The sequence below is a fragment of the Lissotriton helveticus genome, chromosome 3_1 (assembly GCF_964261635.1).
Source record: "Lissotriton helveticus chromosome 3_1, aLisHel1.1, whole genome shotgun sequence".
Classification (NCBI taxonomy): Eukaryota; Metazoa; Chordata; class Amphibia; order Caudata; family Salamandridae; genus Lissotriton; species Lissotriton helveticus.
In genome coordinates, this window is record NC_136061.1 from 1,787,575,472 (window position 1) to 1,787,719,650 (window position 144,179).

The window sequence follows — 144,179 nt, forward strand, 5'->3', positions numbered from 1 at the left end:
TCTGATCCTGTCCTCTCTCCCCTGTGCCATATCTTTCTCTGATATTGTTCTGACCCTGGCCTCTGTCCCCTGTGCCACAGCTGTCCATGATATTGTTCTGATCCTGACCTGTGTCCCCTGTGCCACAGCTGCCTCTGATATTGTTCTGATCCTGGCCTCTCTCCCCTGTGCCATATCTTTCTCTGATATTGTTCTGATCCTGGCCTCTCTCCCCTGTGCCATATCTTTCTCTGATATTGTTCTGATCCTGGCCTCTGTCCCCTGTGCAGCAGCTGTCTCTGATATTGTTCTGATCCTGGCCTCTGTCCCCTGTGCTGCAGCTGGCCATGATATCGTTCTGATCCTGGCCTCTGTCCCATGTGCAGAAGCTGTCTCTGATATTGTTCTGATCCTGGCCTCTGTCCCATGTGCAACAGCTGTCCATGATATTGCTCTGCTCCTGCGCTCTGTCCCCTGTGCCGCAGCTCTCCATGATATTGTTCTGATCCTGGCCTCTGTCCCCTGTGCCACAGCTGCCTCTGATATTGTTCTGATCCTGGCCTCTCTCCCCTGTGCCATACCTTTCTCTGATATTGTTCTGATCCTGGCCTCTGTCCCGTGTGCCACAGCTGTCCATGATATTGTTCTGATCCTGGCCTCTCTCCCCTGTGCCATATCTTTCTCTGATATTGTTCTGACCCTGGCCTCTGTCCCCTGTGCTGCGGCTGTCTCTGATATTGTTCTGATCATGGCCTCTGTCCCCTGTGCCACAGCTGCCTCTGATATTGTTCTGATCCTGGCCTCTCTCCCCTGTGCCATATCTTTCTCTGATATTGTTCTGATCCTGGCATCTGTCCCCTGTGCCACAGCTGTCCATGATATTGTTCTGACCCTGGCCTCTGTCCCCTGTGCCACAGCTGTCCATGATATTGTTCTGATCCTGACCTCTGTCCCCTGTGCCACAGCTGCCTCTGATATTGTTCTGATCCTGGCCTCTCTCCCCTGTGCCATATCTTTCTCTGATATTTTTCTGATCCTGGCATCTGTCCCCTGTGCCACAGCTGTCCATGATATTGTTCTGACCCTGGCCTCTGTCCCCTGTGCCACAGCTGTCCATGATATTGTTCTGATCCTGACCTCTGTCCCCTGTGCCACAGCTGCCTCTGATATTGTTCTGATTCTGGCCTCTCTCCCCTGTGCAATATCTTTCTCTGATATTGTTCTGATCCTGGCCTCTGTCCCCTGTGCCACAGCTGTCCATGATATTGTTCTGATCCTGGCCTCTCTCCCCTGTGCCATATCTTTCTCTGATATTGTTCTGATCCTGGCCTCTGTCTTCTGCGCAGCAGCTGTCCATGATATTGTTCTGATCCTGGCCTCTGTCCCCTCTGCCACGGCTGTCTCTGATATTGCTCTGATCCTGGCCTCTGTCCCTTGTGCCACAGCTGTCTCTGATATTGTTCTGATCCTGGCCTCTGTTCCCTCTGCCACAGCTGTCCATGATATTGTTCTGATCCTGGCCTCTGACCCCTGTGCCACAGCTGTCTCTGATATTATTCTGATCCTGGCCTCTGTCCCTTGTGCAGCAGTTGTCTCTGATATTGTTCTGATCCTGGCCTCTGTCCAGTGAGCTGCAGCTGTCTCTGATATTGTTCTGATCCTTGACTCTGTCCCCTCTGCCACAGCTGTCTCTGATATCGTTCTGATCCTGGCCTCTGTCCCCTGTGCTGCAGCTGCCTCTGATATTGTTCTGATCCTGGCCTCTGTCCCCTGTGCCACAGCTGTCTCTGATATCGTTCTGATCCTGGCCTCTGTCCCCTGTGCCGCAGCTGTCCATGATATTGCTCTGCTCCTGTTCTCTGTCCCCTGTGCCGCAGCTGTCCATGATACTGTTCTGATCCTGGCCTCTGTTCCCTCTGCCACAGCTGTCCATGATATTGTTTTGTTTCTTTCCTCTGTCCCCTGTGCCGCAGCTGTGTCTGATGGTGGTCTCATCCTGGCCTCTGTCCCCTGTGCCACAGCTGTCTCTGATATTGCTCTGATCCTGGCCTCTGTCCCTTGTGCCACAGCTGTCTCTGATATTGTTCTGATCCTGGCCTCTGTTCCCTCTGCCACAGCTGTCCATGATATTGTTCTGATCCTGGCCTCTGACCCTGTGCCACAGCTGTCTCTGATATTATTCTGATCCTGGCCTCTGTCCCTTGTGCAGCAGTTGTCTCTGATATTGTTCTGATCCTGGCCTCTGTCCAGTGAGCTGCAGCTGTCTCTGATATTGTTCTGATCCTTGACTCTGTCCCCTCTGCCACAGCTGTCTCTGATATCGTTCTGATCCTGGCCTCTGTCCACTGTGCCACAGCTGTCTCTGATATTGTTCTGATCCTGTCCTCTGTCCCCCGTGCCACAGCTGGCCATGATATCGTTCTGATCCTGGCCTCTGTCCCCTTTGCCGCAGCTGTCCATGATGTTGCTCTGCTCCTGCGCTCTGTCCCCTGTGCCGCAGCTGTCCATGATATTGTTCTGATCCTGGCCTCTGTCCCCTGTGCCACAGCTGTCCATGATATTGTTCTGATCCTGGCCTCTCTCCCCTGTGACATATCTTTCTCTGATATTGTTCTGACCCTGGCCTCTGTCCCCTGTGCCACAGCTGTCCATGATATTGTTCTGATCCTGACCTCTGTCCCCTGTGCCACAGCTGCCTCTGATATTGTTCTGATCCTGGCCTCTCTCCCCTGTGCCATATCTTTCTCTGATATTGTTCTGATCCTGGCCTCTGTCCCATGTGCAGCAGCTGTCTCTGATATTGTTCTGATCCTGGCCTCTGTCCCCTGTGCTGCAGCTGTCTCTGATATTGTTCTGATCCTGTCCTCTGTCCCCCATGCCACAGCTGGCCATGATATTGTTCTGATCCTGGCCTCTGTCCCATGTGCAACAGCTGTCCATGATATTGCTCTGCTCCTGCGCTCTGTCCCCTGTGCCGCAGCTCTCCATGATATTGTTCTGATCCTGGCCTCTGTCCCCTGTGCCACAGCTGCCTCTGATATTGTTCTGATCCTGGCCTCTCTCCCCTGTGCCATACCTTTCTCTGATATTGTTCTGATCCTGGCCTCTGTCCCGTGTGCCACAGCTGTCCATGATATTGTTCTGATCCTGGCCTCTCTCCCCTGTGCCATATCTTTCTCTGATATTGTTCTGACCCTGGCCTCTGTCCCCTGTGCTGCGGCTGTCTCTGATATTGTTCTGATCCTGGCATCTGTCCCCTGTGCCACAGCTGTCCATGATATTGTTCTGACCCTGGCCTCTGTCCCCTGTGCCACAGCTGTCCATGATATTGTTCAGATCCTGACCTCTGTCCCCTGTGCCACAGCTGCCTCTGATATTGTTCTGATCCTGGCCTCTCTCCCCTGTGCCATATCTTTCTCTGATATTGTTCTGATCCTGGCATCTGTCCCCTGTGCCACAGCTGTCCATGATATTGTTCTGACCCTGGCCTCTGTCCCCTGTGCCACAGCTGTCCATGATATTGTTCTGATCCTGACCTCTGTCCCCTGTGCCACAGCTGCCTCTGATATTGTTCTGATTCTGGCCTCTCTCCCCTGTGCTGCAGCTGCCTCTGATATTGTTCTGATCCTGGCCTCTGTCCCCTGTGCCACAGCTGTCTCTGATATCGTTCTGATCCTGGCCTCTGTCCCCTGTGCCGCAGCTGTCCATGATATTGCTCTGCTCCTGTTCTCTGTCCCCTGTGCCGCAGCTGTCCATGATATTGTTCTGATCCTGGCCTCTGTTCCCTCTGCCACAGCTGTCCATGATATTGTTTTGTTTCTTTCCTCTGTCCCCTGTGCCGCAGCTGTGTCTGATGGTGGTCTCATCCTGGCCTCTGTCCCCTGTGCCACAGCTGTCTCTGATATTGCTCTGATCCTGGCCTCTGTCCCTTGTGCCACAGCTGTCTCTGATATTGTTCTGATCCTGGCCTCTGTTCCCTCTGCCACAGCTGTCCATGATATTGTTCTGATCCTGGCCTCTGACCCTGTGCCATATCTTTCTCTGATATTGTTCTGATCCTGGCCTCTGTCCCCTGTGCCACAGCTGTCCATGATATTGTTCTGATCCTGGCCTCTGTCCCCTGTGCCACAGCTGCCTCTGATCTTGTTCTGATCCTGGCCTCTCTCTCCCCTGTGCCATATCTTTCTCTGATATTGTTCTGATCCTGGCCTCTGTCCCCTGTGCCACAGCTGTCCATTATATTGTTCTGATCCTGGCCTCTTTCTTTTCCCCTGTGCAGCAGCTGTCTCTGATATTGTTCTGATCCTGTCCTCTGTCCCCCGTGCCACAGCTGGACATGAAATCGTTCTGATCCTGGCCTCTGTCCCCTGTGCCGCAGCTGTCCATGATATTGCTCTGCTCCTGCGCTCTGTCCCCTGTGCCGCAGCTGTCCATGATATTGTTCTGATCCTGGCCTCTGTCCCCTGTGCCACAGCTGACCATGATATTGTTCTGATCCTGTCCTCTCTCCCCTGTGCCATATCTTTCTCTGATATTGTTCTGACCCTGGCCTCTGTCCCCTGTGCCACAGCTGTCCATGATATTGTTCTGATCCTGACCTCTGTCCCCTGTGCCACAGCTGCCTCTGATATTGTTCTGATCCTGGCCTCTCTCCCCTGTGCCATATCTTTCTCTGATATTGTTCTGATCCTGGCCTCTCTCCCCTGTGCCATATCTTTCTCTGATATTGTTCTGATCCTGGCCTCTGTCCCCTGTGCAGCAGCTGTCTCTGATATTGTTCTGATCCTGGCCTCTGTCCCCTGTGCTGCAGCTGGCCATGATATCGTTCTGATCCTGGCCTCTGTCCCATGTGCAGAAGCTGTCTCTGATATTGTTCTGATCCTGGCCTCTGTCCCATGTGCAACAGCTGTCCATGATATTGCTCTGCTCCTGCGCTCTGTCCCCTGTGCCGCAGCTCTCCATGATATTGTTCTGATCCTGGCCTCTGTCCCCTGTGCCACAGCTGCCTCTGATATTGTTCTGATCCTGGCCTCTCTCCCCTGTGCCATACCTTTCTCTGATATTGTTCTGATCCTGGCCTCTGTCCCGTGTGCCACAGCTGTCCATGATATTGTTCTGATCCTGGCCTCTCTCCCCTGTGCCATATCTTTCTCTGATATTGTTCTGACCCTGGCCTCTGTCCCCTGTGCTGCGGCTGTCTCTGATATTGTTCTGATCATGGCCTCTGTCCCCTGTGCCACAGCTGCCTCTGATATTGTTCTGATCCTGGCCTCTCTCCCCTGTGCCATATCTTTCTCTGATATTGTTCTGATCCTGGCCTCTGTCCCCTGTGCAGCAGCTGTCTCTGATATTGTTCTGATCCTGGCCTCTGTCCCCTGTGCTGCAGCTGGCCATGATATCGTTCTGATCCTGGCCTCTGTCCCATGTGCAGAAGCTGTCTCTGATATTGTTCTGATCCTGGCCTCTGTCCCATGTGCAACAGCTGTCCATGATATTGCTCTGCTCCTGCGCTCTGTCCCCTGTGCCGCAGCTCTCCATGATATTGTTCTGATCCTGGCCTCTGTCCCCTGTGCCACAGCTGCCTCTGATATTGTTCTGATCCTGGCCTCTCTCCCCTGTGCCATACCTTTCTCTGATATTGTTCTGATCCTGGCCTCTGTCCCGTGTGCCACAGCTGTCCATGATATTGTTCTGATCCTGGCCTCTCTCCCCTGTGCCATATCTTTCTCTGATATTGTTCTGACCCTGGCCTCTGTCCCCTGTGCTGCGGCTGTCTCTGATATTGTTCTGATCATGGCCTCTGTCCCCTGTGCCACAGCTGTCTCTGATATCGTTCTGATCCTGGCCTCTGTCCCCTGTGCCGCAGCTGTCCATGATATTGCTCTGCTCCTGTTCTCTGTCCCCTGTGCCGCAGCTGTCCATGATATTGTTCTGATCCTGGCCTCTGTTCCCTCTGCCACAGCTGTCCATGATATTGTTTTGTTTCTTTCCTCTGTCCCCTGTGCCGCAGCTGTGTCTGATGGTGGTCTCATCCTGGCCTCTGTCCCCTGTGCCACAGCTGTCTCTGATATTGCTCTGATCCTGGCCTCTGTCCCTTGTGCCACAGCTGTCTCTGATATTGTTCTGATCCTGGCCTCTGTTCCCTCTGCCACAGCTGTCCATGATATTGTTCTGATCCTGGCCTCTGACCCTGTGCCATATCTTTCTCTGATATTGTTCTGATCCTGGCCTCTGTCCCCTGTGCCACAGCTGTCCATGATATTGTTCTGATCCTGGCCTCTGTCCCCTGTGCCACAGCTGCCTCTGATCTTGTTCTGATCCTGGCCTCTCTCTCCCCTGTGCCATATCTTTCTCTGATATTGTTCTGATCCTGGCCTCTGTCCCCTGTGCCACAGCTGTCCATTATATTGTTCTGATCCTGGCCTCTTTCTTTTCCCCTGTGCAGCAGCTGTCTCTGATATTGTTCTGATCCTGTCCTCTGTCCCCCGTGCCACAGCTGGACATGAAATCGTTCTGATCCTGGCCTCTGTCCCCTGTGCCGCAGCTGTCCATGATATTGCTCTGCTCCTGCGCTCTGTCCCCTGTGCCGCAGCTGTCCATGATATTGTTCTGATCCTGGCCTCTGTCCCCTGTGCCACAGCTGACCATGATATTGTTCTGATCCTGTCCTCTCTCCCCTGTGCCATATCTTTCTCTGATATTGTTCTGACCCTGGCCTCTGTCCCCTGTGCCACAGCTGTCCATGATATTGTTCTGATCCTGACCTCTGTCCCCTGTGCCACAGCTGCCTCTGATATTGTTCTGATCCTGGCCTCTCTCCCCTGTGCCATATCTTTCTCTGATATTGTTCTGATCCTGGCCTCTCTCCCCTGTGCCATATCTTTCTCTGATATTGTTCTGATCCTGGCCTCTGTCCCCTGTGCAGCAGCTGTCTCTGATATTGTTCTGATCCTGGCCTCTGTCCCCTGTGCTGCAGCTGGCCATGATATCGTTCTGATCCTGGCCTCTGTCCCATGTGCAGAAGCTGTCTCTGATATTGTTCTGATCCTGGCCTCTGTCCCATGTGCAACAGCTGTCCATGATATTGCTCTGCTCCTGCGCTCTGTCCCCTGTGCCGCAGCTCTCCATGATATTGTTCTGATCCTGGCCTCTGTCCCCTGTGCCACAGCTGCCTCTGATATTGTTCTGATCCTGGCCTCTCTCCCCTGTGCCATACCTTTCTCTGATATTGTTCTGATCCTGGCCTCTGTCCCGTGTGCCACAGCTGTCCATGATATTGTTCTGATCCTGGCCTCTCTCCCCTGTGCCATATCTTTCTCTGATATTGTTCTGACCCTGGCCTCTGTCCCCTGTGCTGCGGCTGTCTCTGATATTGTTCTGATCATGGCCTCTGTCCCCTGTGCCACAGCTGCCTCTGATATTGTTCTGATCCTGGCCTCTCTCCCCTGTGCCATATCTTTCTCTGATATTGTTCTGATCCTGGCATCTGTCCCCTGTGCCACAGCTGTCCATGATATTGTTCTGACCCTGGCCTCTGTCCCCTGTGCCACAGCTGTCCATGATATTGTTCTGATCCTGACCTCTGTCCCCTGTGCCACAGCTGCCTCTGATATTGTTCTGATCCTGGCCTCTCTCCCCTGTGCCATATCTTTCTCTGATATTTTTCTGATCCTGGCATCTGTCCCCTGTGCCACAGCTGTCCATGATATTGTTCTGACCCTGGCCTCTGTCCCCTGTGCCACAGCTGTCCATGATATTGTTCTGATCCTGACCTCTGTCCCCTGTGCCACAGCTGCCTCTGATATTGTTCTGATTCTGGCCTCTCTCCCCTGTGCAATATCTTTCTCTGATATTGTTCTGATCCTGGCCTCTGTCCCCTGTGCCACAGCTGTCCATGATATTGTTCTGATCCTGGCCTCTCTCCCCTGTGCCATATCTTTCTCTGATATTGTTCTGATCCTGGCCTCTGTCCTCTGCGCAGCAGCTGTCCATGATATTGTTCTGATCCTGGCCTCTGTCCCCTCTGCCACGGCTGTCTCTGATATTGCTCTGATCCTGGCCTCTGTCCCTTGTGCCACAGCTGTCTCTGATATTGTTCTGATCCTGGCCTCTGTTCCCTCTGCCACAGCTGTCCATGATATTGTTCTGATCCTGGCCTCTGACCCCTGTGCCACAGCTGTCTCTGATATTATTCTGATCCTGGCCTCTGTCCCTTGTGCAGCAGTTGTCTCTGATATTGTTCTGATCCTGGCCTCTGTCCAGTGAGCTGCAGCTGTCTCTGATATTGTTCTGATCCTTGACTCTGTCCCCTCTGCCACAGCTGTCTCTGATATCGTTCTGATCCTGGCCTCTGTCCCCTGTGCTGCAGCTGCCTCTGATATTGTTCTGATCCTGGCCTCTGTCCCCTGTGCCACAGCTGTCTCTGATATCGTTCTGATCCTGGCCTCTGTCCCCTGTGCCGCAGCTGTCCATGATATTGCTCTGCTCCTGTTCTCTGTCCCCTGTGCCGCAGCTGTCCATGATACTGTTCTGATCCTGGCCTCTGTTCCCTCTGCCACAGCTGTCCATGATATTGTTTTGTTTCTTTCCTCTGTCCCCTGTGCCGCAGCTGTGTCTGATGGTGGTCTCATCCTGGCCTCTGTCCCCTGTGCCACAGCTGTCTCTGATATTGCTCTGATCCTGGCCTCTGTCCCTTGTGCCACAGCTGTCTCTGATATTGTTCTGATCCTGGCCTCTGTTCCCTCTGCCACAGCTGTCCATGATATTGTTCTGATCCTGGCCTCTGACCCTGTGCCACAGCTGTCTCTGATATTATTCTGATCCTGGCCTCTGTCCCTTGTGCAGCAGTTGTCTCTGATATTGTTCTGATCCTGGCCTCTGTCCAGTGAGCTGCAGCTGTCTCTGATATTGTTCTGATCCTTGACTCTGTCCCCTCTGCCACAGCTGTCTCTGATATCGTTCTGATCCTGGCCTCTGTCCACTGTGCCACAGCTGTCTCTGATATTGTTCTGATCCTGTCCTCTGTCCCCCGTGCCACAGCTGGCCATGATATCGTTCTGATCCTGGCCTCTGTCCCCTTTGCCGCAGCTGTCCATGATGTTGCTCTGCTCCTGCGCTCTGTCCCCTGTGCAGCAGCTGTCCATGATATTGTTCTGATCCTGGCCTCTGTCCCCTGTGCCACAGCTGTCCATGATATTGTTCTGATCCTGGCCTCTCTCCCCTGTGACATATCTTTCTCTGATATTGTTCTGACCCTGGCCTCTGTCCCCTGTGCCACAGCTGTCCATGATATTGTTCTGATCCTGACCTCTGTCCCCTGTGCCACAGCTGCCTCTGATATTGTTCTGATCCTGGCCTCTCTCCCCTGTGCCATATCTTTCTCTGATATTGTTCTGATCCTGGCCTCTGTCCCATGTGCAGCAGCTGTCTCTGATATTGTTCTGATCCTGGCCTCTGTCCCCTGTGCTGCAGCTGTCTCTGATATTGTTCTGATCCTGTCCTCTGTCCCCCATGCCACAGCTGGCCATGATATTGTTCTGATCCTGGCCTCTGTCCCATGTGCAACAGCTGTCCATGATATTGCTCTGCTCCTGCGCTCTGTCCCCTGTGCCGCAGCTCTCCATGATATTGTTCTGATCCTGGCCTCTGTCCCCTGTGCCACAGCTGCCTCTGATATTGTTCTGATCCTGGCCTCTCTCCCCTGTGCCATACCTTTCTCTGATATTGTTCTGATCCTGGCCTCTGTCCCGTGTGCCACAGCTGTCCATGATATTGTTCTGATCCTGGCCTCTCTCCCCTGTGCCATATCTTTCTCTGATATTGTTCCGACCCTGGCCTCTGTCCCCTGTGCTGCGGCTGTCTCTGATATTGTTCTGATCCTGGCATCTGTCCCCTGTGCCACAGCTGTCCATGATATTGTTCTGACCCTGGCCTCTGTCCCCTGTGCCACAGCTGTCCATGATATTGTTCTGATCCTGACCTCTGTCCCCTGTGCCACAGCTGCCTCTGATATTGTTCTGATCCTGGCCTCTCTCCCCTGTGCCATATCTTTCTCTGATATTGTTCTGATCCTGGCATCTGTCCCCTGTGCCACAGCTGTCCATGATATTGTTCTGACCCTGGCCTCTGTCCCCTGTGCCACAGCTGTCCATGATATTGTTCTGATCCTGACCTCTGTCCCCTGTGCCACAGCTGCCTCTGATATTGTTCTGATTCTGGCCTCTCTCCCCTGTGCTGCAGCTGCCTCTGATATTGTTCTGATCCTGGCCTCTGTCCCCTGTGCCACAGCTGTCTCTGATATCGTTCTGATCCTGGCCTCTGTCCCCTGTGCCGCAGCTGTCCATGATATTGCTCTGCTCCTGTTCTCTGTCCCCTGTGCCGCAGCTGTCCATGATATTGTTCTGATCCTGGCCTCTGTTCCCTCTGCCACAGCTGTCCATGATATTGTTTTGTTTCTTTCCTCTGTCCCCTGTGCCGCAGCTGTGTCTGATGGTGGTCTCATCCTGGCCTCTGTCCCCTGTGCCACAGCTGTCTCTGATATTGCTCTGATCCTGGCCTCTGTCCCTTGTGCCACAGCTGTCTCTGATATTGTTCTGATCCTGGCCTCTGTTCCCTCTGCCACAGCTGTCCATGATATTGTTCTGATCCTGGCCTCTGACCCTGTGCCACAGCTGTCTCTGATATTATTCTGATCCTGGCCTCTGTCCCTTGTGCAGCAGTTGTCTCTGATATTGTTCTGATCCTGGCCTCTGTCCAGTGAGCTGCAGCTGTCTCTGATATTGTTCTGATCCTTGACTCTGTCCCCTCTGCCACAGCTGTCTCTGATATCGTTCTGATCCTGGCCTCTGTCCCCTGTGCCACAGCTGTCTCTGATATTGTTCTGATCCTGTCCTCTGTCCCCCGTGCCACAGCTGGCCATGATATCGTTCTGATCCTGGCCTCTGTCCCCTTTGCCGCAGCTGTCTATGATGTTGCTCTGCTCCTGCGCTCTGTCCCCTGTGCCGCAGCTGTCCATGATATTGTTCTGATCCTGGCCTCTGTCCCCTGTGCCACAGCTGTCCATGATATTGTTCTGATCCTGGCCTCTCTCCCCTGTGACATATCTTTCTCTGATATTGTTCTGACCCTGGCCTCTGTCCCCTGTGCCACAGCTGTCCATGATATTGTTCTGATCCTGGCCTCTGTCCCCTTTGCCGCAGCTGTCCATGATGTTGCTCTGCTCCTGCGCTCTGTCCCCTGTGCCGCAGCTGTCCATGATATTGTTCTGATCCTGGCCTCTGTCCCCTGTGCCACAGCTGTCCATGATATTGTTCTGATCCTGGCCTCTCTCCCCTGTGACATATCTTTCTCTGATATTGTTCTGACCCTGGCCTCTGTCCCCTGTGCCACAGCTGTCCATGATATTGTTCTGATCCTGACCTCTGTCCCCTGTGCCACAGCTGCCTCTGATATTGCTCTGATCCTGGCCTCTCTCCCCTGTGCCATATCTTTCTCTGATATTGTTCTGATCCTGGCCTCTGTCCCATGTGCAGCAGCTGTCTCTGATATTGTTCTGATCCTGGCCTCTGTCCCCTGTGCTGCAGCTGTCTCTGATATTGTTCTGATCCTGTCCTCTGTCCCCCATGCCACAGCTGGCCATGATATTGTTCTGATCCTGGCCTCTGTCCCATGTGGAACAGCTGTCCATGATATTGCTCTGCTCCTGCGCTCTGTCCCCTGTGCCGCAGCTCTCCATGATATTGTTCTGATCCTGGCCTCTGTCCCCTGTGCCACAGCTGCCTCTGATATTGTTCTGATCCTGGCCTCTCTCCCCTGTGCCACAGCTGTCCATGATATTGTTCTGATCCTGGCCTCTCTCCCCTGTGCCATATCTTTCTCTGATATTGTTCTGACCCTGGCCTCTGTCCCCTGTGCTGCGGCTGTCTCTGATATTGTTCTGATCCTGGCATCTGTCCCCTGTGCCACAGCTGTCCATGATATTGTTCTGACCCTGGCCTCTGTCCCCTGTGCCACAGCTGTCCATGATATTGTTCTGATCCTGACCTCTGTCCCCTGTGCCACAGCTGCCTCTGATATTGTTCTGATCCTGGCCTCTCTCCCCTGTGCCATATCTTTCTCTGATATTGTTCTGATCCTGGCATCTGTCCCCTGTGCCACAGCTGTCCATGATATTGTTCTGACCCTGGCCTCTGTCCCCTGTGCCACAGCTGTCCATGATATTGTTCTGATCCTGACCTCTGTCCCCTGTGCCACAGCTGCCTCTGATATTGTTCTGATTCTGGCCTCTCTCCCCTGTGCCATATCTTTCTCTGATATTGTTCTGATCCTGGCCTCTGTCCCCTGTGCCACAGCTGTCCATGATATTGTTCTGATCCTGGCCTCTGTCCTCTGCGCAGCAGCTGTCCATGATATTGTTCTGATCCTGGCCTCTGTCCCCTCTGCCACAGCTGTCTCTGATATTGCTCTGATCCTGGCCTCTGTCCCTTGTGCCACAGCTGTCTCTGATATTGTTCTGATCCTGGCCTCTGTTCCCTCTGCCACAGCTGTCCATGATATTGTTCTGATCCTGGCCTCTGACCCCTGTGCCACAGCTGTCTCTGATATTATTCTGATCCTGGCCTCTGTCCCTTGTGCAGCAGTTGTCTCTGATATTGTTCTGATCCTGGCCTCTGTCCCTTGAGCTGCAGCTGTCTCTGATATTGTTCTGATCCTTGACTCTGTCCCCTCTGCCACAGCTGTCTCTGATATCGTTCTGATCCTGGCCTCTGTCCCCTGTGCCACAGCTGTCTCTGATATTGTTCTGATCCTGGCCTCTGTCCCCTGTGCCACAGCTGTCTCTGATATTGTTCTGATCCTGGCCTCTGTCCCCTGTGCCACAGCTGTCTCTGATATTGTTCTGATCCTGACCTCTGTCCCCTGTGCCACAGCTGCCTCTGATATTGTTCTGATTCTGGCCTCTCTCCCCTGTGCCATATCTTTCTCTGATATTGTTCTGATCCTGGCCTCTGTCCCCTGTGCCACAGCTGCCTCTGATATTGTTCTGATCCTGGCCTCTCTCCCCTGTGCCATACCTTTCTCTGATATTGTTCTGATCCTGGCCTCTGTCCCGTGTGCCACAGCTGTCCATGATATTGTTCTGATCCTGGCCTCTCTCCCCTGTGCCATATCTTTCTCTGATATTGTTCTGACCCTGGCCTCTGTCCCCTGTGCTGCGGCTGTCTCTGATATTGTTCTGATCCTGGCATCTGTCCCCTGTGCCACAGCTGTCCATGATATTGTTCTGACCCTGGCCTCTGTCCCCTGTGCCACAGCTGTCCATGATATTGTTCTGATCCTGACCTCTGTCCCCTGTGCCACAGCTGCCTCTGATATTGTTCTGATCCTGGCCTCTCTCCCCTGTGCCATATCTTTCTCTGATATTGTTCTGATCCTGGCATCTGTCCCCTGTGCCACAGCTGTCCATGATATTGTTCTGACCCTGGCCTCTGTCCCCTGTGCCACAGCTGTCCATGATATTGTTCTGATCCTGACCTCTGTCCCCTGTGCCACAGCTGCCTCTGATATTGTTCTGATTCTGGCCTCTCTCCCCTGTGCTGCAGCTGCCTCTGATATTGTTCTGATCCTGGCCTCTGTCCCCTGTGCCACAGCTGTCTCTGATATCGTTCTGATCCTGGCCTCTGTCCCCTGTGCCGCAGCTGTCCATGATATTGCTCTGCTCCTGTTCTCTGTCCCCTGTGCCGCAGCTGTCCATGATATTGTTCTGATCCTGGCCTCTGTTCCCTCTGCCACAGCTGTCCATGATATTGTTTTGTTTCTTTCCTCTGTCCCCTGTGCCGCAGCTGTGTCTGATGGTGGTCTCATCCTGGCCTCTGTCCCCTGTGCCACAGCTGTCTCTGATATTGCTCTGATCCTGGCCTCTGTCCCTTGTGCCACAGCTGTCTCTGATATTGTTCTGATCCTGGCCTCTGTTCCCTCTGCCACAGCTGTCCATGATATTGTTCTGATCCTGGCCTCTGACCCTGTGCCACAGCTGTCTCTGATATTATTCTGATCCTGGCCTCTGTCCCTTGTGCAGCAGTTGTCTCTGATATTGTTCTGATCCTGGCCTCTGTCCAGTGAGCTGCAGCTGTCTCTGATATTGTTCTGATCCTTGACTCTGTCCCCTCTGCCACAGCTGTCTCTGATATCGTTCTGATCCTGGCCTCTGTCCCCTGTGCCACAGCTGTCTCTGATATTGTTCTGATCCTGTCCTCTGTCCCCCGTGCCACAGCTGGCCATGATATCGTTCTGATCCTGGCCTCTGTCCCCTTTGCCGCAGCTGTCTATGATGTTGCTCTGCTCCTGCGCTCTGTCCCCTGTGCCGCAGCTGTCCATGATATTGTTCTGATCCTGGCCTCTGTCCCCTGTGCCACAGCTGTCCATGATATTGTTCTGATCCTGGCCTCTCTCCCCTGTGACATATCTTTCTCTGATATTGTTCTGACCCTGGCCTCTGTCCCCTGTGCCACAGCTGTCCATGATATTGTTCTGATCCTGGCCTCTGTCCCCTTTGCCGCAGCTGTCCATGATGTTGCTCTGCTCCTGCGCTCTGTCCCCTGTGCCGCAGCTGTCCATGATATTGTTCTGATCCTGGCCTCTGTCCCCTGTGCCACAGCTGTCCATGATATTGTTCTGATCCTGGCCTCTCTCCCCTGTGACATATCTTTCTCTGATATTGTTCTGACCCTGGCCTCTGTCCCCTGTGCCACAGCTGTCCATGATATTGTTCTGATCCTGACCTCTGTCCCCTGTGCCACAGCTGCCTCTGATATTGCTCTGATCCTGGCCTCTCTCCCCTGTGCCATATCTTTCTCTGATATTGTTCTGATCCTGGCCTCTGTCCCATGTGCAGCAGCTGTCTCTGATATTGTTCTGATCCTGGCCTCTGTCCCCTGTGCTGCAGCTGTCTCTGATATTGTTCTGATCCTGTCCTCTGTCCCCCATGCCACAGCTGGCCATGATATTGTTCTGATCCTGGCCTCTGTCCCATGTGCAACAGCTGTCCATGATATTGCTCTGCTCCTGCGCTCTGTCCCCTGTGCCGCAGCTCTCCATGATATTGTTCTGATCCTGGCCTCTGTCCCCTGTGCCACAGCTGCCTCTGATATTGTTCTGATCCTGGCCTCTCTCCCCTGTGCCACAGCTGTCCATGATATTGTTCTGATCCTGGCCTCTCTCCCCTGTGCCATATCTTTCTCTGATATTGTTCTGACCCTGGCCTCTGTCCCCTGTGCTGCGGCTGTCTCTGATATTGTTCTGATCCTGGCATCTGTCCCCTGTGCCACAGCTGTCCATGATATTGTTCTGACCCTGGCCTCTGTCCCCTGTGCCACAGCTGTCCATGATATTGTTCTGATCCTGACCTCTGTCCCCTGTGCCACAGCTGCCTCTGATATTGTTCTGATCCTGGCCTCTCTCCCCTGTGCCATATCTTTCTCTGATATTGTTCTGATCCTGGCATCTGTCCCCTGTGCCACAGCTGTCCATGATATTGTTCTGACCCTGGCCTCTGTCCCCTGTGCCACAGCTGTCCATGATATTGTTCTGATCCTGACCTCTGTCCCCTGTGCCACAGCTGCCTCTGATATTGTTCTGATTCTGGCCTCTCTCCCCTGTGCCATATCTTTCTCTGATATTGTTCTGATCCTGGCCTCTGTCCCCTGTGCCACAGCTGTCCATGATATTGTTCTGATCCTGGCCTCTGTCCTCTGCGCAGCAGCTGTCCATGATATTGTTCTGATCCTGGCCTCTGTCCCCTCTGCCACAGCTGTCTCTGATATTGCTCTGATCCTGGCCTCTGTCCCTTGTGCCACAGCTGTCTCTGATATTGTTCTGATCCTGGCCTCTGTTCCCTCTGCCACAGCTGTCCATGATATTGTTCTGATCCTGGCCTCTGACCCCTGTGCCACAGCTGTCTCTGATATTATTCTGATCCTGGCCTCTGTCCCTTGTGCAGCAGTTGTCTCTGATATTGTTCTGATCCTGGCCTCTGTCCCTTGAGCTGCAGCTGTCTCTGATATTGTTCTGATCCTTGACTCTGTCCCCTCTGCCACAGCTGTCTCTGATATCGTTCTGATCCTGGCCTCTGTCCCCTGTGCCACAGCTGTCTCTGATATTGTTCTGATCCTGGCCTCTGTCCCCTGTGCCACAGCTGTCTCTGATATTGTTCTGATCCTGGCCTCTGTCCCCTGTGCCACAGCTGTCTCTGATATTGTTCTGATCCTGACCTCTGTCCCCTGTGCCACAGCTGCCTCTGATATTGTTCTGATTCTGGCCTCTCTCCCCTGTGCCATATCTTTCTCTGATATTGTTCTGATCCTGGCCTCTGTCCCCTGTGCCACAGCTGTCCATGATATTGTTCTGATCCTGGCCTCTCTCCCCTGTGCCATATCTTTCTCTGATATTGTTCTGATCCTGGCCTCTGTCCTCTGCGCAGCAGCTGTCCATGATATTGTTCTGATCCTGGCCTCTGTCCCCTCTGCCACAGCTGTCTCTGATATTGCTCTGATCCTGGCCTCTGTCCCTTGTGCCACAGCTGTCTCTGATATTGTTCTGATCCTGGCCTCTGTTCCCTCTGCCACAGCTGTCCATGATATTGTTCTGATCCTGGCCTCTGACCCCTGTGCCACAGCTGTCTCTGATATTATTCTGAACCTGGCCTCTGTCCCTTGTGCAGCAGTTGTCACTGATATTGTTCTGATCCTGGCCTCTGTCCAGTGAGCTGCAGCTGTCTCTGATATTGTTCTGATCCTTGACTCTGTCCCCTCTGCCACAGCTATCTCTGATATCGTTCTGATCCTGGCCTCTGTCCCCTGTGCCACAGCTGTCTCTGATATTGTTCTGATCCTGGCCTCTGTCCCCTGTGCCACAGCTGTCTCTGATATCGTTCTGATCCTGGCCTCTGTCCCCTGTGCCGCAGCTGTCCATGATATTGCTCTGCTCCTGTTCTCTGTCCCCTGTGCCGCAGCTGTCCATGATACTGTTCTGATCCTGGCCTCTGTTCCCTCTGCCACAGCTGTCCATGATATTGTTCTGTTTCTTTCCTCTGTCCCCTGTGCCGCAGCTGTCTCTGATGGTGGTCTGATCCTGGCCTCTGTCCCCTGTGCCACAGCTGTCTCTGATATTGTTCTTATCCTGGCCTCTGTCCCCTGTGCCACAGCTGTCTTTGATATTGTTCTGATCCTGGCCTCTGTCTCCTGCGCCGCAGCAGTCCATGATATTGCTCCGAACCTGGCCTCTGTCCCCTGTGCCACAGCTGCCTCTGATATTGCTCTGATCCTGGCCTCTGTCCCCTGTGCCGCAGCTGTCTCTGATATTGTTCTGATCCTGGCCTCTGTCCCCTGTGCCACAGCTGTCTCTGATATTGTTCTGATCCTGGCCTCTGTCCCCTGTGCATCAGCTGTCCATGATATTGCTCTGCTCCTGCGCTCTGTCCCCTGTGCCACAGCTGCCTCTGATATTGTTCTGATCCTGGCCTCTGTCCCTTGTGCTACAGCTTTCTCTGATATTGCTTTGCTCCTGGCCTCTGTCCCCTGTGCTGCAGCTGTCCATGATATGGTTCTGATCCTGGCCTCTGTCCCCTGTGCCACAGCTGTCTCTGATATTGTTCTGATCCTGGCCTCTGTCCCTTGTGCTACAGCTTTCTCTGATATTGCTTTGCTCCTGGCCTCTGTCCCCTGTGCTGCAGCTGTCCATGGTATTATTCTGATCCTGGCCTCTGTCCCCTGTGCCCCAGCTGTCTCTGATATTGTTCTGATCCTGGCCTCTGTCCCCTGTGCTGCAGCTGTCCATGATATGGTTCTGATCCTGGCCTCTGTCCCCTGTGCCACAGCTGTCTCTGATATTGTTCTGATCCTGGCCTCTGTCCCTTGTGCTACAGCTTTCTCTGATATTGCTTTGCTCCTGGCCTTTGTCCCCTGTGCTGCAGCTGTCCATGGTATTATTCTGATCCTGGCCTCTGTCCCCTGTGCCCCAGCTGTCTCTGGAATTATTCTGATCCTGGCCTCTGGTCCCGGTGCAGCAGCTGTCTCTGATATTGTTCTGATCCTGGCCTCTGTCCCCTGTGCAGTAGCTATCCATGATATTGTTCTGATCCTGGCCTCTGTCCTCTGACAGCAGCTGTCCATGATATTGTTCTGATCCTGGCCTCTGTCCCCTGTGCCACAGCTGTCCATGATATTGTTCTGATCCTGGCCTCTGTCCCCTGTGCCGCAGCTGTCCATTATATTGCTCTGATCCTGGCCTCTGTTCCCGGTGCAGCAGCTGTCCATGATATTGTTCTGATCCTGGCCTCTGTTCCCTCTGCCACAGCTGTCCATGATATTGTTCTGTTTCTTTCCTCTGTCCCCTGTGCCGCAGCTGTCTCTGATGGTGGTCTGATCCTGGCCTCTGTCCCCTGTGCCACAGCTGTCTCTGATATTGTTCTTATCCTGGCCTCTGTCCCCTGTGCCACAGCTGTCTTTGATATTGTTCTGATCCTGGCCTCTGTCTCCTGCGCCGCAGCAGTCCATGATATTGCTCCGAACCTGGCCTCTGTCCCCTGTGCCACAGCTGCCTCTGATATTGCTCTGATCCTGGCCTCTGTCCCCTGTGCCGCAGCTGTCTCTGATATTGTTCTGATCCTGGCCTCTGTCTCCTGCACCACAGCTGTCCATGATATTGTTCTGATCCTGGCCTCTGTCCCCTGTGCCACAGCTGTCTCTGATATTGTTCTGATCCTGGCCTCTGTCCCCTGTGCATCAGCTGTCCATGATATTGCTCTGCTCCTGCGCTCTGTCCCCTGTGCCACAGCTGCCTCTGATATTGTTCTGATCCTGGCCTCTGTCCCTTGTGCTACAGCTTTCTCTGATATTGCTTTGCTCCTGGCCTCTGTCCCCTGTGCTGCAGCTGTCCATGATATGGTTCTGATCCTGACCTCTGTCCCCTGTGCCACAGCTGTCTCTGATATTGTTCTGATCCTGGCCTCTGTCCCTTGTGCTACAGCTTTCTCTGATATTGCTTTTCTCCTGGCCTCTGTCCCCTGTGCTGCAGCTGTCCATGGTATTATTCTGATCCTGGCCTCTGTCCCCTGTGCCCCAGCTGTCTCTGATATTGTTCTGATCCTGGCCTCTGTCCCCTGTGCTGCAGCTGTCCATGATATGGTTCTGATCCTGGCCTCTGTCCCCTGTGCCACAGCTGTCTCTGATATTGTTCTGATCCTGGCCTCTGTCCCTTGTGCTACAGCTTTCTCTGATATTGCTTTGCTCCTGGCCTTTGTCCCCTGTGCTGCAGCTGTCCATGGTATTATTCTGATCCTGGCCTCTGTCCCCTGTGCCCCAGCTGTCTCTGGAATTATTCTGATCCTGGCCTCTGGTCCCGGTGCAGCAGCTGTCTCTGATATTGTTCTGATCCTGGCCTCTGTCCCCTGTGCAGTAGCTATCCATGATATTGTTCTGATCCTGGCCTCTGTCCTCTGCACAGCAGCTGTCCATGATATTGTTCTGATCCTGGCCTCTGTCCCCTGTGCCGCAGCTGTCCATTATATTGCTCTGATCCTGGCCTCTGTTCCCGGTGCAGCAGCTGTCCATGATATTGTTCTGATCCTGGCCTCTGTCTCTGTGCTGCAGCTGTCTCTGATATTGTTCCGATCCTGGCCTCTGTCCCCTGTGCTGCAGCTGTCCATAATATTATTCTGATCCTGGCCTCTGTCACCTGTGCCACAGCTATCTCTGTCATTGTTCTGATCCTGGCCTCTGTCCCTTGTGCCACAGCTGTCTCTGATATTGCTTTGCTCCTGGCCTCTGTCCCCTGTGCCATTTCTGTCCATTGTATTGGCCTCTTCCCCTTCTGCCACAGCTGTCCCTGATATTGGTCTGCTTCTGATCTTTGCCTCCTGTCCCAATCCTGTCTTCAGACAATCTGTCCGTGGAATCTCTCCACGTAGGAGCTGCCCTTGCTTTAAGACTGTCCTTGATCTCTGTCCTCTGTGCTGCAGGTTTTCATGATATTTCTCTGCTTCAGGCCTCTGTGTCCTGTGCCACAGTTGTCCCTGGCGTTGTTCTGTTCCTGTCTTATATCTACTGTGCAGTAGAAGTTCTTGATAATGTTCTGTTTCTTTCCTCTGCTCCCTGTGCCGCAGATATCCATTATTTTGAGCCTCGTCTTCTGTGCTCTTGTGTTGTCTCTGGTATCTGTCCGTGTACTTTTCCTGTCCTTGATTCTGTCAGTCATTTTTCTGGCATTGATTGCTTTGTCCTTTCTTTGAGTTGGCTCCAACAAGTGTTGACGGAGTCGGCGGGTGTTCCTTTTACACACGTTGCTTTTTTAGCACAGTTGTGAATGAAGTGGAGTTTCCATCACCCTTCCTTTCATGGGATGCTCTTGTGTACAATGATGGTTGGATGACACCCAAGATACAGGATGCCAGTGCATCTGTCAGACGAGGGTTGGCTATGTAATATTTAAGCAAGCTTCCCCAGAAACTCAGTGCTCCACGTCTATCTCTCTCTTGAAAATTACCTTATACATAGAACTTCCCACATTTACTGTTTCCCACGGGCTCCACTCACTTCTAACCATGACCCCGCAAAATGTAAAAATGCACTAGTGAGGTTACATCTTTAACACAAGTGTCTCTTCTCTTCACTTACATGTCTATGTATTTCAGCCTCCAGAACTCTTTTTACTTGAGGATTCACCCCACTCATATTGAATTCTGTATAAAAACCTCCACAGCGCACAGATTCCTACCAATTCATTAAAATCATTTTGGTAGCTGGTATAAGTAACCCGTTGACCGATCCTAAAGGTATTTGAATTATGCACATATGTCTTAACATTGCTTCTTAAGAACTCAAGGCAATTGTGAACACAGCAGCTATGAAAGGGTTACAGACGTGGGGCCATATTATCAAGAAAGGGCAATACATTATCTCCGCTTTTATCGACAGGAAACTGCGTTAAAGCGGCGATAATGGGCTTGATAATATGCCCTTGTGAATTCCCATAGAAGCCCAGGTTCTGGTGTTAACCTGGGCTTCTATGGGAATTCCCAAGGGCATATTATCAAGCCCATTATCGCCGCTTTAAGCGGCAGTTTCCTGCCGATAAAAGCAGCGATAATGTATCGCCCTTTCTTGATAATATAGCCCGTGGTTCTTGATTTCTGTGGATATTCATTGAATCACTACTGGAAGCAGTGGAAGCAGCAGAGAGGAGGGGAACCTGGCTTGAGCAATTTCTAACATCAAAACTATAAAATAATACACATAAATACAGAAACAAGTACACAGTAAACAAACATACCATTTTAACTGATGCTCTAAGGTTTATCCCATTGCTGAGCCCACAACTGGACACCGGCTATACCCCTTACGCACTTGAATATTAGGGTAGGGAAGTCAAGCAGTCCAAGGCTTACTCAGAGACGTAGTGTGGGGTAAAAGCTTCCAACTTAATATAATCTGTAATATGAGTTGATATATCAATGTTAGACTAGTTAGTGTACTCAAAAGAAAAGGTATTTCACTTTTAGCATACAAAGTAATATAGTATATATCCAATTCAGAGGGCGGAATACTGATGCACAGGCTTCCTGATGTAATTCACTCTATTGTAGGAAAATAGCCACTGTCCATTGGGGCTACTTCCCTGGTTACATTGACAGGACCAGAATGGGGAACCAAAGCAGCCCTGGCAAGAAATACTCAAATCAGTCCTGGTCTCTTGGTCTCCTCGCCCAATCTCTTTCTTTCCAAACATCCATTCTCTCTCTCCTTCTCCCCTCTATATCTTCTCCCTTTCTGATTGCGTTCTCTCTCTCTCTCTCTCTCTCTCTCTCTCTAGAGATGCTTCTCTCTCGCTCTCTCTCTCTCTCTTGGATTGCTGCAATTAACCTCAGAGAGCGGTTGAAAGCGACCAAAAAGGAACCAGATACAGATAGCGGGTTACACAGCCCCCCCAAAGATCACAGGCCCCACAATGCCATGCTTGTACACTGTGCCTTGATTATTCTGTCATGGGTGGACCCATTTTGGCCAGGCAGGGGCAGGAGCAGATTAGATCATGGTGGTGTGTGGTCCTGTATGGCCTTCCAGGAACCGTTGCTCAGACTTAGCCCTGGCCAGCCAAAGTCTTTAGTGTCTTCATCATTTCTTTGATGTGCAGGTATGTGCTCCAGCTATAGAGGCATGGTGGTGCAAGCACAGGCAGCCATCTGTCTGCCTCTCTCCGAGTTGAATAGTACTTTGTAGCTGAGTGTTTTCTCGGATGCAACGCGAAGCCCACCACCCATTGTAAAAACACACCCAAAGTCACAACAGAAATCCAGTGGAGGTTAGGGAGATCCAAAGATTTGGAATACATTGTTGTGGTAGTGGCTATTTCTCCAGTCACTTTGGGGTGCTGTGGGTTTGACCTCCGAAGTGTGATCACTGTTCTTCAGACCAATAACGCAGCCACATACTTGTAATTTTTGCTTTGCTGAGAGACCTCCATGTTTTAAAGAAATCATGCCTGGTCTAAATAGCATAGAAAAGGCAGCATCTGTAGTCTCTGACATTGAAGGAATAGAATGGGAAGAGGAGAGACTAGAGAGCTACTCCTTAGCCCAGCTGAAGGGCTTCTGCAGAAAATTTGGAGTTTCCAAGTCTGGACGTAGAAACAAGACACAATTCCAAAAGGCGCTGAGGGCCTGGATTGAGTCAAGGGCACCTGAGAATGGTGTGGAAGTTGAACCAGCAGGAAGCATCACTGATTCTGGCAGAGTCCTGTCGCCAGAGGAGTTGGCAGACAGGAAGGAAACCCGGGCACATGAAATGGAGAGGGCAAAACTAAAAATCAATGGGCAATTGGAGCTAGAAAGCAAAAAGATGGCTCTGGAGGAAAGAAGAATTCAGATGGAGCATGAGATGAAATTGAGGGAGATGGAGCTGAAAGCTAAGAGTTTGGAACATCCTCCCTCTGGTGGCAGCGCATCGCCAGTGCAGGTAGAGTCAAGGGTGTACATACCAAAGGAAGTGGTTAAGGAATTTTTTTAAAATCATGACATAGGGCAGTGGTTCAAGGCCTATGAGGTAGCCATGTCCTCCCACTTGGTCCCTGAGAGAGATTGGGGAGTGGGGTTGTGGGGGCGGTTCCTTAGTGAGGGGCAGGACACACTGCTAGATTTGCCTTCTGAAGTTCATAATTCCTACCCCCACATGAAGGAAGCTTTGATGACCAGGTATGGGTTAACTCCTGAATTGTACAGACAGAGGTTCTGGGGTTGTGCAACGATTCCTGGTAGTACCTATGTTGAATATGTGACCTTTTTCTGCAGAGCACTGGATGGTTGGGTGAAGGGTAGCAAAGTGAATGATTTTCAAGGTCTCTTTGATTTAATTGCATGGGAGCACTTGTCTAGTAATTGTATTCCTGAGCTACGCCAGCACCTGATTGATAACAAGCTGACTAACCCTAGGAAGCTTGCTGAGGAGGCGGACCGCTTGGTCAGCACCAGGGTCCACAAGGGCCAAGTGGGAGACTCAGCCAAGGGTGGGCAGGGTCCCCAGCAGACAAGTGGGGGACAAGGGCAAACAGAGGGAGTTCCAAAAGAGGCCCCAAAGTAATCCCCAAGGGAACCAAGGGAAAGGTTCTCAGCCTCCCCCACCCCCAAGACCGAGTGGGGCACCGACAGGTACACCTGTTCAAAGAGGGCCCCCAAAATGTTACAAGTGTGGTGAGCTGGGTCATTTTGCCAATGATCCCAAGTGTCATCAGTTTGTGAAATCTGCACCCCCTGATGCAGCCCCCCGGCAGATGGATAGTGTAGCCCTGGATGAGGAATGGGTTGTCCAAGGAGTGGGAGGTCCCACATAAATGTCCCTTGTCTCATTAGGAGACTATGAGGTGGTCCCAGCAAGCCACCTGCCCAAGAACACTAAAAAGTATGGTCAGTGGGTGACCATCAATGGCAAAAAGGTGGGGGCTCTTAGAGATACAGGAGCCAGTGTGACCAGGGTCAAGCATCACCTGGTGTCTCAAGAGCAGGTTGTCCCGCATGCATTCTGCCGAGTTGTGAACGCCGACAACACTGAGACTCAGTGTCCCATGGCTCAAGTTCCCTTTGAGTGGGAGGGGGTCTCTGGTACTCTTCAGGTAGCTGTAAGAACTGCCATGCCTGTAGACTGTTTGTTAGGGAATGATTTGGAGAGCTCACCTTGGGAGAAGGTGGAGAAAAGTACTCACCTGAGGATGGTGGGTCTGCCTGACTGGGCGTGCGTGACCACCCAGTCGATGACAGTCAGTAGGGGTGTTCAAGAGGTCCTGGAGCCTGAGGGAGAGGCCCAGGAACCAGCCTTAGAGAGAAGGAGCAGGAGGCGCGGGAAGCCGGCCCCTGTAGTTCCCACGGTCCAGGAGGAAGCAGACCTTGAGGGGAATGCCCTGGAACCTACAGGGGAACAGATAGCTGAACTGGGGGACCTACCTGAGCTGACCTATTGGCAGCAGGATGGAGGGCCCACCAGGGAGGAATTCTGCAGAGCGCAGAAAGAATGTCCTTCTCTCATAGGTCTGCGGCAGCAGGCTGCAGACCAGGCCAACGGTGATCAGTCTGGGTCACATTTCATTTATTGGGAGAATTACCTCCTGTATTCAGAGCCTATGGTTGCTGAGCCTGGGTAAGCCCGTGTGCTGGTGGTACCCCAGAGTTTCAGAGCCTTCCTACTGGGGCTGGCTCACGATGTGCCATTGACAGGACATTTGGGGCAAGACAAGACCTTTGAAAGGCTTGTCTCCCACTTTCATTGGCCCCAAATGTGTAGGAGCTCAGATGCTCATTGTAGGACTTGCCAGACTTGCCAGGCAAGTGGAAAGAGTGGGAAGAAGCAAAAGGCTCCTCTCCAGCCATTCCCTGTGGTCAGTACCCCATTCCAGCGAGTGGGGGTTGACATTGTGGGGCCACTGGACCCCAGGACAGCCATGGGCAACAGGTTCATCCTGGTCCTGGTGGACCATGCCACCCGGTACCCGGAAGCCACCCCTCTGAGGACAGTGACGGCCCCTGTGGTGGGACGTGCACTGATGGGAATTTTCTCCAGAGTGGGATTCCCTCTAGAGGTGGTGTCTGACCGGGGTACCAATTTCATATCCAAGTATATGAAATCCCTTTGGCAAGAGTGTGGTGTAACCTACAAGTTCACCACACCTTAGCACCCCCAAGGAAATTGGTTGGTTGAGAGATTCAACCATACCCTCAAGGGCATGATTATGGGTCTGGAAGAACCCATGAGGCGTAAGTGGGACGTCCTCTTGCCATGCCTTCTCTTTGCTTACCGCGAGGTACCACAGAAGTCCCTAGGGTTCAGCCCCTTTGAACTCCTGTATGGCCACCCCGTTAGAGGACCTCTGAGTCTGGTCAAAGAAGGCTGGGAGCAATCTCCCAGGAAACCTCCCCAGAATGTATATAGCTACATGCTGGCCTTCAGGAATCAGACTATGCGTTTCAGACAACTTGCTGAGGCAAATCTGGAAGCCAGCCAGGAAGAAATTAAGCGGTGGTATGACCAGAATGCCACTCTGGTAGAGCTTCAGCTTGGACAAAAGGTGTGGGTCCTGGCCCCCGTCGAACCTTGTGCGCTCTAGGACAAGTGGACCGGGCCCTTTGAGGTTGTGGAGCGCAAGAGTCCTGTCACCTACTTGGTGGACTTGCAGTCTCCCATGAACCCCTTGAGGGTCCTGCATGTCAACCGCCTGAAGCCCCACTTAGAGAGGTCTGAAGTGGGCATGCTCTTGGAACAGATGATGGAATGGAGGAGGAGACTGAGCCTCTTCCCGACCTTCTGCTAGCCACAGAGCGAGATGGGTCAGTGGATGGAGTTAACCTCTCTCCCACCCTGACCCCTGAGCAACAGAATGACTGTCGCCAGCTGCTGGGACAGTTATCTGACCTGTTCTCCCTGATTCCTAGTGTCACAGAGTGGTGTGTCCATGATGTAGATACAGGAGACAGCTTACCTGTGAGACACAAGGCTTACAGAGTAACTGACAGGGTCAGGGCCTGCATCAAAGAGGAGGTCTCAAATATGCTTGCTCTTGGGGTGGTTGAGTCCTCCAGCAGTCCTTGGGCCAGCCCAGTGGTCTTGGTCCCAAAGGCTGCAGCGCCAGGAGCCACACCTGAACTCCGGTTCTGTGTGGACTACAGAGGACTCAATTCAGTCACCAAGACTGACGCGCACCCCATCCCCAGAGCTGATGAGTTCATTGATCGGTTGTGGGCTGCCCGGTACCTCAGCACGTTTGACTTGATGTCTGGGTAGTGGCAGATCGCCTTGACTGATGGGGCCAAAGAGAGGTCAGCATTCTCCACACCAGATGGGCATTTCTAGTTCCGGGTTATGCCATTTGGGATGAAGAATGCCCCTGCCACCTTTCAGAGGTTGGTCAACCAGGTGTTGGTTGGGCTGGATGAGGGGAGTGCTGCCTACCTGGATGACATCGCAGTGTTCAGTGTCACATGGGAAGAACATCGCGCCACCTCTGGGAAGTGTTGATTGCACTGCGCAAGGCAGGCCTCACTATCAAGGCGAGTAAGTGCCAGATCGGGCAGGGTTCTGTGGTGTACTTGGGACACCAAGTTGGGAGCGGCCAGGTGGCACCCCTCCAGCCCAAGATTGAAACCATCCTGGCTTGGGAACCCCCCAAAACCCAGACAGAAGTGAGAGCCTTTTTAGGACTCACAGGGTACTACAGGAGGTTTGTCAAGGGATATGGCAACATTGTTGCGCCCTTGACAGAGCTGACTTCCAAGAAGCAGCCAAAGAAAGTGATCTGGACTGACACCTGTCAGAAAGCGTTTGACACCCTAAAGACTGCCATGTGCACGGCGCCTGTGCTCCTGGCACCCAACTTCTCCAAAGAGTTCCTGGTACAGACAGACACTTCAGAGCATGGTGTAGGGGCAGTTCTTTCACAGATGACTGAGGAGGGCATTGACCAACCTGTAGCCTTCATCAGTAGGAGGTTACTCCCCCGGGAACAAAGGTGGAGTGCAATTGAGCGAGAAGCATTTGCTGTGGTTTGGGCACTGAGGAAGCTAAGGCCCTACCTGTTTGGGACTCACTTTCGGGTTCAGACAGACCACAGGACCCTCAGATGGTTGATGCAGATGAGGGGTGAAAACCCAAAGCTGTTGAGGTGGTCCATCTCCCTACAGGGTATGGACTTCACGGTGGAACATCGCCCTGGCACAGATCACGCCAATGCTGACGGTCTGTCCAGATTTTTCCGCCTTCGTGATGAGAACTCCCTGGGGTAGGGTAGTTTTCCCCACATTTCAGCTGGAGGGGACACGTGTTAGACCTCGCACCTTGGCGTGAGTCTCCCTTCCACTTTTTGCTGCTGTACCTCATATGTTTTGCTGGTGTTAGCTGCTCAGAGCACTGTGCCACTGCCAATGAGTGCCACAGTGCAAGTGCTCCCTGTACAAAGTGTATATGTGTTTGGTTTCCATGATTGGCTTATTTGGTTTACTGTCAGACCCCAGTAAAGTGCACCAGGAGTGCCAGGGCATGTAAATCCAAATGCTGCTAGTGGGCCTGCAGCACTGGTTGTGCCACCCACAGAAGCAGCCTTGTAAACAGTGTCTAAGGTCTGCTATTGCAGAACCTGCATGCAGTCTGGTGCTGTCATGCTGGCTGGGCAAGTGCACACACTTGCCAGCCCCTAAACGTTCCCTTTACTTCATGTGAGTCACCCCTATGGTAGGCCCAAGGGCAGGGTCCATTGTAAGCATAAGGTAGGACAAGCCCTGATGTGTGTTGCAATAGTGAATTACAGCCATTTTCGTTTTTCACTATTGTAAGGCTACATGTTCTCATAGGCCAGAATGGGCTGCTAGAAATATTACACTCTATAATAATAATCTAGCAGGCTCAGGGGACATTGTAGAAATTCGAGTTTGATATGCCTGAACTCAGAATAATAAAATACATATTTTAGTAAAGTTCTTTTTAATGTTCTGTCTTTGCAAATACCACTTTTTAAAAGTTGGTATTTGCTTGCCTAACCATTTCAGCCCGCCTCTGCTCTGATGTGTATCTGCTGTCTGGTTTGTGTGAGTGACAGGGCTAGGGAATTCCAGGAGACAGTCTGGGCAGCCAGATGGTGAATAGTAAGATTACACCAGGATGGGTGGGAGGAGTGCCCCTTGACTATGAATAGGGCTGTGCTCTGCCACCACAATGCTGGCTCCACCTCCTGTGGAGCGTCTGATGTCTCTGCCCTGCACACTGAAAAGACAAGCCAGAGTCACCACAACAAAGTGCTCAAGAACTGGACTGAACAAGGCAAAGGCCCCCTGGCCTCAAAGAACAAAAGAAATGCAGTATAAATATTGGAGCCCTGCTCCTAAGAAACTAGATCCTATTTGAAGCAAGAAGAACCTCTGCCCAACGAGAAGGACCTGGAAAAGCTACAAGGAGGAGTACTGTCTCTGACCTGGGAGACTGGCCTGTGGTGGGTGCCTTGCTGCGAGAGGAGAGGAAAAGATTGAAGGAACTTTTATCTACTTGTGCCTCTTTAAACAATCTCCAAGGGCTTGTGGGTGAGCTTGCCTCCTGAACGGAGTCCCAGGAATATTGGACTCCTCCTGCCTCAAGAGCCGCTGGATATTGCCCGAGACTTGCCCCTGCCGCTGGAGCTGCAATCGGAGTGCGACTCGAAACCCTGTTCGCTTTGCAGGTGTGTCGGTGGCCGCCCCGCACCGTGTGACGTCGCTCTGTACGAGCCGTAGCTCGCACTGTCACTGCCGGGTCGCCCGCACCCCGCTGCTCCCTCGCCCCTAGAGCCGCACTGCTCGCCTCACCACCCCTGTTGCTGGCAGTTGAAGATCGGAGCGTCCCGCAAGGAGAATCCACCCCGTACGTCCAAAGCGTACCGGCTCCCTTGGTGCCGCGCTCCAGAAACCGAACCCGCAGCCGCGCACTGAAGAGTACAACTCGTACGCTCGAAGTGTACCAGTCGCCCCGTTCTTCGCCGCTGGGTTTTGGCATCCCCGCTCGAAGGCACGACGTGCATCCCGGGCCGCATTGTGAAGCCTCTACGACACGGACCGTCCGCATCGCCCTGCAGCTCTGCTCAGACGCCCCAAACTGAGGCATCTAACCAAGCCGGGCCCGCACCAGAGAAGAGCACGCTCCTGGGACCCCTTCACCTGCCGCACCATCCGCGTCGAGAACAACAAGTTACAAGGTACTGTGAGAGCCACCCCTGAATGTGTGCATACCGGACCAGAGGGACCGCAACGTTCATTTTGACTATTTTTGTGCTACAATCAGCCCCAACAGAAGCACACAGTCAGCGCGACTCGTATGGACCCTAGAAATACGCATTTTTAAAGAACTCTTGAATCTGAAAAGTATGGTGGCCAATTTTTAAACGCTATTGGGTCCTGTGATAAACCTTATATAAAAATACCTATTTCTTGATATAAAACTAGGCTGGTGTCCATTTGTGGTGTATCATTGAATTACTGTGTGTGGTCATAAATGCTTAACCCATAACGCTCTGAAGTTTTGCCTTGTCTTCTCGTGCCACACTGCCTAGAGGGTGAGCAGGGGTTATTTTTAAGAGTAAGTCCCTTGCCCTGACTTGAGGAGAAGGTCCCTGCTTGTCACAAGTACTCACCTGTGCCAACCAGAGACCCCCAATTCTAACAGGTATTGTGTTCGGGTTTTGTGCTGATTAGTAGGAATCCAGTCTTGTTTTCATTCAGTTTCAGTTTTTATTTTTAGAGACGCATTGTTTGAAATCCTCCAGCAGTCTCAGGATGCTCACACTACTGGCTTGAAATTGTGACAACAAGAAACTTTCACCACCGCTGTCCTGGTGCTCACTCTACAGCTGGAGGCAAAACTGAGCACCAAGTACACACTTTTAGCACATGACCCTCAAAGCAGCATGGGAGAGCGACGCAAGACTAACTTATTGAGGTGGTGTTGAGTAGGAACTCAGAAGTCTCTCAAGCAACAACAGCTAAAAAAGCATTGTCCAGTAAGTTATTTTACTCGAAAGGAAAAAGCATATTAATCAGACACACAACTAAATATTACACATGAAGTGAAGGGAAAAAATTACATTCACAAATATCCCTGGGCTACTGTGGTGAATAGGGAGTAACCAATTCAAACTTCAGGGCTACTCTCAGATGTAGCAGCCAAGTGGTATGAAAAGATCAGTGCAAATACATTAAGCTGTGTCAAAGCTAGTGGGGTCCCACGCTGTCCGAGACAACAATACTAGTATAGGAGAGGTCTACCTATCTCAGTAACATTAACATGCTTGCCCTCATGCCTGGTGATGGTACCTGCAAACCTAGTTGCTCACTGTAGACCTTTAAAAAGTAATGCGTGAATGTTTTTGTTGTGCACATTCACACTTCATTTGGCCACACTGACTTCATGGACAGTCTCCGCTGACGTGGCAGTGCACAGGCATGTGGCATGGTGAGCAAAAGAACAATGGATTTAACCCAGATCTGTTGACTGGGGGTGAATGTATGATTTATTCAGCATTCCGTCCATCATTTGTTTGCATAGCACTTTTCAACCTAAGGGGATGGGTATGCCCAGACGTGGGTCCCTTGCTCACTGTGCCACTAGATTCAAGGTAGCCTGGTTGATGAAGGGTAATACCCAGAAACCGGTCCCAGGATGCTTGTTTCCAGTCCAGGGAGGACCTGGCTTGGCAGTACGGTCTGGGCTGTTCCCATGAGGCACAGGGTCAAGACTGATTTGCATATGGCTGGGTCTAAACTGGGGTGGCATGGTGAGCAATAAAATGATGGATTTAACCCAGATCACTTGACTGGGGGTGAATGTATGATTTATTCGGCATTCCATCCATCATTTGTTTGAGTAGCACTGATTCGGAAGAGGCAGGGATGCACAGGCACAGGTAAGAAGAGGACACCCACACTCATGCTTGTCACATGGATTGGAATCCTGGTTGCTGGATCTTCTTCAAGCCCAAAACTCAAGCCCACCAACCAAACATAGGAAGAGCCCATTCTGGGTTCCAACAATGATCATAGTTGGGAATCTGTAATGAAACCACCAAATGCAATTATGATTTCCTCCTAGAGCCAGCAGCACTTTGCCTTCTTGTATTGCGACCACCAACTGTAAGTATGAATTCTTCAGTGCCGCGCTACCCTGCTCTTCTTCTTCTGATTATAAAACCACCAACAGGATTTTAGGTCTTCCTGGTGCCAAGCACTCACAGGTACTTATTTGTGTGTGTCTGTCTACAGTAAATACTTTTGTCAACTCTGGCTACCTTCCAATCAGGAAAGAGGTCACACACATAGTAATGATGTGAGGAGCAAGTTGCCTTACTGATGTTCACTGAAGAGGGGCCAGGGACACAGTGCTCCTCGCACAGTTTGGCAGTGCAGATCCTTCTGTGGGATACAGCAGGCCAAATATAGTTATTCTGCGCTGCTTCAAACAGACCTGCTTTTCTAGGCAGCTTTTTCATCTTGCAATGGTGACTCTAGCATCCTCTTCAGCAGTCAGTTGGTTACTTCCTTCAAGGTGGTTTCACGGCAGCTCTTCTTGGCAGGATGTTGAATTTCCAAGTTTGTATTCCCAAACCTATCAAGGAGTTGGTAGTAAGTAATCTAAACCTGGTTCTCACAAGACTTTATCGCTCTTCACCGGTGTGGGACCTAGGACACTGGTCAACAAGAAATTCTAGCACACAGACGGGGGTGTTTTGTCCTAAACCTATACTTAGTTTGAAGAAAGAGATTGTGAATTCCGCAAGTTCCACTCTGGGGCTTGTTTCAGGCAGTTAGGGACTTTTTTGCACATTGTTCCCAGAGTTATCAAGTGACCGTCTGTGTTCCTTAGTGTCAACAGGAACGATGCTTGAAGATGAAAGCTCTCTGGGACCCAAAATAAAGACCCAAAAATTGAAAGACGCTTCCTCACTCAGCTGCTTCACATCCCCTTCGGGTGACACCACTTGAGAGAAATGAAGCAGGAAGGACTCACCCTACACTTCAAAGGGGCCCTCTCGCTTCTGTCCTCCACACCCTAAAGCCTAATCCACTTCAAAGGACTTCAGTGATTCTTTGCAGGAGTCTGGCATTTCTGATTGCTGTCTTGCTGGCACCCTCTAATCTCCACCTTCTGTATCATCTTTAGACACGACATCCAAAATGGATTCCAGGTCTGCAACAGTCAAGCATAGCACACAGGCTGCACCCACATCCTACTACCCATACATTGTGTGAAATTACATGCAACACCCTTGCTCCACATGGCTAGAAGGAAGGATATAGTTGCACAAGACTGAGCCACGTTTTACACATTTAGTATTAGGTATCCAATTAAACTCTACTTGTATCTTCAAACCAAGACGCAGAGAAGCTACTTCGCCCTGCTTTCTGAAAACAGGACTAACTAGCTTACTTACCGTTTGGAAATATTTTTCAGCAGTCTTACATATATAACAATATTCCCATTTAAATGCAGGGAATGGCGCAGTCTATATCCACCACTGAATGACGTGGGACACTGATCCAGCTACGTAATGAAGATGCAGGACCCCAAGGGTGTGTTTGGTGTATGAATGAGGACACACTAAAAGTGGTAGAGGTGCATTTGTGTAGCACTAAATATTGTGTTTTTCTTAGTCAAGAAGAGTCTCAGTCTCTTTTATTTAGTCTAATGAAGCAGTGTACCTGTGTGAACAATACACCAAGGGCCACGGATGCTTGCACATCCCATTCCATAATATAGATCCTACAAGACCTACATGTGTGCCTGCTGAATCTTATTGGGGCGTTTCTTCACTTGCATGAGGACATGGCCCAATGCAAATGAGGGAATCATTTGTTTTGTGCCAACGTCATAGAATAGATACCCGCACCGAGGCAAAGAGGACACGAGAAGGTGCACCAATTGTGCACCACATTGAGGTGGTGCACAGTCAATTTGCCTAACAAGGAAGTCCCTTTGAAAGGGAAACGGGGCTGCCATGAATCCCTCATAGAACACCTTATAGCGGGGCACAGTCACCCTCTGTGATGTTAAGGCTACCATTCAAAGGTAAGATACAGGGGATCACTGGCCACGATAAGTCAGGCTGGGTTGCCATGGGTTGGCGCCTGCAATGGGAACAGTGCATTTGCAGTGATACGGTTACCTGGATCTGTCTGACTTAAGTGTGCATGCAGAGTGAAACAGCATGTCACATCCATAATACAGCCCCATGTTCTATAATAATACAAAGTGTTCCAGAAGAGCAACAGTTGTGTGCACCTGCCTTTTGGCATTACAAAGCAGGCTGCAGATGCATTTGTGGCCCCTTCTGTGATACGGACCTTGTGTGTGCCTAATGGACATTGGCGCAAATTCAAGATGCTATTCCCTTATTTGCATAGGTGAAAGGATAAATGCAAATGAGGAATTCCTGTACATCTGTGGCCATGCCATATAACAGATGTGGACACAGAGGGAAAGATGCTGTCAGCAGGTTCAATGACTGTGCCCTACACGTAGGTTGCACATAGTCTGTGCCTTGTGCAGGGATCCCTCTTTAGAGGGGGACACAGGGGTCACAGGGGTCCCTACAGAAAATGCCCTGCAGACATGTGCAGTCACTCGGAGCATTTTACTGAAAGGACGTTCCTGTCCCCCTTTAAAACTGAGGCCAGATCTCTGCCTGCAGTGAAAGGCAGACTGTAGGCTTCATACACCTAATCTGCTTTCACTAACGGGCTGTTCACAGTGCAGGAGCAAGTTTCAGTGTGATAGGCTGCACTGTCCAGGCTTGCACTCAATGCATCCAGTTAACAGTGTGCCATGGTGCAAAATGTGGCAGAGTGCCTCATCTGTATTGCAGGCTGTGCTAAACTTAAGGCCCCATGTTTGCTCCTATCTGTGGTTCCAGCTCACCCATGGAGCAGCACTTTGCCAGTGACGGAGTAGCATGCTGTCTAAAGTGAGCTCTGAGGACTGGATTGAGGATCGTTTCTAACCCTTGCTTTGTTTTCTCCACATAAACGAAAAGCATCCCAGATAGATGACTTTACTTGCAGACAAGATGTACTTTATAACTACAGGGCTACACCCATCCGATCCCATTATCTCGCTGGTAAAATGTCCAGATTATGCCAAAACTATAATAAAACAGGGCGACCTTCTACAGAAGGAAGATAATCAAACATCATGGATAATCTGCAAAAGAATAAATAATTTAAATTTAGGAATGTAAAAAGTGCCTCTACTTTTGCTGAAGTTGGTCGGCATAATTGTAAGCAAATTCATAACTGCATTATTGAATACTGCTCCACAATCATATTTACTCTGATTCTCCATACTCATCCCAATACTTACTCATCATTGTATACAAAAAAAAACCTCAAATGCACAACCATAATGGACCCGGACACTCTCTTCATCGAACACATGTGCTTCAGCCTACACACCAGCGACAGATTCACAATGAAGGCCCACCAAGGACTCATACCACTCGAGCCACCGAGCAACTTCAATAACCTCATCCCAGACGTCATTGCCCCACTCACCATTCAATTCAAGCACTTCCTGCTTCTCTGTGATTTCAATTTCCATCTGGAAGACCCCTCAGACGACTGCTCCAACAACCTCTTTGTGCGCCTGCACAACATAGGACTTTTTCAGCTCATCGCAGACCCCACACTACTACTCGAGTGGCATCTTTCTCAACGCAGACTGGTAGTTTCTCATCGTGAGCGGTCGCGAGCATACATGACCACTCGTAATGAGAAACCTGACCTCCCCGCTGTGAGAATCTCACCGGTAGGTTTATTTCCCACGCTGGCGATCGGCAACTTGATGTTGCTGATCGCGAACGAGGAAAAGGTCTTGCCGGGATGTCATTTTGCTCGCTCGCCGTCACCGACTTGACTTTGAGGTCCGTGAGCAAGCAAAAAATGACCTTTATGCTATGCTACGCATGTTTGCACTGTGTTACGTGCAATTCGGGTAGTGCAAAGTAGCGCAAACCTCGCAAACTAAGCGAGCGTAGCGTAGTATTTTGCCCAGAGTTATACAGGACACACTCTAGATACTATTGTCACCTCCAGCAAAGCATCTGCTACCACTCTCCCACACCTCTCTCATGGACCAACCACAGCATCATCCACTTCAAAATCTTCACACCTCAAGCTGAAGCTCCCATTAGCATCAACCTACACAGCTGGAACTGGAGCAAAATAACAGAAATGTACCTGCGCAGAGCACTTGAAATAAACCAACCCAACACCACTGATAACCTAGTCAAAACATAACTAACTTCAACCACTGGATCTCAAACTGTGCAGACACTCTTGCACCTATCAAAACTCAAAAATTCGGCAGAACCAACATACAGCCCTCCAGGTACAAGCACAAACTTCGGACCTCCAAAAAGTACTGCAAACAGCTGGAAACGACATGGAAAGCAAACCACAATGCTGACACCAGATTAACCGACAATGCTGCACTCAAGCACTGCCACTAGCTTCAGAAAAACATCAAGAGAAGATCCCTCACCAATCGGATTGAAGCTGGCTCTAACTATAGCAAAGAGATTTTTGCTATCATCAAGGAGTTAACTACCCCAGAAGCCATAGCCAACTCCATCACTCCCTCCCAGGAACTCTGTGACAACCTCTTCAACTTCTTCCACAGCAAAATTTAAAAGATCTATAAGAACTTTAAAAAACAACTGACCCCAAGGACATCATCAGCAACCAGCCCACTGAGACAACCTTAACCAACTAGAGAACATTCACTGAGGAAGACACCTCTTCAGTCCTGGAAAACGTCCACTCTGGGGCCCCACTGACTCTAGTCCACATCATATCTACAACATAGGGGGGACTTTGATCAGCAAATGTCCTCATGCACATCATCAAATCCTCCATCAATTCTGCAACCTTCCCTGAAGACTGAAAACATACTACAGCTATGGACTATGTTGAGAACACTTCAACAGACTCCACCATGTTGGGAAACTTCCCCCATTACCCTAATACTGTATGCAGCAAAAGTGATAGAAAAGGCAATCAACCTTTAACTCACCAGCCACTTGGAACTCCACAATCGTCTTGACCACATCTAATCTGGCTTTCGCAGCAACCACAGCATGGCGACAGCACTCCTCGTAGCCTCAGACAAGATCTGCATGCTACTGGACAAAGGTGAAACTACCACCCTCATGCAACTAGACCTCTCTGCTGCATTCGACACACTCCAGCCTCAACAAAAGGCTACACACTAAGGTCATCCAAGGTCCAGCAATCAAATGAATATATTACTTCATCACAGGGAGAGCACAGAGAGTCAGACTCTGACACTCCATATCAGAACCTAAGGACTTGATCTGTGGAGTCCCTCAAGGATCATCTCTCATCCCTACCCTGTTCAAAATTTACATGACACCATTTGCCGACATCATCAGAGCTCACAGCATCTCCATCATTTCCTATGCTAATGATACCCAGCTCATCCTCTCAAAGTCTAACAACTCTTCAACGACCAGATCCAGCTTCACCAAATGCATGATCTGCGTAGTCAAAAAGTTGAATACTGACTGCCTGAAACTTATCTCGTACAAGATGGAAGTGTTGATCTTCAGGAACGATAACACCCTCTGGGACTCCACCTGGTGGACATCAGAGTTTAGCCACATCTATACCCACTAACCATGTAAGAAACCTAGGAATTAGCTAAGATAAACTCGACATGCTTTACAGGTGAACGCACTCATCTCCTCCTGCTTCAACAGACTACGCATCCTCTGAAAAATCTTCAAATGCATCTCCAAGAGCACCAGGCATGCTGTCACTCAAGCACTAGTTACTTGAAGACTTGACTCTGACAATGCAATCTATGCCAGACTCTTCAACTACCACATCCACGGCCTTCACATCATCCAGAATGCAGCAGCCAGACTCATCCAGGACCTCTGACATCACAGGCACATCATGCTACACCTCAGAGAAGTCCACTGGTAGCCGATTCACAAATGCTGCCAATTTAAACGTCTTACATATGCATACAAGCCACTACACAATATTGGACCAACCTACCTTAATTGATGCCTTCACCTCCACTAAACCCACCAGACACCTACACTCAGCCTCATTCTATCTTGTACTCCCCTGTATCTGCAAAAACAGACCGAGTGATCTAGCCTTTTCCTAAATTGAACACAAATCATAACACAGCTTCCCTCTACAAATGAGGGCCTACTCCTCACTTCTTGAATTCCACAACTGGCTGAAGACCTGGCTCTCAACTAACCCATAGCAGACGACCTGCACACCTGCTCCAGTGCCAAGATACCCTTTGGCTAGTACTGTGTGCTCTACAAATCCAAATAACATAACATTTCAAGTTTTCCTGTGTCCTCAATTGGCATCTGAAGGGCAATGAAAAATTATGTATGTAGAATGAATTATTGTAAATGGCGGATATTACCCTAATAATGAGTTCGACCATCCCCACTTCACAGTATCTTACTTTTTAAGTGGTTGTCCTAACATTATAGGGCAGCTAGCAGCAAATTGCAAGTTGCTGGTAATGCAGCTATTTTGAGTTGTTTAAAAACTGGCATAGTGTCACAAAAGTATTGGTGTAACAAAATGCAGCATTCAAGCAAATCTGTTGATCCCACAACATACAAAATACGCAAAATGTGTGTAATTTGCTTTCATGGAATTACCTAAAATGTTGGTGAAATTATGCAAAACGATTTATATTTATACATAAATGAACATCTGTCATTCAGCGCTATATTGTAGAAGAAAATGCATTACGCCATTATTTTTGATGCAAGAACGTTTTTCGTGCTAAAAAATTTGCAAAAAACAAAAGTGCTATGAAAAACTGTCCCTTGCTTTCCGCTATTCCCGTGGATTCATGGCAGAATTTTACTGTGAATGGCACACGGCCACAGTAAATGTTTACAGTGAATGGCACGTAATTATGCACAGTGGAATTTCAGTATTTTTTCGAAGAAATCATAATGCAAAATTCTTGAAACTGAGTGAAATATACCAGAGTATTTTGAATTTCACACAGGTCCATTCACATGCAGAGTAGCATTGTGGTTTTCTCTAACTCTCTGGTTTGCCTCCATGGGCATGACAATATGATAGAAAAATAAAAAGATAATGTGATAATATAAATAAATTATGCGTTGGTCCACTTTGCACCGGGCGCATCCTTGATGGTGAGTGCAGGAAGACCGCCATAGTGCACTGTATCATAACAAATTCTCTTCTCCCAGTGCATGTCAGATCTTGCACCTGCGCATTCGTGAAAAGCATTCTTGCTGTTGGAAGCCACTGGTACCCCTTTCACTGGAGATGGGGTCCAGGCCTCCATTGCAAAGGGGAGCAGAAATTCTACCCCCTCTTGCCAGCAGATGTAGAATGTGACTACACCAGTTCTATTTTTCACACAGTCAGCTCAACTCATGATGGCCACTTTGTTTCTGTGCCACTGTGTGTAATATCTTATACAATATGAGGAAGGTAGATCCTAATTTAGGAATGGTGACTGGAAAAAATATATCAAATTGAACAATATGATTTCTGCTCGTATCACGAAATATCTCCCTAAGTATTTGGGCAAAGAACATGAATCACTACTGAATTTATTTAAGTAAATCATGTAATATTCAAAGATGTGCCATACATTGTTTGTATAATTAAAGGTTTCCTTCAAGTGTATGGGGCCCGCCACTAAGCAAATGATAACATGAGATCACTCCAAAGCACATTTAGCATTTACATTATCTGTATTGTAAAGGGCCCTTCTGTAATACCATAGTGCAGTGAGGAGCAAAAAATGTGCACAAACACCTGTTCAACTCCTGGGGCAAAATGCTTAAGAAGGCCCCAGGTTGCTTTTCCAAAGATGCACGCAATGTTTCTACATTTACTGTTTTTAAGCCTTCATGGTTGTGTGGTTAGCTCAGCGAGTTGAATGCTCACTGCTAAGAATCAGATTTCAAATGCCAGTTGTAGGGTACAATCCCTTTAATATAGACTCGACTGTACCTCGTTAAAATGTCAAAAAGTGTATCAATTTCGATTGGGTAAAAAAAATTGTACGCAAAATTCTCCATACAAAAATTCTTTGGATACAAGTGAGCAAATGTATCATTCAGTTTATTCCTTAAATGTATCCCTCCTAGTTCCCCTACAAACTGGCCTAATAGGCAATTTGATTAATTTACGTTACGGTGCATGGTTGTCAGAGATACTCAATGTGGCCCCTCAGTTGGACTATAAATATCACTGGAATATAAGGATATCAGTCCCATCAAACTCCCTCCCAAAACATAAGTCAAAGAAACATGGTGTGGTGTTTTGAAACAAGTATCAACTAGTAGGGTTGAAAGTACTTTACCACTCTGCATAAAGCTGTACCCTCTCAGGATGCATGGACCCTCATCACTAAGGTGGCATCTTTGAACATTGGGGCATGCTCCACAGTGAGTGGGGTGTGCAGTAACCAACAGGCTCCATCTGGAGCTCTTTTTTCTATTTGTTAAATGACCCAGATAACCAAAAAATGCAATTCCTTCAAAGATGGTAGGAGTGTTGATTATTAGATTGGCTGATACATTTAAATTCATGATGAATAACCCATATACTATTTTATTCTCTATTGTTTGAATCCATGGTAAGATTAAAAGCAAAGGGGTGGACTAGGAGGATTATAATAATCCCAAAAGTGCACAAAAATATAGTCAACATGTTTCTCACTTTATAGTGCAATTCTCTCGATCCCTCCTTTTCCCAAGCCTGTCTTCTCCTAAGGTCTCTTGACAGCTAATTCTGTTTCAGTTTCCCCTTTTCCTCTTTCTCTCCATCTACCTCATTTTTCTTTTTCTATCATCACCTCCCCCTCTAACTATAGAACCTTACACTTTACTTTGCTACCACACCTTTCACTCTCTCTTCCTCTCTTTCTAACACTGTCTTCCTCCTTTCTGATTGTCCTACTTCTTACCACTCTGTCTCTTCCTTCCTCTCTTTTTTCCCCCAACTCGACTCTCTGATCTCAGTAATCCTTTTTTTCTCCTCCTCCTTACTGTCTCTCTCAATCTGTCTCCCTCTTCTCAATCTCCAACACTAATCTCCTTCAGCCTTCTATTTACACTCAATCTCTCTCTCACCCTCTTTGTTACACGTTCTCTATCTCCCTCTCGAATGATCTCACGTGTTGTCTTCCTTTATTTCGCTCAATGTCTCCGTCCCATGCTCTTTATTTCTTCTGTCCCTCTTCATTTCTCTCTCATTGTCTCTTGTCCTCTCTCCCTTTCTTTTTCACTTTCTTTCCCACTCACCCTCTCTCCTCTGTTTTGATTCTCTCTCTCAATCTCTCCCTTGCTTTATCACTCTCAATGATGTCTCTCTCTATCACACCCACTCTTTCTCCTTTTCTATTTTCTCCTCGCTATATCTCTCAACTTGGTTTTGCCTCTCGCACCTGATATCTCTCTTAACTCCCTTTTTCTCGCCTCCTTGCTAGTCCATCTGAAAGTGCACTCTCTCTGTTTCTTTTCCCTCTCTGCCTCTGTCTCTGTTACTCTCTCCCTCATTCTTTTTCTATTAAATGGCCACCTTCTCCAGTGGTGGTTTCTCCATGGGAGCTGAGGAGCGATTCTCCCTACCCCCCAACTGCTGGGCAGAAAGCACAAAAAAAGAAATGATAATAAAATTATAATGTTACCATTTTATTTATCACACTTTCTGCTAGCAAAGTGAATGCGGGGGCAGGGCCAATGCATCACTGCTGCCAATGATTGGCAGCATTGAGGAGTGGCCACATAAGTTTGCATTACCCATGCTGGTTTGGCCAGCTACCTTGCCATTGTCCAAACTGACATGCTCAATTCAAACCTCTCCAACCTGGCTGTCTTGGACAGCTGTGTTGGAGAACAGGCACAGGCCTACAATGCCTTTTGGAGCATGGAGTCAGCCCCCTCCAGCCAATCAAGATGCTTTAGAACTGTGTCTCATTGGATGAGAGAGTTGGCCCCCACCGAACTCAAAAACTACCGCCCCATCTCGCTCCTACCATTCCCGGCCAAAGTCATCGAGAAAGCCGTCAACAACCAGCTCGCCGCCTTCCTCGAAACCAACAAATCCCTTGACTCCTCACAATCCGGTTTCCGAGCCAAACACAGCACCGAAACCGCCCTCATCGCAGCAACAGACGACATTCGAACAATACTGGACAACGGAGACACAGTCGCCCTCATCCTCCTTGACCTCTCCGCAGCCTTCGACACAGTCTGTCACAGCACCCTTATACAACGCCTCAACAACATCGGAATTCAAGGAAAAGCACTGGACTGGATCACCTCGTTCCTTGCCGGAAGAACTCAGAGAGTCCGCCTCCCACCGCTTAAGTCAAAAGCCACCGAAGTCATCTGCGGCGTGCCACAAGGATCTTCACTCAGCCCCACCCTCTTCAACGTATACATGAGTCCCCTCGCGACCATCGCACGCCAACACGACCTCAACATCATCTCCTACGCTGATGACACTCAACTGATCCTCTCACTCACCAAAGACCCTAACACCGCTAAAACCAACCTACATGAAGGGATGAAAGAAGTAGACGAGTGGAGCCGTCTTAAATTGAACTCAGACAAAACAGAAGTCCTCATCTTAGGTACCTCCCCTTCCGCCTGGGACGACTCTTGGTGGCCAGCGGCCCTAGGAAAAGCACCCATCCCAACGGACCACGCACGGAACCTGGGCGTCATCCTGGACTCCTCACTCTCGATGACCAGACAAGTCAACGCCGTTTCATCTTCTTGCTTCAACATTCTTCGCATGCTCAAAAAAACATTTCGCTGGATCCCCACCGATACTAGAAAAACGGTCACCCACGCACTGGTTACTAGCCGCCTGGACTACGGAAACACCCTGTACGCCGGTACCACCGCAAAACTTCAGAAACAACTCCAACGCACCCAAAACGCTTCAGCCAGGCTCATACTAGACATGCCGCGTAAAGACCACTTTTCCGGTCACCTGAAAGACCTCCACTGGCTCCCGGTCAATAGGAGGATAACGTTCCGCCTCCTCACCCACGCACACAAAGCACTCTACGAACTTGGACCCGAGTGCCTCAACACGCGACTATCCTTCTACACCCCCTCCCGCCAGTTACGTTCTTCCAACCAAGCCCTCGCTGCTGTTCCACGCATCAACAAAACCACCATGGGAGGAAGATCCTTCTCCTACTTAGCGGCTAAAACCTGGAACTCCCTTCCCATTCACCTACGCCTTACTCAAAACCACCTAGCCTTCAGAAAGCAGCTTAAAACCTGGATATTCGACAAGTAATTCCCCACCCTTCCTCAAGCGCCTTGAGACCCTCTGGGTATGTAGTGCGCTATATAAATTAATTGACTTGACTTGAATTGACTGTGGACTTAGCGCTTTGAGGACGTGCTGCAGAACAAACAGGATGTACTGCAGAACATCGAGCGGCAGTGTAAGGCTAGCAATTTTTTGTGTATATTATTGTGTATTTGTCATGTGTATTAAGTGTATGAATATATATGTGTATGTGTATATGTCACAGGGCCGGACTGTGCTGCCGTGCTGGGGGCTAATTTCGTTGATGGGGACCTGCGTGTGCAAAACGAAATTCGTTTTGCTTTTTTTATTTCAAATCGCACGCAGGTCCCCATCAACGAAATAAGACCCCACCACAGAGAAATTAGCCCCTAGCTCGGCAACACACACAACTGCCCCGTAGCCAGTCCGGCCCTGATATGTTATGTATATTATGTGTATTTGTTATGTATATCTTTTTTTTGCCCCCCACCAAAGTGATTTGCCACCAGCCCCCACTGCTCTTCTCACCATCCTAAATCTCGCACACACTTGAGTGGCAGCACATGGCACCTTCTCTAGCACTTGTAAAGAGGGGTCCGGAAAACCAAGTTCTGTTTATTATGATTTTATTCAGTAGAGGGCAGAACCAAGGAGGGCGGTGTACGAAAACACCTCGAGGAACGAGAAAACCATCTCCACAGTTCACTACGCTGTTAGCGACTGCATTTCTTTGTTCAGCCAGGTTCGCAAATATGTTTATACAGACCTTATTCTAGATTTTTACATTTCTTAAAATCGTCAACTTAAAATGATACTAAGCTTTAAACTTCTCTTTTCTTGAGGCGAATAGAAAACACCCCAGGGGAATGGCCATATCTAAATATTTCAAATCCATGAGCAAGATTTTGAACATTCTCTCGAACCTATGCGCCACATTTTTAAATTGCTGGTTTTAAAAGTTGCCGTATTAATCTCACAGAACACAAAAACTGATAAAATACACAGGTGTCCATTTTCACTTGGGAAAAGATCAACAATGTTGGAGGCCTTAGACAGATTGGGTAGACAGAATGTAAACCTATTGGAATTTTAAATAGCTCGTCTCTCATGTCTTGAAAGTGTTGTAAAATAGCAAACATTAGAATCGTCACCCCAAGAAGATCTGAACAAGTAAACTTACTCTTTATATTGCAAATATTAACCGTCTCTTTAGCTTACAATAACAAGAGCAAGAGACCTCAGTACAGATTTCGATATTTTGAAGTGGCCTGCAGACTCCTGTGAATATTGACTACTTATTGATCTTACCTGAGACCTTAGGAGGAGGCGCTGCATTTCCTTATTTACTAATGTTTTTTTTAATGCTTGTTTCCTCTTCGCAATACCAATCTACAAGGCTATAAATATAAGTGTAAGCTGAGGAACCAGTTTGACACACCGGTTTTTCAGTGAAGGCATCTTGGCCCGTGGCACCCTAGGCCATTCAGAAAATCTGCCTTAACTATACTTTTGCAACAAAGTGATAGATGGACTGCTTGAATTATTCTCAACCACTGCAAGTTGAACAGGACGCATCCCAATCCATTGTTTGTCTGCCATCATGATAGTTCAATTTGGACACAGCCATATTATGCAAATCAGACCTGACTCTATTCCAATGGGAACAGCCCAGCTCGAACTATCAATCCAGGTTCTCCCTGGACCAGAATACAAGTACCTAAGCCCAGTTTCTCCCTGATAAGGGCTCATCTGCCAAGTACAGCTTGGTTCCAGTGGCACAATGAGCCTGGGGCCCACATCTGGCATCCCCATCGCACTTAAGGCGTCAACTGCAACACCAAGGTGATGGATGGAGTGCTAGAATTAATCTCAGCCACCGGCAATTACTCCGGGCCATGTCCCCATACATAGTTTTACACCAACCATGCCATAAGTCCAAACTGAGGTAACATAGTGAGCAAACAACTATGGATTGGGATACCCACAGATCTTGCAATGATCTAGGCGTTACTATTCCTCAAATGTCACTTTTGTCAGTTTATGCAATCCCACCGGTCTTGACATCCCTGTGATGTTGCTACCACCTAAATATTGTTACCCCCAGATGTTTCTATCTCATATTGTGTTGCTGTTTCCCAGATATTAGGTCCTGCATCTACGTCAATCTTTCACATTTTGTTATGACCAGGTATTGACTTCTGGGTAATATTATCCCTAGATGTTGCTATCCACCAGTGTTATAATGCCCCACATGCTGCAATCTCACAGGTGTTGCTAGTGCCTATATATCTCTGTCGTACCGGTATTGATATCTCTTAGGTGGTACTAAATCCCTCAGGCCTCATTTACTACAAAATGATGCAGCACAGCGCTTCAAGACATTTTCCTGCACCAAGCAGTGTCATGTTAAAAGCACATGGAGAAAAACTAAGACAAAGGAAGATTGCTCTAAATATAATCAGATCCATCAAACCTACTTACATAACATCAAACAGGCTAAAAAGCTGTATTTGACAAACAGGATCAACAAAGCTGCAAACTCCAACAAAGAGCTTTATAAAATATTGATCACTGCACATTCTGATCAGCCAATCTATACCCTCATGCAAGAATGGGTAGATACACCGTCTTCTTTCTTTGATGAAAAGGTCAAATTTACTCATAGGTAACCTAAAAAAACCTGCCTCCGATCCAATGGTACCCGGAAACTACAGCCCAATCTCACTGCTACCATATTTTAGAAAGGTACTAGAGTCCCTGGTTAATAAACAGCTTTCCACCCATTTGGAAAGCCATGGACTCCTTGATCCATCGCAATCAGGGTTTAGGGTGGCACATAGCACCGAAAAATCAGTAGTAGAGGTAGTTGATAACATCAGGCTGGCCTTGGATAACAGGCAATCAGCCATGCTAGTCCTTCTGGATCTGTCAGCAGCGTTCAACACCATCTCCCATAGCATTCCAGAACTACGGCTCTGGGAGGTGGGAGTCAGGGGAAGGGGAAGGGTCCTTGGCTGGTTTAAGAACTATCTCATGAACCGAACAGCAACAATACAAATAGGTACCCTGGCCTCATGCAGTCAGGTTGTAAGCATAGGAGTTCAACAGGGTTACATCTTGAGTCCTATGCTTTTCAACCTCTATGTAACACCTTTGGCCAAGGTAATCAAGTCCCATGGCTTTGAGGTTGTGTCCTACACTGAAAACACTCAGCTGTTAATCATGTTTGGCCCTGACCCCATAGATACAATGGCCCGTTTTAAAACGTGTATGATCCATATAAACAGCTGGATATGCAGCAACCACTTACAGCTTAATAGTAGCAAGACAGAGATCATTCTGTTTGGGAAAGCTGATGAGTACTGGTCTAGCGACTGGTGACCCCAAGCCCTAGGCCCATGTCCATCCCCCAAACAAGTAGTGCTTAACCTCGAAATAACAATTGAGAATAAGTTGTCAATGAAAAATAATGTAAACCTGGTAATAGGCACCTGTTATGGTATTTTACGGAAACTATGCAAAATCTTCTAATGGATTCCAATCAAATAAAGAAAAACGTTGGTACAGGGGCTTATTGTAAGTCCTATGGACTATGGTAATGCCTTGTTAGCTTCTATAAACGAAGACCTCCGCTCAAAATTTCAGATCTTGCAGAACACCGCTGTCAGATTTATCTCCCATCTAGAGCCCCATAGGCCCCAAGCCTGAGGACTCTTCATTGGCTTCCGGTAAAAATGAGATGTCACTTCAAAATGTATGTCTTGCACATAAGAGCCTACATGGAACCGTACCAAGCTACTTAGCTAAGAAAGTGTATTGGCATCATCAAAGCAGACTACTAAGACCCAGTACCAAACAGCTCCTACACGCGACAAATTTGCACAGCTCGAAATAGTGGTCGATCTTTTTCTTTTCTTACACCCGTCCTCTGGAACAAGCTCCTGCCCCAGCTTTTATCCATCTCTAATCACAAGCACTTCTGCAAGGAATGGAAAACCTGGTAATTCAACAATCAATAACGCTAATACATCAACCAAAGAAGTCCTAAAAGAAATCTACTGGGAGAAGGTGGCTGCTCGGTACTGGAGTAGTACTAGTGCAGCATCTATGGCTGGAGGATTCTTAGAAGCAAAGTTGATTCCCAGCCTTGAACCATACTGGGACGCTATAACCAGACCGAGGGACAGGAAGCTACTTTTTCAACTTAGAGCAGGTGCCCTTCCCCTTAGATCTCTGACAGGCAGGTGGGGAGGCCCATTTATCAATAACTGTCCAGCTTGTGGAGCCCCCAAGGAAACAATTGGCCATTTTTTATTTGCCTGCACGACCTATGCAGACCCCAGACGCATCTGGCTAACACCAATGTGCAAGAACTTAGGTACCACTAGCAGCGTTGTAGCTCTAAGAATCATACGCACTAGCACTTTTCTGCCTCTAGTAATAGCTACAGCTAAATATCTTGGTTGGGCATGGACTATTAGACAGAGGTTTCTAGGCACTTGATTGTCTTTTTTATTGTATTATCAGTCAGTCTGCATTTTTTATACTTGCAATTTTTATCTGTAAATTTTATCTGTAAATTTTCATCCTGTAATGATATTTATGTTTTAAACTATTTGTCTGTAAATAAAGTCCTATTTTTAACTGAAATGCTTTCTAAAAACGATTTTATATCGGAGACTGTATGTGCTTTTATGAGCGAACCTCGAATAAAGCAATATTTGTTTTGATTTGCTAATACATCAGTCCGTCAGCCTATACGAAGTTTCCGCAAGGGCCATGAGACCTTTTTGGTGATTTGTGCGCTCAATAAGTTCCTTTGACTTTGACATGGATGTATCGTATTAACAACACACCCCATCTGTGTGCGTTCCCCTGCCTGCCAAATAATTTGCTGCCATGTGCCAGCGAAGCAACCCTTGCATCATGTTGCAAGGGTACCTGCGTTGAGGGGATGATTGTTTTTATGCAGCAAGGGACACCCTCCCGCACAAAAACAATCATTTGGCATTTTCCACTTTCTATGAGTGCTGCATACTGCGGCACGCATAGAAAGAGAAACACAAATTATTCAAAATAAAAGCAGTTCTACTCGTTGCAACACTCAGGATTCTAACACATTCCCAGCTTTACCATATGTCATAAATCTGGAAATTTGTCAGGTTTAATGAAGGTTGTGTGGGAACTACCACAGTAGAGTAATGTGTGAAAGGGGCCCATATTTACAGGGCTATAAAAAGTCATGCAGGGTGACTGTACATGCCCGTGTAAATATGTGCGAGTCCATTGCGCAGGCCCTGTGTTAAGGAAAGTGAGGCATGGGCAGCACAATGTGCTTTTAAATGAGGCACCTCGTATTTTCTCTATTTATTCCCGGTATTGTTTTTCCCATGGCTCAGCTACCTCTTAGTAATACTGATCCCCAGAAGTTTCTATCCTCCGGTATTGGTGTCTTCCTTATTTTTGTTTTCCCTTTGGTGGTGTTGCTATTCAGATGTTGCAATGTATTGGGTATTGCTGTCCCTCGGATGGTGCGACTTCTGAGGTGTTGCCATTTATCAGGTGTTTTACTCCTCGAAATGCTGTAATCGCCGAAATGTCGTTTTTGTCCTCGAGGTGTTGATAGTCTCAAACGTTTCTATCCCTCGGATTTCTCCGTCTCTCAGATTGTGCTTTCACCGGGGTTTTCGTTTCATTCAGATATTGCTCTTTTGAGGCTCATGTTCCAATTTCCCTGTGACATTAAATTCGCAACAGAATATCACCAGCTCACAAACGTAACCTGCATCAGAGTTCAGGAGCCCGCCACCTTTTTCCGCTTCTGAAATTGTACCTTCACCAAGCTTCAGTCCACAATCTTCGAACCGAGTCATTGACTGACTCCTTACCTGTGTCTGTCCCCGGCCGCGGTGTCTGCTCTCTTTCGCTGTCTGTTCTGTCTGGCGCCCTCTGGCCAGGGATCGGTATAAGAGGCTCGAAAGTTCCTGCATGTCTCGTGTCACGCCTCCAGCTGAAGCCTTTGCCCCTCCTCTGCAGCACAACGCACACACTTGTGCACGAGAGGTTATGTGGCACATAACCACTGACCTTGAAGGGCACGCCCTTTAGAGGCCTGAAATAGTGTTAGTATTATGAGCGGGTAGACGGTAGCTTGGAACGGAATGACAGGATAGAACTTTAGGAGATGGCACCGATTGTTCCGGCGCGAAGTGAGAAAGAGTTGATTACATTGGCACGAAGTAAGACTAGGTCGAATGAAGTAAGAAAAAGTGGCATCGAGTGCCATGAACTTCGTGGAATGACATGACGTAACGAAGAGTGGGTTTAACTGCCATGCACTAATAACTGATGGAACAGACTGGCATGACGTGACAAAGAGTGACATGGACTAGTCTGCAGTAAAATAGGATGGCATGAACGGTCATGAAGTGAGAAAGAGTGTCATGCACGATCATGAACTGGTAGAGGGTGGCATAGAATGGAAGTCCTGACGTGTCAAAGGGTAGCATGGTTGGGCGAAGCCACTGGGTTTGGGGGGCGGGTAATTTAAGGACTGTGCCAGTCCTTAATAACATTTGCCCCCCACCCCCCCCCCCCTTCACACTTCCTCAAATGACCGAAGCAACTGCCACGGTATAGAGGTGTGGGAGTTTAGAAGGGGAATGAATAGTACAGTTGCCTTTAAATTTTGTTTTTATCTTGTTAGATTTGATGCATGTTCAAAGACAAGGTAAATGTCAGGCTTTGCCTTCTGAAAAATTGGTGCCTCTTCTTTTAACATTCAGCTGCTCTCTCTACTTCCCTGACTGCGAAGTGGGAGGAATTTGTACAGTGAACTATGTAACAATCTCTCTGGGAAATAGGTAGGTCCACCGAAATTATGAGGCAAGGACACACAAATTATGCAGCTTTATGTGACACATTTTGTGATGGAATCACTTGATTATTGTGTCAGTTTTACACGTATTGGCACTTTCTGGGCATAGGAGTCAATTCATTAGTGCCAGTTCCACATCCAAATACAGCTGCAAGTAACTGAAAGTTGACCAGTCAACCTTAGCAACGGATCGTCCACTGCACAGCAGCATGTGCTGCAGCATTTTTAGTTTGACCAGTTTCAGCTAGAAACAAAATCTGGGTTTTTTTGTAACAGGGTTGTGCAGTAGATGATGGAATATGTGGCAATTGTAGCAAATTCAACATTATGCAGACAATGCCACTGCTGCAGAATCACATAATTCCGGTGGCCTTGCATACATGGAGTGTGAAAAGAAATACTGTAGGAAGTCAATTTGCTTCTAATTCCCCCATAAACTAAATGCCTGACAATGCGCACTACATATATTTCAAAATATACTAGCAGTTATGAAAGCCCAAATTGAACACAATTGGATGTATAATTCTAAAGTGTGAAGCAAACACATATTTAAATAGGATAAACAAATCTTGGTGATGCACAAAGGATAAATAGTGAACTGTATTGTGATGCACACTTCTATTGCAATTATTACCCCTATGTATGGAACTGAATGTGATTACCTATATGGGCAGCAACATGCGCCACATAGGGTGGTGTGAGGTTTGAAGGGTGTTGTCTTTGTTTTGTGATCCTACGTGGGGGGTGTTTCCATGCAGTGTGTGAGAACCAGTGAGGGACAGGTATTGTGCTATGAGATGCAGCATATAGCAGTATGGGGAAGGATAACATGTGAGAGACACAGATGCACAGTTTTTTGGTTTTCCATTAAGCTGGCAATTTTGAACAACTCTTCTGTGCCCTTTATGGTATTTATTATGGTTATAGTCTGCTCAGCTGGTTACTGCTCTGCGTTGCCCAATCAAACGTTTTAGGGCAGATTTACTTACATTTCACACAACACAACAAGCCAACTTGCTGTGCTGCATTGAATGATGGGCAGACAGCAGAAATGCACCATATAAACAAAGATATGGCACAGATCCACTGTCTCCTAGAGCTGGTGTACTGGGTGCTACTTAGCGCCAATGCAGGTACCCTTGTGTAATGGTGCAAGGTTACCTAAGTTAAATGCAAGATTATTTTTGAGCAGGAAAGGAGACCCTTAGAAACAAATTCCTCTTTCTTTGTGTGCCGCAGAATGCAGCACACATAGAATAAGAAAGTAACAAGAAAAAATAGCAATTAGGGTCCTCTTCATTATACTTCACTGGGGAAAGCATTGTATTATGATGCATTCCCAGGTTTATAAGCTTTAGTAAATCTGAGAAAATGCCGAATCCATAGGTGGATGCATGGGAATGCCTCTGTTTCACCCACCGAACTCCTTCCAAATGCAAGGTAACACAAGGCAGAGAAATGTGCTGCCAGGTGTTACTTTGTATTTATTAAACCAAGCCAATCCGTGCAAAGTGGCTTTGAATGGCTTAGTAAATACCAACAATGCGTTTGCTTTGGGGCTGGAACACAAAAGTGATGCAACACCGATGCAACATCTTAGTAAATCTGCTCCCTAGTTCTAGGCTAGAGCAGGCTTCATTGGAGGAAGAGGGAAGTGGAAAGATATGTTGGAATGTGCATTGTTATTATAACCTTATGTCTGAAAGCCATTCTGAGATGTAAAAAAGTGGCCATAGTGTACAGATATTTGGGACCTGCAGTCATGGACTGGATGAAGGTCTTCCGATTGACACACGTTTATTGACTGTTCTCTTCAGCTACTCCATGCCTGTTCTGTTCATTTAGTGATGGCTGGTTTATTGGGCTGCATAGGATTGGAGATGGAAACCCTTGACTTAATTGAATCAAAGAGGTATAAGTTACAGTTGGCTGCTGACTGCTGAGTGTCATGGTATTAGTATTAGTGTCAGTCAGAAATGTTATGTGTGAACATACATAACTATATCATACCCCAGTAAAGCCTTTTTCAGCCTTCCTGACACTTAACTGCTTATCAAAACTAGTTTGCTAGTTGGGTTGTTTCCAATCTCTGGTTTGTATGCTGCAAATTAAGCTTGAGGCTGTGACTGCTTTCTTACCAGGTTCTATTGCTGGGATGAGGGGTAGTGTTGTAGTTGTCTGGGAAATAGCCATGTTTTCAACTGTCTTTTGAATTATCCATGTTCCAGGTTGCTCTGAATGATGGCTGGTTGTGTGTTCTAGAGCATGCCAGCTTGTACTGAGAAAGCAGTGTCTTCTACATATTTCTTCATGTAAGTTGGTATGATGATACATGGTGCAAGTCTGGAGCGCAGTGTCCTGATTTGTTTGTATTGCTTGAATTTAGCTTGTAGCTATAGAGGTCTTTTTCCTTGGAGGCTCGGTGAACAATGCAAAATGCCTTGAACATTGCCCTTCTTGCTATAGGTAGCCAGTGTACTAATTGCAAGACTGGAGCCACGTGTTCTCTTGGGTGAAGGTAGAGAAGAAGGCTTAAAGCAGCATTTTGGATGAGTTGAATTTTGTGAATGATGAATGTGGGTACACCAAGTTTTTGGCTTTTGGCATAGTCAAGCTTGGAGAGTACTAGAGTGAGGATGGCTTGAAGTTTCTGGTGGAATCCAAGGTATGGGAGGATGCAATATAGTGTTTACTATGTGTATAAGGCCCACTGTTTTACGTTGTTATCATTTAGTATCAAATATAGTTCGGAATCCATATTGCTCCTAGATTTCTGACTTTTCTTGATAATTGTTGGAGGGGTCTCATGTATCTTAAGCTATAGACCGGTGGGCTGGTAATTTTATTATTGTCCATCGGTCGTCAGCTCTGTCTTTGCAGTATATATCTGTAGATGGTTATTCATCACCCATCTGTTTATGGCCCGAAGGTATTTATCAAGTTTTAAATTGTAGAGGTCTTCCAGACTATCTATTTTTTTTAAATGATTTGAATGTCACTACATAGTTGTAACAAGTGATGTTGAATCATTTAATCAGGTTTGGTAAGGGTGTTAGGTAAATGTTGAATAATAGAAGGGATATAATAGAGCCCTTTGGGGGGGCCACAGTATTGTGTGAAGAGCTGATAATAAAGTTAGTACTTACACTAGTTCAATGTCACAGATGAGAGGCCAAAAATCCAAGTGGCATTAGTGAACCCCCTTCTCACCTTTTACACGTGGTATGTGAAACATGAGTCTGTCGTGTCAAGAGATTGCACAACTATGCAAAGCATTGATTCATAATGATAGTAAGCCAGCAACTTTCATGACATTTCCAATTCCTGATACATAACTGGTTGTCACTACCTAAAGGAGTCATTCAGTAGTAAAGTCCAATCAGGAAACTCAATATTCCAATATGGCATCAGGTACGACTTACATTTGACTGGCATTGCTCCAGCCTTCATTCGGCTGTTATGAAATATACTCTGGGGAGATAATGTACCTGCTCTACAGATCATTCTTTTGTTTTCAGGAGCCGGGTTGTTTGTTAGGTTAACAGGCCTGATGCAGAGGGTTGCTAATACTCTATCAGTAGTGTGACTCTGAAATGACCCAATATAGCCTGACATGTCACAAAGCGCTTTTAAAACAGACTATTTTTCTTTTTTTTTTTAAATATCTAGTTAACCCTGCCAGGGTTAACACACTGAGGATTTATCACCTTGAACCAAATATTGTGGAAACTATAGCCAGGGCATCTTAGGATGAACACTTTTGAATCAAAAGTCACTTCTTTAGACATCTCTACAAAAAATCAGCTTACATTTTCAGATTTATGTATTTTGTAGTTTTAGATCTTTGTAATATGAGTCTGCTTTTCGAAACACCTTAGAAATTCTGCTTCATCTAATTTATGTTCATATAGAACATATATGACTCAGCACTCAAAGCTATTATTTAATCCGTAGTATTGACTATTTTGCGCTAGCTGCTACAGGTTGTTTTAATGCTGCCCTGATCGCATCTTTCTAAAAAAAACTTTCATTTCATTTTGAATTTTACTTTTCTGTTGTGCCTTACTTGCATCTTGCTCTGAGCTTCCTGTAACTCCATCACTTCCGCCCCTACCCCGGTCCACCACGGGCTTGCCCGATTGCTGTGGAGGGTAGGCAGGGCGGCCAATCAACACTTCCGGCGCTGGGAGGGTGGAGTCAGGGGTCAGCGCTTCAGACATTTAAGGGGATGCCTCTACCTGTTCGCTGTGGACGGGCGTAGTATTGACTATTTCGCGCTAGCTGCTACAGGTTGTTTTAATGCTGCCCTAATCACATCTTTAAAAATAAAAAATAAAAATCATTTTGGATTTTACTTTTCTGTGGTGCCTTACTTGCATCTTGCTCTGAGCTCCCCGTAACTCCATCACTTCCGCCCCTACCCCAGTCCACCACGGGCTTGCCCGATTGCTGTGCACGGTAGGCAGGGCGGCCAATCAACACTTCCGGCGCTGGGATGGTGGAGTCAGGGGTCAGCACTTCAGACATTTAAGGGGATGCCTCTACCTCTTCGCTGTGGACGCGCGTAGTATTGACTATTTCGCACTAGCTGGTACAGGTGGTTTTAATGCTGTCCTGATCGCATATTTTAAAAAAAAATGTATTTCAGTTTGAATTTTACTTTTCTGTTGTGCCTTACTTGCATCTTGCTTTGAGCTCCCCGTAACTCAATCACTTCCGCCTCTAACCTGCTCCACCACAGACTTGCCCGATTGCTGTGAAGGGTAGGCAGGGCGGCCAATCAACACTTCCGGCGCTGGGATGGTGGAGTCAGGGGTCAGCACTTTAGACATTTAAGGGGATGCCTTTTCCTATGCGCCGAAGGCAAACCCTTCTGCGTCCGTCCGCGCCTGTGTCGCGACCAGCGCCAGGCATGCTGCCGGTGGCCCCCTGATGTTGCGAACCTGCTGGTCGAGGTCTCAACTATTAGCTTTTAGGTCAAAGATATAAGGCAGTAGCTCTCAGTGCAACCCATCCCAGCTGCTTACCAACCGTTTCGACTGCAAGAATTGCTCATTCTCGCTCTCCCCTCTCTCAGAAAGTCCTTAAGTAGGGGGCAGAGACGATCTGCATATGGATCCTTTGAAAGTGGTTAAAGCCTGTCTCCTCAATTGCCGATCTCTCCCACGACACGTGGGCAATATATGGCTCTCCCTAACCTCACACTCCTGGGACCTGATGTTTTTGACCGAGACTTGCGTCAAAGACGCATCCAATCCGGATGTCAGCCTGGCGATTCCCCCAGATTACCATTACGTCGGGATTAGTCGCCCAGGCACAAAAGTGGGAGGAGGGATCGCTGTAATACTTCGCTCTCACTCGAAGATAACCTCTAGGAAATTAGAAAACACTGGCCCTATTGAAGCCATGTATTTTAGCATTTCAGACGCAACTCACCTGATTTTAGCGGGGGCATTGATATATAACCCCCCCTGGCACACAGCCTTCCTACCTGACGGAGCTGTTAGCGACCTTTGCAGATCTATCCCTGAGACATCCACATTTTACCATTATAGGAGACTTTAACTTTCATGTTGACGACATCACATGCTCGAAGGCTAGCTCCTTTGTGGAAACCCTGGCTGGCATGAACTTCGATCAGATGGTACATGGTCCCACCCACTGTGCGGGCCACACCTTGGACCTCCTATTCACGAATTTTTCTGGCCTCACCACCTCGCCCCCATTTCCCTTCACCTGGTCGAACCATTACTTAATTCCTTTTAATCTGACCATTTTTTCACCACTGGCCATTTCCATTAAAGCTAGGAACCTAAGTAGAAAGTGGTATAAAGTTACCTGTGATGCCCTCGAACCCACTCTGGCTAATTCGAATTGGCAACCTTCAGGCGACCTGAACGCCGATGTAGCTAATTTTAATCAATATGGAAAAGCACCGCTCTACAAGTTGGTCTCGTCCAATTATCAGAGACTATACAACTTTTCCAATGTCCTCTTATATAGACGCTGAGTCGTGATGTGTAATTGCAATACTCGTTTAATAATCCATCTTTGGAAAAAACACCAGCCAACGCGTTTTGTTCTGAAACCAGAACTTCTTCAGGGCGCAATAGTTGTATCAGGGCGTATTGGCTTCCAATCTTAACTGGGTTTTCTAATCTTCAGGGAGATGGCGGCGTTTTGAAATAGCAGGACGCCGTGGGGTTGATGCATTGGGATCAACGAACAAGGCAACTACCGTAAAGATATTTACTAACTCCGGAAAGGATAGGAGGCACACTATATTGGATATATATAAGACGGATCTCTTCTACTTAAGATAAAGCCTCATTGATTGTACAAACTCCTTAAATAGGAAAACATAACAGGGGGAGATGCTTATAATCCCTGCTTTGTGGAAATCGACTGTTTTGGGAAGATATAATTTGAAGATTAGAAAACCCAGTTAAGATTGGAAGCCAATACGCCCTGATACAACTATTGCGCCCTGAAGAAGTTCTGGTTTCAGAACAAAACGCGTTGCAATTACACATCACGACTCAGCGTCTATATAAGAGGACATTGGAAAAGTTGTATAGTCTCTGATAATTGGACGAGACCAACTTGTAGAGCGGTGCTTTTCCATATTGGATAAAAAATTGACTTTTTACCCTTGGTTTGGATGATGCTCTTGGGACAGGGAGCATTTGGAAAGAGCACGCTGGAATCTGTTAAAAGAAATTGCATTGGTGATTGTGGGATTGGTGCCTTGTTCCTCTCTTGGGTGGTCCACTGTCCGAAGTGTTGTGGCATAGCTAATTTTAATGTCCACCTCTCCTCAGCAATAGATGCTATTGCCCCCATGCAACCCCTCTCATCGAGCCATGCTAAACCTTCAGCTCCATGGTTTTCCCTGGCTCTTCGACAAGAAAGAAGCAGTTGTAGAAGCTCGAGCGCCGTTGGTGACTCACTTATGACCCTCTAGCAAAAACCATCTACAGAGCTGCTATAAAAAAAAATCAGAAACGTAAGCAGGTTTTAATGAAAGAATACTTCGCTAAGAAAATTGACGCCGCGGATAATTCTGCCAAAACTTCATTTCAAATTGTGAAGGATTTCACTAAACCAACGGCTCTTAGTAGCTCGATGAAATCTAGCCAAGATCTCTGCGATGGCCTCTCTGTTTTTTTCACAATAACATTATCGACATCTTCTCCTTTTTTAATCAGACCGAGGTAAGTCGAGAGGGGAGTCCTATTCAGGATACAACTACCCCCTGTGAAAAGATGTTTAGGGCTTTTAAAGCAATTTCACTGAATACTGCCCTGCTGAAAATACAGCGGTGCATATCAGGATCGCCACTAGACCCCGTTCCTGCCCAGGTGTTCACAACCCTTGCCCCGGTCATTGCTGCCCCTTCAATCTCAATTTGGAACTCTTCTCTATCATCAGGCCCATTTCCCACAATATGGAAGCAGGCCATGCTGATCCCCATTCTAAAAAAGGTAGAGGCTGATCCTGCAGTATTCAGCAACTACCGGCCTATATCACTCCTCCCCAAACCAGCCAAGGTATTGGAAAAAGTCGTGCAAGAACAGCTGACCGACTATTTGGAGTCTAGAGTACTCCTCCAAGACTCGCAATCCGGATTCAGATCCGGATATAGTACGGAGACTGCTTTGTTGGAGGTAACCGAGACTATTCGTGAGAGCGTGGACAGAGGCGAGGTAGCCATGTTGGTGCTCCTCAATCTGTCCGCGGCTTTCGATACCGTCTCACATACCATCTTGCTGGTTAGACTCCATAAGATAGGGATACGAGACATTCCCCTGGCCTGGATAAGATCATTCCTAACGGGGCTCACTAGCAACATAATCATCTATAAATTCCAACTCAAATCTCCAACCACTATTTCTTTATGTTTACCCAGCTCTCATTTTGCTCCTTTAGACTCTCTCTTACTTTCTCTATTCCCTCCCAATTTCACAATCTCTACGCCTCCACCTCTCTCAATCTTTTCCCCACTATGCTGTATGCTGCTACATCTCTCTTCCCATTCCTTTCTCTCCTGCCCTCTATTGCTTTTTGTAATTGCTCTCTGTTCTTTCTCTCAACATTCTCTCCTTTTCTATAGCCTCTTCTCTCTATCTTCTCTTCTATCTTCTTTGCACTTCTCAATATTTGTATTCCCTTTCAAGCCCTCTTCTTCATGGATCATGAACTGACCATGAACTGAAACTTTCTCTTGGCTGCTCATGGACACTGCACCTGCTACCTTTATTTGACCTCTATGCTTTCTTTGTTCCCCAGTCCCAGAAGCCTACCATGCTGGGGCCTTTCGGAACCCTATGAATAGGGGAGTTGCGATTTTAGCGAGACAGGGAATTTCTGGTACGGGTAAGGAAAAGGTTGATAATTTGGGGAGGTGAGCCATTGCGGAATGCCTTATAGGGGACACGAAGATTGTTTTCTGTACGGTCTATGGCTCTAACCTAGATGAGGCGGAGACCATTGAATTTTTAAATGTTGAATTGGCGTTATGGGGAACACCTTTGGTATTGGTTGGGGATTTTAATATACATGGGGAAGATGTGGGACCCCGAGCATGGGAAGTATATTGGGCACAAACCAAAAGTGTATAGGGCTTTACAACAGCTGTTGCAGAACCATGGTTTAGTAGATGGGTGGGCAGCAGGGAACCAGGGGGATCCAGGGTATACGTTTTACTCGTACCCATATAATAAATTTTTTCGGCTAGACTATGTGTTTTTACCCCGGTCACTTACGGTTGGTGCTAAGATGTAAGTATGGCCACGCATTACATCGAATCACGGACCAGTGCTAGTTGATCTTATCAGCCTTAGTCTTGCAAAGGAATATGCATCTTTTACTTTTATTAAGAAGTTTCTATGCAACCCTGATTATATCACTCATATTAAAATCTGGGCAAAATCGTTTCTGGAGGGTAACAGAGATTCAGCTACATTACCAATGATCTGGGATGGTCTGAAAGCTGGACTCAGGGGGGGAGACATTTAGTTATGGATGGAATAAGCAAAGGCTTTAGAAGGAGCAAATGCGGGGCTTTTTAGCAGAGTTAAGGGTAGCAGAACAAGAACTTATACAAACGGTTAGAGACAAGGCAGATCCCAAGGCTTCACAAATTAAGACTGCCTGCTGTAAGGCTCGGATTAATGGGATATGGTGTCAGGAAATAGCGGCTGAATATAAAACCTACAAAGAGGAAAGGTATGGATATGGGGAGACGACTGGTCGCTGTCTAGCTCAAAGGCGGCGGAGGAAGCAAGCTGCCCAGAGAATCTCTATTTCAGAAGATGGGAAAGGGGGCGTTGTGGAGACTGGGGAAGGGATATTGGAGGTGTTCCATTCTTTTTATAAAGAGCTCTACACACAAGACGTAGTGCAGCAGGCTAATATAGAACAGTTTTTGCAGGCATCGGAGGTGACTGGGCTCGTACAGGAAGAGTGAGAGGCATTGGAAACCCCAATAACAGAGCTAGAGTTGAAGGAAGCGCTGGGGTTATTGGCTTTAGGGAAAGCGGCTGGACCAGACAAACTCCCGCCGGAGATCTACCGGATACTTTTCCATATTATTAAAGATGATATGTTGGCTACTTTCTTAGAGGCTCAGGTAGGAAATCCACCACCTTCTTGGGATGACGCCAATATTGTGGTTTTTAAAAAGAAAGATAAGTCGGCAAGGCTTCCTGGGTCATATCAACCCATTTCATTAATAAATGCAGATGGCAAGGTGTACTCAAAGATTTTAGCAATTAGAATGGCCCAAGTCATATCTCCGTTAGTATCCAAGTATCAACATGGTTTTATACCAGGACGTAGTACGGTTAATCATATACAAAGGGTGATTGCAACTATAGACTATGCAAGTGCACATCAAAAGCCCATGGGTATAATCCTATTAGATGCCGAAAAAGTGTTTGATCGTGTTTAAAGGCCATTCCTTTGGGCCGTTAAGTTAAAGATGAGGTTTGGACCCGTTATACAACATTTATACAAACAATGTATAAAAGACATAGAGCTAAAATATGCACTATGGGCAGCGAGTCATCTTATGTAAATATCACTCGGGGAACAAGGCAGGGGTGTCCGTGTTCGCCCCTCCTTTTTGCCATCTATATCAATCCATTGTTAACTTTGTTGGAAACAACTAATGGAATACAGTCAATGACACTTGGGCAATACCATGTGCGTGTCCTTGCTTACGCTGATGACATTGCAACAGTTTTTTTTGTAGTTTTTTTTTAAAGACTTTTATTAAGAAAAAAGTAACAACATACAAGGCAAAAAAACATGCGCATGGACATGTGTTCACAGAGGAGGACACTCGATCAAATTATTATACAGCAGAACAATATTACAGAGAGGTGGGGGGAGGGGGGTCAGCGGGGAAACAAATCAGAGATAACAGAAAGTACTAAATACGTAGAATGTCGGATCAGGGGAAGAGGGGGACATCTTGGCTCCCAATGAATGGAGGCGTGCATATATTCCCTCGGTATGCGTTCCACTGGCTCCAAATTTTATTCCATTTCCGAGGTCTGCCCCGCGCCACATACACAGTCTTCTCTCTGAACATACACCAGTCCATGTTCTCCTTCCACACCGATACCGTGGGCAGCGGTTGGGAACCCCACAATTGCGCAATGTCTCTCTTAGCGATCATATTCCCAAGGGTCGCCCACTGCGTCTGCGCCACGTTATAATCATTCGGCTCCCACACATTCAACAGGCAGCGTCTGGCTTCGGGTAATAATACCACTCCAGTGACCCTTCCCATCACAGCATGCACACGACTCCGGAATGTAACCACCTCGGGGCACTCCCAGACGATATGAAGGAAAGTTCCAACCATTCCACAGCCGCGCTTACATAACCCATCATAAGAATAGCCCATTCGAATCAAGCGCGGACCCATATATACGATGTAAGATCTTGAGCTGAACGAGTCGGAGACGGGCAGGAATTGCCACCTCCTTGGGCGAGGACAATGCAGCCTGCCAGTCCTCGTCATCCAGCTCCAGACCGTCACCGGTCCAAGCCTCCCTGGGGCGTACCAACAGATCCACCGACTGTTGATCAACTTTTTGTAAATCAAAGAAATAGTGCTGTCGGGCACGTAGCCGTCGAGGACCCGATCTTCAAGAGGGGAGGACTCGGGGATGTCGGTCCCCGCAGGGAAGGCCGATTTCAAAGCATGGTGAATCTGTGCATACCTAAAGAATTCCCTATCACTCAGGTCATATTCTGTCTTCAATGCCGCAAAGGTCTTGATTTTGCCCTTGGCCCAGAGGTCGCCCACCGTACTGATACCAATCATGTGCCATTTTTCAAAGCCTTTCGTTTTCCAGAGACATCCCAATCTTTCAGACGCATACAGAGGGGTCGCTCGAGTCAATCGATCCCTCCATCCCACTGTCGCAGTCGCATCATGCCACACTCGTACAGCAATCTTGGTGGGGCCAGATAAGTCCTTACCCGCCACCTTGGAATAGAGTGCCCTATTGTAGTCCCCGCCCGGTAGCAGATATTTATCCATCTCAAATGCAGGGTTAGGGACTGGAGCATACGTTGCATGATTGATCGCACTCAGCTGCGAGGCCCAATAATATCGCCTGATATCCGGAAGTGTTATACCTCCGTCATACCAGGGAAGTGTGAGTTTAGCAAGGGCGATACGCGAACATCCATCCCAGATTCATCGTCTCTGCAGGCTCTCCACCTCCCGAAAATAGCTCGCTGGAATAGTATCGAACGTATTCTGGAGGGCGCACAAAAAACGCGGCAAAGACGTCATTTTGAAAAGAGCTGCGCGCCCGAGTGTAGATAGTGGCAGCCTGCGCCAGCGCACAACATCTAGCTTTAACCTCTGAAGAGGAGGGAGCAGGTTACGATCATAGCGAGCAGCTGGGTCCAGAGATATAAAAATCCCCAAGTACTTGAATCCCATCAGTGAGATCCGAATAGGGCACCTGCGAGGCAGGGGAGGGAGACCACCCGAAAGCACATACACACAGGATTTGGCCCAATTGATCACAAGGCCCGAGTTCTTTCCAAACGAAGTGAGCACGTCAAACAAAACATTCAGCGATTTTCGAGGGGACATAAGATACAACAAAATATCATCTGCGTAGAGCGATACGCGATCCTCCATTGAATACCCTTAATCGAGGGCTTCCACCACAGCCAAGCCGCCAGCGGCTCCAGGGCGAGGGCAAAAAGTAGTGGTGACAACGGACGCCCTGCCGTGTGCCCCTCCCGAGAACAAAAGACCCAGATACTCGGCCATTCACGACCACCTGCGCCAGTGGCTCTTCATACAAAAGTTTCACCCAGCCGATGAATCCAGGACCAAAACCGAATTTCGCAAGAGCGGCCCAGAGATAAGGCCACTCTAGTGTATCGAAGGCCATCGTGGCATCCAGGGAAGCCAAAATGGCCAGCTCACGAAGAGACGCCGACCTCGTGAGAGCACCATGCAAGTGCCGCAGGTTGAGTGCCGTATTACGGTGTGGGATAAAACCAGACTGATCCGGGTGGACCAAATCACCGATCACCTTTATCAGACGGTTGGCTAATAATTTGGCAAGAATTTTCGGTTCGGCATTGAGAAGCGAGATGGGCCTATACGAAGCACAGCGATCCCGCGGCAACCCCTCCTTATGAATCACCACAATAGTGACAAGATGTTGGTCACGAGGAAGAGAACCGATGTCTCGTGACTCTAGAAACATATCACGAAGATACGGAGCCATTTTGTCAGGACGCAATTTGTATAACTCGATGGGCAGGCCATTGGGACCCATGGCTTTGCCAGAACGCAAGGCACGAATAGCGGTAGCTACCTCATCGGCCGAAAGCGCCGCATCCATTAGGTCTCTGTCAGCCTCAGACAGACAGGGCAACACAATATCGGGGAGCAACAGATGAGAGTCTTCCTCCGGCCTATCAGAGACCGGAGAGTAAACAGTTCGGAAATGTTCCACGAAACACTCAACAATGTCAGCCGGATCAGTCACACGCACTCCATCAAGCCTCTCTATCACGGGAACCACACGACTCGCCCTTTCTTTCTTGTCCAACCACGCAATCAATTTACCTGCCTTATCTCCAACATCATACAATCTGCCCTGTTGCTCTCTATTCATGACTTTCGCAGCATCAGTCACCAGGGCTCTGTAATCTAGTTGTTTAAGGCTAAGGGAATGAAGCTTAGCACAGGTCACGCCAAGCTCCAAGTCACTTTCCAACTCGGTTATTTCAGTCTCTAAACGGTCCACTTCTTCATGTTTACTTTTCTTAGCACCAGCTATTAGAGAAAAAGCTTGCCCACGGATCACAGTCTTAAAAGCCTCCCACAATGATACAGCAGAGGACACAGATCCCACATTTTCAACAAAGTAGTGATTGACGGACTTTATCAACTCGGCGCGGGTCTTAGGGTTGCGAAGGTACCAGGGGTTTATCGGAGCGACCCGCCCCGCATTACTCATGGTGGTATCCATGCTGAGCCACAGTGGAGAGTGATCAGATATGCCCCGGGCCAGGTGTCTTATTTCTCTGACAGAGGAGGCTTGTGCCGCTGGCATCAGAACAGAGTCGAGTCTAGAGAGACTGCCATGGGCTCCAGAGTGGAAGGTGTTTTGTACCTGCTCCGGATGCATCAACCTCCAACAATCCACCAGGCCCAGGGTCTCCAAAAACCCACTCAACCAGGATTGAGACTTGGTAAGATCTCTGGGGGGGTAGAGGTCCACGTTACCGGAGACAACAGAATTAAAGTCTCCACCCATCACCAGGATACCCTCTGGGAGCCCCAGTACCACACGCCCAAGATCCGCAAAGGTCGAGGTCTGTAGACCCGGCGGGATATATACAGTGATCAATGAGACAGTCCTCCCCTCGCATCTGCCGGTGCGAGCAGCATAGCACCCCCTATCATCGAGAATTACATCATCTATTTCCAAGAGGAGAGAGGACCTGACAAGGATGCCCACGCCCCTAGAACTAGAAGGGAATCCAGAGTGTACCGCGAGACAATACCCTCGCCGATTCATGGCTTGGCACATATTTCCAATCAGATGCGTTTCCTGTAATAATACAATGTCGGGGGAGAGGCGCCAGAGTAACTGCAACACCACACCCCGTTTTATCCTATCTCCCAATCTATTGACATTCCAACACATTAGTTTCAACCCACTACCCCCATCCCGAAAGGAATTGCAGAATCTACCCCATGACAAACACAATAACCAAATCAGAAAGAGAAACAATACGTTGCCTTGAGAAAAAAACACAAAACACCCGAATTCCCCCCTCCACCCGCCAACTTAAAACCGTTGGGATACCCCCCACCCTGCATCCCTGCGTTAGACTCAAAAGCCACCCCAACTTGCAGTGTGCCTGTCGCCCTAACAATAAACTAAGCTACAGAAAGAACCCCTGAGGAGGATAGAGTCCCACTTCCCCCGCCACCCTCGGGTATACATCAATAAGACAGTGGTATGAGCTGTATGATATGTCAATTGTTCGGGACTCGGGAGTCATAGAGTCACTCTTGTTCCAACAGGCCACCCTCGGCTCCACCCGGGTGCCCGGTTTGGTCAGTCTGCTTGGGAAGAGTATCCAGCCAGTCACTAACCCTCTCAGGATGATCAAAGAAGAATGTCCGGCCCTCATATTCAACACGAAGCCTAGTTGGAAATAGCATCGCATATTTCAGGCCCATGTCTCTCAGCCTTCGTTTCACCCCCTGAAACCCCATCCGTTGCCTCTGTACGAGCTGGGTGAAGTCTGGGTAGAAACTCACCGTCGTGTTTTCGAACTTGACGGGGCCACTCACTCTCGAGGCCTGCAGGATTATGTCTCTGTCCCTAAAGTTGAAAATTCTGGCATGATAGGCCTCGGAGGGGCACCCGGCTTCAGTTTCCCACACGGCACTCGATGGGCACGCTCCACAGCGAAAAATGTACTCAGTCCTGTGGGGGCGAGGTGATTTAAGACGAGGTCTTCTATGAGGAGATCTGTTGCCATATTGTCGGAGGTTTCAGGGACACCAATAATGCGTACGTTATTGCGTCGGGCCCTGTTTTCAAAATCCTCCAGTCGATGGGCCATGAGGTCATTAGAGGATCGCAAATTTCTGAGTTCCGTCTGCATGTCGGACACATCGGTCGTGAGGCTAGAAGTCTTCAGATCTAGTGTCTTGACCCTTTCATTGGTCTTTGACAAGTCCGCTCTGATCAAAGTAACATCAACGGCTACAGTGTCAATTTTGAGAGCGAGAGCCTCATATTGCTTGCCAATGGAAGCCTTCATGCTGGCAATGGCGCCCATGACATTCTGCAGAGTCAATTCGGTCGACGCGGCCGGGTCTTCCTTGGAATCTGCCAGAGCACGACTGGCGCCGTCGGGGGACCCCTTGGAATTGGTATAGCGATCCATGATGTTAGTCTGGATCGGTCTCCCCCGTAGAGGCGTTTTGGTTTTCCATTTCTCGTTGTCAGCCCTAGCCGCCATATTGAAAAGTGTGCCCCGGAGGGGCCTGCGAGACCTGGTGAAAATGGCCGGTAAAGACCAAACTAACGAAGACCACGAAGGTGGGCCCCAGAGGCACAAGCAGCAGCGTAGCTCAGCACCCAAGCATCCACGACAGCTGGCACACAATGGATAGGCAGCGTTAGGCCGAACCACGGGGGGACCGGAGCAGTCCTGTGATCTGATAAGGCCGGAGACCCAAAAACGAAACCGAAAATAGATCAGGGGAGAAGGGGTAACCCCTCAGGCCGTTGTTGTTCAACTACTCCCCGGCGTCCTGGTGTATCAAGCCCCCGTTGTCGACGCGGGCGGGCCTCAAAAGCTCAGATCGACGTAGCATCGGTTCCCGAAGTCCAAATCAAATTTTAAAAACAGCGAAGGTGTCAGCTGAGGTTCATCTACAAGAACCCGTCATCAAAATCAGGATATCTTTCAGGATATGTGCGGAGGGCGGCGAGGGTCTCGGGAGCCCTGTGCTCACGCGGCCATCTCGGATGCGTGCGAAGCTCCTCCTCTAGGGCATTGCAATAGTTATGTCCGATCCAGAGCAGGCAGTATGGGAAATTGACAATCTTACTCAATTCAATTCAATATTTCTTTATTCGGTTTTTTGACATTTGAAAAACCATATAAGCAGTAACAGTGATTAAAAAACAAGTATTTCGCTTTAAAAATTAATACAAAATCACTTTAAAAATGAATACGAATCAATGTAGCAAACAGTATCAGGCAGGGAAAACAAAATAACCTATCCATAATATCCAGTGCATAGTAATATTGAATTTGTATTAAGCACTACATAAAAGAGGTTGTTACAGGTTCATCCTGTGTCTAAGAATACATTTTAAAAATGTGACTATAGAATTAGAGATCCATACTGTCTCCAAAAACTGAAGGCGTAACAATGCTGGATGGCATCTTCTGATACCCAACACTTTTAACAAAGGTATGAGCCAAGTCTTTCGGAGCTCATCATAAAATTTACAAAACAGGATGGTGTGAATAGTAGCCTGCACAGAGATCTCATCACATGGGCAAGGGGGTAAGGTGGAGTCCCTGTTGTTTCTCGCTGGGAAAGTAACCCATCAATGAAAAATATTTAGCCTGAACCTCGTCAGAAGTAATCTTTCAAAGGTAGTGAGGTCAAAGGCTAAATACGGCTGGATTAAGCAAGTAGTTTGAACTGCCATTGCATGTTGCACCGAGACTTTAGTTACTTCCTTGGCTAATCGTAATTCTTCTAAGTGACTCAGGGCCATTACTTTCAGGGACTTCCTTGATATTCCCCGTACCGTTTAAGGAGTAATATAATAGCTCCCCAGTCCTAAGTCATTCAGAAACATTTTTACATATGATAGTCATTTAATTTTGTGTGGATAGTCCAGTGACATACAATCTGCGATTATTTGTTGAGTAAGTAGATTTTTTTCCGAGGACCAAATTCGATGCCACAGAAGAATGGGTACGACTTTGGCCAAATCTACTAAGTAAGGGAGCCCCAATTCCATGTGGCATACAAGTGTGGACACGCTCCTCGGTACTGCTAACAGAAAACTTAAAAAAGAATTCTCGACCACTTGCAGACTGCTAATATTTGCGTACCCCCACACACCAGCCCCGCAAAGGGCAATTGCTTGGCATTTAGCTCTATATATATTCAACAATTCCACAGGTGGCCTCTTGCCCAGCTTTTGAGAGAAGTTTATGAGTGCACCGATTGCTCTCATAAGATGAAGTTTTCTCACCTCAATCGCGGGTTTCCAGTTTAGTTTGTCATCGATGATAATACCCAGGTACGGGTATTGGCCAGTGGTTGCAAGTTTCTCCTTGTTAAGGTATATGTTCTTTTCAGCTTTACTCCCTGGACCAGCTGTCATTACATATGCTTTTTTTTATATTTATATGTAACTCTAGCTTCCCCAAAAAATCTGAGTATCTATCCAACGCCTTCTGAAGTTCGCAGGGGGTACGTGCCAGTATCACGGCGTCGCCTGCATAGAGCAGAGCGGGTATCGGACGATTGTACACTTGTGGGAGATCCTGGCCCCCCCTCTGCATGGCTGACTCCAGGCCAGTAGTATAGAGCGAAAACAGAAAGGGGGCCAGGACACACCCTTGCCGAACTCCCCGCTCTACTCCAAACGACACCGACAACTCGCCCCTAACTCCAAACCGCACCCTCGCAGAGGCGTTAGAATATAATTCCCTTAAGAAATCCACCAGAGGTGAATCGACCCCTATTGATAATAAAACAGACCATAGTTTTGCATGGGAAACACAGTCGAATGCTGCGGACAAATCAACGTAAACCATGACTAGTTTGCCCGCCTTAGCAAAAACATATTTTCCCAATAACATGGATAAGTTCAGGGCCTGTTCGGTTGTTCCAAAACCTTCCCGAAATCCAAATTGGAGGTCCGAGAGGATCCTACCATCGTCCGCCCACTGCTGGAGACGCTCAAGGACGACTCTACCAACCACGTTCTCCAGCGAGTCCAGCAGTGAGATCGGACGATAGCAGGAAACCTCCCGGCGATCTCCTTTCTTGAAAATAGGGACCATGACAGACTTGGTCCAAGAATCCAACAAACCCACCTCGGTGACTGCATTAAACATTCTTGTCAACATTGGGGCCCACAGGTCCAGGTTATGTTTAAACAGGTCTATAGGAACCCCATCTGGGCCCGGGGCCTTTCCGGTTTTACTTGCTGTGAGGGCTTGGAGAACCTCATCTATGGTGAATTCTAGTGCGATGGGGTAGGAAACCGCAGGGAGGCTACTAGTAGGAAAAAGATCTTCGCCCGTTAGTATTAAGCCTTTCCGAAATATGTTAGAAAAATGGGCCACCCATACAGATTCCTCTATGGCTACGTCAATTGTCGGACTTTTTTTTGATCCGACAAGAAGGGAGATCTAACCACAGTCCAAAAGGCTGCCCTGTTTTTATCCAAGCTACTTTTGTGTAGTTGATCCTATAAAGCCAGTTTTAATTCTACCTTCCTCTCTTTTAATGCAGTGTTATATTCCTTCCTTAAAGTTTTAATTTCTTGCGGCATTCTATTCGTTTTTTGCAGGGCTATTTTTAATTTTGTATGGGCTGAGGTGCATCTGTGATTAAACCACCCTGGTTTCTTCGGACGGCTATTTTTTTTCTTTATCGTAAGTGATTCCTTTATGGTCCTTAGAATAACCCCGAAGTGACTTATGACTTTCTCATTGGTTACCCGCTGATCTAAACACTTAACAATTGAGGGATAGGCGGCTTTTGTAACTTTAACCGTTATCTCCGACGGGTCTACCTTCTCCCATTTTAAAGAGAATCCATTAATCTTATCCAAATGCAAAGCATTCTGGGTTAACCCACTAGTTATACTTTGAGTGTCATGATGATAAATTAGACGAAGCTCAAGGCTAAGGGCAGAATGGTCGCTTAGAGTATTAATTAATAGTGCAGTAGTCGTTACTCGACTAGCTAAAACGTTTGATATTATAATATAGTCGTTTGTTGTTTCATGCCCCCTCCCCAAAAATATTGAGTCCAGTTGTCCTGAGATTTCATCCGTTTTATTAGCAATGACAAGATCCAGGTCTGAGAGAGTTTCATTCAAAAGCTTCCCAGTGTTGGAATGATTAAAATGGACGATTGGGACCCTCATTGGGTCCGCAAACCCACATATATTCCTGCTAGTCAATTTGCAGGGATGCAAATTGAAATCCCCCCCCCAGATAATGTTTATCCCTGCTCTCCCTCCTTGTAGCCTTGTCAAAAGAGATAACTTTTCCCTTACACTGGATAGAACCTTCAGCATCTCTCCTTCTGTTAGGTTGTTATAGAAGTTCAGTAGAAGGATAGTGTCCTTATTATTAAAAGAGAGAGTAAGTAAATGGTGATTTAGGTCCAGTTCAATTACTGTTGTCTTCAGTCCCCCTATTGTATTATCTATGAAAATAGTCAGACCACCTTTGGGCCTACCCGATGAAACAGCAAGTGCGGAGGAAAAGTAGGTTTTAAAGCCTACCAAGTGAATTTCAGACATGGACCACATCTCTTGGAGACAAATTATGTTGTCTTTCTGGAGGAAATATAGGCCACTCCCGTCCACTACCTTTGTAGTGTAGTTCCTATATTCCCAATATGCTCTGCGCATTGGAATAATATAAACAGCAGTGTACACGTAGGACTGAGGACATCTAGGTCTCTACTGACTATATTAGACTTAAGGTTTGCCAGCTAGCTCAGAGGTCACTAGAAACTTTCTCGAATAAACAAGGAGGAGTTTAACTTCCCTGGATAGACAAGAAGGGATTAGCTTCTGACAACCATAAAACATGACAACTTTGCTCCCTCAGAATAAGAGTGTATCTCTAGAGTCGTGTGAAAACAATAGACAGCTATTTTACTCAGTCAATCGTGCATACTTAGTTTCACCAGAGTGCAGAGAAAAGAGAGACGGGCGTTTTCAATAAAAGGTGTTATTTATTGAGCAGTCTTCTTTCTCATGCAAGAGAAATGAATTGCCTCAATTGCAATACTTAGTATAAAGTAAAGTGCTTACAGTAAAAGGAGTATTATGAAATAATACTGTAAAAGCATGGATATGGTTTCTTAGCCATATGATACTTTAAAATAGATAAAATATATACATACAAATATACATTGACTAACGTACTCAACTGGTGCTTCTAAATACGCCTACCCCGGTGTACCTGACCTAAGCCTAATACGTGGGAAGTTGTAAGTAAGTAGCAGTTTAAGTTAAGTTGGTTTCGCCAAGAATCTGAATCAAGAATTCTCTGTAAGGGTTTAGTCAGCTCTGTATCTGGGTAATAGAATGCAGGAGGTCTGGTATCTCTCTCTCAGGACTCGATATTTCGGTAACCTGCGAGGGTATCTGGAAACACCGGAGCTGGATTTCTCAGCAGGAGAAAAGACAGCGTCTCTTTCAGTGCGTCAAAAGGGAGGGGCGGTGTCCGTGGGCTCTCGCATCAGCTGGGCTCTCGGGCGAGTAGATAGCCGCTCTGCTCCAAAAAACCACTGTGTGTTTGCTTAAGGCAATGTTGGTATATTTATACCTGAAAGGTGCCGGGTTTGACGTAAGGTTGGACATAAGACGTCAATAAAGATGTCACTAAGAACTGGCCGTTCTTACAGTGCTCACAGGAGTTCTAGGACAAATCAAAACAAAAGCAATGGGGATTTTCCAGGTTGCTGGAGGTTTGGTTTGTTTAGAGAACTCGTTGTGCTCTCTAGGAGTCCGGGGAAGTAGACTTGCTTAATGTGGACTGCATGTGCTATGACTAAATATGGATATGATTCTTATGCCTTTATAAGGATATTATTTAATATAACCGTACAAGGGCATAAAATAGAAATATCGAATTAGGTTCCAAGATAGAAACACAATACCCACTCCACGATCTAATGTCCATCATTACTAAAACTAAGCAATAGTAAACATATAAAGGTGCATGTGTTTTACAACCCACCCCAAAATACATAAATTGCATTTGAAATGGTATATGGTAAATACACGAAAATTATTGGTACTGTACGCTTTTCAAGCAGTGTTATCATTCAGTAAAAAAGATGCATAAATAGCTGAATGAATTGCGAAAATTACACATGAAATGGCTCTGAATACAGAAAAGAAGGTCGAGACCATTTCGTCACATATTAATACAGATGCTGTAAATGTGCTAGAGGCTGAGGTAATATATTATCTCTAGAGTTCCAAAAATAGAAGCTCTGTTCTCTAAGAATAGTTCTACTTTAAGCAAAGTACATGTGCCAGAAAAAAGGTAAATATTTTGGAAGTGGACAAAAAAAATAATTCAGCTTTCAGGGGAAAAAATAGTTCTAGATATTTTCAGTAGCTTTTGTTTATCAAAGCTGAAGGCCGAATTCAGAGTTCAGGGAACGCTGTGTGCTCATTGCTTAAAAAGTTATTCTTTCTGTTCAGGGGAGAACATTATTTCAGACAGACTCGCAAAAAATTGGTCTATGGCTTCAGGTGAAAGTTCGACCAAGTTTGAAAATGCCTCAATAGTGCAGTCGTGAGAATGATTGCTATCATCGATGTCAGGATCAGCAATGCTCACAGAAGGTTGTACCTGGGTGATGCTGCTCTCATCTCGTACTCCACTGCCACATACTCGTAGTGGTGAAGTCTCAACGAATGCCGTCATCAGAATGGGTAGGCGCTGGGGACAACACGATGCACGAGCCTTTACAGGACCTAGGAAAGTATCTGTATCCATTGGTACTGCTGATGGTAGTGTAAGACAGACGTCCAACACGCATTCTTCTCCGCATAGCATACATCGAAGCACAGGTAAGATGCAATTTTGCCAGATAGGTCTGAATGAAAGAAACCAGGTCATATTCAGATCTCTTAGCCGGGCTAATCCAAGGACTTTAGTAATGCAGTCCCGATAGCGTATAGCTAGGATCGTTTATTCCATTGTTCCTGGAGTCTTGTCTGCGACTTGGCTTGCCATATCGGAGCAGAAGGATCAAAAACAAAATTCCTGCTACGAGTCCCAAAATAAGTGGTAGGCCGCCAAAGACAGAATGGACAAAATTAGGAAAAATGCCCAGAACTGTTTCGAATGGTGTTAACAGTCCCGAAAAAATTGTCTTAAATACATGTGGGATACCACTGGTATCTGACATATTTAGGACTTGGCTTAGCATTTCTACGAAATGCACGGGGCAATTTGTTGATGAAAGGGAATGTATCTCTGCCGTTGTCCTTGCAACTTGCAGATCATATGTTTCTTTTGATGACGTTAAGGGCACAGTTGTCTGTAAAAGAACAGACTTCATTCTGCTTAAAGTATCAATTCGAATAGAAGAGATATTTAAAGAAGGCCAAATTGTCGCCTCCATATCTGGAGTGCTGTTTGGATACAATACTTGCATACAGCAAGTGACCATGGAACTTACGGTCACGAGATAGGCTTTCCCTGGCACCATGCCACAACAGCTGTGGCCCGTTATTAGAATATAACTTCCGTTAGAAAGTTGTCTAAAGATTGGCTCTATCTGTGTTGCAGGAGTGCCATGCAGGTGACATGAAAGGTTATTTGAAGACCCTTCGCAGGCCCCATGCAAGTTATGCCTTCACAAAGAAGTGTACCGCTCAGTGATCTTTTACAATTGTTACCACTAAGAAATACATTCTTTTTCTTTTCACAGTAGCATGTGTGTGTATAAGGTAATTTCCATGTTGATCTGATGTACCCTTTACCCAACCTTTCATACTGGCCCGCTGGTATATACTCTTGGCAGTATTTAAATTGGAAAGTTGTTATCGGAATTGTAATTATTCCGTGTATTATTCATTCAATGACAGGTCTTTCTGACATTGTCAATGGTAATCCCTCAAGTTTTTCAATGCTCAGAATCCTATAGTCTGCTCCTTTTTGTGCCAAACTGATTTGTTTATCAGTAAGGTTAAAGATAGAGAATAATGACGTTGTGTTGATTACACGCCATGGTACGAAGCCTGAACGCAGATTTTGCAACGTCCAGCCAAGCTGTACAATAGAACGTAATTGGGACTGACCGTGTTGTAACATTAGTAAGTCCTGCTCTATTATATCAATAGCAGATGATACAATACTGTCCAGTGAATATATTCTGGAGGACAGAGTCATTAACCCATTGTCCACAACAGAAAGTGATTTTTCCAAATTAATACGATCAATTTCTCGTATTTTCTCTGCTGTTTCAATTTGCATTTCTTTCCAAGCTCCGTTGTACGCAGCGTATGTACCGGCCGCTATGAAACGTTTTTGACGCTGTTTGCGTGGTCCTAATATGAAATCACGCAAGTCAGCACCGTCTTTAAGTAAAGTCAAGTGTTGCTTAATTTCTGCCAGTGTGGATTTTTGTAGCCATTCGAGGCATAGCTTCCCTACACTGTATGTTGTTACTATCCCTGGATGTTGTCTCTGGGAGTATCTTGGGTCTGGCCTTGTCCTTTTGAACCCCTGCATGTTGTTCAGGAATCTATCTTGACAGTTATTTGTGTCTGTGGGCCAGATCAACCATTTATTCCAATCAGGATGTGTTCTGTTTTGGTCTAAAATATGGGATACGTCTATCTCCACATCAGTAGTGCTATTACTATCTGGTATGGGCATTGGAATAGACGGTTTGTTCAAGTCTTTAATTTTGGCTAGGCCAAGACAAGTAGTCTGTCGAACGGTGTCATTCAAGAATATTATTTGTTCTGGGATCATGCTGGCTCTAAATAATGCTTCTAAACCTTGGACCTGCCATTCTTTTGTACCCCAGATGGTTTTTGTTTCAATGTAATTTTTCCAGAAATCAAAACCGAATGTAATCATTTTTTCATAAAATGTTTCAGAATAGATCAATTTAGTATTTGTCAGCATTGTTTTCATTCCTGTCTTATTTAACATTTTAAAATGAAACATTTCTGCATCACTTGTGTTAAACCCTGAGAAGTATGGGAATTTCTCATAAAATGTTTTTGAGCTGCTTTTAGGTGGAGTCGCACAATGTTCCCATTGATTATATTTAAAAACATTTCTTGGTTGTGCAGATTTATGCAAATAGTGATGACCAACGTGATTATAGCAGTACATTTCTTCATAATTAGATGAACCCTCTAAATAATCATGTTCTGTACATTTTGCTGACATTACTAAATCTGACATCATATCATTAATACTTTCAAAGTCCCACTCATCAGAGAATGTACTTAGTTTTACAAAGTCACTTAATGAAACTTTGAACTGATGTGGATATTTCAAGAGCCCAACCGGGCCATAGATTTCATAATCCGTTTTGTCCCATGCTACCCCACCGGGTATTGGATTGGCTGTGACGTTCACTGATGATAGTTCTCTTTTCTCGATGTGAGATGACTTGTGTGGCTTTAGGACCAAGTTGATGTTCTGACTTGCTGTGTCCATTGTACTGTATTTCCCTTCAATGAATTTTCCCAAACAAAGAACCATGATGAGCCAAAGCAGGAGGAAAAGTACACCTAACACAATCCAAAATTGAATCCATGGAGAAATCAGATAGGTTTCTTTGAGTTGATAAAAGAGTTCAGTTACTTTGTCTTTAAAAGTTTTTGTTGCTGGCTTTTCTTCAGGTTCGCTTGGATCTTCAGAAAAGTTATCGAAATTGATGAAGTAGCCAGATGCAGTTCTGTCAATTGTTGGAATCGCTTCCGGATTTTCATTTGCTTTTGCATTTTTTGTTTCATCAGCATAGTCTGAGGCTACATCGTTGTAGACAGGTGTTTCTTGATGAACTGTTGCAATTTGGGTTTCAAGAGGCATAAGTCCCATGGCTTTGTTGCATAGTCCTTTTTTATTCACTGCTGGTTTATCAAAGGTGATTAGTCTCTCTGTTTGAACCTCTTGTATTGTAACAAACTTTGGTACTCTGCTATTTCTTGGGAGTCCACTGGGCCTACTACTTATTATTGGCCACATGATTGTGGTTTTACCAGGTCGATGGATACAACTCGGTTCTCCTTTTTACCAGCAAGGGGCGGTAGTACAACTGATCTTCTTCCGCTGACAGCTAAGACAGGTACTGCTTTTCTGTAAGAAGGCCCAAATTCCTTCTTCACCGCGATTTTCTCTCTGACCAGATCCCCAATCTTTGGACTCCAGACAGGCCTTGCTGGGACAGGTGGTTTATCTTCAGTGGCTGTTGGCTGCTGTTTTAACTTTACGTTGCTCAGGCTTTTTCTTGTTTCATTTAAGTCCTGTAAAATAGCCAACCGATCTTTGATATCAAAGCATTTTTCTTCTACCACTGAAGTCTGACTATCAAGGTCCTGAATATGCATTCTAGTCCCGAACAATAGTTTGTACGGACTGAAACCTTTTAGAGAATTTCTTGGCAGATTATTAAGACTACGTTGGACACTTGTTAAATGTTGGACCCACCCATCACCCAAACCTAATACCCTCGCCGTTATAGATTGCTTTATGTCCCATTTTTTTCTTTCCACTACTGCATTTCCCTCAGGATGGAAGGGACAAGAGTACCGCAATGCAATGCCCATGCTGGTCATGGCCTCCTTATAAGCCCGAGAGCTAAAAGCAGGACCCTGGTCAGAATGTAGCATGCCAATTGCGTATGTGCCGATAAAGACTCGCAAATCTTTTATAACAGTTCTGGCGTCAGCCGAGCACTGGGGCCACATCCAAATGAATCTCATGCAGGAATCCACTGCAACCATGATATATTTATAGTTACCATCCCTTTGTAAGGGACCACAGTGGTCCAGGTAAACACAAGCTAATGGTTTACATGAGATTAGAAGGGGCGTCTGTGCTGGTCGTTTCACGGTTGAAACTTTCATTCTTTCTAGAACATAGTTCTTAGTATGTATTCTCATGCGCAGTCACCAATATATCATCAGCCAATGAATTCCCCGCCACGTGAACGCCATCACGTTGATGACTCAGTGTATGTATCACGTGAGTCTTTTGTACTTCTTTCTGTAAAAGAACTACTTGTTCCCAAAGCGTTTTATGCTTGATTGTGCCACCTTTTGCATCTTTGAAACCGTTTTGAACCCAGTTCTGCAAGTATTCATTATAAGACTGAACGCAGTAATATGAATCGCACACTATTAGTATGGGGAATTCGCGATCGGTATTTTCAAGTGCCATTTTAAATGCTAGTAGTTCAGCTTGCTGAGCTGTACAATCTCCTAGAGATTGCGTTTTAGTGACCAGTGGTCTAAATTTTCCTTTGTGCCAACGACCTTTACCAATCACGCACGCAGCACTATAAGCTTGTTTGCCCCCAACTGCGGGCTGTGCTGATCCGTCTGTATATATTATACAGCCGTAATGTTCTAGAGGCAGGATTTCGGTCGGCAGAGGACATTCGTATTCATATTGGAGAAATTCTTGTGTTTTTAAATTAGGATCAAATTCATATACTACGTCTGTTTCAGCAAGAGAATTAACCCATTGTATCCATCTCGGATGTAGCGCTTTAGCATTTGGAATGCTTGCTTTTGTTACTGCTTCTAGGGCAGGTACTGGTGTTACGATTATTATTTGTTTACCTTGTGCTAGGGCTCTTTCTTTTGCTACAGCAGTCTGAACCGCAGTTAGAATTTTTTCAGTGGAACTGAATTTCATTTCAGCTTTTGTGTACAAATGTGATTTGTAAACTATTGGTACCGTTTCTCCCTCATTCGAGGTCAGGTACGTGAATCCGCATCTTCCTGGGATGACTCAGATTACAAGGTTGCGTATGTTTTCGCGAGTTTGAAATTTTGTTTTAGCTAACATGTCTGTTTGCAATGATCTCAAAATTTCTGTGAGTTTTTGAGTCCAATTGATTGGTTTGAAATCAGGTTTTATTAATTCATAGAGAGGTTTAACCCTCTCCGCATCATTTAGAATGTAAGTTCTTCCGAAATTCAGGAAACCTAGTATTGATTATAAGTTCTTCAGCGTTTTTGGAGCTTGAAATACAGCGCACTTCTCTAAGAAGTTGTCTGCTAGGCTCTAGCCTTCACTTGATAATTCATATCCTAAAAATCGGACTGTTAGATGGGCAATTCGTGACTTTTTAAAGTTGAATTTGTAACCCTCAGCTGCAAACCCAAGTATTATGGTGTTCACTCTTTTCAAGTGTGTCTCCAGGTCATCATCTGTGAGATAGATGTCATCGACATAAGATAATGCCTCATCATCATAAATTTGTAGTAACTCTGTTACCCTTGCTGAGAATAATCCTGGGCTATTCTTGAATCCCTGTGGGAGTCGACAACATTTTTTTGTGACCCCATTATTGAGAAAGCGGTCAAATACCTGCTTTCAGGTGCAATGTTTTGACAAAAGAATCCATTAGAGATGTCTAATGTCGTTTTGTATTTTTTGCGCACGATGTTATTCATTAGTGCTGCACTGTGTGAGGTTTGCACTGCAAATGTTTTGCAACATGAGTTAAGGTGTCTGTAGTCCAAAACTAGACAATATGAATCGTCTGGCTTGGAGACAGGAAACAAAGGATTGTTCATTTGTGAGGTGCATGTTTCAATCACCCCCTGGTATTCAAGTTGATCTAATATCTCCCTGACTTGCTTTTTAGCTTCTTGTTTAACTGGGTACTACCTTTGTGCAGTGGGTTGACATTTTAACTGGATCTTGTGAGGAGGAGAGTCCTCATCCCATCCTACATGATTTTTATAGAATGCAGGAGCTTGGGCTACTGCCCATTTTCTTGCAAGTGTATATTTTCTATGAATTGGAATATGATTTGAGAAGGCAGGCATAATCATTTCTTTGCCATGAGGGCACTCCCTGACAAACTCTGGTGGCCAGTCTTTCTCAGCTAAAAGGATGTCATAGCCTTTCGAAGGGTTATCCCAAAATAGACCCCTTACTTTCCTGGCCTTATCTCCCTCTATACGTAATGTTATTTCATATATTTTATGAGGTTTGCTAACTCTGGTATCTGCAGTTTCCACCTGAATGTATTCATTCGTGTCCACTGTCTCCAGAAGATTCATCAGAATCTTGCGAGCTATGGTCACTTCTGCTGCGCTGTCTAGCATTCTCTGGGCCCACTCTCCGTTTTTCAGTTGTGTCCTCAGTATCCTCGGCATGTTTAATTATTTTAATACTGGCTACCTTCTTTCTTGGAAATTGTAATTTTTTACTTTGATGAGCAGGTTCCTTGTCTTTGGACTTGACATGCTCTTCTTTGTGTTCTGGCCGTCCTCTTCTTTCCGATTTCTGTGAGGAAGTCTGAAAAGTTTGAGAGGGACATGTATCAATATCTTGATATCTATCAGGTTTTCTTAATTTATCCCTATCTCTAAGGTTGTATCTTTTCTCAGATGGCTCCCTCTGGGGAGACTTGTTTCCTTGGTCCGGAGATCTTTCTCTCCGCCGAGGAGACCTTCCTCTGGACTGGAATCGTTTTTCTTTGGGAGTGGATTGTTTATTTCCATCCCAGCTCTTTTTTGGAGTGTTTAGATTATTTTTAATAAATATCTTTTCAGGATTTTCAGTTAGTTGGGGTTTTACTGGTTTCCCACCCAAACTATCTCTTCCTAGTTCTTCATAGGATTTTTCTATGATTCTATGGTTGTTCTGCTATATCTGTTTCTTTCAATTTCTGGAGGTAAGTTATATCCCCCGTTGCCAATTGAACTAACTCTCTATATGCCTTTGTTAATTCGTTTATTTTAACTATGAGTTATTTGCCTGACATTTTATTAATGTCTGGGTGTGGTGTGTAGCTGGCTAGAACCGGCCACGTTGCTCCCGGTCTACCTAGTGGACCGAGCCTGGTGATGTGATTTTAATGTTTTAGGGCGCCTTTAAACCAGAGCAGGTGCTCTTGGTAATTTAATGGGATTTCAACCTCCTCGAAAGGAGTGTATTCATCCGGAGGTTCCTCTATTTTGTAATAGTGGAATTCGTGTGTTACAGCGTTTACTGCTGGAAAGTTTATCCAAGAATAGAATACCTCTGTCTGCCGATATTCATGGGCCTCTACCACGAATATGACTGTACCCCCTCGTGATGTCAGTCAATTTTCTATAAGTTTAAGAGTTATAGTTTTTCTTATGTTGACCGGAATGAGTATAGCACCCGGTTCATTTTCATTAAACCCTGTAACATCGAAACCCCGTTGATTCGCATCTACTGCGGATTCACCGGTTTCGTTGCTGTCGCCCTTAGTTGACATTGTTTTAATGAAAGTTTGCAGAGCAGGTTTCCAAGGAAACAAAGATTAGGTGCACAATATTTTGGAACACTGTATCCTTCAACGTTGACTAAACCAGAAACTAATACATAGGAATCTCTTCCTACTAAGTTCCGGTGGATATTAACCCTTTACCCACTCCAGACGTCTTTTGTAGTTTTTACGGGAAAAAGGGGTCTGTGTGAAAAAGCACGACTGAGTTACTCTAGTGTCTTGCGTTAGATTATCGCCTTGTCCCACGTTGGGCGCTATGTAGTGTAGTTCCTATATTCCCAATAGGCTCTGCGCATTGGAATAATATAAACAGCAGTTTAGACGTAGGACTGAGGTCATCTAGGTCTCTACTGACTATATTAGACTTAAGGTTTGCCAGCTAGCTCAGAGGTCACTAGAAACTTTCTCGAATAAACAAGGAGGAGTTTAACTTCCCTGGATAGACAAGAAGGGATTAGCTTCTGACAACCATAAAACATGACAACTTTGCTCCCTCAGAATAAGAGTGTATCTCTAGAGTCGTGTGAAAACAATAGACAGCTATGTTACTCAGTCAATCGTGCATACTTAGTTTCACCAGATTGCAGAGAATAGAGAGACGGGCGTTTTCAATAAAAGGTGTTATTTATTGAGCAGTCTTCTTTCTCATGCAAGAGAAATGAATTGCCACAATTGCAATACTTAGTATAAAGTAAAGTGCGTACAGTAAAAGGAGTATTATGAAATAATACTGTAAAAGCATGGATATGGTTTCTTAGCCATATGATACTTTAAAATAGATAAAATATATACATACAAATATACATTGACTAACGTACTCAACTGGTGCTTCTAAATACGCCTACCCCGGTGTACCTGACCTAAGCCTAACACGTGGGAAGGAGTAAGTAAGTAGCAGTTTAAGTTAAGTTGGTTTTGCCAAGAATCTGAATCAAGAATTCTCTTTAAGGGTTTAGTCAGCTCCGTACCTGGGTAATAGAATACAGGAGGTCTGGTATATCTCTCTCAGGACTCGATATCCCAGTAACCCGCAAGGGTATCTGGAAACACCGGAGCTGGATTTCTCGGCAGGAGAAAAGACAGCGTCTCTCTCAGTGCATCAAAAGGGAGGGGCGATGTCCGTGGGCTCTCGCATCAGCTGGGCTCTCGGGCAAGTAGATAGCCGCTCTGCTCCAAAAAACCACAGTGTGTTTGCTTAAGGCAACGTTGGTATATTTATACCTGAAAGGTGCCGGGTTTGACGTAAGGTTGGACATAAGACGTCAATGAAGATGTCACTAAGAACTGGCCGTTCTTACAGTGCTCACAGGAGTTCTAGGACGAATCAAAACAAAAGCAATGGGGATTTCCCAGGTTGCTGGAGGTTTGGTTTGTTTGGAGCACTCGTTGTGCTCTCTAGGAGTCCGAGAAAGTAGCCTTGCTTAATGTGGACTGCATGTGCTACAACTAAATATGGATATGATTCTTATGCCTTTATAAGGATATTATTTATTATAACCGTACAAGGGCATAAAATAGAAATATCGAATTAGGTTCCTAGATATAAACACAATACCTTAGGGTGAAGGCCCGCTATATTCCTAAAAAGGAATTTTATTGATGGTAAGTCAATATCCAAAGGGCTTTCTGATAACTTAGTAGAATGTACTACCTGGCCGACCTTGGGCTTAATAAATGTGGCAGTGTTATTAATACTTTTAGGTAATAGGACATGTCCCGAGGGCGTTAGATCATTAATAGGAGAAACCATTCTACCTCTCCCGGAGCCTGAAGAGGAGGGTTCGGGGACCAGGATGTCATCACCTAATAGATTGGATGGAATATCTATCTTACGTGTTAAAGGGCTATTCAGATTTACGGGCAAAACGTGAGAGAGTTTATCCCCAACAAGCTCTTTATGCAGTCAATCGACTCCTTACGGCCCAGAAAGCAACGAAAAATGGTTGAAGGTGGGGACATTAAAGCTAGGGCCTGTTAAGCCAGGTCCGTTGAATGTCATGTGCCTTGGGGCGGGTCTTAGTGAGTGGGAAAACAGTGACTGGGGGTAGAAGTAGCTAAGGTTGTGGGTCGAAATGCCTTCATCAGTTCCTGCATTATACCAGTCACCGATATGTCTCACTGCTCTCTTGTCCTTAAAGTTAATAATAACAACATCCCCCCCCTCTGTCCTTAGGCCGATTCCCCACCCAGCCCTAACGCCTAACATTAAGAATTTCTCCATTTATATGCGCTGGTAGGGGTCTATTAATACTCAACCAGCATATTACTTTATTTTTCAATGCTCTGTTGTCCTCCATTGTTCCCTCCTGAAGTACTGGGACCCCTGTCATCACTACGACAAAAGGTGCAGCCTCCGGAGGTGAGTCTATTATATTATGGAATGGTCTGTTCCTTTTGTTGGGGGCGGTAAGCCCCTTTACCGTTGACTGATGGGGTTCCTGTTTTTTTGCCGGCCCTTTAAATCTCTCCCCCTTATTGGTCTTGTTACTACTAGGTTTAGGCATTACATTGGGGATCAAAGTATTCTGGACTTGGGGAGGAAGTCGATCCTTATTGAGGGATTCGAGAGATGGTCTTTGTCTGGATATACTATTTTCCATGGGGTCCATAGATCCGGAAAGAGCTAACTTACTATGGAGCTTTGAGTGTTCTACTATTTCCTTTTGGATGGACTCCAATTGCACACCTATTCTCTTAACCCTCTCTACAAGGGGCAAGATTAATGATTTAACCAAAACTTCCAAGCTCACCATTAACTCGTCAAAAGGTAGGGGCGGGATGACTTGTTGAACAGTATTTGCTCGATCGCCCCCTACCGAACGTTGGGATGGTTTAGAATATTTAGCTCTCTTGCCTCCATTTCTGGCTCTCCCACGTTTCCTCCTTTTTGACATAGGACCCGTGTCCGTAATCTTTGTACCTATAGTGTCTTCCGATGGGGGCTTGTTAACTGATACCGTTAAATCGGAGTCAGAGGAAATGTCTACGGAAGTATCCGATAATATTTCGGTTCCTTTAGAGGTACATATAGGTAGTTTAGATTGTGGCAACAACCTTGGAACACCTGCTCCCTTTGGTAGCAATTGGTCAATTTCTACGCTTTGCCTTGGGGGAGTAACTGCAAAGTTTATGGCACCTAAAGAAGAGCATTTGTTATTCATTAACTCTAGGGAGATGCGTTTTTCCGTCAGGACAGTTTCCTTTTCTAATACGGAAGCCGCCCTGGTGATAAAACCATCTAGAGTCCCTCTAACCGAACCCCCCACCAAGGATGGTCGTCATGTACTACTACACTAACTCATATTTTCTACTTAACTTGTGTTAGATAGACCATAAACAGCTAAATGAGCTCTGGAAAAGTACAAGAAACTAGGAAAAACCCAAACTTGTTAATATGAAGCGAATAGTCACCTTTGACACAATTCTCCAAAACTTATAGTGTACGAATAAAAAAATTGAAGGAGTGCCAGTGAAGAAGGGCTGATAAAAATGTGCCTTACATCCCAAAATGTCCAGTAGCAGCTATCAATGCTATGGCCCAGCCCAGCCTAGTCCAGCCCCGGACGGCCACAAACGGCCCGCCCTTTACCCGGGCTTCGCCCGGCGACCGCCCGCGCGCGTCCCGTGTACCACGGGGATGGGCGTGTCTAAATAGGCAACTTTGAAAAACTTTATTAAGTAGAACAAAACAATGTAAAACATCAGTACAACAGCACAAAGAAATAAGAAGCAGGAATGCAAATAATTATGAAGAATATTGTGCGACAAAACCGAAAAGCCCCAAAAGGGGAAATCACTATACAAATGAAAAAAAAATGCTTTTATAACTTTTCATTTTGTAGGGGGAAGAAAGAGAAAAAGAAGGAAAGAAGAGGGGGGAAGGGGAGAAGAGGGGGAGCAGCAGTAAATAAGAAATGAGAAACAGAGTAAAGAAGTGATAAATAATAAAAGTATATAATAATAGTAATAACAGTAATAATAATAATAACAATAACAAGTGATCATGAGGCACTTTTAGATAAAAAGTCTGTTAAAGGGGACCAAAGTAAATCACGTTTAACCAACATGGGAATAGAAGAAGCGCATGCACTATCTAATCTGTGGTGATGGCGAGTAGAGTAAATTCCACTAAGCATTATATACCACATTTTTGGTATCTTTCCAGTTAGTTGTTATGATTTGAAAGGCAATAGCAATGCAAAGGTCAATGAACTTACGAGTATGAAGCGGGCCATCCCAAACTGGGGCCAAACCACCCAGAAATACAGAAGAAATAACAAAGGGAACATTAGTGGATAAAATCTTGTTGAGCGTAGACCAAATGTGGGACCACATAAGTAGAACTTTAGGACAAAGAAAGAACGTGTGAAACAAATCACCAGAAATGCATGAACAAGACCAACACTTCTTAGTATCTAACAATTTAAATTTGAACAGGTCACAGGGAGTATGAAATATTCTATTATAGAAAAAATAGAGGGTTTGTGTGGTACTAGCAGACCGAGAGGTAGACTGAAGTTTGGACCAAATAGAGTCCCAGGAGAGTGAGGGAAAAGTTTGATTGAGGTCCGATTCCAAGGTAAGTTTGAGGTTAGTTTTAGGCCTATCAGTAGGTGAGGGAGAAAGTAGTCTATAAATAGCAGAGCCCTTAAGGGGAACATGAAAGTTTGGTGGAGAGGCAAGGAGGGGAGGTGAAGAGGGGGAAGGGATGTTCTGCTAAATAATATTGGATAGATTAGGGAGAAGTTCGTGAAAATGTGCACAGTATTTGTTGGAGATACCAAAGGAGTCACGGAGTGCTGGAAAGGTTAATAAGGAATTATGAGAAATGAGTTGCCTATAAGTGAAAATTCCTTTGTCGATCCATTCCTTCCAAAAGAGGGCACGATTATGTAGTTTAAGAGATTATTATATGGTATTTTGATTGAGACTCTGCCTGATGATATAGTGCGACATGATGCGAAGTGGAGTGAAAGATTTGGGACTACTAGAACGTATGTGCAACAATCAAGTGATATTTGCAGCTAAAGTTATGTTGACAGCGAATTTACACACACACAACACTATAAAACTTTATTTAACTTAAATCATACCCCTGTTAAAATGCAGAAGTGAGGAGGATCCCACGATGTGAAATGTTTTAGGTGCCAGATTGATAATGCTGATATTGTACATATTTTTTTTGATTGTATAGGCTTAAATCAGTTTCGAGAGGACATATTGCAGTTTTGACTCACATTACAGGGGTACATGTGACTATTTATAGAGATGTGATGTTGACAGGAGTAGGTGAAGGCACACAACCTGCTCAGACATGTTATCCATTTAGATATCTTATGTTCATGGCAGTTACAGTTGCACAACTATGTATTGCTGATATGTGACTTCAGCCGGAAGCACCTACATTTGAAATGTGGCGCTCAAACTTTTATAATGTATTTAATTTGGAATATAGGCTCTATAGCATTAAATCCATGAGGAAAAAAAAATTGGGGGCCAAAATATGGGGGCCTTTGTTGCACCATATGGACAAATCGCAGTGAATAACATCTTTCCTCCTAGATATTCATGCAATATTTTTTATGTGGTCCTTTTTTTGTTGTATAAATTATGTCTGCATCGAAGATTTAATTATTGGTATGGAAGTATAAACAATTAAACATGCTCTGAACTGAACAATAAACAATCTTAATAAAAAAAAGGTAACCAGTTTATCCGTGTATTGTGGTGTACCAACCTATCACCTTAGTGCCCAAAATCCTAAAAACCGACTAGCCATAGTGTGTCATTCGTTCTCCGACATAATCATGAAGCTACCAATGATTAGACACTCCAGATTCTCTCAGGAATCGCGGTAGTAAGACAACTCTATCGCTCACTCACTCATACTTGTCTACAATAAGAGTAATCAGAGTCAGGGTATAGTTTAACATGTTTATTTTAACTAATGTGCTCTATGGTGCAGTGCATGTGCCATTACCAGCAGCAAAATGCATAGACACAATACCGTTAGCATTGTTACAATTCCATAGGATACAAACGGGGATGTCATTTTATAAAGACAGTGGAAAAAGGATTATAGAACCTAACCACCGTCCCCGTGATAATAAATAGTTTATTATAAAAAAGAAGACCTCTGGGCTTTGTCAGTAGACCCCATACATCTTAGAAACAGCACAGCTCCTCTCTCTGGAAAGGTTTCTTTCCAAGTGCTTAAACAACATGCAGTTCGGCAATATTAAAGCACTCGACTTTCAGTAGCGCAGTGTTGTGCAATGTTATGTCTAGGTGCAAAGGACTGACCAGAACAGAATATCAAAGGGCATTGTTCATCGACCTTGTACATCGTGTGCAGACTAAAACCCCAGAAAACAGCAGAGAATGCGAAAAGCAGACAGTTCTCATGTGAAAGGCACAACCAAAGTCTTGCAAAATAAAGGCATTTAGTCACATGCGCAAAAGCAGTCTCATGGCAGCAAAGATCAAGCTAACAGCAATGTCGACAATGAACCTACCATCCATACAACAATAATTTTATAGCCCGATGTGATTTCAAAGCACACTTTTGCACTTTATTTTCTAAAAGAGATCTTTGTGTAAGATCCAAAAATGACCTAGGATAGGATTCTTGAAAATCCCAATAAGGTCTGATCATTTTTATCTGATCAACATTGTTTTTTGAAAATTGCTTAATAATGGCCCCTCCTTGTTAGTTGTTACTATATGCTCTCGTTGAGAAGTGCAAGTTCTACTATGGAAGGGATTGGTTTTCTAGTGCACATTTAAATATGGCCGTCTCTCATTAACTGTTTCACACATGGAGCTTGAATTTTATCTGTACCTGTATTAATACCGAGCAAGAAAATATTTCCGTTTCCAGTACACCTGGCAGGCTCCCATGCTTTCTACATTCAACACTCAGAAAAGTGCATACTTGCCCAAGCAATGTTAGCCACATAGAGGGGGCCTTATTAAAGATTCAATGCAAAGAGCCCACTGCATGTGAAAGCGAAGATAATTTCCATAATTCTGGAAGCGTAGGACTCTGCAGCATCCAAAGTGGGAGGTACCATGCAACCAGCATCAGAGATGTTATCATAGAGCAGGTCATTTCCCTCCAATGCACCCATCTTAAGTTCACTTAATCCGCTATCCTTTAACAGGCCCATTTGTTTTGCTGGTTGTTGTCTGATGGAGGTTTCCTTGGTACGTCTTTCCCAGAACCTTCCTTTTACTAGAAGGGGTGCATGCCAATGTCAGATCCAGTTGAAGTCCAAGCAGTTTTGACTGTGGCTCTTAATAAAATATAATCAATTCTATTACATTTTCACTATTGTTGAAGCTCTAAAATGTTTAAAACAGACTGTTCACTACTAATTTTACAAAATGTCCTCGATGGATAATCTCCAAGTTCTCTCTAAAGTTATTTTAAAATAGTGACAAGTTAAATTAAAAATTCACTTAAAATTTTGTTCAGAATTACGAAACTCCACTCTTCGTGAAGGTGATGATGTAGTTTCCAATTTTGACGGGGACGTAAGGTTTATCCTTTTGAGCAATCCCGATGTTATGATTTCCTAATGCAGAATGTCCCAAGTAGGACACCCTCCAGTTAAAAAAAAGTGAGCGTGGAGGCAGAACAACAACCAACAAAGGTAAGAGCTGTGGGAAGAATGGCTCTGATCTGAGGCCAGCTCATGTTTTTAAAAAAATAACTTGATAAACTTTGCATTTTGCAAAGCTTGAAAATTATAGAAAATACACAAAGTTGTGAACCAGCCAGTTTTACAAATTTGCACTCTTCTACTTTAAATTCCATTTAATAGATAGGATTGAAGTTGATTCTGAAAAATTGATTGGTTGTCATTTAGTATGTAATTTAAAAAAAATCCACAATATTTCTTCACATAGAATCACACGGTGTGCACCTGAATATCAAAACCAGAATAGTGATGGCATAGAATATCACTCACTGAATACTGAATCCAAAATATCGGTAAATGAGCATAGTTTTTCCATACCTTTCTCCAAATGTGTACCTAACCAATATATATATCTTTAAGGTGGGAAACATCCTTTACAACACAACTTTTACCTCGCAGTGCCTTTACGACGCAACTTTTACAACGCAAACCATTACAACGCATTGCGCTGGGGGGCGCTCTAGGATAGGGAATAAGTTTAATTTACTGTCCAACACCTTCCCTAGTGTCCACGGGGACTGGAGTTGGAATAGTAAATTAAACTATTCACTATCCAGCGCCCCAAAGCACTATGCGTTGTAAAGGTATTCGTTGTAAATACCGCGTTGTAAAGGCATGCGATGTAAAAGTATGCGTTGTAACGTCATACATCCCTTTAAGGTATGTAGATGTGGAGTTAGGAAGAGTAAAGCTACACTTCCTGTTGGAAACAACTCTCTCTGCACGGTTACCCCCAAACATGTTGCCTTCCTCCTCCTACTTTTTGCTGAATTCATTTTTGTTAGCCTTACGACTCTCTTCACTTTACCACTGATAACCAGTGCTAAAGTGCTTGTGCTCTCTCCTCAAAACATGTCTGATACCCAATTGGCATATTTAATATACTTATAAGTCCCTAGTAAAGTACACTACATGTGCCCAGGGACTGTAAATTAAATGCTACTACTGGGCCTGCAGCCCTGTTTGTGTCACTCACCTAATTAGCCCTTTAAACATAGCTCTGACCTGCCATTGCAGGGCCTGTGAGGCAGTTTTAAACTGCTATGTCGACCTGGCAATTCAAATAGCTTGCCAGGCTCAGAGCTTCCTTTTTAATACATGTACATCACCCAACTGTAGGCCCTGGGCAGCCCAGAGGGTCGGATGCAATGTGTTTAAATAAAAGGACATGCACTTTTAAGTTTTAATATCATGGTAGTGAAAAACATATACATTTGTATTTCACTACTACAAGGCCTATATCCCCTGAAGGATAACATTATTATTACCTTATCTATACTACTATAATAAAGCAGAAACTTTCAGGCTTTGAGGCGGGTAAACTCGGGAACCACTGTGCCAATCTACACACCCGATACACCGTTGAAATCGGCAGGGTGTGTATATGGTTATAGGCTACATAAATTAAAAAAATAAACGTTATTTAAATTTTAGATAAAAAAAAGTAGTCCCTCAAAAGTAGCGCCGGCCGCGACGTGCGTGGTCACGTTAGGAGCACGGGAGGAGCGGCGTCCGAGGAGCGGCGGTCATGGCACGGGGGAGGAGCGGTGACGTCAGGAGCAGAGGACCGGCGGCGGAGGAGGAGCGGTGGACATGGCGCAGGGGAGGAGCGGTGGTGTGAGCGGACAGGCGGGAGCAGCGCCGGCGGAGGTAAGGGCACTCATGTAGGGGCGGGCGGGGGACGGGATGGGCCGTGCGGCGGTCGGGGAAGCCTGAGGACAAGAAAGAGGAGGCAAACGGTGCACTACAAATGTCAGAAAAACGGTGCCTTACAGGAGGAAAAGGAGGAAAAAGTGACGTGTAGCCAGAGGGGTTTTAGATGCTGTAAACGTTTGAGCCACCTCGGCTTCCATAGGATAATCCCATGCTCTTCTCAACGGGACTCTGTGCTCCGCCGTTAACAAAGTGCACAACGAAGGCCTACACACGGTCAGGAGAAAAATGGTCTCCCCTCGAACGAGGCCACCTTCTGTCAAAAAGGGGAGAGTTTGCTCACATAACTGTCAGCAGTGAATATGTTATTGTTTAGATGCGTTTGCTTCACTATAGGAGATTATATTAATATAGGAATATTTCCTTCACGAATACCTGCGTCCCTTGGGTGGAGTGGAGGGAAGGGGGTGGATGACGTGTGCACGAGGAAAAAGTGACGTGTGCAGGTTACAAAAGTGGGGCAGGCGTGGGCCCTGGAGCAAAGTAAATTACAGGAGGAAAAAGTGACGTCTGCAGGTTACAAAAGCAGGGCAGGAGGGGGCCCTGAAGAATAATTGCTCCCGGGCAACATCGGGACGGGCTGCTAGTAACATTTTATAAGCATAATTTCAAATTGGTAATATGAAATTGCTTCACATTTGGTGATTCTGGAATCCTATTTTAACATCCTTTAATTGTAAAGTTAGACTTTAAATTACAATACTGAAAATAGCACTTATAGGAAGTTGCCATTTTCTTACCATAGCCTTCTGGTGCCTGCAGCATGTCTCTGATCATATGAATGGGTATAGTTAGCAGTTGGGCTTTGTTCATTCTACCGAGATAGGCACATACAATGGAAGCTTTGGTGTGACTGTGCGGGCTATCCTGACATGATGAGAGGGAGGAGCTGGACAAAGGCTCACTTTAACCTCAATAGTCTGTGTCCTGTTCGCCCCACAAAGAACTGCCTACACCCTGCAGTCAGTCAGGAGCAAGGGCAGACACAGCAGGCTGTCACAAGCCACTCACCTGAACTCCTGGTAGTGCCGATGGGGTGACAACTGGACCCAATTCTCCCCGAGGCCAACTGTGGTAGCAATGACAAGAGTGGATGCACTGTACCACAGAAGGACCCACAGGGGAAGGCGATTGGAGGGAGAAAAGAGATAACAAATCACACTTACCTATAGCATGTCTTGTCGTTTGGTCGATTAAATCTGGAGGGAGTGCAAGAGAACATGTTTGCTGTGATTCAAGCCTGGTGCAAAGTCACCACTCAGGTTGTGAAGGCACTAGGGGGCATATTTACAATAGAATGGCAGAACGGGCTTTCAGGTAAAATTGCTAACACTGTTCTTCGCTTTTCAGAAAATGCAGGGATGCACCATGTTTACAATGATATGGTGCACCCACCACTGCGTTTTCCCTAGTGCTGCTGCTAAATTCAGCTGCATAGCACCAACGCAGGCACCCTTGCAACATAGTGTCCCTTCCTGCACAAAAATAATCACTAATGCTGATTTGTAACTCTTATGTGTGCTGCAGTGTGCCCACTGCAACAACTATGTCCCGCCCCTTTCACGCTAACTGTAGCTTGAAAGGGGGCCTTTATGACAAGATGGCATTAAGCCACTTTAAGTGGCTTAACACCACCTTGTAAGTAAAGCAGAGGGTTCATCACCACAGGAATGTCATCAGCAAGTCAAGTTCCTGTGACGATAAGCCCTTATAAATATGCCCCTAAGTGGGATCAGTAGGAAACACATACAAGTAGGTATGGCATACAAACACTTACAATTAGCTATGGCATGCAAATCACACAAACATTGGTGTATCATCTCTTAATTGCATTATTATCAAACTAAGATAAAGAAGAAGTATTTTGTGACATATCATCCAAACCTATGGAAGGTTTCATGAGCAGTACTCAAAATATGAACACTAGCAGTCCATGCGTCAAGAAACCATATGCTGAGTAACTAAGGGGCTGATTACAATGGTGGTGAACCCGCCACGAACAGCCTGTCGGTGGCGGGTTCACCGTCATCATGAGGCCATTTTCCACCCGCCATATTATTATGGCTGGCAGTCAAACCTATGGAAGGTTTCATGAGCAGTTCTCAAAATAGCAATCCCAGGGTCAAGAAACCATATGCTGAGTAACTAAGGGGCTGATTATGATGGGGGTTAACCCTCCACCGAGAGGCTGTTGGTGGCGGGTTCACCTCCATCGTGAGGTCTTTTTCCGCCCGTCATAAAATTTTTGCGGGCGGTACCGTAGCGTTTGGAAAATCTGACTGCCACACACCCGGCGAGCTCCTTGATCCCTTGATGAAATTGCAGCGGTGCCTACCAAGCACTGCCATTGGGAGTAGGATGGTTCATCCGCGACAGCCTTTCCATAGCCATTCACCCGCCATCGAAACGCTGGTGGAGATGGACTTTGAGGGCCTGTAGGAGGCACCCTTTCCCCCGGGCACTTTGGGTTTGTTACATTTCCCTGCACCATGTGGCAGGCACTGCAGGGTGCCTGCCACATAGTGCAGGAAATGGTTAAAAGTGCATTTTTAACATTGCTGTGGGTGCTGCAGCTAGCAGCGACCTTCGCAACGTTATGTATGGCACTTGCGGCGGCGGTGGTGGCAGCCACATCGTAATACCACCTGTGGGACCACAGGCTTGTAGGCGGGTGGCCCCAATCCCCGAGACAATGGCGGATGGACTGAAGTCTGTCCGCCATCGTAATCAACCCCTAAATAATATGGTTGAATGCTCTATAACAAACACTTCAAACAAAACATGTTTCCAGTTTTTCACAAGCGCTTGGTGAAAAAGTTCTGATCTGTGATCGTATAGCACTGCTCAAAAGTCTCAAAGCAAATGCCATTACATTTTTGCGGGCGGTACCGTAACGGTTGGAAAATCTCACTACCACACACCTGGCGAGCTCCTTGATCCGGCTCATGTTGTAGAGGCCCTCATATTTCCAGAAATTGCAGCGGTGCCTACCAAGCACTGCCATTGGGAGTAGGATGGTCCATCCCCGCCAGCCTTTCCATAGCTGTTCACCCGCCATCGAAATGCTGGTGGGGATGGACTTTGAGTGCCTGTAGGAGGCACCCTTTCCCCCGGGCACTTTGGTTTTGTTACATTTCCCTGCACCATGTGGCAGGCACTGCATGGTGCCTGCCACATAGTGAAGGGAACGGTTAAAAGTGCATTTTTAACATTGCTGCGGGTGCTGGCACCAGCAGCAACCTTCACAATGTTATGTATAGCACTTGCGGCTGCCGTGGTGGCAGCCAGATCCTAATACCACCTGTGGGACCACAGGCTTGTAGGCGGGTGGCCCCAATCCCCGAGACGATGGCGGATGGACTGAAGTCTGTCCGCCATCGTAATCAACCCCTAAGTAATATGGTCGAATGCTCTATAACAAACACTTCAAACAAAACATGTTTCCAGTTCTTCACAAGCGCTTGGTGAAAAAGTTCTGATCTGTGATCGTATAGCACTGCTCAAAAGTCTCAAAGCAAATGTCATTAATAAGTTCTTTAAACAAGCAGTTTGCTGACTGCTCCTTTTTGATACAACCAATAGTTCAAATGTTAATGTCTATGAGTGTTGCATTGCCTCATGCAATTGTCTGTGGCCTTATTTGCTGCTCACAATCACTGCCTTTAATGCGCTGGAATGGCCCATAAATACCGCTTTGTTGCTTGTGTGTTTGCAAACTTCTTTGTATCTGCATGCTGTTTTAAAGTATGTAAATACTTTGCCTGGGTGAGCTCTGCTTCGGTTGCCCCAAGATGCGGGGCCAAAGAATACATGCTATTGTGATTCTTTCTTCTTTGTGAAGATGAAAGCGGTGTGAGTGCCAAGAGACAGTAAAGAGGTGGGACAAAGTGCTGAGGAGATAGATGGGAGTGGCTGGGAGGCCGGCAATGACAGAAGTGCATTGTATTGTATTGTATTGTATTGATGATTTGTAAAGCGCGTTGGCTACCCAGGGGTGTCCCAGCGCTATAAGAAGGAGTGAGTTGGGCTGGTGAGGCTGGAGTGTGAGAAGCTGAGTGAAGAGTTAGATTGGAATTTTGCTGAAGAGCCAAGTTTTTAATAATTTACGGAAGGTGAGAAGGTTAGGTTGATGATGGATCATCTGACTGGATGCTGAGAGAAGGCTGCTGCTCCATGGGACTGGTAACCAGGTAAGCAGCATGCAGTGGAGGCTGGCATGGCTGGCGGGTGAGGGTGGTGAGTGCAGGGGTTAGCAGGGGGTCTTGCGTGGGCAGGTTGTGGAGTCACTATTGTGGGAGGGAGCAAAAAAAAATTAACTTACCTTGCCGCCGGGTCCCACATCTCTGCTCCTGCTCTCCTGCCTCTGACTTCAGGAGCAGAGGCTGGAGGAGTGGGCATGTTCTCCATGCAGGTTGTAATGCATGGAGAACAGGGAAAGTGTGCATGACTGGTTTGGGTGGTCCGAGAGGGATGTGCAAACAGTCATTGCTTACTCAGGAGTGGGCAAACCACTCCTCCACTGCCCTGCCCCGCTCTGAGAGCAGAGCAGCCGTGACCACCCGCCCGCAAACCAACACAAACATAAAAGGATAATAACTGAAAATGATTATCATTTTCTTCTTTTGCTTCTCGCACTGCTTAAAAGCAGCGGGGCGTTGCTCCTCCACCAAAGTGGAGGAGCTGCCACGGGTAGCGAGAGGAGACCAACCACTGAGGGCGGGGACAGGATTGTTTAAATGGTCTTGTCCCAGAAAAGATACGTGGAGAATTTGGCTAAATACCGTTGCTGCTCGTGTCTGCCAGTACGCTGCACGTGGTGTTGGTTGACAGTTCTGTCAAGGCATGACTGTTTGTTGACACATTTGCCTTACGTAGCTGCAAATGGAAAGGCATTTCATGTTAAGCATTTCAGTCATACTTTGTGTCTACTACTTGCCATCAGGGGCATGCAACATTGCCCCTTATTAGTTTAATTCAATAATGTATACATCAAAAACCAAAAGTTGACCAAAAGTGAACAACACCACATATTATCCTTGGGGACTTTATATGAATAATCAAGTGATATATGCTAAGAACTTGGAGAAGGCCACATTTACGATTCTGAACCGAAATGCGCTTTTGTGCTGGCAAACAGGGTCATGACACAGGGCATCTGTGCACTGCAAAGTCATGTCTGTAGAAGTTTCTCCGCACTTCAAAGATACAACTGTATATAAACGAAGGAATTCCAACACCACCACTTCAGTATACTTCTGGACCTGTGGATACTCCACCAGGAAGATGGACTGCCGTGCTGCTGAATTACTGCTACCCTGCTGCACTGCTGCACTGGAAGAACTGCTGCCCTGCTGTGCTGACCTTCTTCCTACCTTGGCTGGGTGAGAATGGTCAGACCTGCATCACTTGAGCCCAGAACCCAGAGTGACTCCAAGGACTAGTTGGCTTGCCTCCTTATCTGAAGCCTCAGGACATAACAGGCTTCCATCCACCTTGCATCTGCACCTGGGCTCTGCCAGCTGTGAGTCAAATCTGCCAAGTGGTGCCACCCCAGTTCTGAACCATTAGGAGTGGGCCTAAGGTGCTTACCAGCAAAACTGATGCATCTTCTCTGCTGAGTGCCGCATCCTGAAGCCGAACTGACACATCTTCTTGGTTGAGCAGCCCATCATCATGCAGAACCCATGCATCACCACTGTTTTGTGGATTGGACCCAGCGCTGAAGGTCCACATCGCAGTCTTTGGAACCAAAGCATTAACCACTGCGGCAGCTCATGTCCGATCCAGTTTCTCATATCTCTCATTTACGGCAGCTTGATGATGAGGTCAGCCTCTGCATTGCAGCCTTGCAGCTCTTCAGAACTGATGCTTTGCCAGCTGCACGCCATAACCATGATGTCCGGACTTCAAATCAGAGGCCACGTCACCGGGATCCTTGATGACATTGCAACAAGACCTTACACCGCAGCATCGCCGCATCTCAGAACTGATTCATCACCTCGACTGCACAACACTTCTTTCCCTTGGATCCACGCAATGCTCTGCGACCAGGATTTAAGCTTGTTTGTTCAGCAGGCCCAACCTGGTCCCTAGAGCTGGCCCCCGCTCCAGTGTGGTTGGCCTGAACGTGTGCCTTTGTCCCGGTCTGGCATGTCCGGATATCCCTTGTTGGCAGTTTGTGCTTTTTGGCACTATGTCACCCTAAAGTTTTAAAATTCAATATCTCCAGATTACTTGATTATATTTGTATAGTTATGTTCTTGTCTTATTTAATCAAATATATTATATGATGCTAAACCTTGTTTGGAAACTTTTTGTGTGGTATTTTCACTGTTTTTACTGTTTGAAGTGTTGAATAAATACTTTACACATTGCCTCTAGGTTTAGCCTGGCTGATCTGTGCCAAGCTACCAGAGGGTGAGCAGAGGTTAATTTAGGGTTTGCTTGCCTCATGCCCTGAACAGGATTGTGGTTGCTGCAGTCAACTAGTAACTCCATTTCCACCACTGCCCTATATGTACTTACCATTCACTATTCTATCCTTGATATTCTTGTACAATGATACTCTGGAGCTCATTATTGAGCACTACGACCACTATTTAGGAAAGAATGCACCTCTACAGCTTTAATGTTTGGCCATTGCTAAGGATCTCCACCCCTAAAAATATATTTCTGACTATGGGCCTGACCTTTCCATGGATACAAATGAAACTCTTACCCCCTGCAATATAGTGTTCCTTTTTCTCTCTTATCAAGACTATCCTTTGAAGTAAGTTTATTTTGGTTGAAAATTTGTTGTTTCCGTGTACTTAAACAATTGCTACAAATTATTTTGTGGGCACAACTGTGCTTAGCCAGTTCGCCTTCATTTCCTTCTTGTAAATGGCTCACCAAATGTGTTATTATTAAGCCGCTGTTGTGCGGAGCAAGCATCCCTTTCTTTAATGAGTTCTTGGGCACTTGATGCCTGGATGGCAGTATGGTTTTTAAGAAACTGCAGCTGTGCGGAGCTAGCGTGTCTTTCTTTTAACGACATCTGGGGCACTGAATACCTGGATGGTAGTGTGCGGTTTTTAGAAGCTGTGGCTGTGAGGGTCTTCACTTGGTCCCATGTTCAGACCAGTATTGAGTGAAACCATACTCTTTACTATTATATTGTAATTAAATATCCCACAGATTCTGAGAAGTAGGTTCAAGTCTGAACTTATCTGTTAGTGTGGAAAAAAGGGACAGAGCCTTTATGGAATTTAGATCTCATGAGAGTTTTGTTGAGTGAGGAAGAAAGAGTCTTTTAAACATGATTAATTCTTTGGGAATAGCGACAGAGAAATATGTGTTAGGGAAAAGCTTAAGGAGGTGTTCACAGAAAAACTAGGAAAGTTAAAGAACCACACGCATAAGATCAAACTTAAGAACAATGCGATCACCATGAAACAGAAATTGCGAGGTGTACCTATTAATGTAAGCGAGGAATTAGGAGTTACTATAAATGATTTAGTCAGTGATGGCATTATTGAAGCTACTGAATCAGTCAAATAGGTTTTGCCCATTGTTTTGGTGTGCAAACCTGATCAGAAGCTGATAGTATGTGTGGATTTGAGTGCACCTAATGAAAATGTGATAGTTGACTGTCACAATAGTTGACTGTCACCCTCTGCCTAACATTAATGAGGTAGTTTCCATGTTGGAAGGTGCAACAATATGTTCTACTTTAGACTTCAGATCTGCAAACCATCAGATTGAATTAGCTGAGGATTGCAGGAAATTAACAGCATTCATTACACCTCAAGGTTTGTATCAATATACTATGATGCCATTTGGGTAGGCATCCGCAGCTTCAGTTTTCCAGAGGGTCTGTTTTTACATTTTTAAGGACATTGATATGTATGTTAAGTGTTTTCAAGATGATATTCTGATCTTTTCAAAGACTGAGGAAGACCATTTAGAACACCTATTTGAAGTGTGCAATAATAAGTTGGCGAAAAATGGGTTGACCTAAAAAGCACAAGTGCAAAATGCTCAAAAAATCTGTCAAATACCTGGGGCATGCTCTGTCTGGTGAAGGTGTGGTGCCAAAACAATCCAATGTTGAAGCCATTATGAAATGTCCTGCTCCAAACAATAAGGAGCAATCATTGTCGTTTGCTGGCATTTGTGAGTACTATAACAAATTTGTTGAGAATTTCCATCCTTTATGGTCCTGCTTATCCTTAAATGTTTGATATGTCCTTTTGCTTTTTGATGTTATACTTACGGTCCTGCTTACATTTACTGTTTGTTATGCCTATACACTTTCTCACTGTAAAGCGCTCTGATACCCGCAAGGGTCTTGTTCGCGCTCTATTAAACCTTCAAAATAAATAAATAAATAAAATGGATTGTTTAAGTAAGTTGACATAATGCAGCTTATGAGTGGTTAGATGATCAACAGAAGGCATTTGAGACAATAAAAGGTGATATCATTATGGATTCAACTTTAAAACCATTATGCATGAAGAAAGAATGTATAATTACTGTGGATGCTAGTTTAAATGAGGTTGGATGAGTAGTATCACAGAAAAGTGGCATAGAGGAATGTAATGTTGCGTTTATCTCCAGCACCCTTAACCCTTTAAGTGCTGCCGTCGGCCAACGGTCGTCACGGGCACTACCTCCCCAGTGCTGCGTGCGACCGTTGGACGTCCATTCAGCACTGGATAATGGACAGCGCAGCACTGGGGAGGTATATTTACGAAGCTCCTAAGGTGTTAATGAGACATAGCGTAGGTATGCGATTATTGAGAAAGAATTACTTGTTGTGTGTGGGCGATTAAACATTACCACAATTACATGGGGCAGTAAATTCACATTAGGAACTGATTATAAGCCATTAGTGAACATACTGTCACCGTGAGGGGGTTGGAATTCTATGGTACGAATTGCTAGATTAGCATCTAGGCTTCAGGAGTATTGTTTCAAGACTGAATATGCACCAGGTAAGAAAAATGTAACTGCTGACTTCCTGTCATGTCATCCATGCCAACAAAATGTTTGGAAGTTGTGCATGAATGTGAAATAGTGGCCAATATCAAAGACATTGTTTCTGGAGAATTTGAGGAAATTTCTGAAGCAGCGTGGAGAGAAAGTGAAGCTGTGGATGATCTGTGTCAAACTGTGAGAAATTCTATACTTAATAGTCGGCCAAGGAAGAGAAATGTAAGTTCAGAAGCTATGCATATGTTAAATGTTGCGGAGGAATTAGAAATGGAAAGCAGTTTAATGTACAAAGGGAGTAAGTGTGTTCCTCCTAAAGGGATACAAGAGTTGATTTTTAAACTGGCTCATAAAAGTCACCCTGGGATGTCTGCTATGAAACGTCAGGTAAGAAATTATTTCTGGTGGCATGGCAAGAATAGGATTAATGATGTATGTGACTCTAGTGAAAAAATGGTAAAAGTCAATATTCCTCCATTAAAGAGTGTAGAGTGGCGTGAAGAACTATGGAAAAAACTTGCTTTTGACATATCACGGCCATTTACTTGTTTACCCAGTGATTCACAATTTGCTTTAGTTTTAGTTGATTATGATTCTAAGTGGCCAGACAAAAGTTTGTTTTGCAAGCAATCACCGGTGCAGAGATAGAGTTTTTCAAAGAAGTCGTTTCATTTGATGGGTATACTTTTGTATTAGTTACAGACAACGGTTTACAACTTACTTCAACAGAAATAGGGGCCTTCCTAAGGAATTGTTGTATAAGACATGTGATGACTTCATTTAACGAACCACATGAGAATGGTCAGGTTGAGAGATTCAACCGTGTCTTGAAAGATTATGTAACAGAGACCATTATCAAGGGAGTAATTGGAGGAATCGTCTTAGGAAAAGTTGTAGTTGTATCGCATTACACCGCACATGGTTAGTGAGGATGGCCCTTTCAAGTTTTTGAAAGGGAGAGATCCTGCCTCTAAATTGTGTCAATGGTGTTTCAAGGAGAAGTGCGGAGGTAAAGGAGGAGATGGGAGTGTTTGTTGTGAAAAGAACTGCAGATAAGGTGAGTAAGATGCAGTACAAGTCCAAGGTATGGTATGATGACAAATGGAAAACAAAACCTAATGAATTCAAAGTAGGGGATTGGGTAAAAATATTAAGGCCAGGGTTCATCAGTAAAGGTACAGCAAGATTTGGAAAGGCTATGAAAATCATGAACACTTTTTACTAACAGAGTGATCACTCAAGATGGCAGATTGGGGAATGTCAGGAGAGTAGCAAAGTGTCTGGATGGAAGCCAAGCTGCATATAATAAAGATGACATACAAGAAGATTCTCTAGTAAGAATGAGCAACCAGGTCTGCAGGTGTGATCAGAATGATAACTGTGGTAATCGCTCAGAAGTGATGAATAACAGTGAATATACTGTAGCTTCTAGAGTCAAAGGTGCAAGTCTTGTTAGGCAACCTCCCAGGAGGTTGCTTGATTTTGTGAGTTTATACATATTAACTGCCTTCTACTTCATTTGTTATATAGTATTGTTTTCATTGCATAATATTGTACGTTACCTCTTGTGTGTTCTTTTTCTGGTTAAATGAGGGGGGTATGTAATATCCTATGTACATAGTTGTGCATACACAAGCCTGTGCTTTATTCGCTTATATTGTACATATGCAATGTGTATTTTCAGTGTGGATTCTATGTTCTAGCAGAGAACTATTTCATTACACTGCAGGCAGCATCAACAGATTATGGAGCTGCCCTGAGTTCCGATGTGTTGCTGTGCTGCTGGATTAAATTACTTGAAAAGCATTCGTATGGATGTACTTGATTTCAGTATCAACGTAGCAAAGTTTCAAATAAAATGTCCAGTTTCACTACTACTCTCAAATAAATTTAGCCACAAGGTAATAAGTGTTCTCAAATAAAGACAAATATGAACTGTAAACATTTCTCTTTTTGCATCATCACCCCTATTTTATTTTGGGTTGGTGCTTTTAGATTTTGGACTTAAGGCCCTGCTAACCAGGCCCCAGTGCATGTTCTTTGACTGGTAAACGTTGTCAAGCTGGTTAAAATCCTTAATTGGTGCCTATAACGAACCTCTATGTCCCTTGTAAATGGTACCCTATGTGCAAAGGGCCTGCAAGTTGAATGGTGCTAGTAGACTGAAGCACTCACAGTGCTGCCACGTAGAACACAACTCTAAGATCTGCTACAGCAGCATAGCTGAGAAGTTTTAAAACTGCCATTTTGACCTCTCAACATCACCCTTTTGCTAGGCCTAAACGTTCCTTTTAAATATTAGTAAGTCTCTCCTAAAATAAGCCTTATGATCCCTGAGGCAGGGTGCGTAATATTTAAAAGTAGGACATATGCATTTAATATTTTTACATGTCCTTACAGTAAAAAAAGACAGGCCCAAATCCAATTATTTACTGTAGCAAGGCTGGCTGTGACATTGAAAAGTACACTGGATTGGTTTAAATAAGGCTAATGTCAGATTGGCACTAGCTAGAAAAGTACTTGAAACACTCGTTTTCATAGTTAAACAAAATCCGCCTTAAATCCTATAGTCAAATATTTTTTGTCTATTTCAGAAGTAGCAACTATAGAAAGTCACTATTTTTCCACCTAAAACCTCTACTACCATTCTCAGAGTTAATCCAAGTCTATATTCAGGGTTACTTTTCAACAGAATCAGAAGAGGTGGTGGTCTTTTTGCAGGATCGTATATGTTCTGGGTGTTCATTTAAAAACTGCCCAGGGGTCTACAGCATTTCTTGTCTACAGGTCGTAAAGCTGTTCAAAATTGAGCCTCCCAGACTGGCACTAAAATATATTTTAGCATTCAGGGGTATAACACTTCTACTCATCTTCAGGTGAATTTCCAGCAGAAGCCCGGGTATCCCAGAAAGGGTGAAAAAATTGACCTTTTCTCTTTAAGGTTTTTCAAGATTTACAAAGTTCGGAGTTTGAAACATGGTAAAGTTTAATACATTTGACAAAACATTGCTGGCTAGACAAAAAATATTGCCATCTCAATCCATTTTTAATGTGAGAGAATCCTTTTAATAAGGCTGATGTTTGCTTATTTGGCTCCCCAAAACTAGACTTTTGTGGAATTGTTTTCTCCCATTTTTAAACTATTTCAGCCTTCTTAAAAGATATATGTTTTGGAAGGAGGTCCTCAGTCATATTAAGTAAGTGGTGGGTTTCCCGGTTCTATCTACCCCGTCGCTGGCGATTTTGGGCATTAAACCCGGCACCTCAAAAGCCATGTCTAACGCGGATTGGAATCTGATCCTCCACCTACTAGGAGCGGCTAGGCAGTCCATTGCCTTATGTTGGAAGAAGCCCCTCACCCCATTGCCACTTGGTTTCTTCAACTGTGGGATGTCCTGGCCTTGAAATTACAGCCCGTATTACCCACACGAACACAGGATTAAAGCGCATTTGGCAGCCTCTTATACACCCTCTCACTAAAACTGAGCCTTCTTATCGGGTGCCCCCCAAACTGCGCGCCCTGCAGCTGTTCGATGATCCCTTGGAGCATTTCTCTCAAGGTCGGACACCAGACTCCCCGGAACGTCCCACTTGAACTGGCGGGCGGGCCTTTCTGCCCCCAGGAACCCCTTATGGCCCCAAATTTGGGCCTTAGCTCCCCACAGTGCATTCGACAACCACCCCTCCCCATGGGACGGTAGTTCCTTTTGATTGCTTCCTTTTTCTTTTTATGTGTTTTTGTCTTTTATGATCCCTTTCTCTTCTTTCTTTTTCTTGTGTGTTCTTGTTCCTATTAACAATGGAGATGGCTGTCTAGTAGTTTCACAGTGCACGGTATTTCCTCTCCATGATGGGAAGGCATCATTGTTGATAAGGCTAAGCCTACTGGGTCTCTACTGTATGTCCAGCTGTGGTGCTGCGGCACTCTTCCACAAGGTGTTTGGACTCTTGATTGATCTGTGTATCTTAGCTTCTCTCATATATTTTCCCTTAGAACTGGGACTACTGCTACGCTGTTTGCGACCTAGGAGGGTACCGCGCTTTATGTTGCCCCAGTCGACTATATTTTGTAGGGACAGGCTGGCTTTTCCTTTCTTTTTTTTACACAGTCCGACCTCTGTATTTGCTGGGTTGATTTAATGTTGATTGATCAATGTACGGCTCGGACACTGATGTTATTTCACCGCTTTTCTCATTGGGACATGTGTCTCCTATTTGTTTGGCCTTTGTTTCTCTTGTCGTTTTGTTTTCAATAAACAGACCGTACACAAAAGATATATGTAAATTGAGTCTGCTGGCCAAGGATTTTAACAGAAAAAGAACTACTTCGCTAATAAGGAAAAAGCTTATAGAAGTATCTAAACGAATACACTGTGAATGTAATTTTTTGCTACCAGTACTCAATTATTATATAAAGGATTACATTTACCATTGATTAATGGTGATCTTCTACCTGGTCTTTCGCTAGAATGTACCAATATTAAAGGTGGCTTTTAAGTATCAAACAATAAATTCTGAGAAGATAAGTGCTCACTTTTAAGGGATGAGTCTGCTTATCATGTTAACCATGGTAAATTGTTGTCCATTGAGGTTTGGGATGAGCCTTCTGTGTAATCCCAGACTTGTTCAGGTGCAAGCTATAGCAAACTCACTCAGAGCATTAAGAACTCTCATGTTTTGCAGGTTACAAGGAACAACTGAGGCTATAACCAAACATAAGCTTGTGGCCCTGGTTTTAATCCATATTGCTTTGATATTGAATATGGAATTATCCCATTCGCTGTTTTGTTAAGGCTATGGGAGCAGACACACAGCATTGGGGTGAATTAGTTACTGGTGAGATTCCTTGTTCATCCATCTGAGTGCAGCTTTATTATTGACTAACAATCATCTATAATAAAAGATAGGAAGGGTGTGTTAACGCGGGATTTCTGGTCTATAGTTATAGATCTAGATCCCAACTCAGGTCGACTGAACCGTTGGTACCTGTCATAGAGTAAAAGGCAATCCACTACTAGGTCAATCAGTTAATGACTTACACCACTCTAAAGAACCACTTACTAAGAATAAGTTTTAAAAGTTTATTTCAAAGCCAAAGTTAACTGGAGATACAAACATCTCAAAATAAGGTTCAAAAGATATACGGGTATCAAAACAAACATGAATTTTCTAAATGTTCTTAGTCGGCAGAAGAATATCACCAAAACCAATTCAAGAATCACCAAAGTTGCAAGAATAGACACAAGCTGTAGCTTGTGAGTCATTTACAGAAAGGAAAATTTCAGATTAGACTGTCCCTACACTAGACTAAGTGACATCCCTACTTAACAAGTTCTTAACCTAAAAAGGTGTCAGCCGTGGTGACTTCCAAAGAAGATCACACACTTCCCTTAGTCTTCGTTATGAATCGAGGTTTCGCAGTTAACCTATCTGCCTACCCATCCGCTCTCTTAGGTTCCTCAGATCATCTGCCTTAACTCCACCCAGGGGTGCTGTCCCTAATACAAAATCACATTTACAATAGAAACGCCCCTTAGAGACGCCCCTCACGTGATGTCTTTTTTGGTATTTTCCATGCTGATACTCCTCTGGACCCTTAGTTAGAGTTGACCTTGCTTCCCAGGCTCCTCTCCGGCAGGACGGTACCCCCAGGAAATTCCTGAAGACTCCTCCAGGCCTGTGCCTGGCTCTCTTGAACAAAAGTCTATTCATCACTCTCTTGATTAAAACCCCCTCGCACCTGCAAACAGACACTTGTACTGTGGGCCCCAAATTCCGACCTCCACCGTATCTTCTAAGTCGTAAACCATCGAGCAGGCTCCACAGTTTGTGCCTAACACGACCTTTCTCTAACGAGCACATGCAGATCAAAAGGAAACGATTTTTGTCTATTCAGGCCTATTAGAATTACATGAAACGGGCCTATGCACTCTGCAAACCTTTAACATCTTAGTCTAAACAGTATTCTATCTTATTACACACAATGAATATATAAACTTATATAAAACATATTTCAGTTCTATGCTCAATAATACTTTGAATTATAACAACATTAAAATCCATATTATGTGGAAATGCATCAGCTTCTTGTATTCTCTGTGAACTGCCATGTGGCCTACACATTTCTACGTTTAGCAGAATTACATTTTCCCCTCCAACAGCCACATAACATAGGATTCCAACATCATTCTAACATTTCTACACAATTCTACATTAGCTTCCCACACAGATATATGCATTCTAATTTAATTAAACACTCTTATATATTTGCACTCTATAAATTCGACACTCCTACATAATGTTTACTAGACTAATACAACGTGCTTGTAAATATGGTGCACTTCTACAATTTTTCCCAAATTGCGCTCTCTCAGGTGTGTGCAGCTACCAATACAGTTATTTTTCAAAAGTACAGCATCAACGACTGTGTTAACATCCCCATTAGAGTCTTCTTTAGCCAAATAAATGAAATCTGAGAGTTAGATAAAGTAAACCATATTTCTCTTGTGTGCCTGAAAATATTAAAGCACCTTGAAAATGTGATTGTTAAACCTCTCAGAAGGATTAGGCAAATATTGAAATAGCAGAATTATAGGATAGCACTGAAAATCGTATGTCAAGATGAGAGTTTATATAACAAGAAAATATAATATTTTAATGAGGTAGAAAATAGATTGGTATCAATTATTTTTAGGCAGTGCCTTAAGAAAAGGGATGTAGTTGCATGTTTTAAATCATACATGCTTATAATATTTGGTTACCAAAGTTATGTGAGAGGAAAATCCAGATCTGCACAGCACAAATGGATTTTTCCCAGCTAATTGTGTCAAATGCACAAACTATGTGGCAAAATATAATTAAATAACTGACTTGCCCTTTCGCAAAAGCATTTTGGTATACATTCGAAGTATTTTTTACATGTTCTTATATGCTTTTGTGATATGGTTCCAAAACAACTGAAATGGGAAGTAAATGTGAATATTCAGGGAATAGTCATACACAATTAGTACAAATAGAAACACTTTTGCATGTTTGTCCATTTACTTAGAGTTGGACGTTTTGTACCGATTCACAAAGGCTTGTAAGGCTATGTTAAATAACAAACTTATAGTATTACTTCCAGGAAAGATCTATTTAAAATTAATTTTAAAAGAAGAGGAGGATAGAAGTGCAACTGAACATGAGACATGGACATTAGTAATTAATAATAAGAGAGATAAGGAATAAAGGGGTGGGGATGGATGTGTGTATTACAAATAAGTAATTCATAGTTGAATTACTAGCTCTATTGAAGGTTCAAAATGAAAACAAGTGGATGACATAGGTGTTACAGAAGACGGTTGAAAGAATAGATAAGGCCGTCTGGAGATGTTAAGACTTTGGACGTATAACAAAATTATTATTTTTTTTAGTCCTCATACTTGCCACCAGAAGGAATATACTCTAGATGGGATCCCTCTGCGCCGTCCACACAAACCAACTCAATTTCCGCCCCCGGTGTCTGTGTAGGCAAACAGGGTTCACCCAGAGGTAAGGCTGTCTCCTTGTCCAACTCCTGTTCCCTTCGATGGACCGTCATAGGTGCTCGGGAGGACCGGACCACAAACCTCTGGCATAATCATTGGACCAATATTAGTTCTTCGACCAGGTCACTAATGCGGACCAAATTCTGTTGGCACTCGCTTCATCACAATCTATGTCTGACTGACTGACCGTCATGATGTTTTTTAAGCAATCCGCAAATCTGGGTGGAGCCTCTGACTTCCATTCTCTACATATTTCTCTCCTGGCGATAACTATCACGTAGAACAAAAATTGTGAAGCATAATTATTCATAATGTATCCCGGTGGCAAACCAAAAAAAAACAGTCTGTGACAGCATACGATAGGCATTAATAGGACCTCCTCTAAAAAACTGCATACAGCCGCCCAATATCTGGAGATCTCTGGGCAGTCAATAAACATATGTTGATCGTCCGCTGCTGGATGTTTACATCTAGGACAGTTATCATTATCCGATGTCACCGTGGATAATTTAGCCGGAGACCAGTTTACCCTGTAAGCTGTAAACAAATGATTTCTCCTCAGGTTTGCAGGTTTAATTAGACATCTGAGACATAGAGAATGAGTCACTCCATATCCTCTGTACCTCCTCCGAGCTTCCGGTTAAAACATTACCCCACAGGTTTGCCAGTTCAGAGTCCAAACTGTCTTTTACTCCAATGAGTGTCCTGCACCGGAAGGAGACCTCCCGTTTCCACACTCCACCTCTGCAGATGGAATCTAGGGGCGGGGAATCCGCTCCAGTCCCCCACGATTGTCTTGCCCACCATGCAGAAAGCTGATAAAACTTGAATCTGGTCAGGGTCCCTTTAGTCAATTTCGTAAAGGACTCCCAATTCATAAGCCGAGAATTTACGCAAAGGTCACCCCACGTCTTAAAACCAGCCACTTTAAGTGGCTGTGACAATTGGTCTAAAAAACATTCCGGGGTGCCAGGGGAATCCCAAATTAGAGTCTGTACATTATAGTAAGGTATCCCTAAAGCTCTCCGGATGTAGCCCCAGTTCTTAAGTGCCGCCAACAGGATCTTAAGGCAGGCTTTTTTATAGAATTTTTGGTCTCTGAATTTAAACAGAAAGAATTCCAGACCCTGTGGCTGATCATGCAGCATTGCTCGAAAAAGACGGCCCTGTGAGGAAGAATCTAAGTTATTGGCCAATATTCTGAAATTCTTGAAGTGGAAGGCATGGCAATATAAAAGTAGGGCCAGACCTCCAATCTTCAGCCCTCTCCTCAATTTCTTCCAGGCTATCCTGGGTGGTTTTGCAGCCCATATAAACGAACCAATCTTTCCCTGAAGGCTAGCGATATCCTTAGGATTAAATGGTAGCGGGATAGTATTAAAAAGAAAGGTTATTTTTGGGAGAATAGTCATTTTCACGAGTTGGAAAGCACAACCCTGATGAAGTCCTAAGAAGACGAAACGAGTTGGCTGGGCTTACTGGAAAATGTAATGTATTGAAAAATAAAAAATCAATAAAGGTTCGATACTAGACGCATTCTTGAGACTCTTGAAAATTGAATCCCACATCTTGTTCATCATTGTTATGTTTATTAATATTGCATCGTCTGAATTTGTGCCTGAAACAAAACAACATAGTGGACGCTTCTTTTCTGATTGTTATGGTGTAAACTGAATAGTTGTGGCTTCTAGGTACTGGGGCCATGAAAAGTTGAGCCTGGGAACACTGATCATATTTAGTACGATACACTTGTGCAACAGTAGGGCCTACGTACACTGCTTTGGACTATCCTTTGTGTAAGTTTGAATATACTATGAGGAGAAAAATTCCACAAATTTAGGTTTGATTAAAAAAACAATGAATTGAAATTTCTTCCAGAAAAAGTATTTTGCTATTGTATTTGTGGGTTATAAAATAAAATAAAAAAACTTTATGAATTACATATTAAATGTAAATAATAGATGAACAATAAATGAACTGATGTCTTATTCTATTACAGATGATCAATTTTATGTTAGATTAGATTTGGAGACATTCCGAACAATTATCATCAAAATAAGGAAATGTGGGGCATATCTACAAGTCCCTAACGCCACGGGACGTCACTTTTTCTGACGCTCCAGTGACGTTGCTCTTTACCCCACATTTATAAGATGTATTTAAAGTAATAAACATGGCTTAACGCCAACTTGTAAACATGCCCACTACCCTAGCAGTCCACTGTGGCAAAGGTGATGGCAATGGGTATTGCAGTGAGTGTTTCGCCGCATCACCCATTGCTTTATAACACTGCCCCATATTTACAAGGATGGAGCAATTCCAAAAACTAAGACCATGTAAAACCGGGTTAGGATTGCGATACAAGGAGAAATTGTTAATTTCTCCTCATATTTTGCTCTTTCTAGGTGTGCTGCATTCTGCAGCACACATAGCAACAACATATCGCCTTTACGGAGGTTTCCTTCCTGCACATAAAAACAATCACCCCTGCAGCTCAGGCACCCTTGCAACATGGCACAAGGCTGCCTGAGCTGGCCCTAGGCAGGTTTTTTAGTGGCAGCTTTAGGGAAAATGCAGGGGTGCACCATATTTTTGTAAATACAGTGCATCCCTGCATTTCAAAAATACCAGAGCACAACGTAGCCAATTTTGGAGTAATACAGCACTCTAATATATTATTGTGAATATCCCCCGTGGATCTTAGTGGATCTTTTCCTCTTCAGTAATGGGTTTTTACAACCACCAATACATTTCTGCTACACTTTTTCTAAATAAAACTTTTCCTGAAATTAAGCCCGACAATTGCGAATACTATGATTGTACACCCAATTACATAAGTTTACATAGGGAAGAATAAAATCTTCAAATTTATTTGGCAGTGGGAAACCTGCGATCTAATGCAAGAATTGTTCATTCACTGTCCACTAGATTAACAGTTTCCAAAGCAGAGGTGTCCATTCACTAGGATTGTGCTTTAAATTAAATCCTGGACATAACGTTTATGTATCAGAATTCATTGTGTTTAGTGTTCATTGCGCCTGAATAAACATATGATGTATCATGTTTATATTGTTCCTTAAAAAATATTTATTACAGAGTGCCAATAAAGAATTCCATTTTACACTGTTGTCTTATTTACTAGATATTACAGTAATCCCGTGCTAAGCTAAGCAAATAGGAAACAGTTTAGAAGCATTGAAAATCCTGGTCTCAATATGACTATGGATGTGCGAAATGTGAATAATTACGCAAAATGACAGCAAAGTTGTGCATAATTATGTGAAATGCAAATCCATAATTTCGGACTACATTTTTGCACATAATATATCCTTGTATCAAATTTTGAAAGGAGGATGCATTTAAACAAGAGCACTGCGAGCAACAGGAATTCATGTTCTCCTGTTCCGTGTTTGCAGTAAAAGTTTACCCTGAATTACAGCAAACTGCACCATGTGCGAGACATTTTTACATCACATGGTGCATAATTTCATGAAGAAGCATGATGGCATTATTTTGGGAACTTTGTGTTAAAATGCATAACACAAACTTCCCGAAAGTATGCAAAATATGCAATGTAATTTAGATTTTACCCCAGCCTGAATAAGACCAAATCTTCATGGAACAGATCTATATTGGAGGAGATTTAAATATATTTTACAACTGCCTTTTTTGGCACTCAAACTGGAATATATCTACAGATGGCTGTACCTGTAACCTCAAAGCTGTTCTCAGTGTTGGCATTGATGCTTTTGTTCCACCAAGAAGGGTCGCTCCGCAGAATCAGTAAAAGGCAAATTGGATTCAAAACTCCACTACAAAGAATTCCAAAACACGCCTTCACATGTTTTAATAACAGACTTAGAGCCTGATTATGAGTTTGGCGATCCTAGAGCGGACTGTCGCGCTAGCGCCTGGTCCAGAACCACCAATCCTGTAGTCAGACCGCCTGCCAGATTAGGAGTTTTCTCCTCGTCCGGCGGGCGGTTCTTTGGCTTTCCCATGGCGGTGCCTAAGAAAAAAGGCATTGAAATGGGAACACCAAAGACTGTTCCTGCACACAATGCATTCTATTGCCCTGAGGCAACGACCTAAGGTTCCTCACTGCCACACTTGTATTGACAGGCTTATTGCCATTTAAAGTGAGGTGGTCAGGAAACTCCTAATATGCTTGGCTGTGCCACTGCGTCCCCACCATGCATATCTGGGCCTCCGACCACTGCGTCACCGCTGAAAGATCCATGATCCCCTGCGGTTGGGGTGGTCGCATCGCCGTATTCGTAATACAGCAGGCGGACCACCAGTCTGGTGGTCCAGGGACTTCCACCACTGGTTCGTCAGTCCGATGGACTGCCAAGCTCGAAATCAAGCCAAAATATTAGCAACACATTGCATCAGTAATGTAACCACCAAAAATAAAGCAAATCAAAACACCAAATAATTCATATGAAGCACAGAGGTATCTGCACTATAAAATTGAAGGGGGCTCTGAAAAAAAATTCATATATGCATGTGTCAAGTGCGCCTGAAAATAAGTAAAAATAAGTCAAATGAGCACCTGAGCCAAATAAGTTTAAGTGAGTCTGCCAAATAAAATATAAGTCAAATTATCTAGCTCCAAACAGAAAATAGTCAAATGAGCCTAATTTTAACTGCTTGCCTGTAAAATGAACAGAGTGAGCTGAACTCGCTGTCAATAAATTTGAGTTTTCTTATAGTGTTTTGAAAAAATTTAATAATTCATGTATCCAGGCTAAAATAGTAAATGTTTTTACACATATGTGAGAAGTTGGCCTGATAGGTGATGTTTCCAATTCTGGAACCACCTGTTATCAGACCAAACAATCCCTTATGGTGTCTGGTTGTAAGTCAACCTTATTAGACAAGCTATCCTAGGGGTAGCATGGACTAAGCAGCCTAAAGGCTTAACTTAAGAGGTCGTGTTAAGCGAGCTGTTTTACCACATACAATCCTGTAATATCAAATGAAAGGACACCACACAAGTATATATTATAAAAATATATGTATTTATTACTAAAAACAATCCCCAGTATTCTTTATGAATAAAGGGGCACAAGCGTTAAATCAAAAGCACAGTTTAAACATACAAAGTTGCACAATTATGGATGAGGGCGGGGGGCCACTCAAACCATATACTAAACAAGTGGTATAAGGGATACCAATCGAACAGTGGTTAGGCCTAGGGCCTAGGGAATCGCTGGGAGCAGTCGGGACAAGCAATGCTGAAGTCGGGAGAGGCCCACGGGATTCGGGTGCAGTGCGGAAAGCGCACGCATGCACCAATGTTAACCAATGGTGCGTAAAAGTTGTAAAGTTAAAGTTTAAGGACACTTCCGCTAAACCTAGAGGAACAAAACTTAAGACACAGACCCTAGAGATGTGTACCAGTGTGGGAACACCGGCGGAGCAAAGTTACCTCACCCACAGGAAGCGGGTGCACAGGGTCGAAGTTGAGTCGGGTTTCGTCACGCAGGCTCTTGGTGCTTGAAGCTGAAAGGGCTGCAGGCGGGGTGAAAGAGAAGTGTCCGGTGGAGTCCAAGGGTGGACTCAAGTCGAAAAGTACCTGAAAGCAGAGGGGACAGAGTCTGGGTCACTCAGCAGTGACCAGGGTGGAACCAGGACGGAACCAGGCAATGTCGGGCGCAATCAGGTGGTCGTTAAGGAGCTTCTCTCCGCTGTCACGTGGGCTCTGGGGCATCTACGACGTCCAGGAGCAGGTCACGATCTGTCCCACGCAGGCTCTCGCCGTCGGCGCTATCGGCTTCAAGATTGGAGCAAACAACACTTGGCAAAAGCAATCCACGCGGAACCGGGAGATTGCTTCTCACTCGAACCAGGAGGGTCAGAGTGGGGGCTCCTTTTCAGGGGAGCTGGTGCAAATCTGGAGCAACCAGAATCGCAGGTCGAATTTCAAGTTTCGTCGGCACAGAGGCCACAAGCCGGCTGGCAAGTGACCGGGCCAACGCGTTGAGCCAAAAGAAGCAGAAGGGCCCCACGCAGCACTCGTCGAGTGTGGAGGGCTGAACTTCGGTGCAAGTGTGGCTCAGGATTGGGGCTTCTCAAACCCCGGTGTACAGCTTCGAGGGTCACTCGTGGGCTGCACGGTCAGCATCTCATGGTCTTTCCAAGATGGCGTGCCCCACGCTTCCGGTCGCCTCCACGGGTGTCAGCTCTGCAGGGACTGTGGATCGGGCTGTTAGAAGGCAGGCAAGCTTGATCTCGTTGATCTCTGTCGCTCGAGTTCCGGCAGGAACTGCGACAAAGCAGACGTCGATGGCTGGATGGTGCCTGTTTGCACAGGGTGGTCACTCCTTGACCACAAGGGAGATTCTTCGGGCTTCTACGTCGAGTAGGATGTTGAAGGGTCCAGAGTTTCGTTTCTCATGTTTCATCAGGATAATCTGAAGTGTCTTGGCACTGCTCCCACTCTTATTCGAATCTGGGGGGCTGGATTACCTGCTAGGTCCCCTCCTATGGGTGGGACCCAGGAAGGGGGTGGATACACCCCTTTCCTTTGATCCAGGCCGCCCTGGCACGAGGGCTGGAGTGCCCCAGAACCGGTTTGGTCGGATTATGCAAGGGGCAGCCTTGTGCGCCCCAAGCAGTGTCTGGTTTCTTTCAAACCTCCCTGCTACAATCCACTATCTCCTGTCTGAGGGGGTGTAACACCTCCCTGCGACAGGAAACCCTTTGTCCAGGCCCCATTTGGCTGAGTTTCGGTCAGCTTCAGGGGGTCAGACTCGTGTCTGGGGCAGAGGCATCCATTTTGTGGATCCAAGGTCCTTTTAGAAATTAACCGCATTTAAGTAAAGTAACATGTCTTCCCCTCTAGAGGGGTGGAATGCTATCCCCGTTGCCAGAACTGGCGAGGGGATAGTATTCCAAATCGTATGACACCTTACACGACATGTTTTGATAAAGCCAAACCAAAGTTGCTATATAACCGCGAGGATTATAATGCACTTAAGAGTATATGGTATGGCATTATCCTGAAACAGCTTAGGGAGTTGTTCCCGACAGCTGCAGACAGGCTCAGCTCATGCTAGAGCTCCATCTCACATTAAACCACGCACTCTGCCTCCAGGATTAATGAGGCCTTCCATAGGAGTGGCTCACGGGTTTATATGTGTCCAGATATAGGTTTAGATATAGGTATACTGTATCTAAGTAAGGGGTGATTACACCACCTTACCCCAGCTGAGTGATCAGCCAGTTGTGTCAATTTAAGAACCAGCCAGGGGTGGAAAAAGATATGCTGCAGCCCCTGGTAGGCCTTGGTGGCCCCTATGCCCTGGGCACCTATAGTGCATTATACAGGGGCTGACAAGCAGTCCATTTCCAATTGTGGTATGTACCTAGGGTACATGGAATCCATTTTACAGAGAGAGCAGATGGCCTGGGGCCCTGATTAGCAGGGAACCAGGTCAACTAAGTCAAAAAACCAGCTAAAGACAGGCAAAAAATCTGGGGTAACCATAGTCAGGTAGCCACCTTCCTACACAACCCCCCCCCCCCAAACGAAAGGAGATAAGGCTATCCTTGGCCAGGTAAGCCTATGTTGCCTGAGTGGCCATATAAGGAAGTACCTGCACTAGCATGGGTACCCCCTGTCTCATGGTCCACTAAGCAGTCCCTCACCCTTGGGGTATTAGAGGGTATCCACCATAGGGAATCACTACCTTGGGTGTGTTTATGCAAAGTCAAAGGCTGGTTTGGATATGGAGTATTGAAGTGAGGCCCCTCTAAGTTAGGGCTCAGCTTCCTCCAATTATCTTCCACCAGGTGTGCCTTTCTTTCTTTAACTGAGTTGCTGTGAGCTCTCAGGGTCAACCTCTGGCTACCTAAAGCTGGAGGCTGGGTCCCTCTGTTTGGCTTGCTGGAGGGACAGTTCAGGTTTGGGCCCCTTGGGTCCCAGGTTTGGCTGTGCCCAACAGAATCCATCTGTGGGAGGTCCCTAACTACTTTTAAGGGGGCTCCCTTAGGAATGTTTAAAGTTTTCACTTCACTAGGGCTACTAGTTTTGGTGCCCCTAATCTGTTGATGGGGGTGCTTTATTTGACAGGGGGCCCTCTGGGTCTCACTGTCCTTCTTGTCCTCTGCATCCCTGGGCTGAGTAAGGCAAGGTAGAGAGGGGCAGGTTACCTGCTCCAGACTGGGTCCCACCTGAGAAGGGTCCACTGACATCAGAGGCTCTGTCAGGCTAGGCCTAACCACCTCTGGGGCAGTTCCTTCATCAGGGGTAAGATCAGTTCCATGAGGAGGCTGATCATTTCCTAAAGTCTGGTGAGGGGGAGATTTCTTGTCCTCCTCTGTGCTCTCAGTTTGTGTGGAGTTATCCATCATTTCAGGCTTCACAACACACATATCAGTTTCAGTTTGGGCTGTGGCCATCACAGCCCCACCAACCTTTTCAGGAGGAGACTCAGTTTGGGTTTCTGCTGTTATCATAACAGCTTTGCTATTCTGTTCAGGAAGAGCTTTTGCTAAAGATGGGGCAGAGAGTTTCTCAGCCCTACCAACCTTTTCAGGAAGGACATCTTGAATTGGGGCTGTAGCCATTACAGCCCCACTAACCTTTCCATGGGAATTCACCATTCTAGAATGGGTTTCCTGTTCAACCTCAGCCCAGGCTGAGATTTCCAAATCATTACCAAGCAGGCAGTCTACAGGCAAGTTTGATGACACTGCCACTCTCTTTGGGCCAATGACACCTCCCCAGTTGAGACTTACTACTGCCATGGGATGATTGGTTTTGACGCCATCAATGTTTGTTACCTGGTATGTGGCACCTGGTAAAAGTTGCTTAGAGGGGACTATACAGTCAGCCACCATGGTGATGCTAGCCCCTGTGTTTCTAAAAGCTTCAACTTTCAAACCATTGATGATGGGTTCTTGTCTATATTTGCTCAAAGTATTTGGACAATCAGAGAAGTTGGCAAACCCCCTGCCAGTCTCATAAACAAGATCATTTGGGGATGGGGACCTGGATAGGCCAGGGTCCTCCTGGGCTCCAAAAGTAAACCCACCCAGATTCCTGGGTGTGCTCCCACTTCCTGGGGGATTACTGCTGACAGTAACAGGAGGTGTTGGAGCTGGCTTTGGAGGTATATTCTCTTTATTGCCATTCTTGGGACAACAGTTGTCTGTTTTGTAATGCCCAACCTGCTTACAGACATGACAATAGGGCTTTTTCTCTGTTGAAGAAGTGTCTTGGGACCCACCCCCATTCTTGGAGTTTTGGGGCCCTGGGGAAGTCTTTTCTTTACTTTTATCCCCACCCTTATCTTGAGGCTTGGTAGACTCCTTCTTCTGGTTACTGTCCTGATTCTTAGGCCTAATCCTGGTTCTGACCCATTTATCTGCCCTCTTTCCCAATTCTTGGGGAGAGGTCAAATCTGAGTCCACCAGGTGCTGGTGTAAGAGCTGTTTCTGACAATTACTTAGGATCTGCTCCCTCATAATCAAATTATACAATCCTGTAAAGTCATGTACTTTGCTGCCATGTAGCCAACCCTCCAGAGCCTTAGGTGCACAATCAACAAAATCAGTCCAGTCCTGAGTCTGTGCCTTCTGGGTGTCTCTGAACTTCAACCTGTACTGTTCAGTGGTTAAGCCAAACCCATCTATCAGAACACTCTTCAGGACTTTGTAATTGTTTGCATCCTCATGTCTAACAGTGAGGAGCTTATCTCTCCCTTTCTCTGAAAAGGAGTACCATAAGATTGCTGCCCACTGTTCCTCAGGAACCTGCTGTACCATGCAGGCTCTCTCAAGAGCAGTTATCCACTTGTGGATGTCATCCCCTTCCTTGTAGGGGGGCACAATCTTTGTCAGGTTTCTACTATCATAGGACCTGGGTTTCTCTTTAGGAATATTGCTGCCACCAGTGGCATCTAAGCCACACAATTTTTGCTCTCTTGCCAAGGCAAGTCTAGCTTGAGCCAAGGCTACCTCCTCCCTCTCTATTTGGAGTTTGACAGCCCTCATTCTGGCCCTATGCTCTATCTTCTGAGAGGCAGTCATACCTCTCCGAGATTCTCTTGAGGCACTAGAAATATGAGAGTCCCCTGAGGGAGATCTCACTCTTCTGTTGCCTGGGAGAATGACATGGTAGGGTCTGGGGAGGTGCTGGCCCTCTCCATTTCCCAGTAGGTCTAAGTTGGCCTGGTTAAGCCTGGCAACTTGGACCTTGACCTCTGATCCTGTTTTTCTGGGTCCTCTACATCTGAGTCCTCCTCCTCCCCTTCCTCTTCCTCCTCTTCTTCTTCTTCCGGAGGGATATCAGTTACAGGGGGGTTCACTCCATCTCCTGACTCTAAGGGAACTTCATTCGCCTTCTCTAAGTCATCCTGTTCTAGAATGGCTATCAGGATAGGACAGGTGGGACTTCTGCCCCTTTTTAACCCTCTTGAGATGCACAAGGCAATCAAGTCCTTTCGGGTTAATTTGTCATAGCTGGAAGTTGCCTGGGTAAGGTCAACTGTCACAGGAGCAGACCCTGAGGCTTTTCCTGTGTCAGACATGACTCTAGTGTGGTGTAAGTGCTGCACCTACCTACACTAAGTGTTTCCCTACTGTACCTTGCTAGTGAGTTTTAGTCAGGGTGTGCTAATCCCTTTTATCTACAACTACTAAGTTCAGTAGAACTTAAGTATGCTAAGCTTTTGATTTATATGTACCTAGAGGTAATTGATGTGATCTTTCAATTTGATAAAAGATTGCAATGGTAAAACAACAGCAAGCTCAAATCCGCACCGCTGCTCACCAATGTGAGAAGTTGGCCTGATAGGTGATGTTTCCAATTCTGGAACCACCTGTTATCAGACCAAACAATCCCTTATGGTGTCTGGTTGTAAGTCAACCTTATTAGACAAGCTATCCTAGGGGTAGCATGGACTAAGCAGCCTAAAGGCTTAACTTAAGAGGTCGTGTTAAGCGAGCTGTTTTACCACATACAATCCTGTAATATCAAATGAAAGGACACCACACAAGTATATATTATAAAAATATATGTATTTATTACTAAAAACAATCCCCAGTATTCTTTATGAATAAAGGGGCACAAGCGTTAAATCAAAAGCACAGTTTAAACATACAGAGTTGCACAATTATGGATGAGGGCGGGGGGCCACTCAAACCATATACTAAACAAGTGGTATAAGGGATACCAATCGAACAGTGGTTAGGCCTAGGGCCTAGGGAATCGCTGGGAGCAGTCGGGACAAGCAATGCTGAAGTCGGGAGAGGCCCACGGGATTCGGGTGCAGTGCGGAAAGCGCACGCATGCACCAATGTTAACCAATGGTGCGTAAAAGTTGTAAAGTTAAAGTTTAAGGACACTTCCGCTGAACCTAGAGGAACAAAACTTAAGACACAGACCCTAGAGATGTGTACCAGTGTGGGAACACCGGCGGAGCAAAGTTACCTCACCCACAGGAAGCGGGTGCACAGGGTCGAAGTTGAGTCGGGTTTCGTCACGCAGGCTCTTGGTGCTTGAAGCTGAAAGGGCTGCAGGCTGGGTGAAAGAGAAGTGTCCGGTGGAGTCCAAGGGTGGACTCAAGTCGAAAAGTACCTGAAAGCAGAGGGGACAGAGTCTGGGTCACTCAGCAGTGACCAGGGTGGAACCAGGACGGAACCAGGCAATGTCGGGCGCAATCAGGTGGTCGTTGAGGAGCTTCTCTCCGCTGTCACGTGGGCTCTGGGGCATCTACGACGTCCAGGAGCAGGTCATGAACTGTCCCACGCAGGCTCTCGCCGTCGGCGCTGTCGGCTTCAAGATTGGAGCAAACAACACTTGGCAAAAGCAATCCATGCGGAACCGGGAGATTGCTTCTCACTCGAACCAGGAGGGTCAGAGTGGGGGCTCCTTTTTAGGGGAGCTGGTGCAAATCTGGAGCAACCAGAATCGCAGGTCGAATTTCAAGTTTCTTTGGCACAGGGGCCACAAGCCGGCTGGCAAGTGACCGGGCCAACGCGTTGAGCCAAAAGAAGCAGAAGGGCCCCACGCAGCACTCGTCGAGTGTAGAGGGCTGAACTTCGGTGCAAGTGTGGCTCAGGGTTGGGGATTCTCAAACCCCCGTGTACAGCTTCGAGGGTCACTCGTGGGCTGCACGGTCAGCATCTCGTGGTCTTTCCAAGATGGCGTGCCCCACGCTTCCGGTCGCCTCCACGGGTCTCAGCTCTACAGGGACTGTGGATCGGGCTGTTAGAAGGCAGGCAAGCTTGATCTCGTCAATCTCTGTCGCTCGAGTTCCGGCGGGAACTGCGACAAAGCAGACGTCGATGGCTGGATGGTGCCTGTTTGCACAGGGTGGTCACTCCTTGACCACAAGGGAGATTCTTCGGGCTTCTACGTCAAGTAGGATGTCGAAGGGTCCAGAGTTTTGTTTCTTATGTTTCATCAGGATAATCTGAAGTGTCTTGGCACTGCTCCCACTCTTATTCGAATCTGGGGGGCTGGATTACCTGATAGGTCCCCTCCTATGGGTGGGACCCAGGAAGGGGGTGGATACACCCCTTTCCTTTGATCCAGGCCGCCCTGGCACGAGGGCTGGAGTGCCCCAGAACCGGTTTGGCCGGATTATGCAAGGGGCAGCCTTGTGCGCCCCAAGCAGTGTCTGGTTTCTTTCAAACCTCCCTGCTACAATCCACTATCTCCTGTCTGAGGGGGTGTAACACCTCCCTGCGACAGGAAACCCTTTGTCCAGGCCCCATTTGGCTGAGTTTCGGTCAGCTTCAGGGGGTCAGACTCGTGTCTGTGGCAGAGGCATCCATTTTGTGGATCCAAGGTCCTTTTAGAAATTAACCGCATTTAAGTAAAGTAACATGTCTTCCCCTCTAGAGGGGTGGAATGCTATCCCCGTCGCCAGAACTGGCGAGGGGATAGTATTCCAAATCGTATGACACCTTACACGACATGTTTTGATAAAGCCAAACCAAAGTTGCTATATAACCGCGAGGATTATAATGCACTTAAGAGTATATGGTATGGCATTATCCTGAAACAGCTTAGGGAGTTGTTCCCGACAGCTGCAGACAGGCTCAGGTCATGCTAGAGCTCCATCTCACATTAAACCACGCACTCTGCCTCCAGGATTGATGAGGCCTTCCATAGGAGTGGCTCACAGGTTTATATGTGTCCAGATATAGGTTTAGATATAGGTATACTATATCTAAGTAAGGGGTGATTACACCACCTTACCCCAGCTGAGTGATCAGCCAGTTGTGTGAATTTAAGAACCAGCCAGGGTTGGCAAAAGATATGCTGCAGCCCCTGGTAGGCCTTGGTGGCCCCTATGCCCTGGGCACCTATAGTGCATTATACAGGGGCTGACAAGGAGTCCATTTCCAATTATGGTATGTACCTAGGGTACATGGAATCCATTTTACAGAGAGAGCAGATGGCCTGGGGCCCTGATTAGCAGGGAACCAGGTCAACTAAGTCAAAAAACCAGCTAAACACAGGCAAAAAATCTGGGGTAACCATAGTCAGGTAGCCACCTTCCTACAACATAGCATTCTGTCAGCCACACAATTAACATTGGCAAGGAATGAAGTTATTGTCAGGCACAGATTAGATGCAGAATGTGTTAATAGATTGACTAACCGGTGATCCTGTGATTGAGCGGGAGTGATGCACAAAGCTTAACCACCCATGCAAAACAGATCTCCCCAGGACAGGTGAAATATACATGCATTGCAAAACAGCACTGAGGGAAAGGGGGGAATGTGTTTGAGAGAAAGACAAGAATCTTTTGTGGAGCTGCCGAGTTCCTCCACTCAGTTTCTTAGTCTGGCTAGATGAAGTGTTCTTCTCGCTGAACTCTCTCTCTCTTTTTCGTCTGTTAAAGCCCTGGATAGTAAGTAAACAGACTATCTGTATGCTTTTGTTTACAGCATATGTTAAGTTTCAATTCTATACACATTTTGCATACCTTTGCACTTCACATGCACTCTCTGAATTAGGCTTGTTACTTGGGGGTTCAGCCTTTAACAACAGAATAAACACTCTTAGGTATAAATGTTCATTTCAATACCTCTGGTCAATGTTTTCAGTCTTTTGGTGTATGTTTGTGATGATATCTACTATGAGTTTTGGCTCTCAAGTTTGTTAGCAGCAATGTTGGCAACAATGTCTCAAGGGTAACTACGACGTTTCTTTACGTCCTATTCAAAGGATTCCGATGCTTTTGGGCTAAGTCTCTGCGTTTTGAGAAAAGCCTTTTTGGGGTAATAATGCATATGCATGTTTTTGCTTTTACCTATCTTGGCTTAGGAAGTTGTCCAGATCTTCCTTCTTTCTTATGCAGGTACCTCGTGGGTTTGGTGTAATGGAGGATTCAAAAGATCTTCATGATAAGTTGCTGACTGACTTTGACTACCAGGCCTGGAATGGACAACAGGAACTATCGTCAGGTAAGCTGACAGGCAAACTGCAGCTTTTCCAAGCAGAGCCAAGAGTGTGGCTGCAAGGGGTTGCCCTAAATATCTTTTGGATCCAAATTTGCCCAGCCAAGACTTTAAAAGGAATGTTCTAGAAGCTTCTAGAATGTTTTAGAAGCTTCCAGAATTTGTACAAGGCTGCACAGGCAAAGAACTTAAAGGACTATTCTATAAGCTTGAGTGAGCGTGAGGGTGCAACTGTGGTTTAATGGGTAGTGCCTGAGGTTCTTTAATTCACACAGCACTGCTCAGATCAAAAGGTTTTATGCATTTAACATCATATTAAGGCTGCCATGCATTCACTTAACCTGCAGCACAGCACTTTCTCCATGCCTACATTTTGTTACTCCATCCACGTGTGGTGCAAATCCTCCTGAACTGGATGTGCAATACATGATATTTTCTAATGCTGGGGCTTTTCTGGATAGTCATGACAGTGCAGTCATTTATTTTCACATACAAAATGCCATTTATCATTATAAAATTTGTATCCTGGCAACTAGAAGCTGAGTCTTTTATCCCTTAAATCTAGTATCTCAAGCCATTATTTTCCATCTTTTTTATCCCGTAGTTCAATTTCAGAAATAAATATAAGTTTGTAGGTCCCAATGTGGACCATACCAAACACTTACCATGGGCTTAGAGCACTCCAGTTGTTTACCATTGTTTTTTTTCTTATCACTCTAATTTACTTGCTTTACAGTCAGGGACATCTTAGGGATTTTAAGGGCCCTGGGCCGAATGTATTTTGGGGGCCCCTGTTCAGGACAGCTTTGAATTTAGGATCCATTTTCAGCTCTTTCAAGCCCTCTTTAGCCAGGTCACTGACAGTGCACAGGTGCACTGGTCCAAATTCTAAATGTGTTTACATCTAATATTTGGGGAAAGTGATGTGTTGTTTCAATATTGTAACACATTAGCAGCACACTAATATTACTGCACATAATCTGTCACATAGGAATATGGGAGGTCCTGCTTTCATCTGAAAGAATGAAACTTAAACGCAACATTTCTCTGCATAATGTCTGTTTCAAATACCATCTGCAAAATGTCTGTTTCAAATACCATTTTCCTTTCATTCATTTTGCATATGGGTGATGTGTGAGAGTCTATTACGTATTTTATCGCCTGTCTTGATAATATGCCCCTATGTTTCTTTGCTCACAACTTCAGGTGGTGTTTGCCATGCCACGCATGTGCGGTAACCCATTGGTGTACCTACATCATCATGCATTCAAATGCATATAGCTATGTCAGGATGCCTTTTTTTATTTTGTTATTCTGAAGCTACACAGTATCTGTAAAAAAAACATTGGCAAAGCCAACAGGTCAATGAGTGAGTCCTATTGGCTTTGCCAATGCTTCCTTATCTATGCTGTCATCAAATATGTAAAGAAATAAAGTAATGTGTTACCCCCTTAATTCTATGGCAGATGAACAGTTTGTTTAGTTATCATGCTATGGTGAATCACCAATGACAGGTGTATCAATATATGCTGTGAGGAGGATACAATGTCAATTTTAATTAAGTTATTTTGTGCATTCTGAAACTCTTGTTCTATGTCAGATATCCATTTTATCTGAAAGCCTATTAATAGCTTGCATGGAGTTTTACCATTTCAGATATATTGTGAGGGATGGTTGTGCCACCATAATAGATAAATGTAAGCCTTAGTTGCCTTTAAATTATATTGTGTTTGAAATTAGGTAAATGGGAGTGACCTTTGTGTTTCCTGAATGAGTCCTTAACAAAGCATTGTGAGAACCAGTCAGTCAGTCAGTCAAAACACTTTATTCGATTAATTAAAATGATAAAAGGCACAAATTTCATAAAATACAATATACAATCATAATATGAGGGCAACAGTATTAAAAAACACAATTCATAAAAACACTCATTATATAATCAGTCAGAGTTACATAAGGTAGGAAGTATCTTTGATCTAAGCCGTACAGCTGCCACCAAAAAACTGGCCACACTAAACATAATGCGGGTGCTACTTAACAACTGTAGATATATCAGCGCAGGTCTAACCTGTGTAAAGCCTGCGTCTTTTATAATTGGGAACAGATATTTTTTCCGAATGTTAGAATAAAACCCACAAAACATAATAAAGTGCAATGTGTCTTCATAAGAGGAAATATTACAGTTACACGGCCTACTGCATTCTGGTTTACCCCAGGATGGGTGAAAACCCAAGGAATAATGGATCAGGTTAAATCTAAATCTTATCAATAAAAATCTGTGATATGGTTTGGACACAATTCTTAAGTATGGTTCCAGCGACGGGGACGATAGTAGCATAAAGTTCGCTCTAACCAGAGGTTTTGTAAGTTCACGCTCCTCACGATACAACTTTACCATATCTAAAAAATGATACTTAATCCAAGTTACATTCTCCTTAGTAATGTGGGTTGGAAATGTGTAAAGCTCTGGGCGCCCTAGACGTAAGAACGACGTTCTTACGTACTCCAGCCAGAGTATCCTTTTGGCATTATCCATAGCAACGATGTCGTTAAGAATCAGATGATTTAGTGTGATTTCCTGGTTTAACCAGGTTTTAGCCCAGTAAATCAGTGGGGCCAACTTCAATTTGTCTGTAACGTAACCCAGGCCAACCTCTAAATGAATTGAAAAAGTGGGGGTGGGCTGAGGGACTGCAAGCAAATATCTCAGGAATCTATTTTCTACTACTTGAATCTTATCCTGGGAAACATTACCCCACAATGAAGAGCCGTACATAGCAATGGCCAAACATTTCGAGGTATAAACTCTCAACAGGGCCTCCATCGGTCGGGCCCCCAACCGTTTGGTGAAGCTCATTATAAGAACCAAACAGTTAATCTCAATTGTTTTATATTAGAGATTAACATTATATACGAGAATAAGACAGTTCAAAGCATGTGGAAATACTCAATGTTGCCTTCCACCCCAATTGCACACTATAATGCGAGGATCATACACAACTGAATTAGCTAATGATTCAATTACCAAAGAAGAGTTTAAGGCAAATAGAGGCAAGTCATATAAAATATCTCATTCCGATAAAATCCATGCCAAAATATTGTTTTCTTGCAAATTAATTTCAGGTGTGTGGGTAAGACATTCTGTCATACTATTGAAAATCTATCTAATTCACAAACTGGAGAGCATCCACTATAAACAGTCTCAAAATATGGCGTCAACACATTAGCAATGTCTCATGCTACAAACTCTTGGTTAATAGTAAATGGGATGATGCCACATGATAAACACATGGTGCCTGCTAGCTCAAAAGAAAATGTTCACCTGGAGCAAATATACTCCGATATTTACTAAAATGCCTTGGCATCAAAGACAAAAGGCTTTTTTGCCAATATTATGTTCTTGAGAATTTGAAATTAAAAATTCAGGGTAAATTGAACTACTTAATGAAATATGTCTAACAAAGACTAACAATGTTTGTATTATATGCAACTGAAAAAAATCATTTTGAAATGTGTTAGTCTGATGCTTTCCTTATTCTGTGAAATCATTACCATTGCAGATCTCTATGTTAGCAGTATCATAATCCAATTTATTGACACTTAATATGATAAGATAGCAACAGCATTAGTTTACACATGTTCTTTAACTCCATAAAGCTCTTTCTGGCATCTAGAATAAACCTGCTATAGTATCTTTACATTATTGTGGAAATTTCCTTTGGATAAGCTTATGGTACTGAATTTATTTTGCATGCAAGTTATTTATTTATTTCTATTTCAATTTTTAGTTTCTTGGCCAGAAGATTGCCAGCTTCCTGCCTTTCGATTTAATTACCTTGCTTGCACTCCAGGGGCCTTATTTATGAAAAGTGACGCATCGCAGTGTGAAAACAGCGATGCGTCACTTTTCACTGCGCACTCCTTGCGACACCAATGATGCGTAATATTTAATGCATGACGCATCATGTCGCAAGGAGTTACAGATACGTCAGTATTTCTGACGTATCTGTAAGCGCAAAAGTGACGCATTGCTGGAGTGTGTCACAAAAGTGACGCAACTCCAGCAATGCGTCCTTTCACATGGGAAAAGCCCCATGTGAAAGGGCTTGCGTCAGACTTACACCTGCTGTGAGGCAGGCGCAAGATGTTGATGCAACAGCGTCCTAAAAGTGACGCAGTGAAATCTCATAGATTTCACTGCGTCACTATTACAAGGCTTTTTGCAGGGGAACGCCCCCTCTGCATACATTATACCTGACGCAGGTATAATGTGGCGCAGGGGTTTAAAAAGTGACGCATCTACCTAGATGCGTCACTTTTTAAATATGGCGCAACAAGGCGCATGTTTTACGCCGCCGATGCGTCACAAAAAGGGACGCATCAGCAGCGCAAAACTGACGCAAGGCCTCATAAATGAGGCCCCAGGTGTAGTTATGGTCTTACCTATTTTAACAATTACTTGGGTTCTGAAACTCGAACATTGTTCATTGAGAGCCTTAGCAGTTGGAAGAACAATCGTTTTATTAATCCTACATTTATTTTTTCCCAATGATTTTTTTCTGGAAAAAATTGAGAGATGTGACTGGCACGCGTCTGAGCAAAGAATTAAAATTTCAGATATCACAAAAATGCAAAACAATCCTTTTTACCAATTATGCCTGCAGCATTTTTAATTCGCACAGCAATAATTGATCGGTCAGCTTTCAAGTTAGTACTGAGTACCCATGTATGTTGGCAAAGGAGGGTGTAGTATGTCAAGGACAGAAGTGAAGGATGTGGCACCACAGGTTATTTCCACAACCACCTCTATGCCTTCCCAAATGAAGAGTTTGTCAGCCAGTAGAGAATACAAACGTACTTCATTAGTAGTTCTCCGCAGAGAGAGCCCCGGTCAGACCTGCACCCTAAGATGGGTGCTTAGGGGACTGCCTCCCCGAAGCGCGCTAATACATGATAAAGCTTTCTCGAGACCTCAGCCACGCCACTATGGAAAAATACAGGCCGGAGTTGGGCATGAACAAAGAGGGTACAGAGAGATGGGTGTATTATCAGTGCTCCAAGGCCAATGTGACGGGCTTCAACGTCTCCTAAGGTGGGAGCAGAACTACACATACAGAAAGGAATGTATGAAAAGAACATCTATTCATTAGCAGATCCGACTTCAACCTTGGGGAGCAGAGAAAGAATAAAAACAATGTACAGTTTTACAATACCGATGAAGCAAGTGAAAAGCAAATGAGGCCTAGTGTGGCTGCTGCCTTGACAGATTTCTACTAGTCGCACATTACAACATGGAGGCACAAAAGGCAATGAAGCTTGCATGTCAGAAGGATAACTCAGTGGGTTTCATAATCCTAATACAAATGGTGTCTATTTAGCCACCTAACGCTAACTTATATAATAGATATAAATGCAAGGTATGAAAGGGACTTTCAAACCTAACAGACCCTCCTTTTAGCATAGTAAGCTAAATAAGCTTTATTCCTATCCAGCAAGGTCTTTACAATTCTAGGGAAGGGGGCTAGTGCATAATCATCTATATCGCAAAATGCATGGTAATGCACATATGCAAGAATATGCAAATATTGTAGCAATCTAATAATCAAATATTCCCTCATCGATCAACATTATTGACTGTATTTCTTGCACCATCATAGGGGAATATTTATTGTCTTGTGTCAACCTCACCATGTTGGAAGTAAGTTTTGTGGTGATGCTGCCCTTCTCCAAAAATAATTTCTGAAACCATATCACTTATACCTGAAACACCAGAACATACATTCACTCACCAGTGGGGCCCATATCACTGTGAGTTTTGTGCACACAATTTATATCTCACTCTTGGAATCAGTGAATCTCAATGGAGAGCTGCTGTATCATACGGAAAATGTCTAAATTAACAAAACGTTTATATTATATACATCTGCAGTTTTTGAAAGTTTACCATGGTTTTATCATCAGAAAATATACATTTAGACATATCACCATTAGGGTCGATGAGTCTGCTAGTAAGAAAATTAGGCGTAGGAAAACTCAAGACCAGCTTTAGTTTCCCATTTATCTAATTTTATTAGAGCAATTTAACATGTCTAAAAGTTTCTTTTCTTTATTTATTCATTTTAATCTTGTAATGACATTTAAAACGAAAGTTTTTAGTTCAAACTTTTAATTTTCATTTATTTTAGAAAATTTCAGAAAATAACGAAAGCAATTTTAGGTTCAGAAAGCAAGTATTAGCAAAAGACATATAGATCCTAAAGTCCATTCTCCTAACTCCCTAACTAAAATCCCTCACTAAAGTGCCATTCCGGCAAAGAAAATCATAAGTCGAGAAAAAGGGTTCTTACATCACAGGAACATCAGTAATCCGGCAGCATCTCTGGAGGAAATTAAGAAGACGTTTTTTACTCGTTAAAATCAGCACTTTTCATACCTTTTTCACTAGCTCTATCTATCTAAAAGAGTAACTTTTAAAGAAAAGTCAAGTTCTTATTGGTCAGTTCACGGGTGGATGAGCATAACCTCATCTCGGCATTGTACAATTTCTTCCTGTCAGGGTTTTTTTTAATGCCCCCATTGTCTCTCCAAGTCCGGCCCAGTCGAGTTTCCTTAACTCGCAACTTCAAGTAAATTTCTCACATTCAGAACCATTGCTCTCATCATTTGGCAGCCATCTAGACTTCCAGGCCTCAGCGGCCTTGAACTACCTTCCGCACAGCCCCAAGCAGCTCGCATTCATTCTCATATCTTTGGCTGCACATGAGTTCTGTCTTTGGCTGTCGCAGTAAACTAGTGACTCCATTTTGTCACAGGCCTCTCGAGTCAGAATGGGAACTATCATAGAAAAAAACACAAATAAACGTTTAATTTTGAAAAATAGCCTTTCTGTTTACCTCTCCCCTTACTAAGGTTTTCCCTATTAGTAGTTACCTAGCAGATAAGCGACACTTATGCGTAATATACTCACTTTAGGTCCCGTTTCTGGCCACAAATACATAAACAAAAGTACATTTATGCTTCATTCCGTTATATCAATGCAGCATATTAGTACAGGACACAACAAAATTACATAGTTAGTTAATTATAATTGCAACATAAGCAGAGATTAGTTTCCCACGTGTGTATATGTCCATGTTTTTATTCTAGGTTGGTTATTCTCATGCACCACTCTATTAATTCAGAATATATGTTATTGAAGCGTGACTTCACAAGGGGTATACAATATTTTGCTTCTCCACCTTGCTCCATCAACTTCCCCCTTTGGTGATTTATCACCAAATATCTCCGAAAATTTGCAAATTTTATTCAAAACATGTTACAGGTTTTTCGGGTTGATAAGCCTTTATGCTTCAGTATCTTTTTCTTTAGTTTCTTTAAAAATCTTTTCTCGAAACTCCTCCATTTCTATGTCACCCTTTTCTCTTTCCCTTTCTCGTTTTTCTTGAATTATCTCCTTTAAAGACTTTCTAACATTCCTTCTTTTTCTGTATATGCAGCATAATCTTATCACTAAAATAGCTAATACTATGACTGTTACTGGAATTTGTATTTTGCCTATAATTGAACTACCTATTTCTTGAAACCAATGTTTAATTGCTGTAAAACCTATACTAAGACGATCAAGAATACCATCAACCTCCAATGGTTCAATTTCTCCATGCAAATTTGTAATGTTTATTATGTATTTTTCAATATTTTGACTTTTATCTGGTATATAGGCACAACAATGCTGCACCTTTAATATCCCACAGACTCCTCCTTCTTTTGCCAATATAATATCAAGAGCAAGACGATTTTGCATTTACATAGTTCTCATAGCAATCATTTCAGTGTTTACCATTAGGAATCCGCCTGCTGTGTCTGTTGACAAACGATCTACTATCGTTGACAATCTTCGAATTCGATTTGCATTGAAAGATATTCCCACTGCTGGTATGAGTGCTCCAAAAACATCACCTATTATTTCTATAACACTCTCTCTTTTTCTACGACTTAACGGTTTACCTATCTCATGTATGCCATTTGTTCCCCTATCTACATGAAAGATTTTTGGAAAGACCAAACCCACATAGCATGTCCCATACCAATGGTCAGGCAACCTGTAGTAAGCTTTTTTCCCACAGATAGAATAAATTCCAGGAAAAACAGGATCATCTCCTCCTTTAAATCCCCAACCCCCTATTGTTCTATAGGTATCTTTACATAGACTCCTCCTACAAAATAATTATCAGACACAGTATTATCCCTTCTAATACAGAATTTTCCCATCAATGAAGTGTCAATATTTATAGCTACATTCACATTTCTTTCATCAATATTTTCATCATTGAATGTCCAATATTTTGATTTCTCATGTTTCACCCTTTCTTTACGCTTATAAGCATGTCTAAAAATACCTTTTCCTCCACCATCATTTTGCATGTCAGATTATTTTTAAAAGCATAGTCATGACTTCATTCATCCATTTCTAGAAAATATTCTCCCATAGCGGTAGCAGGCTTTCTTTTATTCAATGTCTTATCAATTTTTAATTTTGCAAATACTTCATCTGAATTAGAATAATGGTATTCCAATGTGCCCGTTTGATAAATCAGGCTTGTAATCACACTAAATGTAACCCCATATGTTTGTGGAAGGTGATGGTAGGTCACCCATTCAGAAACAGATGCAGGCAATTTTACACACACATAACAATCACTTGCATCCATTGTTCTAACATACTCTGATAATAATTTTGAAAAAGTATTCTTTGAAAAATCGCTTATCGAACTATACTGATGTATCTCTGGCCTACATACATTCTGTTTGTTAGATTTCGATTCTGTCCCCTGTTCGTCTCAACTTACATTCTTTTTCAATTTCACTAAGCTATCCTGGAAAGGCATTACAATAGCAAAAAAATTTCCACTTATAATTAATAATCCAGTAAAAACCAAGCATAACCTACACCATTTTCTAAATGTAGAATATTTTGTCTTGTGCTCGTTATTAACCAATTTTTTTTTCACAGCAATTTTTACTGACAATTTTTCTTCACCTACAGAATTAATTTTGTCTATGGAGTTAGTTTTGTTACTTCTAACAAGATTTCTTCGACCTTACGTCACTTACACAATTAATTTTGTTTTTCTCTAACAAGCTTTCTTTGACCTTATGTCACTTACAAATGTTCACTTACCTCTATTATACCTTTTCTTTATCAGGATTTTTCAGGATCTATTCTTTTTATCTTATACTTTGAGCAACTGTGGTTCTTTTCAATAATTCGCCTCTTTACTCACTTTTCCCACTTGTCTTTGGGCAACTCAAATCTTCTTGGCTACTGTTCACCTCCTCAATTGACGGTAGGACAATATATGTCCAGTCGGGTGATTTGTACTTCTGATTTGGTCTTCTCATTCTTTTGGGTCTATGTAACACCTCAATCTTTCTTCCCAAAGATTCTCCTTGACTGGTTATTTCATGGACTTACTCTTCCTGCTTTCTTTCTCTGTTAACCAGTTTTATTTTCAGCTCATCATTTTTCTTAGGCCAATTATCTCCTTTACAGAATCTTATTGTCCTAGGCTCTGTGGTGTTTTGTTCCACTCTCCAGGCCTTTTTTCTTGGACTCCTTCCCACAGAAGTTTCATCTGTACTGTCGTCAGTTTCGATGTCAGTGCCTTCCACAGTTTCGTTTATGATAAACTTCACAACGTCTTTGTCTTTTCCAGAGTTAAATTTCTCTTCTGACAGTTCTTTCATTCCATAAGGAACATTTCCATAACTGGTACTTGGAATCTCATCCTTCTCGTGAATTACTTCCGCTTTTCCAGTATCAGGATTTTCGTTCCTATCTTCCGAATTGCAGACTGTTCTTCAGAGTTTCTCTGGTCCCCAGTTTCCTCTTTGTTCTGCTCACTGTCCTCACTGATGTTTTCCTCTACCACTTCTCGATCTTCAGATTGATCTTCAGAATGTGGTACTTTAACAGTTTCCTCTTCTATTTCAGACTCAGAACTAGCTTCTGAAACTTCCAGATGTCGACGTTATTGGCGAGCTTCAGAATCTGGACTTTCTTCTGGTTCACCTTCAGAGTCTGAATTAGTGGTACTTTCACCTTCTTTTGGATTTTCAGGTTCTGGCACACGGATTGTATGGCTCGCGTGAACCCATCTTTTCACTCCAGCACATTTAACTGCAGTTGTGCTAACTAAGATAACCTGTTGTGGTTTCTGCCAATGAGGCACCAAGCAATTTCTCCTGCGGTGCACCTTTATTCGGACCCAGTCTCCTGGCACTAAGTCATGAGCTGGCTTTTTCTCTTTCGTGTCTGATGGAACACAGAAGTCACTACATCAGACAAATTGTTGCAGTAATACAGTATGATGTCATCACTAATAGTTAATAAATTATCAACTGGTACATTTGCCTGTCTCATTACCCTTCCCATCAGAATCTCATGTGGACTCAGTCCAGTCTTTCTGTCTGGTATGCTCCTCAAAGTCATCAGAACAAGGGGCAAGGCATCTGGCCACTTCAATCCTGTTGCCAAACACATTTTTGCAATCCTGTTTTTATTTGTACCATTTACCTGCTCAACCACTCCTGAAGCCTCAGGCCTGTATGCACAGTGTAGTCTTTGGCGTATATCCAGTGCTTCACATACCATTTGTATGAGCTCATTTTGGAAATGGGGACCACAGTCCGTTTCAATGGTCACTGGAAAACCGAATCTAGGTATAACCTCTCGTAGAAGTAATTTGGCAACAATTATTCCATCATTCCTCCTTGGGAGGAAAGCCTCCACCCACCTTGAGAAAAAACAGACAATCACCAGGACATATCTGAGTCGATTACACGGTGGTAACTCGATGAAGTCTAACTGCTTCTGTGTGAATGGACCTCCCTCCCGTCTTATGGTTCCCAGACTCTCAATTGTCTTCCTGTTTGGATTGAACTGTTGGCACACCAAACACCTCTGGCACAAACTCTCTGCAATCATCCTAAATTTGGGATTGTACCACGTTTGTCTAAACAGACGCAACATAGCATCTCTTCCAATGTGAGCTTGACCATGGTAGGCTTGGGCCATATTTGAAATCATGCTATCATGCATTGCTGGTCTATCATCTTTGTAAACCCAGATTTCATCTTCCTCTCTTTGCCTGCATCCTGCTTTTAGCCAAGTATTTTTCTCTTCCTCATCTGCCTCTTCCTGCATTTGCCTCACTTCCTGCCAAGTATCTACTACTGTGGTTAGCATTAAAGGACTTGGAATATGTTCTTTCTCTCTGTCCTTATTAATTGAAGCCAAATTCTTTGCACAGTATTTTGCAATTGCATCAACATAACGATTACCTCGGGTGATGTAATCAGCCCCCTTTTTGTGTGCTGCACATTTCACCACAGCGTTTTATCTGGTAACTGAATTGCGTCGATTAGCATTTTTACAAACTCAGCATTTCGTATGGGAGATCCTACAGAAATCAAATAACCTCTTTGGGACCACAGTTGCCCATAATCATGGAGAACTCCAAAGCCATACTGACTGTCAGTCACTATGGTGACTTTGATCTCCTTTCCCAATTCACATGCTTGAATCAAAGCAATCAATTCCGCTATTTGAGCAGAACGGATCCCTTTCAGACAGGATGCTTCCAGTACTTTCGACACAGTGCACATGGCATAGGCTGCACTTAAAGCACCTTCATCCGTTCTCAGACATGATCCATCCACAAACATCACATAATCAGACTCAGGTAATGGCTCATCTCTGATATCTGGTCTTGGTTTTGTACCGTATTCAGGAACATCCAAACATTTGTGATCAACCTCGCCTCTCACATCAACTTCCTGAGCATCAGGTAATAGTGTAGAAGGATTTACATTTACACATCTAGAAATTGTCACATTTTCTATTCCTAGAATTGTCTTTTCATACTTGGTAATTCTGCTGTTGGTCAAATATTAAGTCTTCGTCCTAGTGAGGAGAATCTCCACTGAGCGAGGTACATACACCATCACAGGAAATCCCATCACTATCCCTTCACTCTGTTCTATACTGACACTTGTAGCTGCCACTGCTTTTAGACAACCTGGCAATGCCTTTGCAACAGGGTCCAAAACAGCTGAGAAATATGCAATTGGTTTTCTCAGTTTTCCATGTCTCTGAATCAGTACTGACAATGCACATCCCTCTCGTTCACTACAATACAATTCAAACTCTTTTTCATAATTTGGCATCCCTAAAGCTGGTGCTTCGCAGAGGCTTGTTTTTAACTGTTCAAATACTTCGATTTCAGTTTTCGTCAAAACAATAGGATCTCGGATATCTGCTCTAGTTAACCTCTGCAATGGCTTTGCAATCAATGAGAATCCACTAATCCACTGTCTACAGTAACCTTCCATTCCCAGAAACATTCTCACTTGCCTTTGAGTTTTTGGTGGTTTCATTCCCTGTATCATTTTAATTCTTTCTGCAGTAACTTGTCTAACTCCTTTGGCAATCTTATGACCTAAGTATTGCACTTCTCTCTGACAAAATTGTAATGTCGATGGAGACACTTTATGTCCTTCTTCAGCCAAATGATTCAGCAATGCAACAGTATCAGTTAGGCATGCGTCTTTTGTCTTCGATGCCACCAGAAGGTCATCAATGTATTGAACCAATACGGACTCTCCAGACACGCTAAAACTCTCTAATGATTTCTTCAGCAATTGATTAAAGATTGATGGACTTTCTGTATACCCTTGAGGAATTCTGCACTATGCCAAAATACGATCTCCGAACCGGAACGCAAATATTGGCTGGCTTTCTGCATGCAATGTAACTGTGAAGAACGCATTACACAGATCTATAACTGTGTACCACTCTGCATCGTAAGGAATCTGATATAAAATCACTGCAGGATTTGGTACAATCAGACAACATGGGACAACTATCTTATTAAGTTTTCTCAGGTCTTGCGCAATTCTAAAGGTTCCATTTGGCTTTTTCAATCCCATTATTGGCGAATTACAAGGACTGCTCTCTATTTCTCTCGGTATTCCCTGCTCAATCATCTTGTCAATCACTGGAGTTATCCCTTCAATTATTTCTGCAGTCATTTTTTATTGGGTAACATTCGGGTAATTCGCACCTTCTTTTACTGAGATTTGTACAGGGTCTTTCATCAATCCAATATCTTCTCCTGTGAAATCCCACACCTTCTCTTTCACTGTCTCTTTCAATGCATCGGGTATCTTTTACCGGTCAAACACAGGGAACAATTTATTCTGCTCAGCCTCAACCATGAGCATAGTCATTTTATACAAGCTATCTTCATCTGGGGTCTGCAATTCTATGGCATCCTGTGAACAGTATATAGCACAGTTCTTCTTACACAAAATATCTCGTCCCAACAGATTCATGGGACTGCTATCACATACCACAAATCGATGCATATCTCTAAAACTCCCAATCTCTATTTCGACTGGCTGAGTCAAAGGTGTTTTTATCTGTCTGTTAGCTACACCTACAACTTGGATAGAGTCTCCTGAGAGAGGAAGATTTTGGACTTCCACTGATCTAACAGTAGAACGGGTAGCACCAGTGTCCACGAGGAAAGTTATTTCTACATCATTCACTTTTCCATTCACATATGGACCACACTGATCTACCTCAAGAGTGGCCCCAAGCACACACTCTTCTCCCTCTCTCAGGCACCGTCAGAAACTTTCATCCGACTCACTTCCACCCTCCTCCTGTAACCAATACTGGGGACACGCATTCACTCTGTGCGGTCTTGTTACCTGATCACCTCCGCTAAATCCTGTCTCTGCACTGTATCTCTGTTGGTTTACACTGTGTGGAAGTGGCGGTTGTGGCACCTGACTTTGCTGATTTACTATCTGCTGTTGTTGCGTTGCTGTTGGTTTACCTCATACTGTACCTGTGGATTCAATTAGGGGTTTTCTGGATTAACTCTTGGTCGATACTTACACTCTTTTCTCCAATGCCTTAATCTGCTGCAATTGTGACAGGGATACTTCTTTTTCAGTTTTTCAATGTTTCCTACTAATTTGGGTTTTACAAAATTACCCTTTGGTTTTCCCTGATTTGCATCAGCGCTCTTATTATCTAATTGTGCTACCTGCTCTGCGACCTTTACCTGTGCCCACATAGCTTTTTCTTTTAATTTCTTTTGTTTCGCTTCAATTTCTTCACTGCAATATTTGGCCTTTCTCAATACTTCATCAACTGTGCTCGACTGCCACCCTATTAGAGTGTGTCGGATCATGTCTCCTATCTCTGGTCTCAATCCATACACAAATCTACATACAAAATGATTCATATCCTTCTCACTTAACTCTTCATATCCACTGTACTGTTTGAATACCATCAACAGTCTCTCATAGAATGCATGTACAGATTCTATTGGCTCTTGGGTTGGCCTATCTATTTTAACCCAGTCTGTCTCTTTTGGTGGAATTTTATTTTTCAAAACCACTATCACTTGTTCATATTTACGCATCTCATTTGGTGATGGAGCACCTGTCACTTTGTTTCGGGGGTACTCTTCTCTTGGCCAATCTACTGATATTTTACATTCAGTCCATAAATCTGCTGGCACAACTATGTTGAATAATCCATACAAATCAACCCATAATACTTTTGAAACTTTCACAAATCGATCCACCTGTTGATACCATTCCACTGGCTTTTCTCTCAATCTAGGGAAATCATTTGTAAACGACAATATATACTGTCTGCTCCATGGAACATGTACATATCCTCCTCCAGGTATTTCTGGCATGGGAAATTCATTTGCAACTGCCTCTTTTTTCCCTTACTGGAAACGCTAAAGTAGATTTATCACCAATCTCCTCTTTCTTCTTTGCCCATTTAGCTCTCCATTTACCCACATCTCCCCATTTTCGCAACATCACAATTAACTCTTTTATCTGTGTTAATCTTCCAGCAGTGATTTCTGCAATGTTTTATTCTTGGAAAATTCTACTCCAAGTTCATTTTCCAATTCCTCCAATTGATCATACACTGCCTTTGCCTTCCACGTTATGCTTTTACTCATAAACATAAGTTCATCATCTTGGTACGTTTTCTATTTATCGGTTCCAATTGTTCCAATTATTAATTCTTCCATGTCTACTTTTAACCTGGCTACATCCAATAGTTTAGAATCAATCTCTTTTAATTTTAAAGTTTTAATCCAATCACTTAGTTCTTGGTCTGATAGTCCTACAGAGGTTTGCGTTAAATCTATTTTCTCTACGCTCTTTTCTGGTGTAGCAGAGTCAGATTCCGCTCCAGTTGCATATTTATAAGGTAAACTCTGATTAAGAGTTAAGTAAGGCGGATTTACATTGTTTACTCGTTTTACTGCTGACAAATCTGGATAAATGTTTCTGTACAGCTTTTGCAAGCCCTGCTGTAACGGAATTGTTAAACTGGGTTCTTTTACTCTCTGGTTTTCAAATACTGGAATTACCGGTCCTATCGTTACTGGGACTGTCACTGCTTCTACATTTTTCGTAAGCTCTTGTATATTTTCTGTTAATTCATTTGTGGTTCGTATATACTCTGCAGTAATGGCTTGTTCCTCAACTCGTTTTTCAGCTCTTTTTACACTCTCTTGTTCATGACTCTGTTTAGGGGTACCAACAAGTCTTGACTCTACTATTGAGGTATTTGGGTTGTATCTCACTTCTACTCTTTCTGGCACATCTTTTAAATTTGAAAATTGTCTTGGAGTTTCATTATTTCTCCCATCAGCCAATGGGGCATTGGGTGTAATCCATAAAGAACCTGGTTGATATGGTGGAGGTCTTCTATTTAATATTTCTTCTAATACAGCATCCTCTGGTTCACTGTCACCATAACCTTGTTTCCCTGTCTCTATGTTTTTCCTCTTTTCTGTACATGTTTGCCCTTCAAAATCATCCACTAATCTAACTGGAAACATTCAATCACACATGTTACCATTTCTCCATCTACGCATTCGGGTCTCATGTGTCTCTTCCCACAAATCACGGAATCTACCTCTTGGTCTGACATGTCCTTTCAATCTTTCGCTTTCTAATTCATGCATCTCATCCTCCCATTCAACTAAAGCTTCAAACTGAGTTGGTCTGGGTCTTGGGTCAAGATTCATAATATTTTCCCTCAAATTTCACAAAACTGCCACATCAAAAGATCCTCCTTCCGGGAAAGCTAACACACCATCGTTTCTAGTATATCTCACCCAATTCTCTAACCAAACACACGTATGGTAACCATATTTTGACAACATGTATGAAGCAGGCATTTTCGGCAGAGGAAGTAATTTTCCCTCTCTTGTGACTATCGCCTTATCTTTCACAAACACATGTTTAAATTTCTTAAACCATGAAGGTTTTTTCTTTTCTTCTCCGTAATAGTAATCCATTTTTCTGTAAATTCCCTGTCTTTTCAAAAGATCGCGTACTTCCCTGTTGCTGTTCCGTAACACCAACCTATCACAACGTGGTTTACACTAACGCACCAATTATAACAAGATACGTCTATGTAGTGCTTAACCAATAGCTTTCGCTGCTTTCTGTGATGCACCAATCAGCCTTTTCTCTGTCTTGGTCGCACGGACCAATCCCAGCACGACACATTTGACGTCACCAGCGCTCCGGCTTCTGCAGCGCCGACTGACCCCTCCTTTAAAGGGTTTTTTCAAGAAGCCGTATTTACAAGATATTTTTTCAAAATTCGGTTAGTAACTTACACAAAACAACTCCATTCGTCTGTTTCGCTAAGCAAAAGTGATAGTTTTCTCAATCACACAAGTATTCTGTATTTCCAGTAGACAGTGCTTACCTCTTCTCTACCATAGAATTTTACATTCGCCGATAAAGCAGCGCTTACCTCTACCTTTACCCTTCTCACAAGCTCGGGTTAAGCTCTATTACTCTCCCAGCAGTAAGTTTTAAACCAGGATACGCAATGATCCCTATGCTTGAAGGTGAAGATTTTATAGACTGTCCTTGCTATACTTTTAATCTTTCACACTTAGAGGCCTATTAGGATGGCGGACGGAAACGGGTTCCGTTCGCCATGGTCGCGGCAAAAATACTCCCGACCGCACCGCGGATAATTCGCGGTTGCGATTAGGATATTTCTGTTATCATACACCGACCGCGGCAAAGGGATCACATCAAAGACCGCCGCAAGCAGGCGGTACCACAGAAAGACCCTCCGCCGCGGACGCATTGACTGCGGAAACAGGCCCAACCGCCGCCAGACCTGCGGAGGCTCCGGCCGCACGATTACGATAACCCCGCCATCCCAACGGAACTCACCACCTTCCTCGACCGCCGCAGAAAAAAAGCATCGACAAACGGAGCATGACTGCGGAAGGACCAAACTAACATCACCCCTGCCGTCAAACTGATTCAAAAATGGCTGACGGAAGTAAATAGAAAACACAAAAAACAGGACACACACCCACCTGAAACACCCACCCCCAACAACTACACGCCCCAATGACACCCCCCCAGCACAAACAAGAGCACCCAAGTCACCACACCCACAGAACACCTGACTGGCAACAACCATTGGGACACAACCACCACACAGAGTATAAAATGAATCCCTCCCATTACCACAATCCTTTGCATCACAGCACAGCTGGAAGAAAGAGGCAGAATAGCACAAACAGCAGACACACACAAACACACATACAACCTGCACACCAACACACCCACCACACCAACCCCCACAACACCATCCCTACATACCACACACCTCCACACCCCAACCCACCCCACCAACACCTTGCACATCACACACCATGGCACCGAATAAAACCCCAATTTCACAGAGAGTGAGTTGAAGGTCATGGTGGATGAAATCATCCGTGTCGAACCACATCTGTTCGGTACCCTACTCAAGCAGACCACCTTGGCAACTAAAACCACCATGTGGGACAGGATAGTGACCAGAGTGAATGCTTCAGGGACCGTGCCACGCACCAAACACGAGATCCAGAGGAGGTGGCACGACCTCAAGGCAAGGGTGAAAGGCATCAGGGCCAAGAACCACCTGGCGGCGGCACTCCCCCGGAGCCTATACCATTTGCTGAATGGGAGGAGAAGGTGCTGGGCATACTGCACCCCGAGAGCCTGGAAGGAATAGATGAGGGACTTGAGGCTGGTAAGTACAAACCAATGACCACTATCACACTGTCATGGTCTGACTTGCACAACTGCCAAGACACATCTCCCAGGCTCCAATCCATGCATTTGGACCACACAGTCACCCAAATGTGAAGTCCAGGGCTCAAATGCACCCACCATGATCAACCACAAATGTTACCTCCTAAGTTCCCAGGCTTGCATGTTGTCAAAGCAGCCAACACCACAACTCCCAACAGGCCCCCATGTCTACATGGAGGGTGGGGGTGGGTGGGGGGGTGGGTCCAGCACTACAACTCTCAACAGGACCCCATGTCTACATGGAGTGTGGGGGTGGGTCCAGCACTACAACTCCCAACAGTCCCCCATGTCTACATGGAGGGTGGGGGTGGGTGGGGGGGTGGGTCCAGCACTACAACTCCCAACAGGCCCCCATGTCTACAGGGAAGGTGGGGGTGGGTTGGGGGGTGGGTCCAGCACTACAACTCCCAACAGGCCCCCATGTCTACAGGGAGGGTGGGGGTGGGTGGGGGCGTGGGTCCAGCACTTAACTCCCAACAGGCCCCCATGTCTACAGTGAGGGTGGGGGTGGGTCCAGCACTACAACTCCCAACAGGCCCCCATGTCTACAGGGAGGGTGGGGGTGGGTGGGGGGGGGTGGGTCCAGCACCACAACTCCCAACAGGCCCCCATGTCTACATGGAGGTTGGGGGAGGGTGGGGGGTGGGTCCAGCACTACAACTCCCAACAGGCCCCCATGTCTACAGGGAGGGTGGGGTGGGTCCAGCACTACAACTCCCAACAGGCCCCCATGTCTACATGGAGGGTGGGGGTGGGTGGGGGGTGGGTCTAGCACTACAACTCCCAACAGGCCCCCATGTCTACAGGGAGGGTGGGGGTGGATGGGGGGGTGGGTCCAGCACTACAACTCCCAACAGGCCTCCAAGTCTACATGGAGGGTGGGGGTGGGTGGGGGGTTGGAGTGTCCCGCACTACAACTCCCAACAGGCCCTCATGTCTACAGGCAGGATGGGGGTGGGTGGGGTGTTTGGGTCCAGCACTACAACTCCCAACAGGCCCCCATGTCTACAGGGAGGGTGGGGGTGGGTGGGGGGTGGTGGTTCCAGCACTACAACTCCCAACAGGCCCCCATGTCTACATGGAGGGTGGGGGTGGGTGTCGGGATGGGTCCAGCACTACAACTCCCAACAGGCCCCCATGTCTAAAGGGAGGGTGGGGGTGGATGGGGGGGTGGGTCCAGCACTACAACTCTCAACAGGCACCCATGTCTACAGGGAGGGTGGGGGTGCCAGCAATACAACTCTCAACAGGCCCCCATGTCTACATGGAGGGTGGGGGCGGGTGGGGGGGTGGGAGCAGCACTACAACTCCCAACAGGCCCCCATGTCTAGAGGGAGGGTGGGGGTGTGTCCAGCACTTCAACTCCCAACAGGCCCCCATGTCCCATCCCAGAGCAAGATGGAGTCGGCCCACCATTTGCTGACCAGTGCATCTCCTCCTTCAAACCTACAGGTAGGTAGCCATCTTCACAGGGGCACCATGCAATAGCAGGACCGGACCACACATATCCAAATATTGTCTCCCCACGTCCACACCACCATAATGCCCAGTACTGTCTACCACACCAACATGATGACACCAACAACCATGTCCTGATTCCCTAGAAATGTGTAATGTAACAACAACAAACCTGTCATGTCCACAGCTTTAATTCTTAAATTCTTGTCCCTCATGTCCCAATCAGCAACCGCCAGCACCAGTCGCCCCCCTCACAGCCAGGACTTTCCGGTGAAGATTCCATGGACACCTCGGTTGCAGAGGACGATGCTGACCCAAGCACACTCCCAGGGCCATCAGGCTCCCAGGACATCCCTGCCTCCACCACCCTGGCCAGTGTAACAACACCAACACCAGCCATTGTGAGCTGTGCAGCTACCACCACCACCACCACCGAGCAGTCGCAGGCACAGGCGGATCGGGCACACCAAGACTCGCTACAGACCTGCCAGCTGTTGCGGTCCATGGACACCCGTATGGGACAAATTGTTGAACTCATGGGGCAGCAAACAGCTCTTTGGAGGGAGTGGTTATCCCGCGCCACACCATCCCCCCTCCCCCAAGTGGCCAGTGGGACAGGGCACCAACACCACCGCCACCATCACCTGAGGCCACTGACAGGGAGGTGGTCCCTGAACAACCGGCCCCCACAGTTGGTTCCGCTCCGGCTCCAAGACAGAGGGGCCGTCCGAGGCTGGATCCAGCACAGAGCAGTGGCAATGCACCATCCACCCGCTCGAAGAGGGGCCACCACTGACTTCACCCTTCCTTGAGCCTGGCATTCACTCTGCAAACTATCTTGCCCCACAAATGCCAAGCATTGGCACACATCTGTTGGACTAGGTGTACATCACACAATGTGGTATCCCCACAGTGTTGTCATCTGACATGACCTTCAACACACACTTCCCCCCAACACCTATTTGTAAATATGCACTAACAGTAATCCACACCCTGTAAATAAAAATCACGGAAACACTCAAGGCTGTGTGATCTCCATGTTGAAACACAGGTTTGTCTCAGTTGTTGTCATCACCAGGTGCAGGGAGGAATGTTGTTTGGAATCATGGCTCTTTGTGAGTGACCTATGGACAAACAGAGAACAACAAGCACAGGTCAGGAAACTGAATCACACCCATCAACCAACAACGTACTGCAACATCCCACATCCCACATCCCACAATCATCTCAAAGTAAGCGGATCACGGGACACACATCAGGGAGCATTGCTCGTACACCATGTCCCACACCCATGTGCAAACAGAACATAACAGGCAGCATTCACACACCACATCCACCCATCACCAGTAGACATACTTCACGCATTGAACAGCAGCACAAGAGGTAGTTACTCACATTCAAGGTAAGTAGCGAGCAATGAGCTGACGCCTCTGGTCCACACCTTCTTCCTCCCCACTATCCTTATCACTGGACATGGGTGGTATGGGAGGCGGAGCAACCTGTTGGTCTGCAGGGTCCATGATCAGTTCAATATTCGTGCGTAAGGCCAGGTTGTGAAGCATGCAGCAGGCAATCACTATTTTGCATACTTTGCCGGGTGAGTATGGCAGGGCCCCTCCGGTTTTATCCAGGCAGCGAAACCTAGACTTCAGCAGTCCAAATGTACGCTCCACCACCTGACGTGTCTTCCCATGGGCCTCATTATAGCGCATTTCACCTGGGGTAGTAGGATTCCGTAGGGGGCTTAGCAGCCACGGGTGGTTTGGGTACGCAGAGTCGCCTAGGTGGGGGGATGACAGACATATACATCATTACCAGGATTGGTGGTAACAGCATGGCACACATACAACACAGTAGTTATCACAGCACACTCACCTACAAGCCACACACATTCTTGACGCGCATTAGCCATCAGTTGGGGGACAATGCTGCTCCGCAGGATGTGGGAGTCATGTGCGGACCCGGGAAATCTGGCACACACATGGGAGATGATGTTGTCAGCCAGGCACACCACTTGCACATTGCTAGAATGGTAGTGCTTCCAATTGCGATAGATGGGTTCACGTGCCTGGGGTGGAATCAGACCAATACGTGTGCCATCAATGGAACCCACTACGTGTGGAATCTAGCCCAGGGCATAGAAGTCACCTTTCACTGCAGCCAGCTCTGCCGGACGTGGGAAATGGATGTAATCATCCTTGTAACGCATCATGGCTTGCAGCACATCCCGCAGTACCATGCTGAACATGGATTGGGACTTCCCCCCGGCATGACCAACTGTGTACTGGAAAGTGCATGTCGCGAAGAAGTGTAGTGCCGCCATCACCTTTGCTGTGGGTGTAATTGCTCCTGGATATGGCCTGCGTGGCTGCAGATGAGGTGCCAATTGGGCTACAAGGTCATGCAATGTCGGTCGGTCAAGCCGGAATTTGCGGATTACCTCCTCTTCAACCATGTCCTCCAGCACAGTGTATGGTCGATGCACATTTGGAGCTCTCCTGTGTGGGAGTAGATGGGAGCAGATGTCAATTGACCAACACCGCACAGCTGTGCCACACTATCACATCTTGACAAACACAATACAAATAATATATGTTGCAGACACTGATTGTATGTGTGACGTGACCGAAATATAAGGCACTACAGCTAACTACACACACAATGTTCACCCACAAACAACATCCTGTGTGCAAACATGTCCAATGGTACGTGCACACATCACATGACTGAGGGCCCATGTGTGGACAAGCATCCCCACAGACACACATGGATGTGCACACACAACACGAACATGGAACACACCCTCCTTGTCTTCATGTACCCATGACCCCACCTACAATGCTGTGCATCCTCACATGACAGGCATGGACATACAACAGGCGACACACAGACGCATACACAGAATGCATGTATACCCCCATCATTGCTACTTGCACCCACAAACCAAACACTCACGATTGCTTCAAAATGTGGGTACACAGCCTTAATGTACTGTGTAGATGTGTACAATTAGAAACGTGTAACCTCAAAACCAAGGCGGTCTGCGGTGGGTGCTGCTATGTGACTGAAAGGGGGGATACCAACTGCCATTTCCACTTGCACATTCAAGTGTATGTGTTAGCCTGCCCCGCCCCCGCGGAATGCGTGCTCCGCCATTGCAATGCCAGTGAGTGATGATTTTCAAAAGATACACCATCGCGGTAGCGCGCACATGCGGTTGGCGGGGTGTGACCATGATGGTCCATGCACATGTAGACAATGGAAACAGGTAACGCGGAACGCGTAAGCGATTTCAAAAATAGCGGAAGCCGTGCACCGGCACAGCAGGGCCAGTCATTGGCTCATTTTGAATGAGGCAGCCCAGGAAAACCAATTGCTGCAGACGTGTGCCACTGATATCAGCTCAGGGCCCTATAAATGTGTGAATTTCAGCAGCATACATCCACTGCTTCCAGCCACTGCTGCCTGCACCCATCACCTCTACCTGCTGCTGCTGAGCAATCCACCAACTGCTGCCTGCACCCATCACCTCTACCTGCTGCTGCTGAGCAATCCACCAACTGCTGCCTGCACCCATCACCTCTACCTGCTGCTGCTGAGTAGTCCACCAACTGCTGCCTGCAGCCATCACCTCTACCTGCTGCTGCTGAGCACTCCAACAACTGCTGCTGTTGTGCCAGAGTCCTGGACCTTGCCATGCCGAGAGTTCGAGAGATCCGGTCTCGTCCCTTCACCGCAGCGGAGCTGGAGGTCCTTGTGGACGTGTGCTCCGCCACAATGAACGGCTCTACGGTGCCCCTGGACAGGTGGTAAGTGCAGTGGGGGACATGTTGGTGTGCATGAGGTGGTCACACACTCCTGGCTTCTGCAATCTTGGCGGTGTGCTGTGGGACCTTCACATGTGTTGTACTGTGCATGGCTGCTGAAAGATACGTGTTGCTCCTATCTGTGTGAATGGCCAACTGTCCACTGACTTGCCCCCTCTTGTCTCCCATCTTGGTAGGTCAAGCTGCACCTTCGCAAGGCCGTGTGAAAGACCATAGCACGTGATGTACGGGCAATGGGGGTGTGCAATAGGCGACACACACACTGCCACAAGCGCTGGGACGACATCTCCAGGCTCAGCAAGAATGTGGCGGAGATGACACTGGGGCTGATTCCAAGATCATCCCGGCTTGCACGACCTACCATGACCCCTCTAATGCTCCGTATCATAGCTGTAACGCATCCTGACCTGTCCGCCCGGTTGAGAGGGGAACAGCAGCAAACTAGCAGTAAGCATACTGAATGTGTTTGTGACTTGTGAGTGCATGCATGTATTGCTGCTCAGACACAGTAGTGACATCCGTGGTGTGTATTTTGTGCTGCAAGTGCATGTTGGTGCCATTAGCGGAGTGAGCGTTAGCATCCATGTCAGCCAGGTGGACATGCCAGTTGCATTGTGGTGCAGGGTCCCAGGACATGCTGTTGAGGTCTGTGATCCCATGGCATCACATGTGTGGTGGTCTGCATGCACTTGCCCTGTTTGTTTGATGTACATGTTTCACAGGCACCCCCGGTTCTTTGACATGAGGATGTCTGGTAGGGGTGGTTCGTGTGCAGGATGGGTGCTACATGTTGGTCAGCAGTCAAGGAAGTTTTGATTTTGTAATTTGCAGTACGTGAGTGTGGCACTTAGGTATACCTCTTTTCTCTCTCTTTCAGCTTTGGCCGAGGGCACTGACCCACAAACGACAGAGCTCAGTGGTGGCAATGCATCCGGATCAGAGATCACACACACGCAGACTGAGACTGAAGAGAGCAGCCCCGGAGAGGGGGACAGAACTGTCCCTGAGGTCTCACATGTGGAGACACCATCGTCCTCATCTTCAGACAGTGGTGGTGAGTCAGCACTGTTGGTAGACACAGGGAGTGGGAATTCTACACCTTCAGTCGGTACACAGCACACTGGGCCCACACTGCCACCAACTGCAACAAGTACTGCTCGTGCTCGCCAGAGTAGGGGGATCAGAGTGGCCTTCGGTGCAGGCACTTCTGTCCCTGCCCCTGTGACACAAAGTGCCCTTTGTGCTGAGGCGGTTGATCTGCTGCGACAGCTGTGTGTAGGGCAGACCAACATGATCAATGCATTCCTAGACCACGATAGGAAGTTGGGGCAGGTGGTAGCATTCATGGAGGGGATGCTTGGCGATGTTGCTGGTCTCCACAGAACAGTTCAGTCATTATACAACACAGTGTCTGCAGCCATTCAAAAGTCACATGGACAAGGTTCTACTTCAGTTCCCCCATCCACACCACTTGATGTCTCAGGGGGGCGTGACATTTCTGACCAGGCCTCATTTTCTGGGTATTGCACTAGAAGCAAGCACAGGGAGCAAGGCAGGGCACCGAGGCCACAGACACCATCCCGTAGGACAGGGAAATCTTTCACAGAACAGGACATCAGCTACCCTGGAGTTGACACACAGGATCCTCAAGGGGTGTTGGGGGACAGGGATTCACATGGAACACAGGCATCCCCCTCCAAAGGTACTCCCAAGGCAAGGGCACCTTCCAAGGACAGGGACACTCCCAAGGACAGGGACACTCCCAAGGACAAGGACACTACAAAGGACAG